At 39.1% G+C, this 144,179-nt stretch overlaps 6 protein-coding genes across 9 annotated transcripts in view; 3 read left to right on the forward strand and 3 right to left on the reverse strand.

Annotated features, from left to right (window-relative positions):
- Positions 1 to 236, forward strand: part of LOC129769514 (aldo-keto reductase family 1 member B1-like) — a 12,179-nt gene extending 11,943 nt beyond the window's left edge. For both annotated transcript variants that reach the window (XM_055771838.1, XM_055771837.1), the window contains one exon: positions 36 to 236. Coding sequence is in view for 1 of the 2 variants with exons in the window: in XM_055771837.1 (XP_055627812.1) it covers positions 36 to 81 (46 nt within the window). In the remaining variant the exon portion in view is untranslated. The remainder of the gene's footprint in view (positions 1 to 35) is intronic.
- Positions 237 to 6,185: 5,949 nt separating this feature from the next.
- Positions 6,186 to 9,899, forward strand: LOC129764454 (uncharacterized protein K02A2.6-like). Its single transcript, XM_055763532.1, has 2 exons — positions 6,186 to 6,707; positions 6,795 to 9,899. The coding sequence occupies exons 1-2, from the start codon at positions 6,186 to 6,188 to the stop codon at positions 9,897 to 9,899; spliced, it is 3,627 nt and encodes a 1,208-aa protein (XP_055619507.1).
- Positions 9,900 to 19,306: 9,407 nt separating this feature from the next.
- On the reverse strand, positions 19,307 to 74,566 carry LOC129767186 (uncharacterized). Of its 3 annotated transcripts, XM_055767822.1 has the most exons (11): positions 74,242 to 74,556; positions 45,562 to 47,921; positions 38,951 to 39,102; positions 25,692 to 26,239; positions 25,449 to 25,633; positions 25,143 to 25,380; positions 24,919 to 25,084; positions 24,714 to 24,857; positions 22,981 to 23,080; positions 20,824 to 20,967; positions 19,307 to 20,641 (listed from the first exon to the last, which is right to left on the reverse strand). In XM_055767822.1, the coding sequence occupies exons 2-11, from the start codon at positions 47,667 to 47,669 to the stop codon at positions 19,678 to 19,680; spliced, it is 4,749 nt and encodes a 1,582-aa protein (XP_055623797.1). In that variant the 5' UTR covers positions 47,670 to 47,921; positions 74,242 to 74,556; the 3' UTR covers positions 19,307 to 19,677. The 3 variants fall into 3 exon arrangements, with proteins under 3 accessions (XP_055623797.1, XP_055623798.1, XP_055623799.1); XM_055767823.1 differs by lacking the exon at positions 20,824 to 20,967; XM_055767824.1 differs by lacking the exons at positions 19,307 to 20,641; positions 20,824 to 20,967 and adding an exon at positions 20,993 to 22,452 and having other exon boundaries at positions 74,242 to 74,566.
- LOC129764461 (zinc finger BED domain-containing protein 5-like) lies at positions 64,080 to 65,919 on the reverse strand. Its single transcript, XM_055763553.1, has 2 exons — positions 65,855 to 65,919; positions 64,080 to 65,797 (listed from the first exon to the last, which is right to left on the reverse strand). Exons 1-2 carry the CDS (start codon positions 65,917 to 65,919, stop codon positions 64,153 to 64,155), a joined length of 1,710 nt encoding a protein of 569 aa, XP_055619528.1. The 3' UTR covers positions 64,080 to 64,152.
- A 38,363-nt stretch (positions 74,567 to 112,929) lies between the features above and the next one.
- LOC129767188 (uncharacterized) lies at positions 112,930 to 114,275 on the reverse strand. The gene is made up of 2 exons (XM_055767825.1): positions 114,165 to 114,275; positions 112,930 to 114,113 (listed from the first exon to the last, which is right to left on the reverse strand). Exons 1-2 carry the CDS (start codon positions 114,250 to 114,252, stop codon positions 112,966 to 112,968), a joined length of 1,236 nt encoding a protein of 411 aa, XP_055623800.1. The 5' UTR covers positions 114,253 to 114,275; the 3' UTR covers positions 112,930 to 112,965.
- A 10,762-nt stretch (positions 114,276 to 125,037) lies between these two features.
- On the forward strand, positions 125,038 to 128,835 carry LOC129764475 (uncharacterized protein K02A2.6-like). Its single transcript, XM_055763584.1, has one exon. The coding sequence runs from the start codon at positions 125,038 to 125,040 to the stop codon at positions 128,833 to 128,835; it is 3,798 nt and encodes a 1,265-aa protein (XP_055619559.1).
- Positions 128,836 to 144,179: the final 15,344 nt, after the last annotated feature.

Consider the following 144,179-nt stretch of genomic DNA (forward strand, 5'->3'; position numbering starts at 1 on the left):
TTTTAGTAGATTAATTCTATTTGCTATCTTTTTAGTGCCGCCGGTCATCCGTACCATCCGTTCGAAAATGAGGAATATTGAACCAACTGTTTCATCAATATCACTCACTATTAGACCCCTGCTGATAATCATTATTTATGTGCACTGAAAACTTTTGTGTTCGCACACGCAAATGCTTCATATAGAACACAGATTGAATAAAACTAGTTCGTCCGAAATGGACAGCCCCGCGTTCATATGTTGCTCAATTTTATGTATAGAGAACGTTCCTGAGCCTATTTAATTTATTTCCAATCCATGATATTGTGATTAATGCAAATATTGGATGTGACAATATCTCATTTTCAGATTGAATGTCTAATTCACATTGTTCAAAATTGATGAACCTAATGCACAAGATAGAATAAACAGTTCAATTTATCAATTTAAGATTGTAGTATGTAGGGTATATGTATATTCAAATTTAAAGTAATATTTTCGTTCAGTTCTGAAAGTTGTTAACTCTCAATAATATGAGTGTTTCAGATTAGGATGAAATTTTTGAGCTTCATCCAGAGATTTTTATTTTTTTATTTTTTTTTATTTTTTTATAAATCAAAATTTGGTTCATTTCATTGTTTTGTCAAAGCTATTTACATAAAATATTGTATCATTAAAATCCAAATCTTAGGTGGAACTCCAATTCATTTACATCTACCACATTGTCAGAAGTCATTATGAATATTACGTAACTGATAAAAATTTTCATTATTTTTGTTTTCGTTTCTCCATTCACGCCATTTAAAGTTGGATGTATCAAATCGTTATATGAAAGCCTCCTGCGAACGTCAAGTGTTGTTGCTATTATCCTCTGTAGAAGCGTCCATGCCATTGTTATTCGTTGGCACTCACTGAGTTTGTGTTGAGAGTTTCACGTGCAGCATTGCAGTGTAGGCATTGCTCATTGTCTACTCGTCCTATCGTACACCATAAAACTCGATGCTCCATTTTCTCGTCAGCAGGTACCAATTACTACGTTGGGCTGAAGTCAGCTTGTGGCTTCCAATGTTGTGCCACACACTCCTCCAATTTACAGCAGGATGACGCAACTCCACTCTCGGTTTGGCTGTCTGGTCGATAAAAAATCGATGAATTTGATCGGAAGAAGGACGTTGTTGTATTTGGGGAGGCAAACGGGAAAGTGTTTGCAGGATTATTTTGAGGCAGGGAATATTTGCTGGAGTAGGATGAGGAGTAGATTGGGTGAGGAAGTAGGAATAGTAGGGAATGGAATCGATCTCTTGAAGATGTCGATTAGTAAATAGTGACTTTGATTTCAGTGCCAGAAGCTGTAGATTCAGGCCTCCTTGCTTTCGGGGTTTTGCCAACTGTTGCATCGGCACACGTGCTGGTTGTCTGTTTCACAGGAGCAGCCCCATGATAGCAGTTATTTTGGCGGTGTGCATACTGTATGGTGGAAGAATCGACGACAGATACCACACTTTTGATGTAATGAAGATGTTGAGTAGTATCACCTTTTGATGAAGTGTGATGGTGCGCATACTATGTATTCGCACCTGATGTGCAATTTTGCCAATCAACGCATTCCAATTAAGAGTGATCATTAGTCGTATCGAATTGGTAAATATTACACCCAGAATTTTAATATCATCCTCCGTCCGTAACCAGTCCACTTGAATCGGATTCCCATTCATAAACCCGACATCAATCGACGTTGTTTTGTTCAGGTTCAGCACAGCCCCTGACACTCGCCCAAAGTGATGAAACAAGTCACACATTGTTCCAATTTTGCTCCCAGTTGTGACGATGACGCTGATATCATCCGCATATGCCACGACCAGGTCAGTTTCGCACACACGTTCAATCGAAACCAACAGAGGGTGTAGATATAACACAAACAAATGCATTGAAATTGGGTCTCCTTGTCTCACCGATCGTTCGATAGGAAACGATGCTGTCATGTGGGCGTTTATCAACAGGCGGGAAGAGGATAGAGCAGCGATTCGTCTGAGGAGATCTACGAGCTGGCTGTTTATACCGAGTGATCGCATGTTCCCGAAGAGAAATGAGTGCCTTACTCGGTCAAATGCATGGTCCAAGTCAAAAGACACTAGCTTGCCGGTCTGTTTTCGTGCGGTCAACATAGCGATCCTATCTTTGAGGGCCAACGTGGCTTGGAAGATGTTGTTCTGTGCGTTAGAACATTTCTGAGCGCTTGTGAGAATGTGATGTTCTCTCATTACGGAAGACCTGGAAGACCCCTTTTCCATGCCAAAACACAGGTCCGGGACGACTGTTGACCGTTGACGAGAAGGACACGACTGTGATGGAGGGATAAGGGCCTTCCAAATGGCTTATATTGTTGCGTCCCGGGCTGGAGGAATCAAACTCGTTATAGGCGTGATCGGAGGTTGTGTAGTTTCTGGTGGCAGCAACAGTGTTGTTGGCTTCTTGTGCTTCGGTGGAAATGGAAATTTTTGGGAGCCGTAATCTTCGAACTCCCGAAACAGCAAACCTTCGGGCCATGTTGATGGATCCAGTGCTTTTTCTCTGGTCGAATGGTCGAGGCCAATTTTAAAGGATAGGAAAGTAAGAGATTCTAACTCTCTACCCTTCGGGATGAGCTTCGCCACGGAAATATTATCTTCAATCCCGAGATTGGCTTTGACCATAGCCGATACCGCTTCCACAGAGACGTCGGGACGAATTTTGGATAAATATAACCAGAATTTCCGATCAGCATCATTGTTACAAATAGGCACTGAAACAACATTTTCCATCGGCTTTTTGCTTCCTATTTGGCAATTCTCGGGAGCTCGCGTAGTGTAATCGGTCTCGCGGGGACGTTTCATAGCTCTGCGCTGTTCAAGTGCTGGCCAGCCTATGCTTGTAGCGGGTGAGAACTCAGCAACGGGCTTAGAGTGCAGATGTTTTATTTCGCAGCGCAACTCAGTAATCGCAGTCGTGAGCGTGCATAGAGGAGATTGTTCGTCTGCCTGGCGCGTGATAGCACGAAAATGCGAATTTTCGAAAAGCTCAGCGCATTGGTCACACATCCAAAAAAGGTTGTTTCTGTTGGATGCGAAGTATGACTGCAGCGCACGAGTTACACCAGAACAGGCATTCATGTGAAAAACTGCACCACAGTAGCCGCGGCAGATAACGAAATCGATGCCCGTGATTGCATTAGAGCACTTAGCGCAGTTTTTAACCATGATGACGCGCCTTTAGGTAGGCTATATAGTACGCGTGCAAATCAGTTAGATGCAAGGGGAGCGTGCAATCGAACGAGCTTTTTATGGTTTCTGTTTTATTCCAGCAGATGTCGCTTCAAAAGAAAAAATCTACGTGGAGAATAGTACGACTTTGTTATTTTTAGACACCAACGAATGCACAAACTCGCGACGTAAAATTTTATCACAACGGTAAAAATAATCAATATACAAACGAGCAGAATCAACGATTAAGTACTGATAGACAGTGATGACTCGAAAACAAGATTAAAGGACGTAATAAAACACAATAATCGACGGTGATAATCACGACAGGAAAATTTAACTTGTACACATAAGGCAGTGTTCCCAATCAAGAAGCTTAACTTAACAATCAAGAAGTTAAGAAGCGAGATCGACCTGTACGAGCCAACAGTGTCTCCAGATCCTCTTTTTTTAACCAGGACAATTACACCATCAACAAACTTTGACGGGAAATTGGACGCTAGTGCTTCATTCAAAATTAGGTTCAGCTCGCGATGGATAACGTCAAAAGCTCGTAGATAAATTTTTTTCGGAATTCCGTCTGGCCCCGGTGATTTCTTGAAGGCGCTTGTTTTAATAACACCTCAAATATCAGTTGTTGTGATTGCATTCATACACGACTCGTTTGACGCATCATTTTCGGAAATTATTTGGGCACACTGAAAGTTATCGGGTTGTACTTCTCTGCCTGTTTCCTTATATAAGTCGGAGAAATATTGGAGCACGTGGTGTTGTATGTTTTGTGAGTCATCGATGATCCACCACGATCGACAGCTAGTCGTGTAATCGTCGTCCGTTTTCTTCTTCTTTCCCCAAGTTGAAATATGGATAGAGGTTCTCCCGCTACAATTTGCTCGTGAATACGAACGAAAGCTTGTGTGAATCTTCGTTGCAGAGCAAGCATTTCTCCCTTGAGGCGGTTGATGGTTGTGAGCATTCCCGGGTTCTGGTAGTAGCTGTCGTATGCCCGTCGCAGCTGCATATACAGCGTTTGTTGTGCATGATGAAACTCGTCATACACTTGCTTCGATTTCCATCGGAAGAAACTGATTATCTTAGGCTTTCCGTACATAAGCCACCATTCCATCCAGCTACGATAGTTACGCCTTTGACGTGTCCAAAATTGCCATCGTGTCTGGAGCTCTGTTATGTTCTCGTTGGTGAGGAGATCGGGTCGAAGTGACCAAAAACCACGCCCGTAGGGTTGTCCGAGGTTGGGTAAACACATTCGTGATGTTAATGCTGTGTGGGCTGAATATGGAACAGTGTATCATGGACTGACGTGAGGCGAAATAGGGCTGGAGAGCGCGTGGGCTAATATGGCGCAGTGTAACATGGACTGAAGTAAGGCGAAATAGGGCTGGGGAGTTCGATGAGAGAGTGTGTGTAAACTCTACACGAGATAAGCATTAACTGCGAGAACAACCATTGCTCGTCCTCTTTTGGTATCCGGCGTTCGACAAGGTAAGACGTGTATTCGTACACGGAGTAACAATGGCTGCCTGGCTGATTCCTGAGTGGCTTTCGGAACTCCACATTGGCGATCCTGCCAGGAGTTGCTAACTCCAGCAACATAAATTGAGAACCTATTTTTACATTTAAAATGGTAAAATGACACAGGAAGGAATCAGCCAGCAGCTACACGGAACAAACATAATCAAGAAGTCGAGGTTATGTTTGGCGTCTCTTGGTTTTGCTCTTAGAGAGCATTATAGAGGGAAAAAGATTAATTTCTTTCTTAAGCGGTTCGGGACGTCCGCTGTACGAAGAGAAATGATTTAGAGAAAATCATATTAGAGCGACGTGTGTCGGGAGATCACAAATGAACGATTTGAGAAGCGAGTTGGGACAACCGCTGCTGGATAATGATTTTATCAATTAGCGGAACGGGACATCTGCAATTCGCAACCAACAATGAGTGTGCACTCATCGAAATTGGAAGAAGTAGAAAAGTAAACTCTGAACCTAGTTGGTGAAGAGACGGAAACATTCAGATGGTGTATTGCGACACCCAGAGCAAGATATGAATGAATTATGCATATTTTCATAAGATACACTAATGTAAACATAATCGTCACAACCTTTTAAGACTGTGCAACTGATTTCAGGTTAACAGTGATAAAAACAAGTGGATATGGCGTGCAAGGACCGATACATTCTGGCAATGGACATGACCGAAGGTAACGACAATGACGTTGCCCATTTCGTCGAAGTGCGCTCGGAAGAGACCGAAATTGAAACCCACCCGGGAGTTGAAAGTAGCGAACCAGACGATAACGATGGTCGTGAGGAAATCCCTGAAGACAGCGATAACGATGCCGAGTCCTGTGCTGAAAGCTTGACTCCAGATTCAGGTGATGATTCGATGAACCCAAAGACTGACCAGCATGCTGACTCGGGCATCAATGAAAAATCGAGTGGAGAAACCTCAAACGAACGAAGGGAGCGCATCGAGAAAGTTTTAGGAGATATGGCTACAGTATTAACACGATTACAATCATACGATAAACCTTCTTCGTCGCACTCTCATACCGACTCGAGCTGGAACACACCGACCGCAATGACCAACACGGAAGGAGCTTCGTCGGCAATCCGTTGGGATAATATCAAATCCTTTCCTAGTGGTGTTCCAGCTAATAAAATGTGGGAAGAGTGGAACCGATATATTGAGAACTTTGAAATCGCAGCCTCTTTGAACAACGCGAATGATCCTGTCAAAAGAACTAAATTATTGTTTCTTTCTATGGGACCGGATTTACAAGAAATTGTTCGAGCCGCTAAGTTGCGTCCAAACTTGAAAGACATCAACTGTTACAAAGTCTTCGTGATTATTTCCGGTCTATGACAGATACAGCGGCGGAGCATGAAGCCTTTTCTTGCATGAAACAAGAAAAAGGTGAATCAGCAGTCGCTTTCCACGCTCGTTTAATGTGCAAGGTACGACTGTGTAACTACAGCACCGAAGATCAGGACAGGTTCGTGCGAGCGCAGCTCCTAAAAGGGTTGAGAAACAAGGATTTGGTTAAAACAGCTAGAACCTACGGACACGAATCGAATTACATCGTGCAGGCCGCGACCCGCGACGAAGCATATGAAGCAGAAACCCTGCAGCCTGTGGATGTCAATGCGTTCGAAGTAAGTAATCGACAAATCTTAAATGACGAACACAACAGGAAGCGGAAAAATCTGGGCGAACACGACGGTATACGATTTGCAAAACGTAATAAGCAGAATTATGGTCAAGGCCGACGTTCACGTTGTACAAAGTGTAATCTGATGAACCACAGGAATGGCGTTTGCCCAGCGTTACAGAGAAACTGCAACAGTTGCGGTAAACGTGGTCACTTCGCGGCAGCCTGTCGGAAGAAACGCGTATACGTTACCCAACAAAATCGAGAAGTCCCGAAAGGCGATACATCTGAAGATGAAATACAGGAAGAGTCCAAACAGGTATTGAAAAATTGAATCTATGAATACAAGATATTGAGATTAAAAAAACGATGCCATTACTGAGACCTACTTTTCATTCCTTTTTAGTATACTAATGCTCTCTCCTTGGAAGACGCCTTGATTTCATGTAGTGTGGGGTCATCGAGTCCAATTCGTTTCTTAATTGACTCTGGCGCCGACGTAAATGTCATTGGTGGGAATGATTGGGAGCGCCTGCAGGTTGAATTTAACTTAGGGAAAGCGAAATTCGAGATCATAAAACTACCCAGTTCAGGAATACACGCATACGGTTGTAAAGATCCAATACCTGTTGAATGCTCGTTCAAGGCCAAAGTTGCTGTAATGGAAGCCGTTAAACCCTCTATTATTGCTATCTTCTATGTTATACGGCAAGGAGCTAGATCGCTTCTTGGCCGATCTACCGCTAGTGACATGAAACTACTGAAAATTGGATCAACCATCAATAATTGCGAAACAATAAAAGATGAGGAGAAATTTCCGAAAATGCCAGGGGTCATGGTAAGGTTCAGTGTGAACAAATCGATTGCCCCAGTGAAGAACGCATATTATAACGTGCCAGCTGCATACCGGGAGGCAGCAAGACGCAGACTGCACGATATGGAAGCACGTAGAATAATCGAAAAGGTTACCTCAGCACCCAACTGGATTAGCGGAATGTCCGCTGTTTCAAAAGGGAAAAGTGATTTTCGACTCGTGGTAAACATGAGGGCCCCAAATAGGGCTATCAACCGAGAATATTTCCGGCTCCCTCTTATAGATGAAATGAAGGTGAAGCTTCATGGAGCAAAATATTTCTCGGAATTAGACCTTAGTAACGCTTTTTATCACCTCGAGTTGTCAAAGGAATCGAGAGACTTAACAACCTTCTTGGCAGAAGACGGCATGTACAGGTTTACTCGACTCATGTTCGGGGTTAACTGTGCCCCCGAGGTGTTCCAGAGGGAAATGTCGCGCATATTAAAGGATGCAGACAATATAATCGTATACATCGACGACATCCTCATATTTGCGCAGACGCTTGAAGAACTTCGACGATCCGTTGCAAATGTTTTGAAAATTTTGAGGAAAAATAACTTAACTCTGAATATAGAAAAATGCGAATTCGATAGGACCAAGATAAAATTCCTTGGTCACGAGCTGGACGCTGAAGGCTTTTACATAGATAAAGAGAAGATTATCGGCGTACGAAACTTTCGAGAACCAATCACGCTTTCAGAGCTTAGAAGCTTCCTTGGGTTGGCTTCATTCATCGGCCCATACATACAGAATTACGCAGACATTTCAAGCCCTCTATGGGCCATGACATCCTCAAAAACCTGGACATGGGGTCACAAAGAAAGCGAGGCATTCAACTTGATTAAAAGGCGAATCGTGGAATGTACGATATCATTAGGATATTTTTCCGAGAACGATCGGACAATTCTATACACCGACGCGTCACCAGTAGCTTTGGGAGCTGTACTGGTCCAAGAAAGCGACCGACATACTCCAAGAATAATTAGTTTTGCGTCTAAAGCTCTAACCAGCACCGAAAAAAGGTACGCCCAAAACCAGCGCGAGGCATTAAGCGCTGTTTGGGCAGTGGAACATTTTTCTTTCTTCCTTCTTGGGAGGCATTTCACACTGCGTACAGACGCTCAAGGGGTAGCGTTCATTTTGAATCGATCTCGGGAAGAGTCAAAGCGAGCTCTTACCCGTGCCGATGGCTGGGCACTACGATTGAGCCCGTACAATTACGACGTGGAATACGTTCGTGGCCGGGATAACATAGCCGACTCCTCATCGAGACTGTATTGCGGTGATGATGAACCCTTTGACGAAGATGTAAGTCCTTGGGAGATTGCACAACTTGAAGCAAACTGTGTAGAATTTTTGACAGAACAGGAAATTCGAGACGCTACCGAAAATGACGAAACGCTCCAAAAAGTAACGAGCGCTCTAGATACAGGAAGGTGGACCAAAGATATACGCAGGTATCAAGTCGTTGAAAATGACTTAGCAGTGCGAGATGGCATTCTCATCAAAACCGGTTGCGCTGTAATACCAAAATCGATCCAGACGAAGGCTTTACAGGTCGCACATGAAGGACACCCTACAACAGCTAAGATGAAAAGCATAATAAGACAGCGTGTATGGTGGCCTTCTATCTCAAAAGATGTTCAAAATTGGGTTGAAAAATGCAGAACATGTGTCATCAATGGAAAACCAGAAAGAACTACCCCAATGGAGCGTGTTTTTATGCCGAAAACCGTCTGGGAAACGATAGCCTTGGATTTCAATGGCCCCTATGTCAAGTTTGGAGGAATTTCAATCCTCGTAATCGTTGACTATAGGTCTAGGTACCTTTCTGCCAGACCGGTCAGATCCACCAGTTTCGAATGTACCAAAAGAGTGCTTGAGAAGGTATTCGAAAGAGAAGGCTATCCTAAGAACATTAAAACGGATAACGGACCACCGTTCAACAGCGATGATTACAAAACTTATTGTAGCCAGCGTGGAATCAACATGATTTTTTCAACTCCTTTATTCCCACAACAAAATGGGTTGGTGGAATCGTGCATGAAAGTGATCAATAAAGCGATGGTTGCAGCTTCTACCGACAAGACCAATTTCATAGAAGAACTTCAAAAAGCAGTAAATGCGCATAACGCAGCGGCGCACAGCGTAACCAAGGTCCCGCCGGAGGAGGTTATGCTTGCACGGAAAGTCAAGCGCGGACTCCCACTTCTGCGGCACAGTAAAGCAACATTTGACGAGGAGCTTTTCGAGAAAACTGACCGAGAATCAAAAATGTCTGGCAAACTTCGGGAAGATGTTCGACGAGGTGCACGGAAATGCAGAGTAAAGCCAGGCGACACGGTAATAATCGAACGACACACACGCGCAAAAGGTGAGTCTCGCTTCGCTCCTACGCAGTATACTGTCATCCAGGAAAGGAACGGTAGTCTTACCCTCAATGACGGTGAAGGTCAAGTACTAAAACGACACGTATCTCAAACTAAAAAGATTTCCTCTTGGCGTAACAACGGAGAAACTGTCGTTCCAACCGAGCAATGCCGTCAGTCTTCGCCAGAACTAATGGAGACAACTGAACCTGAACCGGTACGAAATAGGAAACCTCCATCTCATCTTCGTGACTATATTAGATACATCGATGATCGCATAATGTAATCAATGCAAGTTGCTGCAACGAAAAATAAAAAGTTGAAATAAATAAGCATTTCTTTCGTAAATAATTCCAATGTTTCCGATCTCGAGATAACTGTTTATTTTCCACTAAGTTTGATGAAAATAATTGCATAAAAATGTATAATTTCATCTTAGTTGAGTTGTCTTTGTTTTGGTGATTGAAATTGACAGTTCAGCCCAGTGTGAAGTATTTGATACACACCCTTAGAAAAATCCTCGGTCGAAAACTACTAAATACATTTAGTAATGCAAAATTAGTAGAATGTACAAATTTTTTGTACATATTGTCAACAAACCCGCATCCCTACCAGAGATTAGTATATTTTACTCGATAACATTAGAAAGCTTGGATATTGTCATATCTGAAAATTGGTAAGAAAAGCGCGTATTAACCATTTTCATTGTTCCAATAAGGCAATACGGAGGTATAATAAGGATACAATTCTGATACGTGCATTTTCGGCGAGAAAATGTAGCCGATATTGGGCTTCCGAATCATGGTTCTGCTTGACATATGTGTTTATTAGTACGGTCGAAAATGACTATAGATTGGTAGTATTTACCAAAAAATTCGTTATATTTACTAATTATTTCTCTCAGTGCAGTGCAAGTGTTGCAAAATGCCAGTAGAACAGAAAATACACGCGGGAAAAAAAGAAGCCAAACTAGATCATAAGTGCAAAGCCCATATCGTTTTGATGACTCATGTATACTAGATATTTTGGCGATCAATTCGGATGCGTAAGTTTCATATGTGAAACAGAACTTTATGAATTTTAGGAATAAAAAAAAATCATTAACTGCGAGAACAACCATTGCTCGTCCTCTTTTGGTATCCGGCGTTCGACAAGGCAAGACGTGTATTCGTACACGGAGCAACAATGGCTGCCTGGCTGATTCCTGAGTGGCTTTCGGAACTCCACAAATGCCATGTGATCAGACAACGAGCATGCATGGGTTTGTGCGTTTCGTAACTGTTCACACAATCCCCTGCTTACATAAATGCGATCTAAACGCGAGGATGAGTTAGCCGTAATATAAGTATATCCGACATCATTTCTGCGTAGCTTGAGCCACACATCATGCAGTTGCAGCTGTTGGACTGTAGTCTGGAGAGAGGGACTCATATTGTATCCCGTCGAATCACACTGTCGTATCACGCAGTTGAAATCACCGGCCAGAATTGTATGCTCGGTACGATGACGTAAATAGAAGGCGATCGTATCATTAAAAAAGCGTTCTCTCTGAGATGTGCCGTGCCGGACGGAGCGTATACGCAACAGTGTGTAGTATTGTGAATACGCAAAGCGACCAATCGACCATCCAAACTTTTCTCCACATGAGAAAATTCAATGTGATCTCTCAGAGCGATGGCGGTGCCTCTTCTCGTGTGGTCAACATTAGCCACGACGTTGAAGCCAGGGAGAGTGAGTTGCTCATTTTCTAATTCTTGAATGAACACGATATCAAGATCCATGGTTCGGATAAATGTTCGAAGTGCGTTGATTTTGGTGGTGTTCGTGATCGTGTTTACGTTTATGGTCGCAATATTGTAGCTGGTGAAGATGCTTATTTCAGGAGAGGTCGTTGTCCTGCGGGTCATCGCCATCATCGCAACGCATTTTTTTGGTACTACGTGTCGAGCGTCTACTACAAGTAGATGAGTCTGTATCATTGCCGTTTGTTTTCCTTTGCAAAATTGATTTGCGCAAAACTTTTGTCCATGTGTCGTTTTCATTTTCGTGTTCCTGTTGCACGTTCGTTGGTACAGCGAAGTCATCGAACCTCTCGAGCTGAACTAGAACAGTAGGAGCAGGCATTGTGCTGCTTGTAGACGCTTCTGTATCTATTGGTATCGCTATTGGTATTTCGGCTGCTTTTGAGCCGCTCGGCTTCGCAGCTCGGGATTGCTGAGCAAGTGGTTTCGTACGTGGAGGATTTGTATTCTTAGCAACGTCTGCGTATGAGAAGCTGTTCGCTGCCAGTTTTTGGACCAGCAACTTCTTGTTTTGCACACACGAGACGCCATTGTGAATGAATTCACTGCAATGTCGGCAAGTCTGTTGCTGGCCGTAGTACGATAAAAGTGTCGTTTCACCATCAATGGTGACGTAAGCTGGAATATTTTTTTTGACCGTCATCCTCACGATGCGGACACCGGTCGGTAGACCAGAGAAAAAATGCTTCTCGTTCCATACCTCCTCTCGAATGGTTAGAACCTCTCCGTAAGCACTGAGAAATTTATCGATCTTTTGATTGGATACATCTTCGGAAAGATTGTAGATCCTCACTTCCACCGCTCCATCCTCCATTTTCAGACGTAGAACGTATGACTTTCCGTCCTCCTTAATTTCGTGAGTATTGTCGTTTTCCTCGACGACTTTTAGTGCAACTTCAAGAGAAGTAGTTTCGATAAAAGCGATTCCGAGGTTGCGGCTGTATTGAATCCGCTTTATATCCTCACGCTTCATAGCGAGCGTCTCACCAACAAAACGGTGAACCTCCTCGGACGATGGTTTTTTCGGCACAAACTTTTGTCCATAATCAATGCGAAATGTGTTTTCGCGGCGTTTCATCGCGGACATCGGCTCGCGATAGCACACGAAAACTCTCGCAACTTTCGTATTATATATAGCCGGCGAGGGACTTCCGTAGATGATAGCAGAAACAAAACGCGTCTGTTCAACTCGGAAGTTGAGCGCTAACTGAAAAAAAATTTATATCTCAACAACTATGAGTCGTACCGGAATAGTGTCTTAGAAAGTGTTATAACGTGAAAAAATGTACATTGAGAAAAAAATTGTACTCTTTCTTTTATTTACGAAAAAAAACTTTAATTTGCAATATCTAAAATATTTTGCAATTTTTCCATATTAATGTTTTGCCATTTGTTGATTTCATTTGGAATTGCAGCCGGGTTTTAATCGTGTACATGTACATATGTTTATGTTTCTATAAATTGTAAATTACACAGTAGTTAGTAGTAGCCATTCAGGCGTTAAGTTTTCTGTTCCATTACATTATGGTAAATTACACAGTAATAGCGATTTAGGCGCAAGAGTATTTTTTCCTGTTCTTCCATTGTTCAGCAGACCGGACAGCGGAGACAGTTGATATTGATCATTGTTGGGTTATTTATAGAACAGCAGCCCGATGTTTCTTGAAGAGCAGAGCAGTTGTATGGATGAATCGATCTTTGTTCCACCGTGGATCGGTTTCCATCGCTGATGATGGTTGCGTGGACGTAGTTATTCTATAACAACACAAAGATGGTCAATTGAGGGCCCTGAGTTTGAAACTCACGATCGATCGCTTGGTAAGCGAACGCGTAACCAAGTAGCTACGAAGACCCGGGTTCAAAGCATGTTAGAATGTTGTAATATTAGAAACACACGACATTGTTTTCCTACATTGGGTTTTTAGTTCAACATCCGCTCTTGATATAAAAACCGTTTAGATTTCATCTTTTGAAAACTTCCAAGGCGAAAATGGAATACAAACAACAAACTCTTTTATGGATGCACGAACTGTATCTCTCGAGAAGTGTTCTTAGCAGCAATGCTCTTATTCGTTCTGGAATACGTTTCCATTGGTTCTTTTGGTCGCACTCGATTATATACAGACTCGATTACTCTATTATATAAAGTCTGAAAAAAAATTTTTTTTTTACATTTCAAATATGACTTTTTTCAAGAAAAAATGTAACCAACGTCAAGGTGAAATTTAAGTGGCTATTATATGTACAGTGGGGTAAAAATCGTGATTTTTGAAGATTTTACTTGAATTTTCACCAGGAATTGTTTATATCGATATTGCAGCGGAATTAAAAAAGATAGTAGTTGGGTGTTAAAAAACAAATTGTAGAGCGGTTAGAGAGCTTTAATTTAATTGATAGGAACAATCAAGTTTAACCCTCTACAGCGCAAGCCCGCCTTTATACGGGCTTCAAGGATTCTCTTTTCGAATTATTCAGACATTATTTTCAATGTTCAACCCCACTAGAACGCCTTTAGAATATTTTCATCTATCACACATACACATTGGTTTTATGCTGTCAGCTTTCTGCTAGGAGTATTTTATGTTGAAAGTCGGAAATTCGAGATAAAAGTGGAATAGGGTTTTTTCAGATAAATAAAAAACATGAGTTAATATCAATTTTTAGGATAAAATTAATAATAACACATTAAAAATTAGTAACTTTTAAGTTTTCACTTCTAAAATGTTATTAAAATCCATTAATTTAGATGTTTCATTTCAATATTCTGTACGCAATTTTCTCATCTTTCAAATGGAAGCAACAGAATCGTTTTTCGTAGAGCAGTTTTTAATGTAGAGCCAGTTTGAGGTAACTGAGTCCGAAATAGAAAAAAAAGTTATACAACTCTGTCATTGCTGAAATTCGAACATATGCGTAGAAGGATATTTTTCATCAAATATGATCGTTTATCACTATCTGAGGGATTTTGGATAAATCTATTTTTTTCATGTAAGAAAGGGGATTAAGGGGATTAAGGGGATGAATCAAAAATTAAAAATATTCTTTTATATTAAAAATTGATAAATATATGCACAAAAAACGAATTAAAAACAAATTCTTTGTTGACTCGATTATATACAGGATTCGATTACATACAGTGAAATGAAATCTCAGACTATATAATCGAGTAATGATAATGATAATCAAATCGCTGTAATGATAATCAAATCGAGACGCTGATCATGAATCCTCAGTACACGACACACGAATTAGAAGCTTCTTTACAAATACAGTAGAACTCCGATTATCCGCGAAATAGTTTGGCAAGCTCATCGCGAATAACGAAAATCGCTAATCACGCGTTAATAGACTAAAATTGGGGTACAAAAACGAAATAAAAATATTTTATCATGAGAACTATGTTTTATCCATCTACAGAAATCATTAACTAATTTTGGGTCAAGTTTTCGAAAAATCGAACAGCACTTTGATAATTTCTCATGGCTTTGGAAAGCAACCCTATGGTAAGGTTTTGCCATCAAATGATAGTTTAGTCTATTAGCCACTACCTACTATCAATTTCATTGAATTTTGTATGACTTTATCGGGGTATGAATTCGGTATAAAGCAACTGTATGAGAAAAGTGCACAACAATACATAACCTAACAAAAAAAAACCTTATTAATTTCAAAAATATGTTAATTTTTCTTTAGTATTAAAGGGTGTGTCACATCAAATTGCATCACGGAAAAAACGCTGTAGAAATTCGTCCAGTAGACCGATGCTTTTGAAAATTTTAGACAGTAAAATAAAAACTATTAAACAACTTTTGGCATTTTCTTTTTATTCATACTTCAAACCCAAGTCCGTATGCTCGCACCTTCCGCTTTACCCCGTCCATAAGATTCTGTACAACGTCAGGTTGTAGTTTTTTTTGAACAGAAATCCATTCTCTCTTGAAGTCCGCCTCCGATTTGACAACTTTTGGGTTCTTCCGGAGGGCCTGCTTCATAATCGTCCAATATTTCTCTATTGGGCGAAGCTCCGGCGCGTTGAGCGGGTTCATTTCCTTTGGCACGAAGGTGACCCCGTTGGCTTCGTACCACTCCAACACGTCCTTTGAATAGTGGCACGAAGCGAGATCCGGCCAGAAGATGGTCCCTCGTGCTGCTTCAATAGTGGTAGTAAGCGCTTCTGTAGGCACTCCTTAAGGTAAACCTGTCCGTTTACCGTGCCGGTCATCACGAAGGGGGCGCTCCGCTTTCCGCAAGAGCAGATCGCTTGCCACACCATATACTTTTTGGCAAACTTGGATAGTTTCTGCTTGCGAATCTCCTCCGGAACGCTGAATGTGTCCTCTGCGGAGAAGAACAACAGGCCCGGCAGCTGACGAAAGTCCGCTTTGACGTAGGTTTCGTCGTCCATTACCAGGCAATGCGGCTTCGTCAGCATTTCGGTGTATAGCTTCCGGGCTCGCGTCTTCCCCACCATGTTTTGCCTTTCGTCGCGGTTAGGAGCCTTCCGAACCTTGTATGTACGCAGGCCCTCCCGCTGCTTGGTCCGCTGGACGAATGAACTTGACAAATTCAGCTTATTGGCGATTGGCGATCCCGGACCGAACTTCTCGGATCACGTCTAAACTGCTTAACTACGCGCTTGTAATCTTTTTCACTGACGGAGCATCCATTTTTGCCGTTCTTCACCTTCCGGTCGATGGTTATGTTTTCGAAGTATCGTTTTAGTACTCTGCTGACCGTGGATTGGACGATTCCCAGCATCTTGCCGATGTCCCGATGTGACAACTCCGGATTCTCGAAATGAGTGCACAGGATTAATTCACGACGCTCTTTTTCGTTCGACGACATTTTTCCAAATTTACGAAAAATTGACAGTGAAGCATGGCCAACGTGATCTATACACTCTTATCTGATTATAAGCGAAAGCTGAAGATATAATTCCTAAAAATTAAATTTCTACAGCGTTTTTTCCGTGATGCAATTTGATGTGACACACCCTTTACTTTGATAAAAGATCACACATCACACAAAAACATTGGACTGAACCTCCAACAGGAATAAATGTAGGATTTAGCCAATGTTTTTGTTTGACGGGTTTCCGATTTTTTGTCATTTTTCGAAAAACGGAAGGACGGAAAAAATAATTCTTGAAGATTGGGGTTTCTGTACAAATAACTTCACGGGCAATGTTGGGAAACAAATGAAAAAATGAGTACAAACCGCTACTATTGATAAACTGTTAATAAACTTTTTTTATCAATGTAAACACATAGCATAGAAAATAGAAATGAACTAGAAATGGAATTTACATGCAATTCTATTACTTTCCCGATTTGTTTTCAAAAAAATGGAGAAATGTCCACGTGGACAACAGGGGGAGGGGTATAGAGAATGTCCACGCTTGTCCATGGAAGGGGGGGGGGGTTGTCTGGAATCGTGCTTTTTCTGTCCACGTGGTATGTGGACAGCCCCTTACCCCATTAATGGACGGTTTATTATCTACCCATAGTGAACTCAAACCAATGAACCTAAACAGTTATCTGGTATGGTATAAAGGTCCTCGCGTTAGTATTAGTAAACAACGTGCAAAATAGCGCACGCACTCTGCACGCTATTTTATACGTGTGAGTAATTTTCGTGTACGATACAACAAAAAACTAGCTCACCTGCAGCGTTTGTCAAACACGTTGAACTCAAACATCGATGCATGCAAACGTTACATGGAAGAGAGAGAGAGGAACGAATTCGTTTTGGGGGAAGTGCAATGGAGACAATTTGACTGAGACGAATGAAACAGGTGTATGACACGATTAACGCTATCTTACTCTACCTACCGTCACCGCCTATCTCACTATCTCTCTGCTGTAAAAGTTCATCATCGACATCACGATATGTCAGATGGTGGTAAATTGGTAATTTGCGATGACAGAAAAATAGTGTCGACGTCTGGTGGCGACTTCAAATTAGGGACTTAATTTGGGTCCCAAACTCATTAGTGCAATCTCTATCAGATTAGAAGACACGAAGCCGGTTTTTAAATTTTAAAAATTGAATGAAAATTTTCACATCATGTTATTCAATTACTTGAAACACGTATTTCTGACTTTCATTCAATCATATGGCTATACAATTCCAACATTGTTACTAATTTTTTTATGATAATATAAAGTTGTATTCATAAACAATTTTCGTATGAGACTTTTTCCTCACCTGCAAACAAAAATGTTTTTAATTTGAATAGAATACTAATTTGATATGGAAAGCTGAATTTCATTCATAATTTTAATTTTGAAAACATTCATTCCGACTGAAAATGAGCTATTCTATGACGCTCCCCTATACTAGTAAACGAAGCTCAATGCCGTCAACGTGAATCGCTGTTTTGAAGAAAACAAATACTTTTGACGTTTGAGATGTTGGTACCAAAAACATGGCGGGTGCCATACAGCTGGAATGAAATGATATAGTCGAGTCGGTAGAGGGAGATAGCGACGAAACGCCCGACTGTCTGTTCAGTCGTTTTGGCGGAGAAACTGCGTGAAAAAGCTAAAAGTCATTACTAACTGAATACGGGTATAGTCAGTCGGATAGTCAGCTGACTATCCTCAGTTGACTATGACTATGCAGAGCCCCGGTGGCCAGAGTAGACGCGATTGAATGCAACAGATTTAAACGAGAGGTGTTATTTTCATTTCGTGTTCATGTTTCGAATTGGACTCTGATAAAGAATATTTAATGTCTGAAAACGCACGTGATTTTTTTTTCGGAAACAAAAAAGACTTCGGAACCTTTTCCAGCAAAAGGAAAAGGAGAGAATACGAAGAATAGCATCATATATATTAAGATTTGATTAATAACCCGAACAAATTTCACTACTATATCCATATGAGAATCGAAACTTTTGTATATATGTTTGGCCACATGGAAGTGGTTCCCTTGAAAAAGCGACCCAACTTTATTTAAACTCCAATTGAGTCTGACGAAAAATTTATGACCACACCGAGGTAAGAAAATATTCATAAATAATCTACACTCGACAAAAAATTAGAGGAACAAAGTGCGAAGTCGGAAATTTTGAGTGATTTTTGACATACTGTAACTTCGTGAAAAATCAACGCATATCGATGGGATGTGCATCATTTTGAAGCTATAACTTTCAGGTATTAGAATATTTTACGTACATATTTTTATCTTGGTGTGTGTAGGTGTAGTCGGCAACAATATCGGGAAGAAACGAAAAATCGATTTTTCTTTGTATTTTCAAGAAAATTCTGGACTAACACAATTTTTTGCTAACCAACTCAATAGCAAATCCAATTAATCTTATCAACCAGCTTTTATTTGGTTCCTAGAACATTCCTTTAGGACCTTCCCACACCGAGATATTTCAGTTTGAATGAAAAATTTTTCCTTGTCTTTGATAATGAATAATTCAATAAACAACCATCGCACCGTAAATCGAAAGGCAGTTTTGAAATCTCCAATAAATTCTGCACAAGGATATTTTGTTACTTTGACGAAAAAAAAAATATTTAAATTTTTTGCATCGATTAAAAAAAGTGCCAAAAACAGGATTTTCATAGTGCTTTACAAAATCCACTGTAGTTCTGCAAATATCACAGTAAGTTCTAATGTTTCCAGGGAAATTTTTAGTCTAGTGTATTCGCTAATGTGCATCTCGGGTTTTTGCAAGTCCTCTTTCCGGGGTATTATTAGTATTTGTCCGCTTCTTTCCAGTTACAGCAGCGCATCTAGTCTTCGTGCCAAGAAACTAATTAGATGATTTTAAAGGCTCTGATTATATCCAAAAATCGGAAATCGCGCCTTTCATCGAACTCGAACAACACTTGCATATTTCAGAGGGCTTTCTTCGAATACAACATAAAACATGGTGTTTTCCTCAATTATTAAATATTTTTTATTCAGTAATCCAGCTACAAAAATAGTTTGCATTATTTCATATTTTTCGTTTCCATATACATATTACTAACTAGTGATGGATTAGATAAGATCGTATCAAATAGGAAAGATAGAATAGGATTTTCCGTTTATTTCTTCCGTCGCTCATCACTCCAATCGTGATGGAATACAAATTTGCTGCACTGAAATATTTTGTGAGAACAGCGAAGAATCGCACGTTATAGTTGCGAAGAATAGTTTATTGCTAGCAAATAGAAATAAATTAAAAATGTTATAAGGATATAAGGATACACTTGGATGCTACTGGATGATAAGTCGAAATGTGTGGAACTAAACTAACGTCAACTACGTTGAAGCAGATCGTGGACCTGGCGTGCAGTCGAATTCACATTCAGCACCAACAACAACCACGACCTCATCGGCAGCTGTCACCTCCGTAACTACTTGATCAGCATCCGTGACGGGTGTTGGAGGGATATCAGGCGTATTTTGTACTTTTGTGTCAGCGTCTGATCTGGGCTCGGCTGGTGGTGTTGACTCAGTCTCCGCTGAATTGGATTGCACGGTTGAAACCTCTATCACTGGGGAAATGGTTACCTCCGTGGAATCTTCATCGCCGGCAACGCTGTCGTCGTCGGGTTCTCGGGTGATTATGATTGTAGGTGCAGGCGGCATGGGCGCGGGTATTTCTTGTTGGCATTCTGGGATTTGATCGCTCTGTATCACCGTAATCTCCACCTGAGGATCACCAGGGGTGCCCTCCTGCTCGATAGTGGTTGGTGAACACTGCACGTCAGCCTCAGCTATCACTGGGGTCGCGGAACTTGCTGCAGATTCAATAAACACTGGTTCGGTCGATTGAACAATCGTGGTTTCGGTTTGAATGGCAGATTCCGGCACGTCTACTACGTGTATCTTCTCGGTCTGCTGCTGATGCTCCTCTTGTTCCTCATCCATGAGATCAGCCTCATTTTCCTCGTATATTACGTCACACACAATGGGCACAGGAACAACTACCATTGGCGCAGTCTGAATCGAGGATTGCTGTTGGTGCTCCTCATCGACTGTTGACTGTTCGCTTGGCTGATTTTGCTGCTGCTTGCCACGGTTCTTAACCCTCCGCGGGGGCTGGGGCGCAGGATGCTGCTGTTGCTGCTCTCTCTCCTGCAGTTGCAGCTCACGGAATCGCTCGGTCAATATTCGCAAGTCCCGATCCTGAGACTCGATTATACTTTTCAGCTCCTCGATCTGCTGTAGATCCTCCTGCCGCGGTTCACGACGTTCGTATCGCTTTCGCATTTCTTCGAAGCTATGTGTGGGAAACATAATTTGAGTTACATAGTTCTATCAAACTGGTAATCTATATGGCACGACAAGCGGGGTGACCATTACTTGGGGGTTAGTGACGATCAAGTTTCGTATGAAAATGAACGCAGATGATGATCATGCTGTTCGGTTAGTTTTACCGATGGTACCGTCGTGTGTACTTACAGATTCGTTAAACATCGACATTTTTTGTGCAAGGTTTGGATCTCTTGGGCGTTTTTGGTGTCCCGCGCCTCCAGACTGCCGATCACAATCTGGCGCTCCTCTTGAAGGTCCTTCAGTTGCCGCTGATGGTTGGTCGTTAGCTCTCTTGTGGTTTGGAGTCGGAACATAAAGTCGAGGATGACCAAAACGAATGAGACACATTCATTTCAACACGAGGTCGATGAACGGTGATGGTTGGTAATGAGAACAGATGACGGAGTTTCGGAAAAGAATGATAACGATTTTGGAGAAAATTTTACCAACGTTTTAACTTCTTTTTGATTTCATATTACACATACAGTTTGCAGCATTGTTATCCATAGTGTGTCGGAAAGATTATTTATGGTGCTTTTTAATGAAGTGTGCGATTTTAAGGCATACTGCAGCTAACAGTTCTATGACAAAATTACTGGTAATTAAAAATGAATTTATTTGGTTAAGTATTGAACGTGTTTTAACCGCCCACGATGGAATTACAGATTGAAGTGATTCCATATTTTTCTGAATATTAAATTCGCAGTCAGACTAAAGTGGTGGTTGGTAGCTCTAAAATCTCTCAGAATTTATCTAACAGTTGGACTTTGAAGGCAGCTATGATACGACCACATAATGTTGATTGGTAAATGTAGTATTCAATTGAAATGCTATGCAGGGTCGAATGAAAAGCTATACTGGGCTAACGCTTGCGTTAGAAAAATATGACAAATTTTACCAATTTTTCATGCGTTTACCTTAAAACCCTGTGATGAGACCACTTGTACATCGTCAATCAGAGTAACGTAGTAATCATGGCAATGTTCGAACAAAATTTGACTGGCAGAAAACCAACTACTTTACGTCCCCCACGGGACTTGTGGGAATTTACAGTACAAAGTGCCTTCCGGAAGTTGCCTCCTTCATCCAAAAATATCATCCGGACGAGGATGGGGTGTTCTGAGCGGATCACTCGTTCGAGAATCTCCCGAAGCAAACCAGAAGCGGAGTGTCTACTCCAACAATTTCGTGGAGAAAACGGGGGAGGAACTGATAAATAAGGCTAAGAAAGAACCGAAAAACATGCCAACAAATATGTTTTAGACAACAAGGGCTAATGTTCCGGCCAACTGCCGGAAGGCCACAGGGCGTCGAAATATTTTTGTAACATGATCAATAACATTAGGTTTTATGGAAAAATTTTCCCATTAAGTTATCTTTTTTAGTTTTTTTTTCATCGCTATCCGAAATTAGTCATTTTTTCTAATGCAAGCATTAATCGGATAATAAAAGTTTTTCTCCATGAGTGATACAATTTACAATTCTCGCCCCTATCACAACCGGTCCCGCTTTTTCAACCGCAGTTGAAGGTACACGATAAGGGTCAGTGTCAGCGCGAAGATGACCAATGCCAGCGACCAACAATCGAACTGGTGATAGATTGCGAGTGCCGGGAATAGCGGATAGGCTCCCTTAACAAATTCGATCGACATTTGGAACAAACTTTCCACTGGACTCCGTGGAGAACTGTTAGCCGTAGATGTGTCACTGGTTATGTCGTGTACTGGAGGTGATAGTGGACAAGCTGCTGTCGGCTCACTCCCTTTGCCTTGTATGCTACACACACGGCAGGAAATTATGGTTGTTTTGATTTGATTTGATTTTGTTTTTCAACAGAAAAGACAGTTACATTCGATTAGGCACCACGGAAGACGAATGATGCGTAAATGAAACGGTGAATGTAAATGAAAAGAAAAAGAGAAAGAAAGAAAAAAATGCTATTACTCAAGGATGAATGATTTTCGTTTGTTGTTAAATTCAGAATCATTAGAAGACATCGATAAAAGATAGTACGAATAAAGATTCAGAACGGTTGGAGTCCTACACTTTCCGTATAAGAATGAGTTTTCCATTTGTTGGACGTTACACAAATCAGATCAAACCAAATCAAAACCATTGTCATTATGTTTATTCACAGCCAAAACATACGATCTCACGACATACAAGACAAATGTAGAGTGATAGCATGATATTTTTCAATGGCACCGAAGATTGTTAGCAAAGCGTATTATGATTAAATTTGTACAATTGATGATAGAGAAAACACTGTCGACAAATAAAAATAGGACCATTTGCCGGACTCACCTTATTTTAATTTCAGCTTCTTCAAGTCGTGTTCGGTGTCGGGATTCCATCAGCTGCAAAGCCTCTTCCTTCTCGCTTACTAATTGTTTCCATTGTTGTTCTAAAATTGAAAAAAAAACATTAGTCTATCAGCACTTTGAATCATCTTATTAAAGACCGCACTCGAAAAAAAATGCAACAGACAAAAATGATCACCAAAAATTTATTTGAAGTGGGATTTTTTTGAAACTGTCAGAACACAAAAAATAACTATGTTTATGCCAAGTTGGTTTCAACCTTCTCTCCTAGACTACATGCCTGAACCTTGGATTCAACGCTGCCCATCAAATCCTGTGCAACACTTGCACCATCTTTCTTACACACTTTTATTCACTCTTTCTGGAAATCCTGGTCGTTTGTAGAGACTTCCGCCCAGTATTTTTCTATTTGGTGAAGTCATCGTTGATATCGTTGGCTTCGTACCACTCCATCATCGATTTCGCGCAATGTCATGATGAACAGAGTGCCACCTTCGTGAGATCGGGGGAAGGCCAACAGGCGCTTCCGGAGGCATTTTTCTTCATATATTTTGCTGTTGATATTGCCGATCGTTATGTGAGGCTTGTTGAATTTGCGACACTCACAGATTGCCAGACACATCAAGCATACTTATTTACTTTGTTGGCCGACGGACCGTTCACTGGTCTAGGGCCTAACGAATTAGAGATGTCCAGCTTCGTCTGATTTGGGCAGCCGTTCCCCAGTCACCTCGTACCTCGAAGTCGACGGCCTCTTCCTGGTTCTTTGCTGAAAATAGTTTTGGTGGCTTTCTCGTCAGGCATTCTGGCTATATGTCCAGCCCACTGCAGCCTGCCACGCTGTATTACCTTCACTATATCAGCATGTTTGTATACCTGGTACAACTCGTGATTCATGCGCCTGTGCCACACTCGATCTTCCAATTTACCGCCAAGTATCAATCGCAGAACTTTACACTCAAAAACTCCGAGCACTCGTTAGCTTCCTTCAGCGTCCATGTTTCATGTCCATAAAGGACCACCGGGAGGATCAGCGTCCGCTTTAATGTACGTCTCGTTTTCCTGGCGCGGTATTTAGCCACCGTATTCTGTGTCTCAATCGGGAGTCACAATCGAAAATATCATGATAGACAAGGCCAGCTGGGATGCCGTGTTCAGAGGTCCAAGCTTTATTTATGAAATATCAGCGCTTTCGGTGGCAATGGTAAGTTCAATGAACCCGCAGATTGGTGAAATCGGTCCAGTCCGTACCTTGAAGATATAAAGTCCGGCCCGCTCCATTGTCTGCTGGACGAATCAGACGGAAGAATTGACCTTCTTGGTTTCCTCCTGAATCAAGAGATTCTGATTGCACTTGAAGTAATTCTTCACCTTCCTTCCCTTCACGGGGTCGGTCGTCTTTGCTTTTCTTCCGCTGCCAACTCGCCGCTGGGTGTCTTCTTGAACGATGTTACCTCACGGGACACGGTCGACCGTTCGGTTCACAACTGTTTCACGATCCACCTGTGATACTGGCCTGGATTTTCCACGATCACGTCCATAATTTGCTTGGAAGCCATCTCGATAAACACTTCACAGATTGTGACGAAATGTTGCATATGTAAACATTACACTCTAAACTAGTTTTACCCAAAAAATCATCACTTCTTACCCATGCAATAAAATTACACACAAAAGATAGTGTTGCATTTTCTCGAGTACAATCTTTAACCCTACCTAATTCTTTTTTGTGAGTCAACTTCAGCATCTCGGTCGTGTCGGCCAGTTCGCGTGCAAATTCCTCCTGGACTTGTTGTATCCTGAAGCTAAAGTGCTTTTCCATCTCTTGCTTCTCCTTTTCACACTGTTCTTTTAAGTTTTCTGTGGACGAAGAATGCGCGCTAGATAATGAGCAATAATTGGTAACCCACATGAAACCAACCAATCACTTGTTCCCTCTTGGAAACCTCCTTGGACAGAATTGCCTCGTGGTCACGGTCGGCCCGTTCCACGAACATTCTGGCCTGCAGCAGTTTGTTATCGGCTTCTGATTGAGCGTTCTCCATTGCCTGTCTCTGTTTTTGGAGTGTCGCTTTCAGTGAATCGATCTAGAAAAAAACAAAAATGAAACCGAAATGCTGCCAAAGCACACATTCACTCAACAACCTCTTCCTTTAATTGCCGCTCGCGAAGGTGAAATTCGTTGGTAAGTGCTTCGGTTTCCTCCAGTGCTTCCTTCTTGATTTTGTTAATGGCAGATACCCGTTCCTCCATGTATGTCTGTTCCAGTTCCGACTTCAGGCGGTTCATTTCGTGTAGCAACCGATCCTCCCATTGCATTGCGATCTCGCCCCGGGCGATCTCTATTCGCTGTAGCGCTTCGCGTTCTTTCTCACACATTTGGCTGTTTGAAAAAATAAAGAAAATTATTTTAAAGTATTTTTTACGAGATAGTGGTTTTTAGGATCTTACTATTCGCAACGATTTTTAATCTGTTGCACTTTGACAATTTCCGATTCCAGCTTGTGATTGGCTATCACCACCTCTGCCTTAAGTTGATCCACCTGGCGAGTCATAGTAGTCAGTGCTTCCTTCTGATCGTACGTCAATCCTCGTAGCTGAGCCACCTCCGCTTCATACGATCTTAGGTGTTTCACCTACAACACAAATCGTAATCCTTCTTTTTCGCTTCAAACCGCTTATTCCCGTACTCACCTCCTCCGTATATTTCCTCGAGTCCTGCTCCAGTTTCACCATCTTATCCATGGCAATCTTGCGCTCTCTCTCCACCGTTTCGATTTTCTCCTTGCAGTTCTTCTGCATCGATCGTATCTTCCACTCGCAGTCCACCATCAGGTGCTCCTCCCGCTCGGAGTGAACCGTACGCAGCTCCTCGAAGTCATGTCTCCACTTGGCTTCCACCTGGGCGCGCTCCTTCAGTGACAGCTCCAGTGCTTCCTTGATAATTTTCTGCTCGTCCGTGCGCTCCTCGAGCAGTTTATCTCTCTCCTTTCGCAGTGCGTCCGCTTCCGCCTTAGCGTCGATCAGCTGAATGTTCAACTCGTGCGCCAACTGGCGCACCTCCTTCAGTTTCTCGTTTAACTCTAACATTTCTATCTCTAGATTCTGATACTTAAGATTTAGCTCATCCTCCCGGTCGGAGGATTTCAGTCTTAGTGCAACCATCTCGGCGTCCTGCGTCCGCAGGCGCCCCCGGATGCCTTCACATTCCCTGTATGCCGCTTCTACCTCCGCTTTGAGACCTGTTGGAGAAAATGAGGAATGTTTCAAATCAAAATTATAAGAACTATCAAAACTAAATCATTTACTATAATCGCATTGGGAAGTTTGATTGCCCATTTTCCGTTACGTTTTCCTACGCGACAGAAAACTAAAACGTCATTTTAGGTGACAACCGATCAAAGCACACTTTGATTGCGCGTTCAATCGCTAACCCGCAGATATTGAAGATGAAAAAAAGTTAAGCCAGCTGAAAGCTTCCCAATCGCGTTCCCAGCGGTACTGAAAGGGATAACAGTCGGATCGTTTGTTTTCTTCCTCGTTGGAAGCTTCAAATCCCTGGCTCTTGACCTCCGCGCGCAGTGCAATTGCAGAGCGCAATGGTGTGAATTATTTTAGCCATCGGAACTACGTCAAACTATAAGTTATGATTAATCATTCTCGTCGATCAATTCGGTTTAATATCCGTTCGCAGTAGATTAACCACAATGGGAAATAAGCTATCTACAGTTGCAGAAAGGTAATCATTGTAGAGATGTTTGGATATGAAGCAAACCAAAACAGCATCACTCTACCGCAGCGCAATTATCATTGTTGATAAAAATAATACCGATCGTAAATCGTATTTCTCGTCAGCTGAATTCCCCACCCCTTTCGCTACTTCCGAAACACCGCGACGTTCATTGTTTTGGTTTTACCAGACAAACTGCGCCGAATGTAAATATTTTGCACGTCGTATAATGTGCAGAAATCTTTGTGTGATAAAAATGAAGGTGAATGATACGCACTTTCAAAATGGCTGATATTACTCGGCTTTGACGAAGAATAACTGCCATCTGCCGGTGTTGATTGGTTGAAAGTTGGAAAACCCCGGCTGGTCTCTGTTCTATCGTTGTCCAATCACGCTTAAAAACAATGCTCGCTTTCCTTGTTGCTTTTCGTTTTTCGAGGAAAACGGTGAAATGTTTCCTTGAATTTACCATGAGTGAAAATTAACATTGTTTATTAGGGAAGGTAATAAAGACAGGACGGTGATTCGTTGAGGGGTAATAATAATAAGTTCCTCAACACTTACCGCCAGAACACTCGATGCCGTTGCGTACGTTACTCGTGCGTGATACGCTTGACGCAAAATCACGATGGTGACAACGTTTTGTCTGTGAGATAATCAGAATTATTGTTAAATTTTTCTTTCGAATTCGAAACTTGTGCCACACACTCTCAGTAGATTGTATCAGTGAAAATCTGTACGATAAACTAAACCGAGAATGTGTCTCAGTTTTATCAGCGTTTCTTTAGGTGTTTCTTTAGCAAAGTTCAAATAGATCGAATAGAAAATTGTTCAAAATAATTCGTTCGTTACTTTTCTATTGAACTCGATAACGGATTTTGACGTAGGATTATGTCTTTCGGTAACATATTGGGGTACAAATTGAAAATCGATAATCAAGCACATCGTGAAAATTGTCCAATTTCAAATGCTTATTACTCACTCATTCCATGATGAATTGATGAAATTTTTGCGTTAAACGCAAACATTTTTTATAGAGTGCCGACACTCTATAAATTTTTTTTATATTGAATAATATTATATATGTCATGAAACTAACCATCGAAAAATTGAAAAATCTCAACCCCTATCCTAACGTGAACACCCACTTCTGGTTGGTCGAAATTGATGACACATGCCGCGGGTCCCTAACAGAGACATCAAAACCAAGTTGCCTGGGGGAAATCGGCATTGCAAATGCATGAAAGAAGGGGGAATTTTTGTTCCTATCGAAAAATTTAATTTTGGAACTTTAATGTTGGTTGCTTCATGAAATTTCATATTAATGACCGAATGTGTATTATGAGAAATTTAGCACAATTGTGTCGCCTAGTTGCAAAACCGGCCAACTCCACAAATTTGAGAAATTCGTTTTTTCGGTATTTTAGACCTTAGATACTTTTTCCACTTATTGGTAGTGAGAAACAGCACCAATATCGATCAATTCCCTATAAAACATGCGTTTGGAAATCATGATGTGCTGCAAAACAGGTGGCATGCTGCAACAGAAAATCGTCTTTTCTGTAAAATTTTTCTTTTTGGAGTTGACCGGTTTTGCACCTAGGCGACACAATTGTAGGTGTAAAATTGTATATGGTAGCAGGTGTGTTAAAAATGACTTGATATTTGGAACGATTTATTTCAATTTTCATAAATAAAAAGCAAGGCGTGTTCACGCTCGAGTGCTGGTCGTTCGGTTAAAGCTGTCTGTTCTGTTGTGTTCATTTTCACACAAGGAAAATTCATACGGCGAGGAAAATTGTAAAAGTGAAAAAAGATTCGAAAAAGTGATTTCCCATAGGCTCTACATATAGTATTATCTTATCTTACATTGGTGATCTTATATTACATTGGTGAGTATTTTTTTTCTTTATTTCATCCATACATAACACAGGAGGCATCTCGTCTAGGGTCACAGAGGGCGGTTTTCATCAAATCTCATTCCACTTCGGCATTTTCTATCTGATACGCGCCATCCTTCTGTCACCATCACTCGGCAAACACAAAATGAACCACAAATACCCAACAACCAAACAAAACAGCTCTTTTCAGGGCCACCAAATCATTATCCAAGAGTTTAACGATGTAATTCTTCAAACATATCCAAAATCAACAGATATTCTAACGGAATCCTACGTCAACTCTGCGGTCGTGTCTCGGACACAACCCTCCTGTGACTTTTTTATTCTATTAATCAATAAAATTCGTAAATTATATGTCAGTTCGGCAGCAATGCTATTTTTCCTGTCATGGACATAGTTACTTTCAGCTGAATGTTCGTTCTGTGTATAAAATTCAAGGCCATCTGCTCTGTTCATAATCCGGCAGATCAATAAGTGACCGTACACCGCAAAATATCGTTACTGACATGTAGTCTATGAAGGAGTCTTCAAACCCTCCAGTAACTAGTTGATTGTACCAATTGGATATTTCCGAGACGAGTAAAGGGTGTGTCACATCAAATTGCATCACGGAAAAAACGCTGTAAAAATTTAATTTTTAGGAATTATATCTTCAGCTTTCGCTTATAATCAGATAAGAGTGTATAGATCACGTTGGCCATGCTTCACTGTCAATTTTTCGTAAATTTGGAAAAATGTCGTCGAACGAAAAAGAACGTCGTGAATTAATCCTGTACACTCATTTCGAGAATCCGGAGTTGTCACATCGGGACATCGGTAAGATGCTGGGAATCGTCCAATCCACGGTCAGCAGAGTACTAAAACGATACTTCGAGAACCTAACCATCGACCGGAAGGTGAAGAACGGCAAAAATGTCAGTGAAAAAGATCACAAGCGCGTAGTTAAGCAGTTTAGACGTGATCCGAGAAGTTCGGTCCGGGATGTCGCCAATAAGCTGAATTTGTCAAGTTCATTCGTCCAGCGGACCAAGCAGCGGGAGGGCCTGCGTACAAACAAGGTTCAGAAGGCTCCTAACCGCGACGAAAGGCAAAACATGGTGGGGAAGACGCGAGCCCGGAAGCTGTACACCGAAATGCTGACGAAGCCGCATTGCCTGGTAATGGACGACGAAACCTACGTCAAAGCGGACTTTCGTCAACTGCCGGGCCTGTTGTTCTTCTCCGCAGAGGACAAATTCAGTTCCGGAGGAGATTCGCAAGCAGAAACTATCCAAGTTTGCCAAAAAGTACATGGTGTGGCAAGCGATCTGCTCTTGCGGAAAGCGGAGCGCCCCCTTCGTGATTACCGGCACGGTAAACGGGCAGGTTTACCTTAAGGAGTGCCTACAGAAGCGTTTACTACCACTATTGGAGTGGTATGAAGCCAACGGGGTCACCTTCGTGCCAAAGGAAATGAACCCGCTCAACGCGCCGGAGCTTCGCCCAATAGAGAAATATTGGGCGATTATGAAGCAGGCCCTCCGGAAGAACCCAAAAGTTGTTAAATCGGAGGCGGACTTCAAGAGAAAATGGATTTCTGCTCAAAAAAAACTACAACCTGACGTTGTACAGAACCTTATGGACGGGGTAAAGAGGAAGGTGCGAGCATACGGGCTTGGGCTCGAAGTATGAATAAAAAGAAAATGCCAAAAGTTGTTTAATAGTTTTTATTTTACTGTCTAAAATTTTCAAAAGGATCGGTCTACTGGGCGAATTTCTACAGCGTTTTTTCCCTGATGCAATTTGATGTGACACACCCTTTATACATCGATTTTTGCGCAAAGGCCTGAATCTTCTCGCATTATTGGATCATTGAACACCGTAGCTTCTACCCGGCCTTCGATGGGGAAACTGGAACTTTTGTTCGATAATTACGAATGATAACCAACATTATTCCAAATGCTTCATCGACAGCGTGGCTTGGATGTCATAATTTGCGTATTCGCCTATTCGCGTAATCAGTAGATCTATGTTCAACTACTGTTCGCCAGATAGACATCTCTACGGTTAAGCCTCATAGACAACAGTACCCGACAACGGTCACGCAGGTAATGGTGATAATATAAATCACTGCAGCTAGCCTTTTGACGGTTCCAGGAATAAAACGCTGCAGAAAACGACTGCAACAGAAACAACTGAGTGGTACTACACTGTTTCTAAATGGTTGCTTCTGTAGCAGTTGTTTAATCCGGCGATTTATTCCGGTCACGCCATTTGACATATCTTTAAGGAACAATGAAGTCAACTATATGTTCTTATCACATTCGATTTAGTAATCCGCTATTACAGTCGACTTATGTATTTTAAGAGATCTAGTTTAAAAAATTAATTTATCCACCCAAGAAAATCCCAAAAAGAACGTGTAACGAAATAGTGAAATATTACGAATGCTTATTATTCAACCTTTTCCTGCTAGATAGCAGCGATGTTTGTATTAAACGCATCTATGCCAGCAAAGGCCTTTTCGAAAAGTATTGGTCTCATGGAACTTTTGGTCGTTGTGTAAGAATAAATATTTCGTCAGAATCTTGCTGTATATGCGTATCTGAGGTGCGTGCTTTGGCCACTAGATTCTGCTTTAGCGTCCAATTTGGTTCGATTCGGACAACGATAAGCTTCACGCTGATGGGGTTTCCGGACATTGTATCGTAGATTGCTTGGAGTTGCATTTTTTGCAACATTATATGCCCAAAATTGTTTTCAGATTTTATCTGCCACATTTTGTTTTCAAATCTGAGCATATTATAAAATTAAAACGTTCACAAACGGAAGAAGAGAACTTTCGTGACAATTTACTGACAAAACATTCCAGAATCGACTAGTAGGAGCGCTATAACCGAACAAGCAGTGCGTAGAGATTATATTTTAGAAGACTGAGAGTTAATTTGCATGTTTAGAAACTGGTTTTCTCCACCACAAAATTTTCTTGAAGTGCTTAATTATTAAATTTTTGTTTTACCTACGATAATATCCGAAGTAATGGACAGGCGAATTAAGTAATATAATTTTGTAGTCTTGCGTTCATGTGGTCTTGCGGAAATCACTCTTCTCAATGTTTTGTTCATTGAATTTCGTTCGAAACGCATACCCTCATCCAATTGGACGTGGAAAAGTCCATATCTCGGTTGAACAATGGATCATGATTCTCAGGCTAGTTAATACCTAAACTCACTATTAATCATATTTTCTGAAAACAATACAAACATGTGAAAAATGTAATCAATTGCATCTGAATAAGTCTGAATAAGACATGCCTTTGAAGCCACTTTGTTTAAAAATTACAAAGTTTCGTCCAAGACACTAATCACCATGTAGGACTACGACATCTACATCTCGAAAAAGGCGATTCAATTTTTTTTATTAAGGCTGTTGAATGTTTGCTGGCCAGAGCGAGACTGAAGATAGAAATCGGAAATCACATTAATTGTTCTTGCACGGTATTTTTTTTTCAATGGTTTTTTGTTGCAAATGATCTCCTTTTCTATTACTATTAATTAAGTTATACTTTTATTCAAAAAAACTTTATTTATTTCTCGTCGCTCCACGCGGCCGTCCGCGTCGACTGTCATACAAGAACTCTCTTAATCCTAGTTATAAAAGTCTTAAGCTAACTTAGCCAACAGTTTGTGGAGAGTTTCATTGGGAGGAGCCAAGTCGATTTCAAAGGGGAATAGCCAATCAATCGAATGCAGTGTTCGATGTGAATGGTGTCAAGAAATAGAATTGCTTACTGCGCTCATAAGCGCGCATATCGATTTCATGAGAAATCGTAAAGTGTCACGACGACTTTGTGTACGGTCGCGTATTTAATCAGAATAGGCTTTGGTTTGGTTTGGATAGGTTTGTTTTGGTTTCTAGTTTATTGCCTTTAGCTGCGCGCGACATGATGTAAGGGTGCATTCATATCGCCCGCGCATGTTGGCTTGTTTACATGCCAATGTGGGAGAAAAACAATTAATGTGGGAGAAAAACAATGTGGGAGAAAAACAATTAACGAAATAATGCAGTTGCGCTTGAGGAATGTTTCGTGGGAATCGTAAATTGAAGTGACCACGCATGAGTCATTTATTTTGAAACAATCAATTGCTTATGAGGAGAAGGATAATTTGTATATTGGGAGTTTTAAGATGGACTTTGGAACGGGGTTTGAAATCATACTACATCTCCTTCTGATCTCTCTGCCAATCCATGTAGGGTAACACGGGGTGAGTTGGACATATGGGGTGATTTGGATCACCCAATTATCTCAAAAAGTACGGGTCAACTTGGATTTTTTATAATGTGATTTTCTTTTATTGTTGAACCGTATGTAACTAACGTAAAAAAAAAGTTTGGTAAAATTCGACAGGTGGAAGGAAATGGTAGTATGTGAGTTTTCCGTTCGTGGTTTTAAGGTTTTTCTCGCTGATTAAAAAACTTTTCGTGTATTGTGCAGTCCTGTTCGCCTACAGAAGAGAAAAAATTTGAAGCAGCGAAACTGTAAGTTTGATAACAATAAATGAAATTATTTGAATTTTAATTTTTGCATGTTGTGTGGGGTAACATGGACACGTTTCTGTGGGGTGAATTGGTACTACCGATTTGACGTTTTTTTTGGTCTAATTGATTTCAGATGCCGCACAATTCGAGATGGTCTCATATTGATCGTGTCAACATATCAATCAAAATGTAGAACTTTCGTTTATACAGGGTCTTCCAGATTAAACGCTCATGCAAAAAAAAAGAATAACCCCTTATAAATGTTTTTTTTCGCTCCGTCGATGGTAATACTGCACTTCCTACTTCGAGACGATAATATTCGGTTACTCGTTCAGTCTGATTGGATGGTTTTTAGTGTCAAGATGTACAATTTACAAGAACCGAAGCCATAATGAAACTTTGTCCTCTTATGGTAAGAATTTCAACATTTCTCGTCGTCGATTACTTCCTCTGGGGATACGTGAAGGACCGTTGCTATGTTAATAAGCCACAAAATTTTGAGGAACTTAAAGAAGGAATAATTCGGATTTTCAACAGCATCAAAGTCGTAGTGTTAGAGTTGTGCATGAAAAATTTTGTTCATCGTTTAAAACGCGTTATCGAAAAAAAGGGGTGGTTACATAGAAATTGTCCTAAAATATGCTTTATTTTCGTTTTTAAAAAATAAAAATCGGTTCGCTGTTGTAGAAGTTATTAAAATTTGTTGCGTGAGCGTTTAATCTGAAAGACCCTGTATATCGTCTGTATAACGTCAAGCATTATAATGCTTGAGGAGTTTCAATAATAAAATGACTTTTATTACTGAATTCAGTAAATTTCGTATATGATCAGTTGTATTGGAAGGCAGTTTTAATTTTTTTTTCGATTACCGTAACATGATAACATACAAGTACATGTTAAATTGTCACTTTGGGCGTATACTTGATAAGTTGCAGTTTCTCAAAAATGTAAATTAGTAATTGTTATTCGAATTTTTATGCAGTAATACTTGTTCGAACAAGTTGTTTATCTTATTTCTTTTGATGCCTAAATGTAGGAAATAAATGTTGAACAAAAATGAGTTATTGGAAAAGTAAACGAACACAAGTGAATAGTGCTTCGATGTACTGTAGAATCAGATGCAATAAATTCGGAACTATCATGTGGAGATGAGGCAGATTGTATTCAAAGTGAAACATCTGACATTGAAGATAACGATGAGTAGTCGATCAACAATGATGAAAATGAAAATGGTTTTTCTTATTTGGGGAAATATCATCAATGCTTCTCAGTGAACAAGTTGTTCTGAAACTTGTCAAGCCATTTACAAGATGTTGAAGAAATGTCACGACCAATTTTCCCTAACATGTCACTCGCGATAAAATTATTGACAAAAAAAAACAATTCTATTTGGATCCATTAGAGGAAATAAAAGGTAACTATCCAAATCAAATCAAACGGAAGATAATATGCCTTGTTTTTCAACTCTGTTATGTAAATCAGAGAATTGTGTTCTTCCAGTATATAAAAGCGAGCTAAATAAAAGAGTAGCTGTTCTACATTCTAAGCCTGAATATGTGAAAATTTATAAAAGTAATACAAAACAAATGAAAAGATTTCCACCTTCATTTTCAAAAAAAAAAAACATAAATGGTCCAAACATCATTTTTTAAGTAAAATAATCTATTTATTGTTAAAATTCACTTTGACTGCTTTCGGGCAATATAAGTATATACTAAGTTTCGGTCTTTCTAGTGTTAATCAAAACATATAGTACTAAGCTTTACTCAACCATTTTTATATAAGGTAAATGATTTTGGTTTGTCCAGTCGAAAATATGATCATGGTTTGCCCACTTTTTTGAATGCTCTAATTCAGCGCTCCTGTGTAAAATAAGGTATTCGAATGTTTCAAAACATATAAATAAAATTGTCTTTTTCATGATTTACAGTAGTTTTATAGTATATTTTACCCAATCACATGTTTTAAAGGATTATAAAATACACCTTCTATTTGTGTCAATGCGCCCCTCATTTGAGCTAACTTTTAATCGATCACCAGATGATTATTTCGCACGCATTCAGACCTTCTCTGGATTATAACACTCACAAATATTGTAAACATCATGCTTGCACACCATTTCATCAGATTTACATAGCTAAACCATTAAACTAACGCATTTTGATGAACTCAATTCTGATCATGAGTTGTCCAATTCAATGATGTTATTTTGTCCACATGATTTCCATGGCAACCGCTTGGCGCGCTGCAGTTTGTTTATTGTGTCCTTCGTGGATAGCAGAAATAAAGTTTCTCTATGTTGAGTGTGTTAAGGGTAACACTTTTAAAATGCCCAAGTAAAGGTAATATTCTAAAGAAAGCCTAAATTTTGAACGGATCAATATGCTGACATTGAACTCAAGCAATGATAAATGCAATATCTACTTGTGAATTCAAATGTTTTCATTCAAAAATGATGATTTCTAAAACCTTACAAACCATGATCATTTTTTGGGCAAACCTTGATCAGAGGTGGTCAAACCATGATCATAATTCCTCTTTAAGGAAAATCGTTAAAAAACATGAAAATTTTAATAATTTCAACACCTTATGGTAGTATTAGCAACAAGCGACTTGGGGCTTTTCAACAAACCCAAACTCGTATCGATTATGTGTGATTTTCATGAAGAAAAATCGATTTGCATAGTTGCGTAAAAACATCCCAAATCGGACAAACCTAGATCGTTTACCTTATATTGGAAAATCATGTTTCAATTAAAACACATCATTATGATATAATATTTTTTTCACACGTAATTTTGTAGACGATTTTTTCTCACCTGCAACAACATATATATACACTTCCCAAAATCGTGATACGAAGCTCAATTTCGTCAACGCGAATTTACTCTCCCGCTCCGTCTGCGCTGCCGGTTCGTACAGAGAAGGTGCTATGTCTGATAATATTGGGTTGGGGAAAAAGAAATGTCGTATATTGTCAATATATGGCAACACTTAAACATATCTTGTGTTGTACTCAGCCGGGTGACGTCTTTCGAGAACCCCCGTTAAACTGACAGGAGCCAACATATCGGGTATCCCACTGACATTTTCCCTTTGTTTTCATATGAATTGGGTATCCCACTGACAGTTCTGCTTGAGATTTTGCTAACGATCCTAGCATCCATCATTGCACCCGGCTGGTTGTACATATCGCATCGGGTCATACTATACGGCTATTTAAAGACGACAATCTGTGCTACAAGTGTCGTTTTGACAGTGTTGTGATTGTCCTTTTCAGTCTCAAGTTATAGCGCGTCAAAGATGTCCACCAAGTCCACCAAGCAGGAAATTCGCCATATTTTACGTTTTTACTACCTGCAAGGTAAAACTGCGGCCGAAAAAATTCGTGTAGTTTATGGACCCGATACTGTAACGATTCGCACAGCACAGCGATTTCGTTCTGGTGTAGTGGCTGTCGAAGATACACCCTGTACTGGTAGGCCAGTCGTCGTGGAAACCGATAAAATCGTTGAAATCATCCAAGTAGACCGGCATGTGAGCACTCGCTCGATTGGCCAGGAACAGGGTATAGACCATAAAACCTTTTGGAACCATTTGCAAAATACATCATGTATTTGTCTGCCCGTGTCGGTACGTGCCGTTTACGCTACGTGCTGGATAATATAAAACGGCCCTCAATAAAACGAAGTTTAAAGGTTTTAAGAACCTTTAAGGAGAAGAAGTAGAAGAAGAGAACGCTTGGAAAAAGCTTATTTTGTTGATGTAAGCTCTGAGATTTCTGAAAATTTTAAAGCAAAGCTGTAAATTTTCAATTTCATATATTTTGTTTTAATTTCATATGTGATATTTATATACTTTGTGTTTGTCAGAAAAACTCCGAGAGTAGCTAGAATTATTTATGAATTAGTTAAACAAAAATCTTCTAGCGGGAAAGAAATTTGAAAAAATGCTCTTCGCTACTTCCAATCCATTGTTTGGCGTGTTCGTGTTATCGTGACAATCATAAGCGGATTGTTTGTTACAATTGGAAAAAGTCGTCACGTGATTTTTTTTTCTGATGGAACCATTATTAAACATGATCCTTCATGAAACAAAGGCTGACTCACAACAGAGAATATGCAAAATTGCACATATTTAGCGCGAAGCTCCTTTTTCCCTTTTTGAGTAACGAAACAGATTAAAGAAAAAACATAATACGAAAGATCCTGACTGCGATCTCTGACATTATCCACTCGTTGGTACATTCAAGAAAAACTATTCGATTCGATGTTCGTTTGAATTTCAGGTATTTATTGGAATGGAATGGTTTTGTATTATAGAGACTTTAAAGGTTGTTATTGTATTGAATGGAACGGATAGTAGTCCTGTAGTTATTCTTGTGTTGCGATACTTATAGGCACCCCGCAAAGAATGTCTCAATCATTGATTTTAGTGCTAAATGTACTGAATCGAATCGATTTCTTTAACGCGTCGAGCCCCGCGTGGATCCCTGGGGACTGACGTTGAGTTTTGCGCTCGTTTCGCACCGATTTCAGCAGATCGACAGTGGACTTTCGATTTGAAGAGCGCCGGCATGAGGAACGACAATAATAAATCTAGAAAATGGGCCTTAGAAATGTTCAGTACAGGTTCGCATGGGCCGACGCGGACTTTATTGAAAAGCATATTTTCGGTCCTCGACTCGATCTGAGTTTAACGTGTTTAGAAAGTCTAGAGGATATCTCTCCTTCCGTGAGTATATACCTCACAATCAGACCACAAAAGCTTGGAAGTGCTACTTTCATCACAAGAAAGTTATGACTCAGCCACGCGTGAGGATTCCTTGTTTGTAGGTTTTGGTTCGACGGTTGATGTTTTAATTTTTCAATGTTGCGAATATCTTTTCCTATTCCACTCAGCCTCTCAAGAGATTAGAATGGAATAATTCGCCCTTCTAATGAGAATCTCACGTAGTATAACCATATTGATAATGAAATCTCGTTCCCTAGCATACCGGTATGATCCGGGGTCCACCACGGAGTAATGTGTTTACATCTCAGTTGCCTGCCCTAACTTAATGATAAGAGCCCCCGCACACTACAGACTTTTTTTCAGCCGACAGTTGGGTCGGATCGGCCTACTGGTGCAAAAACCGACCCAACTGAATCGGTGTAATGTGCGCACATGCATACCTCTCCGTACTGAATTAGAAGCCGACCGAACTATCGGTCGACAAGTCAGTCTGCAGTCTGCGGAGGCTCTAAAGTCTTGCGAAAAGATGCTACATTAGTCAATGATTGAAGAGTCATCGGTGACAGACCATCACTATAGCAAAGTCAGTAGGGTCACTTTCACCACCTTGCACTTTCTAGGGGTTATTCGCACATGTTTTTCAATTCTTCAAGATACACTTGGAGGTGCGACATCTCAGGCTTTAGAAGAGCACCGGTCCAAGCATGATGCGCAAGGTAGCGTTTCGTCCGTTCAGGTTAGATAGCATTGCTTAGTCCTCACTCTGAAAGTAGTATCAAGTGATTTACAGGTAGCTCCTGTTCTCCACCGTGGTTACTCAATTTGGGCGAGGAATAAAAATTTGCGTTGAAATTTTTATGTGAAATCAGCTTCAGGATTTTATGTTTTCCCTTAAGAATTCCAATCAAACCGAGAAGCAGTCGAATTGCTTCTAAAAATCTGATTGATCAAAATTGTATCCTGTTACTTTGCTCATATCTTAACCGAGTCTCTCTCTTGGAACCTGCATTGGATAAACGATTTATCCCTCTGACATGACGTCAACGATTTAAAAAGGCTCTGGTACTCACGGTCAACGTTGCATTCCTTCAACGAAACGTCTCGTTCCACCTCGGTTAACCGGAGCTGCAGTTCATAGGCCCTTGTTTGAGCTTCGCTGGCCCGCTTTTCGGCCTCCTCGAGTTTGGCACTGTAGCGTGATTCCTGATTCACCAGCTCTTTCCTGGAAGAAACGATATTGTTAATGTTAAATGGATTGTTTATTGGATAAAAATATTGTCAACGAAAAAATATAGGATATAATTTTGCGTGCACCGCTACGGATCACGAAGCAACGAGTTACGCGCGGTAGACTAACTACTAACAAACAAAATAGTAAGCAGAAGTGAAAGAGATGAACCGTTGCCAAACGTGGGATTTTATAGCATTCCTAAAATAAATCGAGTGATCACAACCGCCAGCTTTGTTTACATCAGCACCTTTCCGAGTTCGAAGAAACGATATTAGGTCGCTCGGACATGTTCGCGTTATTTTTTTCCCCCTAGAACACCGTCACATTTTGAAATTCAATAAAACCAGTTATGTTGCCAATTTCATGGCAGCCGTCAGAGCCAATCCTATTTCATTTATGTACAGTGATTATCACTTTGACTGCTTGAAGGAACACCGATGCTCGGCAGACAGTCCGTCGCTCGGTGAATCCACACGAAAGATTGTCACCCACGTTGTGACAAATCACGAACGACGACAGGGGGCAACGTTTGCTTAGCGATGGGGACGATTTTGAGATACGTGAAAATTATGCAACTTTAGAGCTTTGAGAAATTTTCAGTCGGATTATATGTGTCTAAGTCACTTCTATCTTTTATTCTTTGATCACGGAGACATTAAATCTTCCGATTCATCCGTCTGCGTCATGTACAATTTAAAATATTATTATTCATGTCTTTGAGAGTTGAGTTCTAGAATAGGTTTGTTCTCAAACGAGAAAAGGATTAGTAATATCCTGATATATCTAGTAATATATTCATATATTTATAACAAGACTGAAAAGTATTAGGCGCAAAACTAAGTTGTTGGCGTTTTTTTATGAAAATGAAATTCGTGAAAATTATAGTGAAAAAACGTTTACAAATGAATCATTCAAAATATTGCCCAACGCTAGGTACCTCTTTTCCCCATCTACGGCAAAAGTATTCATTAATTTCCATTTGTTTAAATATATCTTTTAATCACACATTTTACACATTTTATTCGTTGTCGGAAGTTGTCTGTTGCGGAAGTAATACCAGGTCTGAAATGTGAACACTCCCAGTATGCTGGTTCAGGGTGCTCAACTCCAGAACGTTCCAAGTGAGCGTTAGAAGATTGAAAAAAGTGAAAAGAAAAGGTTTGCGAAGAAAACTGCATGAATGCTCGTATTTTTATTCGGATACCCTCCATTAAAGTTTGGACTCTCTGTTGGTCAACCTCAGCGGCCCATTTATTCCACAATCTCTTCATTTCTGTAGCATTCCGAGTCACTTTGGCACCCTTCTTCAATTTTTGTCTGACAATTGCCCAATATTTTTCGGTAAAGCGGAATTGGGAACAATTGGGAGGAGTGAGGTCTTTTTCAATGTAATTGATTCCCTTATGACAGTACCACCAAAGCACCTTTCGACTGTAGTGGTAGTTTGTCAAAGCTGACCAAAACTTCAACCGACCTTTGTGTGATCCGTACTTAAATAGAAGGAGACGTTTCTGCAGGCACTCTTCCATATAAATTTTCGAGCCCATTGTCTTGTTTGTGACGAGAACCTTGGTTTCCTGTCCACGGCTACAAATCTCTTGTCAAATCAAAAATTTCTTGGCAAATTTATCAGCGAAAACGAACTCAAATTTGCTAGGGACAACTTCTCTGGCCTTCTCGCTTTTTAGAATTTCAGAGCTGTAAAAAAACAATCTTTACGTACGCATTCTTCCTTCCTACTTCATCAAAACCTTATTGTACAACATTCGAGTGCCACGAGTGCACTCTCCGGATGGTAGTTTGGTTAGAGTTTTTTGGCGATATCGTATTCCGAAATTCCCGGGATTGTCTTAATTGCTATAAATACCATCAATTCCGATTGTAAGTTGCACTACGATGCGTCTTCTGATCCATCCGAACAACAGTTGTACATTCACGGAAACGTTTCAGCACATCATACACGGTCGATTTAGCCTCTTTCAGCGATTTTGCGATTTTTAATGTGAGTGTCCAAGATCAAATTTCTTCTTTAGGTTTCCATTCAGCGCAACCTTTCCAAAACGAAACAGATCAACGTGAGATTTTTCACCGTCTAAAGATATAGGTTTTCCTAACAATTCCTTGTCAACAAATTTCAGATACGCCTACTACGACCGCTACTATAAAATGATCAGTTTTTTTGGATTCTAACTGAATCAAACCTTAAGCACCAGTACAATGCATCCTTATCATGAATACTAATACCAGGCTTTTACTGGGTATTGAAAGTTTGTCTGCAAGCGGTGATTGAAATGCAACTGTTTTCAACTTATTTATATGTATCGAAAGGGAAAATTATAAAGGATTTTAGGTTATAAAAAGTATGTGATTTTTTTTTTGTTTTCTGTCGGAGACACTGTTCGATGGCTCGTTTCCTTCCAAATAAACAGAAGCAAAACAACGTGACGGTTCTCTGGTTAGCTATATGAACACTAGTAACGTTTATTAGATTAGCTGTAGCATTTTAAGAACCCATTTTGGCATTATATATGCCCTCTATGAGCATAGAAAGCATAGCAAGCATTTGTTCAAATGTCTTTATGTGAATATAGTGTTGATTTGGGGTTATTGTTTATTGCTTACTAATTGATTGTATGGAACGTGTCCCGAAAAGTAGAAAGTCGTCGAAAGAGGAACTTTTTCCGGAGCATGAATCAATTACTCGATCAAATACACCACATATTATGAAAGCTACCAAGCTTCGAAAGAGTAACATGTAGCAGTGGAGAATGAATGAATAAAGAGCCTTATGGGCTGATTTTCCACCTATGAAAACTTGAATCGGCTCATTTCTTAAGCGAATATGGACCGGCAATGAAAAGTGAGTTGCTTACGACAACGGCTATTTAATACAGCTAGTGTGTGTTTGGTGGGCTTGAGCCCAAACTCCTTATTTGGATCTGTATTGTTCCCATTTGCTCGTGCATTTGTTCTGTATTTACCTACCCGTGCCATCAATGACGAGTAACTAATGTAGCGGTGAGGTATTTTTTTATACCATGGCGTATAAGTCGCACGTATACCGCTCGCTCGCAATGCAAATGAAATGTTTGTTTAACGGTCATCGTCGTGAAAGGAAATATTGCAATTCTAACTCCACCTGGTAACTGTTATAATGTGTAACTTGTGATTTCTATTAATCCTCTAGAGGCGAGTGAAGTCTCAGAGTTTAAAACAAATCCGGCATATATTTTACAGACTCACTCCAGCCAATGAGCAGTCAACAGCGCTTTCTAGTTGTACCCACAGCGGTTTCGCTCGATACGAAGTCCAACAACAAAATAACTTTAAAGGATCGATAGTGTGTTGTGATTGAAAGGTGCGGTTTTTTCGCCACTTCAAATCCGAGGTAGAGGCTGGATGGAAATGCACACCGCGTCGGTTTTCATCACGCACACACATCGTTATTGTAGTTATGCGTTTGGGAAATATTGGTTTATATGGTCGGGGTACTGCCAAAACGAACCAAGCGCCGAAAACATTATTTTGAGATATTTCAATTTGAAGTTTGGGTTCCTACTTATTGACCGTGGCTGATCAAACCTATTATTTTATCACCCATGTGTTACCAACAGGATGTCTACAAAGCTCTGAGATTATGAATATCTCTAAAATAACATTTTAGTTTGGGTATGCATGCACTCAGTTCACTTTGACAGAATGAAAATTATAGAATTTGAGTTTCAGTTTGGTGTTGTTGGCTGTGTTTTAGTCTGAATAAGTTCTGCAATAATAACATTAAATAAATGGTTGAGATAAACTTATGATTCTTTGTCGTTGATCAGGTCGTAATTATTATCAACAATGTTTCCATCATCGGAAACCATCTTCATGAAAAATTAATGGTTTACAGGAGATATAATTCGTCACATGTTGAAAAAAAAAAAAGGTGAATATCTTCCTCAAGTCTAACTCAAAGAAGGGATAATCTGGGACGGGGTGTTTCCCATGAGGCTTTTTCGTAGAATTGCTTGAAATTTTACAGACGTTGCTCAAAAGACATTTTTTATAACAGTTTTTTTGGGCGACCACAAACGTAAGCGGTTTGAATCTTCTTGGCCGCAACTACATTCCCTCGTTTGTTGATGTATAGTTTGACTGCATTTCTGTTATCCTTACGTAGGTTTATCTTCCAAAACTGAGGCTTAGAGTGTTTACATTTTTTGAGACACGCCGACTAATCCACGTTCTTCTGGTGATATTCCGAGTCGTCTTAATAGATTCAAAAGTAATATTTTTTTCTGGTTCTAAAATGTAATGATCGAAGAAAACAAAAAAAAAAGTTCAACCTAATCGAACCAAGTTAAAAAAATGACACCTAGAGTACCATCGCCTTTCAAATTTCTGACCTCCATAGCCAAGTCTTCCTCAATAACATAATACTCCATATTTATGTTGTGAGCTCACATCTTCGACAATTTCGGATTCAGAATCTTCAAGAAAATGAAAAACCAAATTATGTAGCTGCTAGACATGCAAAACTTCACTCTCTTTGCAGCCAGAGTCAACCAAGTACATGCTAACTAACAACACAATATCATTATACAACACATTAGTATCTTGTAACGGCTCTTGATTAATTTCATAAATAGTATGTATTGACGCACTTTTGCTGTTTTTGGCAATATATAATATTCTAATAAATGAAAATAAATTGAATTAAAAATTCATCACACTTGATTCGTTACGGCTGAACGCAATTTTGAAAAATACAGATCAGCCCTCCGAAACAGAAAAATCTTAGAAAGATTCGGATGAATAGGAAAAACTATGTTTTTCGGGCAAACGATCGCTATCCCCCGATGGCATATTGGTTTATGATTCGCTTTGGTTGAATGCAATTTCGTTTTTTTTTTCACAACCTGCTACACACAATTTTTGCGTTGAAGCCGTTGTCAACTGTCCGAATGACACGGTTGATTTATTGTCGATAGATAGTTTCTATATCCAGTGGTGTAAGTAACACAATTTTGAAAAAAATGCACTTGGTTCGTTTCGGCAGAACCCCGACCATATGCGTTCCATAGTGTTGAAATTTAGAATAATAGTGGTGGTGAAACATGGTCAATTTTGATCTTCTTTAAATGACCTTCTTCAAGGCTGAAGTCGATAGACTTTCAAACCTCTATAGTGCCAGAGAAGAAGGTTTGCGATGAATACCTCATGAAATGCAATAAGGCAGTAAGGAAACATCATTAAATCTTCTTTAGCTGTTTATGAAAAACCATGTAAATCATCCGCAAAGCTCAAGGACACCACAACAATTCATTAGAGAGTAGAATTACAATTTTGATGCATTTTAAAATAATACGCAGAGTGATAAACAAGCGAATTGAACAATTTCGTACTCCTAAGACAACATGTTTTCCCCTCTGGTCAATAGCATTCGCAGATCTAATTTATTGTTCAAAATATTAAACACAGTCAATTGTCGCTTGATAAATAGCCACTGAGTATGGCGCAGTATAAGAGATTCGTAGTGGAAGTTTGTCGCACTTTCCCTATCAAACTGTATCCCGATATGTTCCTTCAGCGAAAAAAAAAGAATGGTGTCGTCATCTGTGATTTCAGAAGTTAGCTCGTGGTTACTGGATTGCGATAACTAAGAGCAACGAGGAAAACAATCCAAAGATCTAGCGTTTTCAACTGTTTCGGAATACACAGCATAGAAGTGGATACTTCGTCATCACAAAAAGGTATCAAAACAACTCCGAAGTAACACTATTTATTGCAAGTTTATTCTCCCGCTTTGTCACTATCCAATACGAAATGCTCTTGAAATCCTCAGAAGTAATGTTGGTAATCATTTCCGATGGAGTTCACCGTGAAATGTGTTTCTCACGGTTTATAACACTTGCTCAATTACAACACATAGCACTTAACATAAATATAAGCTACTCAGACCTTGGCCTTGATACGCAATGTTTAAACACGTTTCGAGCACGTAGCATATTCTGCTGTTTTTGGTTTGCAAAGCAACATGCAATAAATTGGAAAAGGATAAGTAAGCGGATGACTCTTGAACAAACTCTCGGTCTTCTTCTTGTGCTACACGCGATGTTATTTTGATTCGTATTCCGAACGATCGAATATCGATTCTTGTCTATGGTATCCAATGTTCAGACGTAAATTGGAAACATTGAAGTGATAGTCAGCGAAATTTCCCCACCCGACCTCGGGATGAATCACTCGAATTGAAGTAAACAAGTCGTCATTCCGTCGCGAACCGTTACAGTCTCGTCTCGTGATTGACACCAGGATTAATGAGTTCTTGTCTGGGGCTTCCTAGAAATCGCGAAGGAGGTTAACGTTCCTTCTTTTGTCCAAAAATCAGGTCAGTGAACAGCTTTGTTTGCGCACCTTGCAGTTAGTACAAATTTTCTACATATAGGGGTAAAGAAGAATATTTACATTTCACTGTTGATTTTATCAACCGTGTTGAACGGCTGTTTCGATGCCTTCTCGATGCTGGTCGGCTGCACAACATCCGGCAGGCTGATGGTGTCTTCTCCAACCAATCCATTCTCAACAACGATTGGAAGAAAGTCTTCATTGCCGATCACAGGCTGTGATTGGTGCTTAGTTTTTTCTTCATCTTCCGCGTGGCCGTTTTGAAGCACGCGCGGGTCACTGTGGTCGTATTGAAATTCGATTAGTTTCTGGTTTGCTATGAACGATGGAACACAGGGTGAAATGCCACTATTATCACTGTTAAATGCATGTTGATGTTCATTATTACCAACACTGAGCACTAAATTCACGCCGTTGTCGTTATTTGTATTCACAAGCGAACCGGGTGAGCACCCGTCATGCATTAGTTCATCATCACTATATTCCGCAACTTGTTCATAACTTTGCTGTTCTAAATTTAACGCACTTGGTAGGGATTCTGCACTCTCACTGACACTGACTGTGTTGCGTAAATCGTACTCCTGGCAGGGCTCCCCATTGATTAGCACTTGATCACTAAACACTACCCGTTTCTTTGGGCTTGCTCGGGACGCATTCTGACTGGAGGATATAATAGTTTTGAGCGGACTGAATGGTTCGGTCTTATCGCCATTCTCGGTTGTCGGTGATAACGTGGGAGATAGTGACTCGGTTGCTTCGTAGAAAATATCTCGATCGTCGCTAATATCGTCCCGAGGAGCATCCTGGATCACTTGCAATATCAACTGTTGTTGATGATGATAATGTGGCGATCGTCTGCTACTGTTAACAACTTCGTTTGGTTTACTAGGCTGTTGGCCCATTTCCTTATCCGTGGGAACTTCTTCACTTGCTACAATTTCTCTACGGTCGATCTTCTCGTGAAGACCATCGTCGTCAATATTGCGCGGAGTAGCGATGGCAGATGAATAAAGTTCTGTCGCAGGACACTGCGGCTCCGAGCCGCCTAATAATTCGTTAACGTCAGCATCGACGGCTGTATTTGTTAACGGCAACGGTGACGTCGTCGTGGGTTGATCTGTTGTAGGTGGATGATTACACGCAGTTTGATTCTCTGCAATTACACACACACCGTCACGATCGCCCCTCGGATCGGGATGATCATTGAGCGAAGATTCGTCGCAAACCGAACGCAGGCCGAGGCTATTTTTATCCTCGCGCTCTTCTATGTGGTTACCATTGACGTCACTGAGACATGACAATTTCTGTTCAAAACCAACTTCTTCACCAACGGGGTTCACCTTCGTTTCCTCCTTGGAAATATGTTCATCGTGATTTACTTCACTAGCACTTTTCTGCACTGCATTCACATTCTCAGTGGGTTTTGTCACTGTCACGGTGGTCGCAGTTGGCGGGATAACATTTTCTACATTCACTTTTTGAACTTTTTCTTCGGAATTTTTCTTCTCTTTGTGTAGCAGGTTGACATTGTTCGCAAGATTAGATTGCTTTTGGCCTTGCTGGGGTTGGGTACAATTTTTCCCACCTTGATTCTGATGCTGCTGCTGGTGATAGCGTTTTTTGTTTCTCCCCTTTGCCATAGCACTTTCGAGCGGAGTCGCGTTTTGATTGGAACTAGATGATTGCTCTGATGTCGGATCACTCGTTTCCCCCCGTCGTACTCGAAGATCCTCTCGCTGAACACGCTCATTGATCGCGTTCCTTTCGGTAATTTCTTCGTCGGTGTCTTCGTCCGCAAACTCGATCACGCCGCCACTGTTGTCCTCGAGGGCGAGCGAACAACCGTTCTCACGGATTATATCACTAGGACTGAAGCAAGTCGCAGTTGGCGGTGAATGCGGCTTATTTTTAACACTTTTATGCGTTGCTCTTAGTTCGCCGCCACTCTCAGCATCGCGAACACCTCCGGCGGATTTCGGCACAAGCAGTGGCGGTAATACCTCAGTGGGCGAGGGCGTCGGTTGCGTCTCCGAGGTATTCGATACGCATGCGCCTGACGGCGCAACCTTCAATGCATTCCCATCGTGTTGTTGCAATGCTGGCTGCTGCTTACGCTCTTGTTTTTGTTTTGATTTTTGTGACTTTGAACGTTTGAAGAAGCTGAACATTTTCCGAATGCTCGATTCGTTACTTTTGAGTACTTATTTTCTATCTCACCAAGGACGCTATCAATCGATTAATCGAATGCAAACCGGACGACTTCCACCGGCAAACTGCTGCAGTCGAGGACAGATCTGTCACTTTGGGTCAGTCAGACAAGATTTCTCCCTCTCCACTTCTCGGTCAGTTTTTCGACATCCGGAAAATGCTGATAAATCTTTCACGCCGCTTGAATGCCCCTCATGTTGCAACGATTTCCACTTGAAATATAGAAAATAGTTTCTGGTCTATATTGAGGGCGCCCCACTCACACACATTCGCTAATCACCGATGATGACTAAGATTTGACGGTTTGACAACAATGACCATGCGTCTCCATTATTCGTCATTCAGAGGAGTGGCGGAAAATACAGGGGTTAGACATCAATTGAATATAGGCTACCCAAAATCAAAATCAATATGGCGTCATTTGTTTATCAACATATCATTTACGAGGATTGAAATCGAAAAATGCGCTGCTTTATTCTAACTGCATGAGCGATTTTCATATTTCAGTTTCACATGGAGGTGTTCACATTTAACATGAAGTTTAAAGTTAGTCACTATTCGACTATATTACCGGACCGAGTTGTAAACAACAGTAATTGATAGAACCAAAATGTCAGTGAACCGCAGCAATATTGGGTACACTGGCAATATGAGCGATTTGACGTTTTAGTCGTACCCCTGGGAAAATACGTATTGCGATTGCTCCGGTGAAACGAAGTTTTAAAAATAACAGCTAGAATGAATTGGCCAACAAGTTACTTAACAAAGCGTGACATACTCAACGCTACGCAAAGTTGACGGAAAACTACCACGGGACCAAATGTAACTTTCGACAGCATGCTAACTTCGTGACGGCCAAAGACCATTGTCGGAAAGATGAAATGCGCGTGTGAGAGAACCAAACAAACCGATGAAAAGTGGATTACCCATAAACAATTATCTACAAGCCGAACGAACACGCCAATGGCCTATTTATGAGTCTCGTGTTTGTGCCCGCTAGCGCAAGTGGAGCTGAGCTTCTCAGCCAGATAAATTTGATGTATCGACTGAAATACGTTTCAATAAAAATGGAAGATTGATGAAGTAGAATTATTTTTGTGCAAACCATAGAAGCTACATCATCTAGTTATCCATGCCAAGTGTTGAGCATGATGAAATATTTACGTATCACGCAAACCTTGTGCCGTTTCGAGAAAAATTCGGGCAGTCGGGCTGCATCTCAGGAAATCCCCAGCGACCATGTGTACCAAATGTACGTGCATTACGGACAAGGTCAAACGTGTTGTACACATTAGCAGCCGATTAGAACTCTAGATTAGTATGTCATGTCGTCGAGTCTGCCGGCCATGGCCCTGTCATTGGCAGCGGGCTGAATCAGTTGGCGAAAGTCGCCACTTTCAGCGCTCCAATTACGATGGAAATTGGCGTTTCAGAGGTGTTTTCACAGTTTAGCTAGAAGATGGATTACTGAGGATAACGACTGAAAGAAGGTTGCGGACAGACTTAGGTTTAGTTATAGGATTATTGTGTTTGAATTAATAAAGCAATTAGCGTTATTGCTGTAAAAATCTTCAACGATATTCTTCCAAGTTCATTGATTAAATGTCGATCAGATAAATATGTTACTAGAATTTTTTGTTCTTTTCAAAAAAGAATTATGTAACCCTATATATTTTGTTTAATAATTCTGAATTGTCATATACAGTAGAATCCGTTTATTTTGACTCCGCTTATTATTACGTCTTTGTCAATCCATTGCCCCCTTCCCCCCAGTCATTATAAATGGATTCCACTGAATCTCCATAATTTCTGAATTTTGCTATCCAGTCCTTGTTTTCGTTCTCTAATGAAAAATAAAATTTACAGATCCAACAAACCTAAGTTTAAGGATATAAAAAAACAAAGGAAAATTTAAAAAAATATATAAACTTTATTGTTGGAGTTGGTAAGTTAAAAAAGAGTCGAACGGCGACAAATCACACGATCTAGGCGGCCAATTCACCGCTCCAAAACGTGAAATGAATTGATGGAAATGTTCTCATCTTCATCTTTAAAAAAGTACGGACCAATGATTCCTCTGGACAACAAACCGCACCGAGCAACACATTTTCCGGGATACATTGACAGCTCTTGTATTGCTGTGGCTGCTCATCGGACCAAATACAGCAATTTTGTTTGTCAACGTATTCGCATAACCAAAAATGTGATTTTGATAACAAACGCTTAATATATTAAATTGTATAAATTGTATGCTTTGTTCGTTTGTAAATCTTTCCATAATTAAATGACTAGGAACACCATACAACTTAAATTTTGACACATAGCTCGAATCACGCGTGATCTGTCCAAAACAGACACCACCAAAAATCATCCGTTATTGCAAAAGTTTAAAACTTTCAGTTTTTATCGTGTTTGGTCAAAATGTATGTCTTCGGATACGCAGAGTTCAAAAAATTTATTTTTCGAACCATCGGTTAACTTTGAAAAATCATAACTCAAAAACGAAAAAAACGCCTCGCTGGTTTCGACATATAAAGGGTGTGTCACATCAAATTGCATCACGGAAAAAACGCTGTAGAAATTTAATTTTTAGGAATTATATCTTCAGCTTTCGCTTATAATATATGTCAATTTTTCGTAAATTTGGAAAAATGTCGTCGAACGAAAAAGAGCGTCGTGAATTAATCCTGTGCACTCATTTCGAGAATCCGGAGTTGTCACATCGGGACATCGGTAAGATGCTGGGAATCGTCCAATCCACGGTCAGCAGAGTACTAGAACGATACTTCGAGAACCTAACCATCGACCGGAAGGTGAAGAACGGCAAAAATGGATGCTCCGTCAGTGAAAAAGATCACAAGCGCGTAGTTAGGCAGTTTAGATGTGATCCGAGAAGTTCGGTCCGGGATGTCGCCAATAAGCTGAATTTGTCAAGTTCATTCGTCCAGCGGATCAAGCAGCGGGAGGGCCTGCGTACATACAAGGTTCAGAAGGCTCCTAACCGCGACGAAAGACAAAACATGGTGGGGAAGACGCGAGCCCGGAAGCTGTACACCGAAATGCTGACGAAGCCGCATTGCCTGGTAATGGACGACGAAACCTACATCAAAGCGGACTTTCGTCAGCTGCCGGGCCTGTTGTTCTTCTCCGCAGAGGACAAATCCGGAGCGTTCCGGAGGAGATTCGCAAGCAGAAACTATCCAAGTTTGCCAAAAAGTACATGGTGTGTCAAGCGATCTGCTCTTGCGGAAAGCGGAGCGCCCCCTTCGTGATGACCGGCACGGTAAACGGGCAGGTTTACCTTAAGGAGTGCCTACAGAAGCGCTTACTACCACTATTGAAGCAGCACGAGGGTCCGACCATCTTCTGGCCGGATCTCGCTTCGTGCCACTATTCAAAGGACGTGTTGGAGTGGTACGAAGCCAACGGGGTCACCTTCGTGCCAAAGGAAATGAACCCGCCCAACGCGCCGGAGCTTCGCCCCATAGAGAAATATTGGGCGATTATGAAGCAGGCCCTCCGGAAGAACCCAAAAGTTGTCAAATCGGAGGCGGACTTCAAGAGAAAATGGATTTCTGTTCAAAAAAAACTACAACCTGACGTTGTACAGAACCTTATGGACGGGGTAAAGAGGAAGGTGCGAGCATACGGGCTTGGGCTCGAAGAATGAATTAAAAGAAAATGCCAACAGTTGTTTAATAGTTTTTATTTTACTGTCAAAAATTTTCAAAAGGATCGGTCTACTGGGCGAATTTCTACAGCGTTTTTTCCGTGATGCAATTTGATGTGACACACCCTTTATTAGGCTGTCAAAAAAGTCCTGCGGTATTTCCGCGAGGTGTCGTTGTAAGCGCGTAGTTCTAGTTGTATTCATTGTATCGAGTCATACTATAGCTTGTTGGAAACGTATTTTGCGCGCTATAATATAGTCCTTGAAAGTGTTTTGTTTGGTTAAGTCGTTCGTGAGTTATAGTGTCGCAAATATGGAGCAAAATAAAGAGAAAATCCGACATATTTTACAGTACTACTATGACAAAGGCAAAAATGCATCTCAAGCTGCCAATAAAATTTGTGCAGTTTATGGACCCAATACAGTTTCCATTTCCACCGCACAACGATGGTTTCAACGTTTTCGTTCTGGTGTAGAGGTCGTTGAAGATGCGCCACGCTCTGGAAGGCCTGTCGTCGAACATTGCGACAAAATCGCTGAATTAGCCGAGAAATACCGGCATAGTAGCAGCCGTAGCATCGGCCAAGAGTTGGGGATAAGTCATCAAACCGTTATTAACCATTTGAAGAAGCTTGGATTCACAAAGAAGCTCGATGTATGGTTGCCACACACGTTGACGCAAAAAAACATCTTTGATCGTATCGACGCATGTCAATCACTGCTGAATCGCAACAAAATCGACCCGTTTCTGATGTGGGTCCCTTACGACAACGTGCAGCGCAAACGGTCGTGGTCGAAGCACGCTGAAGCGGCTCAGACGGTGGCCAAGCCCTCATTAACGGCCAGGAAGGTTCTGCTGTGTGTTTGGTGGGATTGTCAAGGAATAATCTATTATGAGCTGCTTCCCTATAGCCAAACGCTCAATTCGGACCTGTACTGCCAACAACTGGACCGCTTGAAGGTAGCACTCATGAAGAAGAGGCTATAATTGATAAACAGAGGCCGCATTGTCTTCCATTAGGACAACGCCAGGCCACACACTTCTTTGGTGACGCGCCAGAAGCTCCGGGAGCTCGGATGGGAGGTTCTTTTGCATCCGCCGTATAGTCCGGACCTTGCACCAAGTGACTACCACCTGTTTTTGTCCATGGCGAACGAGCTAGGTAGTCAGAAGTTAGCCACAAAAGAGTTTTTTGCCAATAAGGAAGCGAGCTTCTATAACAGGGGTATTATGAAGTTGGCATCTCGTTGGGAACAAGTCATCGAACAAAACGGCGCATATTTGACTTAAAACAGATGATTGTAACTAATTTTATGAACAAATGAATATTCAAAAAAAATACCGCAGGACTTTTTTGACAGCCTAATATTATGTGAAAAATCCAGCTTTTCAGAAAAAATATAGCGCCCTTGGTCGCGAGACTATGTAAACAATAAAAAACGAATACAATCAATAATAACTAGAACATATTTCGAATTCTCTGCAGGTGTAGTATTTTTTCAAAAAATGATGTCGATCATCTGAATCGGTTCAAAAGTCATTTTTGGAAAAAAGAGGAAAAAGTTGATTTTTCGGACAACCCTTAAATGGAAATGGTCACCCTACTGAAAAAATACGGGTCTAATGTTTTGCGATAAAGAACAAAACTACCACTTTTAACGAAAATCTGAGAACCACTTAATCGGTTTGACATGGAATGGCTGATTTCGGGTTAATATTGAGAAAAATCTAAAAGGTGGTATCTCAGGTGAAAAACTCAAGTGCTGAGTGATGAAAGACACGGTGAGGAACACTTTAATTAAAAAAGTTTTGCGGGGAAATGCGGGGCAAGTTTTATAGGTCCATCCGAAGCAAAATTAAACGTCCAAAATAGTACTTACTTTGTATGGAGTTTACACATACTACAACCAACCGAATTTTGAAACTGAAATTCAAATTCTCCGTTAAAAATGCTTCACCAAAACACATGTTAGAAAAACACACGCGAATTAGTGGCGAGCAAGCGAAACTGGTATCTTATCGCGTTGCCAGAGCAATGATGCGAGTGCGGAATGGGGTGAAACAAGTGATCCTAGATATCTTGAACATCCTAGAATAAAGGACAGTAGGATTTTTGTGTTTTTATGCAACTTCATTTTTTGGATTTTGGCCGCCTAAATTTTCTCAGGGACCACTGTGCGTCACCCATATGTGACACTTTCCTCGTTCAAATTGTGTAACAATAGGGTATGTAGAAAAATAATGAAATTATAACCATATTATTATAATGTTTTACTACACTACTACTATGAACTTATATAGTACGGATGATTAGTACTGCAGTTTTTTGCGAAACTCATATAATATGACATTAGTATGTGTTATTGTTGTCAATTCGTTTTCAAATTAGGGAAATATTGATAGAATATGTAAAAGTTGTGTACAAACTAAGTTTGATCTTCATTCAATAATTTATCTGCAAATTGATCCTCACTAGAAACTCAGAAACGTCGCTTTGGGCGACGAACGTGTTAAGGAACAAATTTCGGTGAGCACAAATGTTCTTCCAACTTGTATGTATTTGCGAAGCGGATTCCCCCCGGGCACATTGATTTTGAAGTCCGTGTTATCCCCCGTTATGCATGCATTTGCATTCCCCCTGGCACATCGATTATGAAGTCTGTATTGGGAAAACCGTATAACGCTAGACATTCATAGTTATTCAATTGTTTATCTCATGAAATATGAAATGTGATTCATTGTGATAGATGCGTAGAAATATTTCCTACCAATTGATGCAAATATCTTTCCGATCTATTAAGAAATGTTCGAGTTATAAGCATTTGAAATCTTTCATTCTGTTCTGTGTTTATGTTTTCATTTCACCCGCTCCCCCCATATATTCCAGTTAGAAGAAGTTCCATATCAAACATTGTTTGTTTTCGGATGTTTTACCGGGACCGACGCTGACATGCTCTTGATGCAGGTTGAATGGAAAGCGTAGCAAGGACAATCATGGTCCACAAACATTTTTTGATTAATTTCAACTTTGATAAGCCTCTTTCCCTAGGTGCCCCAGAAACGCAAATCGTTGGTAATAGCTTCAAACTCACTGTAAGATTTGGAACCGTTTCAAAGAAGTCCAATTTCATGATGAACAGAGGAATGACATCGTCCAGGGTAATTCCAGCGGCCTTCATATGTCCACGGAATTTTGTTCTCTGTAGGAACTACTCGCTTTCTGAAAATTAGTCCTAAAAATTTGCCGGTTTGAGGATCAACGTTTTCAGTTCACTGTCAGATGTTGCCAACATGTGTGTGGTTGAATGGCTATAAAAATTTTGGCTACTTCTTTAACTATTTTAAACGCTCTGGTAATTTCCAATGGAAACGATCAACGTTCTTTGCTGCAGCAAGAAAAAAATATCAAAACGTTATCCTCATAAGTTGGAAGAGTGGTCTGCAAACCTTTAAACACGACTTTTTTGCTTTCTAAACAAAACCTGGACTCCTCCTGACATAGTTGGAGCGTTGTCGAAAAATGAGAATTGAGAATGAGAATGGCACATCATGAAAGCTGAGCTGTCACCCTCCATTCAATGATGGATGTCATTACTCAAATCAGCTACATTTTCCCTTCAGAATGAAAAAAACTCATGAAAGATTCTTTGTCATGAACATTTCCATGGTGAAACTCCTTACCAAATAATACCACCAATTGAATAGAGGCGAATGAACTTTTAAAGAAGAATCACTAACGGGTAAAGTTCAATCCAAGAAGTGTATCGAAAAGTAGTCTTAAATATTTAACGCGTTATTACACACAAACGGGTGAACTTTTTTTGTCGTGTAATCAGAACACGCTTTGTTTACATGTCAAAAATCGAAATACAAGTCATTTAGTCGCGATCATAAAGTTTTTTTTTGAAATGTCGCGAATTGATTTGGGAACTAAAAAGAAAATTCTGCACATTTGGCGCACCGAAAATGGTGTTACATACCACAAAATCGGTATCAGCACAATATGCCGAATCCACTCTACAATGGTTTTCGGAAAACAACATCATGTTCGTCGAAGAAGACCTCAACCCACCTGTCCCCAGCTGCGGCCAATTGAACGTTACAGGGCAATTGTCAAGGCCAAGTTCAAGAGGGAAGGTACAGTGTCTAAAAATATGTCAGAGTTCAAGAAGAATTGGTGAGTAGAATTTGATGAGTGAAGTTAAATCTAAGATTCGATCATTTTTTAGAAATCAACAATAAGCTTGATTTTTTTACTTCGTTGCTATGTAAACTTAATATCATATATATTACTAACTTCAGTGTTCCCTTCAAAGTGATTGAATTCAATCGCAACGAATGGGAAGAAGGTGGTCCCAACACTCGTCCCGGATCACTCGTGTTTCATACCGATGGGTCTAAAATTGGTAAATCTACGGGAGCTGGGATTCAGGAATCGACATGTCAAATCGAATGGGACAGTGGCCTACAGTTTTTCAAGCAGAAATACAAGCTATTCTAACATTTACAAATACACTCGACAAAAAAATTAGAGGAACAGAATGCGAAGTCAGAAATTTTAAGTGATTTTTGGCAAGCTGTAACTTCGTGAAAAATTAATGCATATCGATGAGATGCACATCATTTTGAAGCTAAAACTTTCAGGTGTTAGAATATTTTACGTACATATTTTTATCTTGGTGTGTATAGGTGTAGTAGCCAATAATATCGGGAAGAAATGAAAACTCAATTTTCAAGAATATTCTGGACTAACACAATTTTTTGCCAACCAATTCAACAGCAAATCCATATAATCCATGATCAATCAGCTATTTTTTGGTTCCAAGAAAGTTCCTGTAGGACCTTCCCACACCGAGATATTTCAGTTTGAATGAAAAATTACCGCTTCGTCTTTGATGATGAATAATTCAATAAACAACCATCGCACCGCAAATCGAAAGGCAGTTTTGAAAACTCCAATAAATTCTGCACAAGGAGAGTTTGTTACTTTGACGAAAAAAAATTATATAAATTTTTTGCATTGATTTCAAAAAAGGGTCAAAAACAACATTTTCATAGTACTTTACAAAATCGACTGTAGTTCTGCAAATATAGCAGTAAGTTCTAATGTTTCTAGGCAAATTTTTAGCCTAGTGTATTCCCTGAACATCTGTGAACGTTTTTAGCCTAGTGTATTCGCTAAACATCTGTGAACGTTTCATATTGATACGTTCTACCGTTTTTTCTCGCCGATTTTTCAAATTTTGGAGTAAATTAGAGGAGCATTTAATCGCAATCGTATCAGAAGTACAAAATCCTGCGCGACTCTCAGCACAAACGATTCGTAACATTCGTTTCCATGAGTTTGTAGGTACGATTATTGTAAGGAGTTATGATACTCACACATATCTATACGCATTTCCACACATACACGCACTCTTTACCCACAAACTCAGAAAGACGAAAGTTACGAAACGTTCATTCTGAGAGTCGCATATGACATTATACTTCTGGTACGATTTGCGATTAAATGCTCCTCTAATTTATTCCAAATTTTTAAAAATTGACTAGAAAAAACGGTCGAACGTATCAATATGAAACGTTCACAGATGTTTGGCGAATACACTAGGCTAAAAATTTGCCTGGAAACATTAAAACTTACTGCGATATTTGCAGAACTACAGTCGATTTTGTAAAGTACTATGAAAATGCTGTTTTTGACCCTTTTTTGAAATCAATGCAAAAAATTTATATAATTTTTTTTTCGTCAAAGTAACAAAATATCCTTGTGCAGAATTTATTGGAGTTTTCAAAACTGCACTTCGATTTGCGGTGCGATGGTTGTTTATTGAATTATCCATCATCTAAGACGAAGCGGTAGTTTTTCATTCAAACTGAAATATCTCGGTGTGGGAAGGGTCTATAGGAACGTTTTTGGAACCAAAAAAAGCTGATTGATCAGGTTATATGGATTTGTTGTTGAATTGGTTGGCAAAAAATTGTGTTAGTCCAGTATATTCTTAAAAAAAACAGAGAAAAATTGATTTTTCATTTCTTCCCGATATTATTGGCTACTACACCTATACACACCAAGATAAAAATATGTACGTAAAATATTCTAACACCTGAAAGTTTTAGCTTCAAAATGATGTACATCTCATCGATATGCGTTGATTTTTCACGAAGTTACAGCTTGCCAAAAATCACTTAAAATTTCTGACTTCGCATTCTGTTCCTCTAATTTTTTGGTCAAGTGTATTTGTTTGGTTAGTAAAATACAGGTATGCCATTATCTGTATCTACTCAGATAGCCAGAAGGTAATAAGTAATGTAGAAGATAATGAAAAAGCCGATCTCTTAGCAAGAATAGGATCTTCAACTGAATTCGTCGGGCCTAAGTTATTTAGTTGATTATCTACATCATGCATGAAATCTCAAAACCTGGGAAATGGTTGAAGCCAACTGGAGACAATCCAAGACAATCCAAATTATTCATTACACCTTGTAACAGAATAACACGCAGTTTACTTGAATAAGGTAGATTTGAGTATATTAACCGGTCTATTGACTGGGCACTGTCCGAGCAGATATCACCTTAAAAAAATCGGAAAACTGACAGATGATAACTGCAATTTCGAAGCTGAAACTTCGGAAAATTTACTGTGTCAATGCAGTACACTAATTCAGCGAAGACTGCGGATTCTTGGAAAGGGCATTCTTATGCCTAACAAGATTTGTTCTGCTGAACCAAAAAAGGTAAGGATCTTCAATAAGGAAGTCATACCTTCGTGGGGGAATATGCAAAGGCCTGGTGCGATTATCACTTATTCCCTGAGTGATGGAACGAACTGACACTGCATACATAGCAAACTGGAGTGCACTACAATAGATACAATGCTCCTACAGAAAAAAGAAACTTAATAATCTTTAATAACATTCACTTTTGTAAAACTTTCTGAAAGTTTTCAGTTTTATTTTGATGTTTGAAAGTTTAAGACTACTTTTGGATATACTCCCTAAAGTTTGAAAGATTTTTTTTGAGAACAGATGTAATTATAACTTCTTTTGTGGGTGACAAACGGGACCCCTTCACCCCCGTACACCACTGGAAGAACCTAACACTTGCATTAAAAAATGGACATTTTTCGGATGGTAATAAAAAAACTACAAAAGATAATTTAATGGATCAAATTTCCCATAAAACATAAGGCCACACATCTTGCTTGCATCATCAGTTACTATAACCCCACGGTGCCCGTTTTGTAGCCCATTTTGGGGAAACACATCCCAGTGTGCACGAATGCATGCGGATACAAAAGTATCCGCAACTTGCACGTATCTCAATGACGATTTCCCCAGGTACCTTCATTTTGTGTCCGTGCTAGGGAAAAACATTCCGGTATTAATTTCAATGTGATTACTGTTTTCGCTGTTTTGAAGCTTTTGGAACAAGTATTTACATCTAACAGCGAAAATGTACACTCCAATTTGGTCACTAAACTTTGCACACCCTACCGGCTGGAACGATTATTCCGAGCAAAAATTGGAGTAAGCGCTTTCAAAGTTGCAACCACCGACTCCGAATGTCGGTAGTGATCTCGAAATTGATTGAAAGTGGAAACGGATTCTCAAACGAAATAACGCACTCCTATATCTTCTATCTATATAAATAAAAATGTAAGGCCAAATGTGTTGGTAAGCGGAAAACCCGAGGAAGGGATTTCCGGTTTGTGCCATCTTTATTTTGTTGTATTCGTCTCTTCTCGTAGATGAATGTTATATTATGGTTAAAATTTGTTATGGAAGTTTGATCAAACTTATATTTCATGTAACGGAGGAACATGTTCTTTGCAAGTGAACCAAGTGGAATGGTAGAAGTGAAAGGAAAATTATAGTGAAAGGAAATTGCAAAGGGCCAATTAGAAGATCAATCAATGGCGAGTTATGCGATTCGAATGAGTTCATATCAAAAAATAATTTTGGGCGAGATGAAGTTCGCTGGGTCAGCCAGTTTCTAATAATTATAAAGCGTTACTCCTTCGTGTACTTAACCATGATAAAAATGTTGATTTTGACTAACGTTTTGACATTGACAGATCATTAAAATGTTTTAAGGGTCCCCCCTGCGTGGAAGATCGAAAGAAACGAATTTTTGTTTTTTGCATTTTTGGGATTTTTCGATATTTGATTTCGTTGGAAAGTTACTGCCAAAAGAATGGAGTCACGACAAGGGATATATGATTGATGTACGAATTTGTAAACGCGTTTTTTTTGAAACCATGTATTTTCAACTGGTGATATCGATATCTCAGGATCCACTCGACGTTTTGGCTAAAAAAAATTATAAGCATGTAACAATGAATTATCTAAAGCGTTACATAGCCGTTTTTTGATATTTCGTTTTTTCGATTTTTTATGGAAAATAACTCGTTTTTAACAAAAATGGTCGCAATTTAGACAATTCTTCGAATTTTCAAAACCCTTTATGTAACGCTTTAGGTATTGTCCTAAAGTTTCAAAACATTCATTGGAATTCGTTTTGCGACACCTCGTTGCTTCAGAACCGATACCACTGGCAACTGTCAACAGCGAAACAATCAGTATTCGTGCACTCCAAAAATGGAAAATAAATCTTCAAATATACCTTAAACAATAACCAAAATACTCGAACACTTTACTTTATTCCTAGCAACCGAGAAAAAAGTCCATTATTTTTCGACCTTTCAGACAGGGGTCCCCCCTTAAGGGTTCGTTAACACGAAGACACAAAACTGTCAAGTCGTCACTGAATGACCCTTCACACCACAGATTAAATACGGAACACCTCTGGAAAATAAGAAAAACAAAGCATGACAGCCAGATTATGATCATTGAAGTATTATGTATTTATCCTAATTTTTTTTTACGTTTTGTTTGCTCGAATGAAATAATTGTTGTAATTTGTGTAACTAACTTGTGTCGGGAAGTTCAATTGTTAAATTGGAAGTTTAGAACATCTCAATAATGGAATGCGAGTTCTTATCAGAATTTTAGGTAAGCCCTTATGATGCTGGACGCTAGTCTTAATTGATAAAAAAATAGTTCCTCCATTTCTATTAATTTGAGTTTTTTTTGCCTTTGATAACAATACTTTCTATATGGATTTTTTTTTGACAATCTATCGTCAAGCATGAAAGTTCAACGAACGAACTTCCACGAAATGACCCCACCTTTTCTAATAGATATGCTAGTAACTGTAAGAAGCATAATCGTAACTGTAAAGTCCTAAACGCAATAACTCCCTCTAACCATCACTTTCTGACCCTTTTTCACTGGAGACGATTTACTTCATATGAAATTTTCGATTGGCAGTTAAATTGCCTTCAAAAATGGAACTCATTCAGGTAAATACTCTATAGATAGATAAATCGATCATACAGATGCGCTATAGTCTTACTTCTGTCCCTTTTTCAAACCGAAAACATAAATGGGATATCACGTGATTATGAAATGCTGAAATAGCATTTTGTTTCAGAATGTTTCACGAAGTTATATCAAATACTGCTGCACTCGTTCGATATTAAAAAATTAAACAGTGTAGAAAGAAATTGACTGTATGGGACAACAATCACGACAATCAACTTTTGTTTATTTTTATAGAGGAAAGTTCCAAGTTGGTACCATCTCGAAATGACAATTGAGGAAAGATTTCAACAAACAAATCTTGACAGAAGATATATGGATGTAAACAATTAAGTATATACTGGGAGTTATAGACAATATACCATTTAAACCGAGTGAAAGACCAAGGAAACAATTATAACAAGTTGAAAATTTCGAATATCATAATGCGGTGTGATGAGACAAAAACGTTCAAAAAACGTTTCACGAAGATATATCAACAAAACACAATACATCTGTTGTCGTTTGATATTCAAATATTGAACAATTGAGAAAGAAAGGCGAAATAATTTGACTTGATGCCTCAATGGGGCGCACGTGTTACCAGTTCATGGATATAAATGAAACATTCAATCCTACAGATAAATCTTCGCGTGGCTTATGCACGAACCATTCGAGATGGCAAACATTCCGATTGTACATTGAACTTGATTTGTATACGGTTACCGTCGTTCATTGAGCATCGCTGACCGGTGAAATCTATTTCGCATCTTCTTCTATTACGCGAAAGCCAAACAAAACCGGACTGCGCAATTCCTATTCATAGCGAATTGCGGTCGTTGGATGAGCATTGGTTGCGAAATGGTCTTCCGTCGTGGCGAACCACTTCCGGCTATGGTAAGCGGAATGATATTGTGCGATTGACTGACGGCGTGCAGCCGAGGTCACTGAGGAATGTCGGGAAATTTGCTCACAGCTCACCATGACAATCATCGAGAGTTTTTCACATTTCGCGAATACCATCGGCGGGTGCTTAAAAAATTTGCGTCAGTTGGTAGCATTTCCAATAAAACGTTAACATTTTTTTCAAAAGTATTTGCAGCGCTGACGCTGAGATCGACCAGAGTTCCACGTCTTCTGGCTTTCACCCCGCTATTCCTACGGCATGTTTATTACATAAACTAGATATATTCCCTCCATTCAATCCTATTAGCTCTGTGTGAAAATAAAAATTGTTTTCTCCACTGTGAAACGCAAATACTTCTAATAAAACATAAACATTCGACAGACGAAACCCCTTTTCTAGTCTCAAGTTCATGGCATACACTTTGTGTTTGCGTGCGTTTGCGTATGCTGACGGTGTCAAAGTTACCGCGTCGCGTCAACGCAGCGACGACTTTCGTTGGGTTCATGGAGGGACACGACACGAGAGTGATCTTTATTGTCACATCGGGTGACGTGAAAATGATTTATTGTAGCGCGAGGCTGACTGAGAGTTCTGTCGAAAATGGGTCAAAGAGAGTGCATTGGATGTGTCATTGAAGTTCGACAGAGATGTAGAACAGTAAAATTTCACCTTGTGACAAATAGGGACCGGTTGTGGAGTTTCTGTCCCGCAATATCACAACGAAATTTTCTGGGGTGGGAAACAGAAATGTTTTCGTGCATTGATATTCCAGGAAATGGAACAGGAAAATTAAAAATTTTAGAAACTTTTTAAATTGTATGAGCACGGGGTAATCTTGTTCTGAAGATTTTTACTGTTAATTTTTTAAACTGTAAATGTGATTGTGATTGATGTGCGGTTTACTATTGACATGTGTTATGTGTCAATTGCTAATCGATGGGATAAATATAATGCGCACACAAAGCATTGTATACAGTTTGTTGTAAACAAATTGTCTTTCGAAATAGACATCTTGGCAAAGTAATGAAAATACATCCTTCCTTCTAGAATAAACAAGTATGGACAGGAAAACATGGATATAATCAATAGAATCGATCATTCGAACGGTTGCATCAAGGGATTGTCATGATTTGATTTACTCAACAGAATTGCTGAGAATTTGTACACTTTTGAGAAATCGAATTTATCAATAATGCGGTCCATTAAAAAACGGTCGAAGTCGAAAATTATTTGAATTTTGAAGTAATGAAGAAGCTGTGTCATCTACATGATTTTCTGTTTTTTCTGATTTTTTCGAAACACACGAGGTTTTATAATGAGGACGTTCGACGTGACGATATTGAAGACAACGCACAATGGCCCAGGAAGTGCATTTAAGTGGAAATTAGCATCTAGAGCTCGACAGTTATTCTCGAGACAGAAACTGTCTTCGACAAAGTTGTTACATATGATAGAGCAGGGGTTTTCAGATTTTTTTTATGGTGGAGCACTTTTTATAGCAAAAATATTTGACGGAGCACCTACATTTTTATATCCAATTCGCGGTGACAGTGGTACAGTGTCGACGTCTGGTGACAACTTTCAATTTGGGAACATAGTTTGTTTCCCAAACTCGAAAGGGTAATATCTATCAGATTAGAACGTACGAATCCAGTTTTAAAATGTTAAAATTTGAATGAAAATTTTTACACCATGTTATTTCATTATTTGAAGCACGTATTCCTGACTCTTATTTATCCATTTGTCTTTACATTTCCGATACTTTTACTGAAACTTTTAATCATAATATAAAAATGTTTTCAGACACAATTTTCGTATGATTTTTTCACCACCTGTAAGGAAAGGAGTGTTAGTTTGAATAGAATACTAATTTGATTAGGAGAAGATAATTTTCATTCATAATTTCAATTTCATAAATATGTTCATTTCGCCTGAATATCAATTACTATCTTTGACGCTCCCCGAACAAAACTCAATGTCGTCAATTCGAATAAAAATATGCAATCATAGAACAGTAGGTCTGTGCCAACGCGAAGAGAAGAAAAATATATTTACACTTCTGTCATGCGTAATTGTTATGAAAAAAGAAGTTTGGGCATGTGATCATAACAATTGAAAATAAAAGTAAATCTACTTTTTGATTCTTGTGTTTTTATTCAATGAGTAAAATATGCAGTTATTTATTTCAGTTAAATAAATCCCCGTTCTTTCTCTTTGCAAGCTGTGTCATTTTTGGTTAAATTTTTGACAATTGTAACCGGACATCTGGCTCTGCATTCAATCGGGATCGATATTTAGTTTTTGTGGCTAAATAAGTCGAAAATCCTGACTCACACATATATGTCGTTGAAAATGGTAGAAGAATTAGTTTCGCTTTGTCGGACAAAATTTGAAATTCATTTTTTAGCTGACACCAAAACTCTTCCAACGATTTCTTGGATTTAAATTTTTTTTTCATATTGAAATCCGATGTCAAATCTATCAAACACTCATATTCCTGTGATGTTAAAGATTTTGGCTTCTCCGATATCGAAAAAGGCTGTTCCACCCAAGCCATTTCTTCGATCTTGCTATGATATTGGTCTGGAAAATACTGTTGAAAGCTGTCCAACAAATCCTGCCAATTACATGTTCAAGGTTATTTAAGAAAACCATTGTAATTATCATAATACCTACCTGCAAGTGCTCGTAAAATTGAATGAAATTTTCGGATGATATATTCGAGGATATTTCGGATTGAATTTTATTCAAATTTGGAAAGCTGTCCAGGTTTCGTTTTTCCAGAGATTCTGCCCAGAATTTGATTTTTCTTTTGAATGCCAAAATTTTTCCATTCACATCAAATACTGAAATCGCCCTGCCTTGCATTGAAACACTCAATTCATTCATTTTCTGGAAGATGTCAGCTAAATAAGCTAACATTATAAGCCACTGGTCATTTTTCAACTTTTCACCCAATGCAAAATCATGGCCGCTCAGGAAGGTTCTAACTTCTGATCTTAATTCGAACAACCGGGACAACGTTTTCCCACGAGATAACCAACGCACTTCGGTATGTAGAAGAAGCGTGGAATACTGGCTCCCCATTTCATCGCACAACGTTTTAAATAATCTCGAATTCTTGGGTCGTGCCTTGATAAAGTTGATTATCTTGATGCTTTCCTCCAAAACTTCCTTCAAAGATGGTGATATTTTCTTCATAGCAAGCGCATATCGATGAAGGATGCAGTGACTGCTACCACAGCTTTCCGCCTTTTCTTGAATTCTGGCAACGACACCAGCAGTCTTTCCAACCATAGCCTTTGCACCGTCTGTACATACATCAACACAATGTTCCCATGGAATATCATTCTTCGTAAAATAATCGTCAATCAGCTTAAAAATTTCAGCTCCCGTTGTAGCTGTCGGCAGTGGTTTGCAAAAAAGTAAATCTTCTTCAAAATATCCAGAAAATTGATATCGTACAAACACCATTAAAATAGCAAGGCCAGCTACATCTGTGGATTCATCAAGCTGCATCGCGAAATTCGATATTTTCAATCGAGACACCAAAGTGCTCTCAACATCTTCGGCCATGTCTCTAATACGCCGAGAGACCGTATTGTCTGACATGGAAATTGAATTTATCAATCCAACTGTTTTATCATCAATCATTAGACCGACGATATCCTGCATACATGGCTTGATCAAGTTTTCAGCAATAGTATGCGCTTCTCCCGCTTGTGCAACACGATAACTGACTATGTATGATGCGAGAACAGCCTTTTCATTATTTATTTTTGACAAATTCGTCATGTTTTCTTGAACCAATAACTCCTCACATTTACACTTTAATAACGAACTCGGTGTGCCTTCATACTCTGGATGCACATTTTCGAAATGTCGACGCATTTTTGCCGGAAACATTGTGCTGTTGGCAAACACCTTACCACAGATGACACACTGTGGCTTATTATCGCTGGTCTCAGTAAATCCCATTTCAATATATGATTCCTTATATTTCCGCTTTGCGACTTTTCTCACATTGGAATCATCATCTACTGGCCTGAAGTCCAGCTCAGTCTTTTGGATCTGCTGTAGATCCAGATCAACTTCCGCCGATGGAGGCTCTTCATTCAATTGTTGCGCATCAACATTTGTCCGGTCACTACTAATTCATGAAAGCATTTTCAGCAAACAGTTATTTTGTAGTCTTATTTATTCATACCTGCTTGTTGTATTTCTGGATGATCCAGGTCTAAAAAGCGTTTCTATTTTTAGCCAGTGGTCCATTGTGATTTCAATCACCGCGGATTTTTTTTCAACTGGAATTTGCAAAAACAAAAACAAATCCTGTTTGACGTTACCCAGCTGGGAACAGCTCTATTCGTTTTGGTGGTATTAAGCTTCGTACGAGTTCGGGGAGCGCAAAGATAATAATTAATTTCAGGCGTAATGGACCCACTTTGAACATCAAAGTTATGAATGAAAATTAACTTATCCGTATCAAATTAGTTTACTATGTGGATAGAAAACACTTTTTTTGCAGGTGATGACAAAATCTCATATGAATATTTTGTTTGAAGACAATTTTATATTCTATTGAAAACTTTTAGTGGAAATATAGAAAAAAATATAGGAAATATGTTAAGTTAGGATGAGGACAACGTGCATCAATTATATAAATAACGCAAAATATAAATTTTCATTAAAATTTTAGCAATTGAAAACTGCCTTCCGACTGGCCAATCTGATAGAGAGTAGTTTGTCTCGTAAAAACTGATGTTGTATCCAGATGTCGACACCGTACAGTTGTCATCACGGATTTCGATTGCGCTTGATTCAAGGTGGGTTTTCAAGTGGGAGCACTTGCTATAACTTTACGGAGCACAAATTTCCCGCGGAGCACCATTTGAAAACCCCTGTGATAGAGCATTCATTTCCGTGTTATCAAAAATAGGGTGACCAAAATTTTAGATGAAATAACAATCTAACTTTCTTACCTTTATAGATAGAGGTAAACATAGTTCGACATTTTTGTTGCCACAGTTATTTTAAGCTACTTTGTCTAATACTATTTCTTGAAATAGCCGATATAGAGCCTTTTTTTCTGAGTTGCTTTAGGTCACCATGAAAAACACGTTTTTTTTGCTCGTTTATACTTTAAATTCTACTGCTATGAGAAGACTTTTAGAGCTAACTAAGACAAATATTTTGCGATGTCGAAATATATAGCATCGCTAAATGTTTGTCTTAATATGCTCTAAAAGTCGTCCGAAGACAATTTTGATGTAGAAGTTGAAATATAAAAGTTGAAGCCAAAAACCCGTTTTTTCATGGTGACCCTAACGCAATATGGATAGAAAACGCTTAAGGGAGTATTCCAGTCTAGTTATTTGAAAAACATCTTTTTTTTTCTTTCATATTTCTGTAGTTTAGGCATTCAAGAATATACTCTAGAAAAGGCTAATCAAAGATTCTATTATTTACCGAGAGCCATTTTAGTGATGTGGTATCTAACCTGTTACGGCCATAACAATGAACTTGAAAACGCGTTTTTCTCGGAACTAGTTTTTTCAAACTGGCGTACACGATATCTCAAGTTCTACTAAACCGAATAATGTCGAAATTATATGGATACAATCTGCAGGCATCTCTGTATCGCATGAACCTCTAAAAAAAATAATATTTTTTAAATTTTACTATTTTTAAAAAATCGGGAAACGTAAGAAAAAACGTTTTATACAGCATTTCGTTTTTCAAACAGTCGTCATTTTGCCGAACATGTTTTTGACTTGTCCGAGGTTCATGCGATAGCGACGTCTTTTCTGATTCAGAATCTGTTTGTATTTTTTTGTTTCAGATAACAAGAAGGGCTGGAATCGTGTACGCCCTTTTTTTGAACCCTCTTACTTCTTCAGCTCTTAATTATTAAAGTTAATAGTAAATAATATTTTTTCTCCGTTCAATTTTTGTTTTATTGTTAAAAGATAGATGAACAAATAATGATATAATGGATAGTAAAAATATTCTTAGTTTTATTTTTATAGAGCTCGAAAAAACGTCCGAAATTCGTGTCTCTACACTAGAATACCCCCTTAAAACAACTTTATGGAAGATTTTTATTCTATAGACAAAAACTGTCTTCGAAAAAGTTATTATATAGGATGGAGCGTTCATTTCAATGTTGTCAAAAATAGGGTGACTAACTTTTTAGATGAAATCAAAAATCTAACTCCCTTCTCTTCATAGATAGAGATAAACATAGCTCTATAATGTTGTAGCTCCAGTTATTTTAATCAACCTTGTAGAACAAAGTTTTTTTTTTCTATCTTTTAGTATAACCAATTTAACATTTTTTGTTCTAAGTTGCACGCTAATGCGTGACCATTAAAGAACGTGTTTTATGCTCTAACTTTTATATTTCAAATTCTTCGTCATAATTGTCTTCGGAAAACTTTTAGAACTTGTCAAGACGAATATTTTGAAATGTTCTGAAATGAAAAATTTTGAAATATATATCAGAACTTGTCAATGTCTTAATCTTACTCAAAGTTATTGATAGTTTTCCAGCCTAAAACTCATGATTTCAATTTTAGTTTACTCACATACAAAAAAAAACATAGATTTGAAAATCTCACATTATGTAGTCAAATATGCTTTTTCAAATGTCGCCAAAAAACATGTTTCATGTTTGCCCCAGAAAGAACCAAGAAAAAAGGAAGAGGGGAAGAAATATCAATAACTTTGTGTAGAGTTCAGATATTGAGATTTTGCATCGCAAAATGTTTGCTTTAGTGAGCTCTAAAAAAAGCTCTTCCCAAGACAGTTTGCATGTAGAATTTGAATTATAAAGGTTAGAGCAAAAAACCGTTTTTCTCATGGTGACCCTAACGCAACTTTGAAAAAAGTGTTTTTTAAGTTTTTTTAAGAAATATAAAAACAATTTATTCCACAAAGCTGCTCAAAGTAACTGGAGCCAAACTATTGTCGAACTATATTTACCTCTATCTGTAAAGACAAGAAAGTTATATTTTTTATTCCATCGAAAATTTTGGTCACCCTATTTTTGACGACATAAAAATGAGCGCTCTATTATATAGGGGTTATTCTGACAGTCAAGTCGGTATAAGTGAGATTTTTCCCTTCAGAGTTTCATTACAATTCTCAAACAATTCTAAGAGTCAGGGGTTAATGACAAATGAACAGAATTTATTGCATGGGGCCTTTTTCTACACACATTGATTCTTAATATACCAACACGTGCGCAAATGGACTGTCACGTCGTGAAGAGACTCTCCGGATAACCTCCAATATAACAACTTTATCAAAGATAGTTCTTGTCTGAAGCAGCGGCACTCAACTTCAACATGTTATTCATGGTGTCGCAGCCGCAAAAAAAGAAGGTTCACGTCCATGACACGACCGTATTGCTAACATAGAACTACGAAAGTATATAACAATAAAACTCTTTGATACAAATATTTGATAGCAATGTCAACGGTCGACAAATTAATGATTTCACTGAGTAAAAGCGCGAACGTTTTGTGAAGCAATTTAAGTTGATTGTCAATCAATTCTAAGCATTTACTTGTACTGTTTATGCTTTGTAGAATACTATTTCTTGAAACAGCCGATATAGCGCCTTTTTCTAAAATGCGTTGGGGTCACCATGACAAAAAACGTTTTTTTTGCTCTAATTTTTATCATTTAAATTCTACTGTCTTGAGAAGATGTTTAGAGTTAATTAAGACAATTATTTTGCGATGTAGAAACTGTCAATATCTCAACTCTACTCAAAGTTATTGATATTTCTTCCCCAAACAAACATTTCTTCATTTGTTTGTTGTTGTTTTTTCTAGGGTAAACATACAAATGTATTTGACTCTACATGATGTGACATTTTCAAATCTATGTTGATTTTTAATTTGAGTTAACTAATGACTAATGATTTGAGTAACTAATGAGTTGAAATATAAAAGTTGAAGTCAAAAACCCGTTTTTTAAGGTGACCCTAACGCAATATGGATAGAAAACGCTAAAAACAACTTTAAGGAAGATTTTTATTCTCTAGACAAAAACTGTCTTCGACAAAGTTATTATATAGGATGGAGCGTTCATTTCAATGTTTTTTTTTTTTTTTATCTGTATTATTGTATTGTATTGTATTGTATTATCGACTTTCAACTCATTTGGCTGGTTCGTCACTTTTACTTCCATTTTTGGAAGAATGTCGGGAGTGAGAATTGAACTCGTGACCTTTAGCGTGAGAGGCATGGACGTTACCACTACGCCAGATCGCCTCCACAACATTTCAATGTTGTCAAAAATAAGGTGACCAACTTTTTAGATGAAATCAAAAATCTAACTTCCTTCTCTTCATAGATAAAAACATTGAAAAATTGATTGATTGAAAACATTGAAAAATCACCGAATAAAATGCAAAACGGACACAAAATCAAATTTCGGACAGATTGAATTCAAATTTCGGACACTTTATTTTGTAATTTTTTGGACGAAAATTACATTACACTTGATTATATTTTATATTTTTTACCGATTATGTTAAAACTCAAATGTAGTTCTCATATGAAATGATAGTGAAACCAAGGGATTGCTCTAAAGAAGCAATTGTGATATTAATTTTTTAGTTATGTCATCAGAGCATTAAGAATTTCAAGATATTAGATATTATCAAGTGTCCGAAATATGATTCAGAACGGTATATTTGGGGAAGAAATATCAATAACTTTGAGTAGAGTTGAGATATTGAGATATTGCATCGCAAAATGTAAAAAAAAGGAATTTTTCAGTATCTCTTAACAAAATTACATATCCAACGTAGAACGAAATATCTCAGAAGACGCAGAACGGCAACAGAAAACCCGAACCGAATCTATTGTGTGGGGGCGGCGGAGACCAAAGCATTACAATTGAAACAAATTTTCATCTTCAGTTTACCACCGAAGAACACAACTCTCATAACTGAAAAATACCTTACGTCTATTTTAACTCGGAAATAATAATTGAAATCACGAAAAAAAATGATCAATTAAAAAATATCACAAACAAGTCATTCACGATTAATCAGTCATTCAGCTAGCGACTGATGATTTTTCAAATTGATCTTTTTCAAGGCTAGGAGCATGGGGGGTCTCCGTAGCCACATTGGTTGCGCGTTCGCTTAGTAAGCGATCGATCGTGAGTTCAAAACTCAGGGCCCTCATTGACCATCTTTGTGTTGTTACAGAATAGCTACGTCCACGCAACAATCATCAGAAATAAGATCGATTCATCCATACAACTGCTCTGCTCTGCAAGAAACACCGGGCTGCTGTTCTATAAATAACTCAACAATGATCAATCAACTGTCTCCGCTGTCCGGTCTAACTGGATAATGGAAGAACAGATAGAAAACTCTTACGCCTAAATGGCTACTGTGTAGATGTACCATATGCAATGGTATAGAAGGAATACTGGCGAATGACAACTGTGTAATGTGCTAATTATAGATATGATAACCATGTGACATGTACACGATTAAAATTCGGCTCTGTTACATCTAAAATGCTAATGAGCCTTAAATAAATAAATGGGATAACAAAAAAAAAAGGCTAGGAGCATATGAAATAAGGAAGCTTAAAACCTCTATAATTCAAAACAACATTGTTATACCAATCCTAACACCCCCCTGAATTCACAGAATCTCCCTTCAGCCAAAAATAAGTATAGAATATTTTGGAATGTATTTAAATTTCCACAGTAGCTCTTTAGTCGAAAGTTTTAATGGCCCTGAAAAGGACCGATGGGTTCACGTTGTTTTATAAACGCAGCTGAAGATGGTTTATTCATGATTCATTCTTGTTCTCACGAGAACAATACACGCGCTCAGAACAATGAAGGGTGTGTCACATCAAATTGCATCACGGAAAAAACGCTGTAGAAATTTAATTTTTAGGAATTATATCTTCAGCTTTCGCTTATAATCAGATAAGAGTGTATAGATCACGTTTGGCCATGCTTCACTGTAAATTTGTCGTAAATTTGGAAAAATGTCGTCGAACGAAAAAGAGCGTCGTGAATTAATCCTGTGCACTCATTTCGAGAATCCGGAGTTGTCACATCGGGACATCGGTAAGATGCTGGGAATCATCCAATCCACGGTCAGCAGAGTACTAAAACGATACTTCGAGAACCTAACCATCGACCGGAAGGTGAAGAACGGCAAAAATGGATGCTCCGTCAGTGAAAAAGATCACAAGTTAAGCAGTTTAGACGTGATCCGAGAAGTTCGGTCCGGGGTGTCGCCAATAAGCTGAATTTGTCAAGTTCATTCGTCCAGCGGACCAAGCAGCGGGAGGGCCTGCGTACATACAAGGTGCAGAAGGCTCCTAACCGCGACGAAAGGCAAAACATGGTGGGGAAGACGCGAGCCCGGTAGCTGTACACCGAAATGCTGACGAAGTCGCATTGCCTGGTAATGGACGACGAAACCTACGTCAAAGCGGACTTTCGTCAGCTGCCGGGCCTGTTGTTCTTCGCCGCAGAGGACAAATCCAGCGTTCCGGAGGAGATTCGCAAGCAGAAACTATCCAAGTTTGCCAAAAAGTACATGGTGTGGCAAGCGATCTGCTCTTGCGGAAAGCGGAGCGCCCCCTTCGTGATGACCGGCACGGTAAACGGGCAGGTTTACCTTAAGAAGTGCCTACAGAAGCGCTTACTACCACTATTGAAGCAGCACGAGGGGCCGACCATCTTCTGGCCGGATCTCGCTTCGTGCCACTATTCAAAGGACGTGTTGGAGTGGTACGAAGCCAACGGGGTCACCTTCGTGCCAAAGGAAATGAACCCGCCCAACGCGCCGGAGCTTCGCCCAATAGAGAAATATTGGGCGATTATGAAGCAGGCCCTCCGGAAGAACCCAAAAGTTGTCAAATCGGAGGCGGACTTCAAGAGAAAATGGATTTCTGTTCAAAAAAAACTACAACCTGACGTTGTACAGAACCTTATGGACGGGGTAAAGAGGAAGGTGCGAGCATACGGGCTTGGGCTCGAAGTATGAATAAAAAGAAAATGCCAAAAGTTGTTTAATAGTTTTTATTTTACTGTCTAAAATTTTCAAAAGGATCGGTCTACTGGGCGAATTTCTACAGCGTTTTTTCCATGATGCAATTTGATGTGACACACCCTTTACACGTAACGCACTCAGTATGCATCGCGATATTCTTTTCGTTCTACACACAATGCGAGTTTAATACTTACACCCCAGTACAGATTCAAATATGATGTGATGCAAACATACGGAGGCGCTCTTCACCGGACAGCATGCAAATCGACGTGGTGCCCACCAAACAAAATTGCACATTACTGTGCGATATCTATCTTTCGTTCTTCCTTAGAATCGAGCAAAACCACTGTGTTTGTGACATCAGCATTGAACAGCTGTCTGATAGTTGGAGTGAGACGTCTTGAATGATTATGACGATGATGTTTTGAATTATCTTCTTCTTCTTGGATGGCACTAACGTTCCAGTGGAACTTTTGCCTTCTCAACGTAGCATTACTTGCGTCATTTTTATTAGTAATACTTGGTTGAGATTTCTATGCCGAATAACACGCCTTAAAATGCACTCTGGAGTGGCAAGCTCTGGAATACGCGTGACCACAGTGCAACCCGGAAGAATTTTCTTTGATGAAAAATCTCCCGGCCAGAACGGGAATCGAACCCGAACCCCCGGCATGATAGTGTGGGACCCTAACCACTCGGCCACGGGAGCACACAATGTGTTTTGAATTATAGAGGGTCTAAAACTCGAGCCTTGAAAAAACCCAATTTGGGAAACTAAACTAAACATTCGGCTTTGCGAAAAGTCATTCCGTTCGCTAGTTAGATGACTGACGAATTGTGGAAACTGTAATTTGAAATCGCGAATGGCTTGTCTATACTTATTGAATAAAATACGGCGGAGCTAAGATTGCAATATTTTCTCTATCCACATTGTCCGTCAAACGAATGCTGCATTTGTATTTTGAGCAACCGAAGAAGAGTCCAGTGAGCCGCTGGTTGATTATGCCTGGTCTAGGAAAGGAAAAGGAAAAGATGGGAGAATAACTTGTTTCACACATGGCATAGATGCTTTATCGATATTGCGTGATTGTCGGAGTCACCACAGTTGAACATCGAACACAAAGACTGTAGCTTGATTTTTTTAAAAGGTGATTCCAAGGAAGTGACAAGATCTGGCTGGAAGTATGCTATATCTCAGATTGTCAATACTGTCTAGAACGGCATTAGGACACGTTGCCTAAAAAGAGTTAATTTTCTGATTTTGTCTACGACACAAAAAAATCTCTGACACAGAACCGGTACATTAGTCATGCTCGCATCCATATTTTTTTCTCTAGACGACGGCAGTTTTTGCCAAATTTTAGCAAAAAGTCACTGACTGCAAAATTATCCACCTTCTCAACTGGCCGTAAGCGAAAAATAACGACACGACTCAGCCGCACTTTCGTTCACCTAATGGAGACGGATGGTACATTGTAAAAATAGCCGTTCGTTCTCCTGCAACTTGGAGGTACGCCAAATAGGTGAGAAAAGAGTAAAGAATTCACCGTTCGGTTATCTTCACTGTCGTTCGTATATAGATCACTGCACACTGCGAAGAAGGCAATTCAGCCGCCCGGCGATCGTGGGCGTCAATTGGCGGACTTCCTTATTCTTCCCTGTTACCGACAAGACCTGATTAAACTTATCACTTCACTTCACTTAGCAGCAGCAGCAACTATACACCTCTTCAGAATCACTTGAACTTCCTTGTAACCCAAGCTTCGCTCACGGAATTGTCGCGAACTGTTAAACGAGTGGGAGCTAACTAAGCTGCTGTTCGGAGCATCCCCGAGCGGGATGCGTAACCCGAGGCCCTAAACTTCATTGCGACTTTACGCTGGAGAATTGTGCAGAAATGCGATTCGCCATCGGCAGGCAGACACAAGCGCAAAACTCGATCCTTCCTCTCGCGGGCGGACGGCAATTCACTCGGAACGTTTGCCGTCGTCAGCCGCCGCGCAGGAGGAAATTTCGGTACAAAAGCCGTGTTTACGTATGTGTATATGTATATCGCCGCAAACGAACTGCCACTGTTTGGATATGCTGATTTATTTTTATTATGTTTGTTATTTTCTTTGCTCAAACGAGTCGCCTGTGCGGAGACCGCTTCGTTTGGGTCCAATCGTTTTGTTTTTGCTGGTCGATTAATTCAAACGACGGAGGAGGAGGCGTCGGATTTTGCGCCGCTTCCGCTGACGTCCTATCTTACGCATTATTGGTGGACCGGAATTGTGCTTGAACTATTCGCGCAACCAAAGGGGAGCGATTCTGGATTTATTTGGTTTAGCTCATCGAAAGAAATATTTTAATTAATATAAAATTACACATGGAGCAAATCCACGCCAAAACAGCCGAAAAACAGCAAATTTAGAAGGGACTCTCTTCGATTTTATTGAAACTTGGTACAAATGATTAAAGCTACACAAGACATTTTTTTTTGTACTAAATTTATTTTCAAATGGCTCAGCAACATTAAGTAACAATGAGCCGAGTTAATGAATAGGGAAAAGCCTATTTGAGTAGAACAATTCCAATGTTCTTTCTGAAAAAGGCATAAAAACCCTATTATATTTTCGTAAAATGTTACAATATGGATAATGACAAAATTCACAATAACATAATATTATAGGCTTCTTGTTTAAGCTTCTTGTTACAGAGGTGTCCATCTCATAGGAACTTGCTATCTCCTTGGGACTGAGGAAGGGATGAAAATCTGCTCACTTTTCGAATTCTGAAGAAGAAAGTTGCAATAGAGAAAAGGAAACGCTAATAATAAAAATCAAAACAATAAAGGAAAACTAAACATATATATTCATATTTGAAAGTGTATGGATTTGAGAAAATCATAAATTAAAGAAATAGCATCAATATTACGAGTAGCCAGAACGTCGCGAATCGGCAAATTAAGTGGCATTCCCTTATTGCGAAAATTTTCTATTAAAGATAACCTGTCATTTTGAAACTCAGAACAAAACCACACAATATGATCAATATCCTGATATCCTATACCACACACGCATAGGTTACTATCACTGATGTTAATTCGAAAAAGATGTGCATTCGAAGAATAATGGTTAGACATGAGTCTGCACACTACCCGCATGAAATCACGAGAAAAATAATACCCTTTAAACCATGGTTTGAGAGAAACCCTAGGAATGATAGAATATAGCCATCGGCCTTTATCACTACTATTCCAACTTGACTGCCAAGATACAAGTGCCCGTTCACGAGGAAAATGAAGATATTCATCGAAAGTAATAGGCCTATAGAATAAGTCTCCTTCCCTAGCGCCCTTCTTAGCAAGAAAGTCTGCTTTCTCATTTCCTGGTATCGAACAATGAGACGGAATCCATACAAAAGTGATATTAAATGAACTAGTTATCAGAGCACTTAAAAGTTGATGGATTTCAGATAAGAAATACGACGCATATCTAGTTCTCACTGAACGGAGTACCTCTAAAGAGCTGAGACTATCAGAAAAAATAAAAAAGTGAACTGGGGTCAAGGTCTGAATATGGAGTAAGGCCATGTATATTGCAGCCAATTCTGCAACAAACACCGAACAAGGTAAACTAAGCCTACGGAAAGTGAAGAAGTTGATATTGAATATACCAAAGCCTGTGGATCCATTAAGACAAGATCCATCAGTAAAAAAAGATTTGGTTGGGTCAATATGTTTATCCCTTGACAGGCATATCGCAGGTATAACTAAATGGCGGAGATCATCTGAAATATTATGCACATAATCCTTCATTGACAGGTCAATAGTAATAGAGGAATTGAACAAAATTGAAGGAATGATCTGGAAACCAGATAAAGTAGATGGACTTTCCAAAGTCATAAATTCATGATATAGATACATTCGCCTAGATCGAAAGCCTGAGTTCAACATTTTTTCAAAGTTTGCTATCACCTTCGGATTAAGTGTTTCACACCGTATTAAAAAACGGAATGATAACTCGAAAAAACGTACGGAAAGAGGAAGTATGCCAGCTAGAATTTCTAGGCTCATTGTATGTGTTGACTGCATACAACCTAGAGCAATACGCAAACAGCGATATTGAATCCTTTCCAGATGCAAAATATGGGAACAGGCAGCGGACCTGAAGCAAAAACTACCATACTCCATAACAGATAAAATGGTTGTTTTATACAACCTAATCAAATCCTCAGGATGAGCACCCCACCAAGTTCCTGTTATGGATCGAAGAAAATTTATTCTTTTCTGACATTTTTGTTTCAAGTAGCCTATGTGTTTACCCCATGATCCTTTGGAGTCAAACACAACACCTAAATACTTGAATGACATCGAGCGACGAATAGGTCTATCCAAAAGTTTAAGCTGTATTTGTGCAGTATTATGTTTTCTTGAGAATACAATCATCTCTGTCTTCTCAGTAGAAAATTCAATACCCAATCTACAGGCCCAATCAACCAAATTGTTAAGAGAATCTTGCAAAGGATTATGAAGATCGGTGCTGTCTTTGCCCATTACCGATACTACACAATCATCTGCAAACTGTCTCAAAATACAATTTCCCGATAAACAAACATCAATATCATTTACATAGAAGTTGTAAAGAATAGGACTAAGACATGAGCCTTGAGGAAGACCCATGTAGCTAATGCGTAAAACTGACGAAGAACCATGAGAAAAACTCATATGTTTTTCACGCATTAGGTTAAACAGAAAACTATTTAATTTCTGGGAAAACCCATTTCGACGAAGTTTTTCAAAAAGAACTTCAATGGAAACAGAATCAAACGCACCTTTGATATCTAGGAACACTGATGCCATTTGTTGCTTACTACACAAGGCAAAGTCAACCTCTGATGAAAGAAGCGCAAGACAATCATTGGTTCCTTTGCCTCTACGAAACCCGAACTGCGAAGGCGAGAGAAGATTATTAGATTCAACCCAGCTGTCTAAACGATGGAGAATCATATTTTCTAGTAATTTGCGAATGCAAGATAGCATTGCAATTGGTCTATAAGAATTATAATCAGACGCAGGTTTACCAGGTTTCAGAATAGCTATAACTTTAATTTGTCGCCACTCATGCGGAACAATATTCTGCTCAAGGAAAGCATTGAACAGTTTCAACAAACGTCTCTTCGCATTATCAGGTAGATTTTTCAACAAATTAAATTTGATCCTATCTGGCCCTGGAGCCGTGTTGTTGCAAGAAAGAAGAGCAAGAGAAAAATCAGTCATACTGAACGGAGGCTCAACATCATCAGATGTCTCTAAGAAGGGAGAAGGTGCGGGGGCTGAGTCTGAACATATCTTCTTGGCAAAGTCAAAAATCCACCTTTCTGAATATTCAACTTCTTCATTTGAATGAGATGAATTTCTCATTTGTCTGGCAACTCTCCAAAGAGTGCTCAAGGAAGTCTCTCGTGAAAGCCCATTTACAAAATGACGCCAATAGCCTCTCTTTCTAGCTTTAATGAAGCTTTTGAATTTACGCTCCAGATAAATGTAGTTATCATAACGTTCACGGGTGCCCAATTTTCGCCAATCCTTGAACGCATTCGATTTATCTTTATAGAGATTTGTACATTCTTGGTCCCACCATAGATTAGGAGGACGTCTACGAAACGAATTACCAGGAAAGCGCTTCGTCTGAGCATCAATAGCACTGTCAAGAATTAAACCAGTTAGAAAATTATATTCTTCCAGCGGGGGTAACTCATGAACTAATGCCACCGATTCTGAAATAATTGAAGAAAATCTCTTCCAATCAATGTTTCTAGATAAATCATGCTGAATATTTGTTGTTTCAGACGATTTTGAATTATTTGAAATGGAAATAGTGATTGGCAAATGATCACTTCCATGTGGATCTTGGATGACATTCCAATAACAATCTAAAGAAAAAGAGGAAGAACACAGGGACAAATCTAAGCAACTAGTGCGGCCTGAAGATGGAGCAATTCTTGTTACATCACCTGTATTCAAAATTGCCATGTTGAAGTCCTCACAAAGATCATAAATCAAATTGGCCCTTCGATCATCAAAAGACTCACCCCATCCAATTCCATGAGAGTTGAAATCTCCCAAAATAAGATTAGGTTGCGGTAAAAGTTCAACAATATTCACAAGATTTCTATAATTAAGCATAGTTCTTGGAGGAATATAAATAGAAGCAATGCATAAATCTTTACCCTTGATACGTGCCTGACACGCAAGAATTTCAATTCCTGTGACTAAAGGCAGGGGGATCCTGTAAAATGGGTAGCATTTTCTAATACCTATGAGAACTCCTCCATAGGAATCATTGCGGTCTAAACGGATAATATTGAAATCATGGATGTTTAACACATTGTCCGAACGAAGCCATGTCTCAGAAAGAGCAAACGCATCACAATTCAAAAAATGGAGCATTTGCTTGAAAGAATCAAGGCCATTTTGAAGTCATTTGTTTAGCTATCTGGCTGATAGAAGGAAGCCAAGCAAAAATTAAACCTTTCATTGAATCTGATATTCCGAAAAAATCAAGAATCCATTGAACAATTGATGAAAAGGATATACCTCCTGAAAAAGATGAGGGATCAGGAACCGATTGAGAAGTAAATTGAGAATGGCTTGACAATTCAGGGAAATGAACGTCATAATTTGAAGATCTCCAATCAGGAGGGTTATTCTTGGGTGGAGCAGAATAATTAGAAGATTCTGGATTATTAGAGATCAATAATCCTCTTTTTTTAGATGGCATAGATAAAGAAGCAATTTTTCTCTTCCTGACTCTTCCTGTGATTACTGGATCAAATTGAGAATCCGAATCATCATCCTCTGATAAAACAGAGAAAGGATTTTCTGAAGCCTCGGGTACCTGAGGTGAAGCTGCCTTGAGCATATCAGCGAAGGATCGATTAGAACGATCCTTAAGTGATTGCTTGAGTTTCATCGAACGTAATTTGTATTTCGGACAATCCTTAATTGTATGAGGAACATTTCCACAAAAAATACATTTATCAACATCTTTGTTACAAGTGACTTCGTCATGGTCGTCTCCACATTTTGAGCATTTCGTTTTATTACAACAGTAGGTTTTAGTGTGACCTAACTGATTGCAATTTAAGCAAGTCATTATTTTAGGAATATATAACCGAACTGGAAGACGAAGTTTATCAATAAGCACATAATTTGGAAGTGCTGTGCCTTCGAAGGAAATTCTAAAAGAGCCAGAAGGATAATACTTTTTTTCTGTACCCTCAGATTTCAAAGAGTTCAGAGATCTCACCTCCAAAACTTTAGCATGTGGAATATTTGCATTGTGGAAGATACCCTTAGCTTTTACAAAATCTTGAAGTTGAAGAGATTTTTCCGTAACTACACCATCGATTTCAACAATGTGAGCCGGAATATAAACTCTATATTCATTAGTGAACAAAGAGTTTTTCACTATCGCGTTAGCGTCTTTGTAATTTGAGGGCACAACACGAAGTTTATCTTTATTGACTTTCGTCATTTCTAAGACACCTGAGTAGTTAGACGTCAGGTCTTTGCAAATTTGAGATACTCTTAGAGGTTTCCCTTTCGGACGGAAAAATACCACCCAACGGTTTTTCGATGATGCCGAGGCGTTCTGGTATTGTCTAATACGTGGAAGTTGAGCAGAATTAGGCAGAGATTGTGTCGAAGAGTGAGGAACAGAGTCACTATTTGGTACAGACGAAGAGTTTGACTGCGATTGTTTTTGTTTTTTTCCTGAAGAAACCGTAAATCATCTGGAGGAGGGTCTAAGACCCTCATTTCAGCATCGGAGGGTTCATTACCCTCCATTTTCAAAAAAAAAAGAGTCGAAGGAGTCGTAAAAATGAGAGAGAAGATTCTTTAGAACACGTAAATATTAAATGATAAAATTAAAAAAAAAATTAATAAAATGAAATATGTGTATGTATATGTATATGTATACGTATGCGTGAAAGAAAAATAAAACGAAAACTTATCTTAAATGTATCTAGATGAATGATAGAGAACTTCTAAAATCCTTGAAGCGGGTCCAATGGCAACTTCACACTCCAAAAAAACACTTGAAAAATAATTCCGACTTTAAGAAAATTCCTTTCTTCTCAGTATATCGTCCCGGCTTCTTTCGAAATACCGTCAAAAATAGTCTTGAATATAACTGCAAATCACAGAAAAAAAAAGGAACGGAAAATACGTTTTTATTCGTGATGATTTGAAATATACGTCACCTTATTCCCAAGGCTTGCTGCTGTATGACACAAGACATTTGTTATCCATGATTATTATGCAACGAAAATAATGGGTAAAACCGCTAAGCCAAGGTGTGACGTGACCCGTGCCGAGGGATGAACGGTCGGGAGAGTTTTGATCAAGTACCCTGTCGCTAACGGAGTCCTGTACCTTACTGCATTAGGCAGGTCACTGATGCAGCGGACCTTCTTCACCGCGCAACTCGTGTGACTTCAATGAATGGTCCAAATAATCAATTTTCGAATTCTGGCAGCCTCTCTCTCTGTTGGAAAAAAAAACCTCCATAAGGATTGACTCTATGAGTGTACCTGCGGATGTTCAGTCCTGCTCCACTTCCATCCTCAACACTCCGACTCGTTGTGAATCGCCAGAGGATCAGAGGGATCGGTACTACTTAGTAGTGACGAAAAATCAATACCCAGAAAACCGAAGCAGAATCTCTGCCTTCTAAAACGAGAGGGGTAAGTAAAAAAAGCTATTCATCATGGTCCTAAAAAAGGTTGCCAACAAACAAACCATTTCTGAAACTGGAAACTTCTTTAGGGAGGCCTTGGAGCAGATCAGAGTTGGAACACTCTCGGAGGACTATACCAACACTGATCAATCAATGTTAGATTCCATTCAGGATGCTCTACTGATTGAAATAAAGCAACAAAGAAAATAATTGGTGAAACCAAAATTTTTCGACTGGTCATACAAGTTGGATTACCTAGTCCTTTCGTGTAAAGACCAACAAATCTCGGAATGTTTGAAGAAAGTGGTTCTCAGTATAACCCTGGGCAATGAAACGAAACTACGAAACTAGCATCAACTCGCAAGAAGAAACTTTACCATTAACTTTAGATTCGGCGAAACTAGGCTGAGGAAAACTAACTCAAAGCAACGTCAAATCATAACTCATAAAAAACTGCAGTGTATTCAAGAAAGACCTCGAGCCCAGAAACATGGAATCTCAAAATTCCAAAAACCCTGTTAAACTGTTCTTCCGAAACTATTGGCTCTATATTTTGTGGTGCCAAAAAAAGCTCGAAGAGGACGTCTGCAGGGTTTCTGGTACAGCGAGGGTTCTGCGTGAAGAACCTCCGAAAACCATGAAGCTTGACAATCTGGCAGTTCCTGGGCCAAGCGGTTCCAACTCATTCAAAAGTGGTGATTTCGATCTGAATTGCTGGTCTTGTTGGATGCAGACCCAACCCAAACACAACAAACATAGGCAGAAAAGCAGAATGTATCCGAATAGAAATTGGCCATTGTTCGAAAGTCATGGTAAACATCGAGGAGTGGGGTGGGACCAGGTGTGGAAAATGAAAAATCAACGAATTAAAATTATACTAAAAAAATTTATTTGTAATTAAAAATTTTAAAACTGAAAACACCCACTCTTAGATATTTTTTTATACATATTTATTGAAAGACCCTTTAAATTTAACAAAATTTGACGTAGAGTGGTGCCGTGTCGGACTTCCCAAAATGGAGATTGTATTTGTATTGTATTGTATTGTATTTATAATTTATAATTCAACTGACAACTGGTGTCTCATTGTCTCAATTGAAAAATATTGGTTATAAAATTGATATATAATTTTATATACATTTTAAGAAATTTATGAAAGTTCAATACTTCGTGAAATCGTAACCAGTTAAGAAAAGTAACAGGAAATATAGAATCTACATTCGCAAAACATGCAAAACTATATACAGGACGGACTCGATGAACGTTTGCATTAAAAAATGGACAAAAATTGCCGATTTTTCATGGGTTTACCTTCACACGCACTGACGAAACTACCCATGCAACATCAATCATAGTAACCCATGAGTCAGCAGAAAAAAAATGGACAGCTCTATCAGTCGAACTCTAACTGTGATGGCGAAAACAGTGAAGCTACTCCGTTCAGAAGTGTGCGCGTCGAGAATTTTTGGGCATACCTGAAGCGTAAGATCTACTCCAACAATTTGGTCGCGAAAACTGAAAAGGAATTGATAAATAAAACGTAGAAAGAACTAAAAAACAAGCCTGCACGCATGTTTTCATCCGCCATGACTAATGTTCCGGTGAACTGCCGGAAGGCCGCTCGCAAGGGCGTAGAATTTTTTTTTAGCAAGTAAGCTAATATAATTGCCTTCCATGGGAAATTTATCAAACTCAATAATCTGTCTTTTTTTTATCACCATTCGAAAAAAGTCCATTTTATTTTAAATGCAAACGTTATATACAGACTCGTATAACAGTTCGGCCGAAAAGTTCATAAGGTTGACGTCAGGTTGGCGCCTCTTGCAAAAATCTACTTGACTATCACAAAGCACCATCTTTCAATGGATATGTGTCAAAATTTGACAGCAATCGATCGATTGGTTCGTGAGTGAAGCAATTTTTTTTATTGTGAAAAAAAATGGAAAAATCACAAATCAATGAAAACGATGGCAAAACTGCATGAATTGGGCTTCGAATTGCTTCCGCATCCACCGTATTCTCCAGATCTGGCCCCCAGCGACTATTTTCTGTTCGCAGACCTGAAGAGAATGCTCGCTGGCAAGAAAATTAAGACCGATGATGAAGTAATTACTGAAACTGAGGCCTATTTTGAGGAAAAACCGAAAATACTACTATGTACTATAAAAATGGTATCAAGTTGCAAGATCACTATTATCGCTGTATCACCCACGAAGGCAATTAAGGCAATTAAGAATATTAAAATTAGATTTTGCAAAAAAAAAGTTTTACTGTGTTACCTTATGAACTTTTGTGCCGAACTGTTATATATTATATATAATTTTTTTTTAGTCGATTATATACACTGTTGGGGCGAAAAAAACGACGATTTCTGTTTCGGACACCGGGTTCTTAGCAGCAATAAACACAGTTATTCTTGGTTTAGCGCAGCTTTAAACTGCAAAATATATTTAATCAAATATGGCTTCCGTGGTGACATTTATAAAATGACTTACACATTCGGTGTTCTCACGTACATGAATTTTAGGTGAAGAAATTCAACTCTTATTCTAGTTAAACAAATTCACTGATGTGTTATACTGAATAAACAAATCTTATGTTTCTAAAAGTCTAACTTTAAATCTACGAAAAATATCCTTTAGCAGTCACATTTTCACGTTTGAACGTGTACGTTTTTTCGCGTTCGTTGGCGGAAGTAGTATTTCTCTTTTTCTTCTTTTCGCTGACAGCTCTCACCCCGTGCGTTCGTCGATGACATTTGACCCGGTGACCCGGTGAAAGCCTTAAACGACAGCCATGACGAGGCGAAGAGTCCTGATGGTGGATACGCGACGAGTGACTAGTTCTTCTGGATTGAGCCGTGAGCGAGTCAACACGTTAATCGACATCCTCATTTGATTAGTTTGTCGAAATTTGCCTTCTCCATTGTAGCTCCGCAAATGGAAGTGGTGTACTAAGCAGAGGCATCCGTTGATCGCCGCAGTCACACGTGCCAACCGGACGAGGTCGTGGGTGAACCGCGAGGATAACCGCCAAGGAGTCATCGAGTCCCCACAGTTGGAAGCAGCTTCCTACAAGACGTATCCTGAACCGAAGGGAGCGGTTGGTGGAGGAAAAATCAGTTCCTGTACTTGACAGGTGAACGTTGTGTCACTGTGATATTCTCTCTTTTGGTTGCAGACCCGCCCTGCCCTCATAGCTCAACTGACAACGCGAGCTGCTTTCGAATAAGGCTAAGGTTACTTTGGATAGGAGTACGCACGAAAATTTGATTGTACGAATAGAAACAAACAATTTTGTTCGATAGAAACAGACGAATTCGAACGAAGCAAGGGGGAAGCAATGTAACCACACCAATACAACTCAATGTGGTTGTTTACTTTCACTATTGCATACAATTCGTACGATCACTTCTCTGCATCCAGTGTCACCGCCGCCTAAGATAGATAAACGAACAAAAGTAATCGCGCGTGTATACGCGAACAATTAGTTAATTTGAATTAATTATTTTTATGCAAAGTACAAATACATTGAACTCAACTACACTACACCCAGGTTTTTTACGCGGTTTTTTTACGAGTTTTTTTACGCGGATTTTCGAAATTAACACGGTTTTTTTCGCGGTATGCGCGTAAAAAAAATCCAGTGCAATATAACATCTCTCCCTCAGCTCACATTTTTCTCTCATGTTCCCACAGAGCATATTACGGTATTAGTGCTTGTAACGGAGCTTAGCGCTTAGTGCCGCACCTTATCACGATTCTTACGTGGATTTTAGGTGTTGGGTAACGGGGAGCTCGCCGGGCGGTACAACGGGACGGGGTTAATACGGGCGGCGATTCGTGAATGTCTTTCCCTGTCTGCTTAGCTCTGGACGGTCCAACAGTGGTACTACACGTGCATCGGCAGGAGAGTGTACAAATTACTAGGGGATCTTCTAGCAACAGCAGATGACCTCATTCGTGAGGAAAACCGAACTCTAGCTACCAGTAACCAACGAAATTGCAGGAAAAAAACTACGGGTTTTCGGAAGCGAGCAACACTTAACTTTTTACTTCCGTTCTACATAAGGATAGTCCCATTTAATATCTATCATTAGGTGACATGGTTTTTTTTACGCGGATTTTCCAACGCGGTTTTTTACCCGGTTTTTTTACGAGGTACGTATCCCCCGCGAAAAAAAATAGTGTATATATCTGCCGAATAAATCCAGTTACCACATTTTGACAGTTTTCACTTTTCTTCATTAAACGATATTTTTAAGCCTAATGTTCCGGAAAAACACAAAAAAATTATTGTTTGTTCCCAGATAAAAAAACAACATTAAGCTCAATTGTCCCTTGTTGATTTTCTAGGCCAAATTGTACCACCATGTATTTTTTGCAGATCAATAATAAATAAATAAATTTTATGTCACACCTCCTGCAGGGCGCTAATGCACTCATTTCTGGCTTGGAAGAACGAACTAATTCTCGAACAAATAAAAAAAAAAGTTTAACATAATACGTGTACACCTTGTTAGCGAAAGCCTAACAACAATGAGATTCATATTCAGCAAAGGTGTTGCAGATCACTCCCTTCTTCATAAAAACGATGATTATGCATAATCATAAAAAGAAAATCAAGTTCAATTGTCCCATGTTAATATTCTAGGCATAGCTGTCCCACCATGAATTTTCTGCCCGTAATCAAGCTTGATTGATCCAAGTGAGATGATTTTTTCATATTTCATTAAAAAAAAGTTTTCTGCTTATAAAAAAACCCAGCGTATTGCTAAACTGCCATGCTTAAAGCTTCTGGTGGACAAATATGTTAGAAAACTACGATTGCGTTTTTCTCAGTTTGCTGATTTTGGAACATGGGACAACTATGCGTAGAACGGCAGTACAGAGTGCGAAACAGAAAAAAAGTTCTTTAACACCGTTATTGTTGAAATTCGAACTTATGCGTAAAAGGATTTTTATCATTAAAATATGATCGTCTATCACCTCCTGCTAGATTTTGGAAAAAAAATATTTTTTTCAATTGAGAAATGTGCTTTATGACTTTAAGAGGATGAATCAAAAATGCAAAACTCATTTTATTATCAATTCATGAAAAAACGAATAGTGAAAACAATTCCTTTTTTGACAAAAAAAATCGGAGAGCGTCGTGTAAGTTGCCGGCTGATTTGGCATGGAATTTGAAGCGCCCCTGATCATCAAACATTGTGTAAAGGTGCTTGGAAGTCACATTCCTTTTATATTTTCTGAAGCGCCAGCCAATAGTTTCCGGACAGTTTCCAGAGAATTCGGTTCCAAGAATCGAGGAGTGTTCCCGTTTGTGTTAGCGGTTTCTAGAACAGTAAACTGAACCGGAAGCCGTGTTTGATCCGGCAAAAGTGAAGTTGGAGTGCGGTGAATGGGAGTGTGTGAAGTTCAGTAATCTGAACCTCCCGAAGAAAGGGACGACACTGGTGGCACATGGTGGGATAAGTGTCCCCTACATCTGGTGGCAGCGGTGGGACAAGTGTCCCCTACAAATTGCTCTATGAAAACAGAAAAAAATGATACAATCTATTTGTTCGATTTTTGTCAAATACAAACGGTATATATACCGTTTTGTTGTAAAATTTTTTGCTTTTCTTAAGGTAGCTCCATCAGGCCTCTGTCATAGAAGTTTTGGTCCTTATTCGCAAAAAACTTTCGTAATCAATTTTTACGATCTTATCTTGATCCCAATTTATCATCACTCAGGGAGCTTTGCAATGCGTGAAAAAGGTTGTAATCGCTTGGTGTCAGGTCAGGACTATAAGTTTGGATGCATTAAAACTTCCCAACCAAGTTCCCGGAGTTTCTGGTGAGTCACTACAGACGTGTCTGACCTCGCGTTGTCCTGATGGAATACAGCATCTCTACTGTTGGCCAATTCAGGCCGTTTCCGGTCAATCGCTAGCTTCAAACACCCCAGTTGTGGGCAGTAGAGATCTGAATGTAATGTCATGTTTAAAGGCCATACGGGAGTAACTCAAAGATGATTACAGCAAATACCCAGCAGAACCTTCCTGGTCGTTAGTCCTGGTTTGTCCACCGTTTGAGCTGCTTCACCAAGCTTTGATCATGATTGTTATGCACAATATTGTCGTATATGACCCATTTGAGAAATGGTTTGATTGGTTGAATCGTTTGGCCAACGCTTCACAGGTGGAAACCATCCGAACCATCATGTTTTTGGTGTTAATTGAGATGGCACCCAAACATCAAACTTCGTCTTGAATTAAGCTTTTGCGCGAATGGTTTAAAACTGCTTTAAGGTTACCACTACTATCATGTCGGTCAATTTCGATTATTACTGTGGTTTTATCGACTTTCGACGCTGGGACAGTCTGTGCGATATGCATCTTTAACATAAAAAATATCCGATCAGAATCGACGACACCAAAATTGCACGATACTAGATTTTACAGCATCGGCATCATGAACACCATTCACAATTTTAGTGCCCTGGCTTGTATTTCCGCTTTTATCAAAGAAAAACTGTAAAATGTACCGAATTTTCTCTTTGTTGACTTCAATTGTTAACACCATGTAACTCACAACTGAATGGAACAAACAAAAAACAATTGAAGATTTTTTTAGTGTTAAATGTCATCTACTATTCGTACGATCACTCTTCACAAGTTCTTGATAGGGTATTGATCTGGTAAACAAGCTAACCAGTCCAGAATCTGAAGCCCCTATTCAATAAACCATGCCTTGACTTTCCGGATGTTATGAATTGATGTCAAATTACCCAATTATCACGGTGTTTTGATGCAAAAACAGAAGTAAATGATTCTGAAGTACTTCATTGCACTTCTGACTGTACATTGGTGTTGATGAAAAGCCGTTTGAACCAGTCCGTTTTGAAGATACTTTCCTTAAACCATCAAACTGCCGCCTGCAAAGCTACGAGTTGAAAAATTACATAACACGTTCCGTAAGTCCTTCCAGTATGGCCAAATTTATTCAAGTTGGATTTCTTTCTATCAGAGAAGTTCTCTTGAAATAGTGAAACCCATGACATTAGCTTCCACATTAGTTTTTCGACCCACAGCTTTGGAGATGTAATTTCCAAATTGTAATCAACACGAATGAACAGTCAGAAGTGCAAAGAAGTACTTCAGAATCATTTACTGCGGTTTTTACATGTGACAATTGGGTAATTTGGCAACATATCATTAAATCCAGAAAGTCATGGCATGGTTTGATGAATAGGGCTTCAAATTCTGGACTGGACAGCGTGGTTACCAGGTCAAAACCCTACCAAGAACTTATGAGGAGTGATCGTACGAATAGTAGACGCAGCTTACCAGCAGTATGAGTGATTTGAAGAACTTAAACGAGCAGTATCCTCTACGTAGAACGAAATACACACTACAGCATGGCGTCGTTGGGTTTAAACCACCACGAATGGGATATTTGATCTGATTGAAAACTGAAGATGACCTACGAATTAGAAACTTATGGTAATTCATGTGAAATTGAGGTTAATTTTGCAAAGCAGTGAGAGTTTTTCCATCTGGTTCTATAGCTATGAAACACCGGAATTTTTGTTTTTTGAGTGTTTCGCGCCTGAACACAACAATAAAGTTCAAATGGCCACCATTTTAAATGAAGATAGTTGTTATACCCTACACTATATAACTCAATTCAACCGACTTCTTACATATTTCTGGAAACTCATAGGAAATGAGTGGTTCTATAGTAATAATGGATTTTTTTTCTCCCCAACCTAATAATAATAAACCTAAACGCGAACATCGTTGAACAACTGTGTTCGTTTTCAAAATTATCTGTATTAGATAAACAGTGTCCAGAAATAACATTTTACATTCCGTTTACAACACTGCTCTCTTTGTCTATCAATTATTCTCCAAATTAACCATAACATCTATTTCATTGACGTCAATTGAAGCCAGTCGATTTCTCTACACTCGGGCCCGACAACCCGTCACATCCACAAGGTCAGCAAAGGAGTGAATGAGTCTACCACACTTGACTTTCTGCTTCCAAAATAGATCTACTTAAGTTTTAACCAGAATCAAAACAAAGTTTCATCCAACCCAAAACAAAAAAAAAATGAAATGCACGCATTGAAACGTTTACGACCTACAGACTAAGGCATTAATTGGAATCGAAAATGGTGCGCTCCCCATCAGAGATCAGGGATAGGCTGGGTTTGAGGAGGGTTATTCCAATCACATGTTTGCATTAATTACAGCGCTCAAGCGACGTGGCGCGCGCGTATTCGAATTTTGCCCTGAGAGCGTAGGCGTTCCGGATTTCCTCCATCCGCGGTCGATCAAGACTCAAAATTTATATCTTGTGTCAGACGGAAGACAACGTGGGGCTTAGTACTGCATCGATTATTTCGCTAATTACTACGGTACATCCTCCCAAAAAACCAGGTGGCATCCATTAGGGTCGAGATTTAAGTCGCTTGTTAGCCGGCCAAGCAAAACATCGTCCACTTCATTATTGCTGGCCCGAGAAGAAAATAAATCATGGGGTTGGAATTTCTTTCCTCAAGTGGAATTTCAAGAGATGATATGGTCAAGTATCGTTGAAAAAAAAAACAGAAGAAATATTTCACTCTCAACTCGAAAATATCGACAGCACATGTTCTTTGTTGCCGCGACGGAAAATTTGTGCAGGCATGATTTCCTCTCAATGAAAGGTAACGAAAATCGGGGGAGCGTCGACCGTAAACAGGAGCACGGGGTTGAAATTACCTCGAACGAGAAATTAGAACTTGATTCGGTGGCAAAGGTGGGAAACAGATCTTTCTTCCCGATAAATTCCCACACGGGACGAAGCAAAAGGAAAACATGCACTTAGGTAGACGAACCGATGAAACGACGAACGTCAGAGGAGATTGTCCGTCATCGGAGAGAGTGAGGACAGAATTATTTTTAAAATCACTTGGATATGCGTCGTACTATTTTGATTTTGTAGGATGGACCAGTGATGCCGCGGATGGATTTAGCAGCGAATTGAAACACGGTCAGGAACAGTAAAACAAGCACGAAGAGGGGCGTCGGTGAGGCACGCAATCGTGGCTAGACAAAATTGCGCGTTTTGTTACTTACTAATGGATTCGATTCTAAGTAAAATTTCGACAGCAACAGGAGTTTCAGAGATTTGAATTTTTAATATCACATGTTTTGGTAGTACTCCTAAGCAAGAAATGTTTCCATTGAGGGAGGATATTGATGCACGAAATCGTGTCATAATTTAGTGATTTGGGCAATCATAAATCGAAAAATTAAGCACTCCGCGTTGGTGAGTGTATATATATATATATATATATATATATATATATATATATATATATATATATATATATATATATATATATATATATGTATATATATATATATATATATATATATATATATATATTTTTTTTTTTTTTTTTTTTATAGAGTCAACTCTCCCTAACTCGATGCCTCTCTTACTCGATGTGTTTTGATTCATTTTTCCATGGATTTTCACCTCCCTAACTCGATTGATTTTCGCGTACATGTTTTTGTGCGTTATTACCTCAGATTTCAATTGCCCTTGAAAGTGAAGACGGAGTGTTCGTGTCATCAAACAATTTCTTTTCAAGTATGGAAAACCACGAGAAACCTTTCAAGCGAACAATCAAAACGCTAACCATTGCGCAAGGTTTGAGCATCATCGAGCAGGTCGAAAAATATGGACGGAAGGGGTCTGAAGCTGCAAATAATTTCAGTATTGCACAGAGTGCGGTGTCAACACTACTCAAACTAAAGTAAAAATGGAATCGGAATGGAAAATTGTATCTAGACCAAAAGCATATAAGGTTGGTCAGAATCGAGAAGCTGGAGCGGTCAATGAATTTTTGTCTTGTCAAGCTAGACAGAATAATTTACCCCTCTTCTATTCTTCGGGATATGGCTTGAGAATTTGTCCAGAAACTGGGAATTCCTAACTTCAAAGCACAACCAACATGGACGGGAGTGATATTCCGCTGGCATAATTAATGCGTCGTGAGCTTGCTGATGTCGACGGTACAATACCGTTCGATTGCTCAATCTCTTTTAATAATTAGTGCAAAAAGGACCAAAACGTGATTTGCTGTGATCTGATGCCAGATACCGATATACTGGAAAGTGTTGAAAAACCTGAGAAAAACGCTGAAGATAGTTAACGCTATTGAGATGTTAATTCGTTTAATCAAACCTGAAGAATATGTCCGGAATATTGAAATCAACTGAAAATGTTCCTGTGAAACTATTCGAACATTTCTTTGTGATTGAACAGTTCCTGCGTGATCGTTACAATTCAGTTTGAGTAACATACTTAGTCAATATTTTCTTTGTTAACCTAGTACCTCATGCAAGTCGGACTCGATTATATACAAACTCGATTATATATGATTCGATTATGTGAAATTTAGGACTCGATTGTATACAGTTTGAAAAAAAAAGTTTTTTTTTCATAATTCAAATATGAATAATTTCAAGAAAAAAAATTAACCTTTCAGCATTAAGGTGAAATTTAAGTGGCTTTTATAAGTACAGTGGGTTAAAAATCGCGATTTTTGAAGATTTTGATTGAATCTTCATCAGGAATTGTTTATATCGATATTGCAGCGAAATTAAGAGAGATAGAAGTTGGGCGTCAAAGAACAAATTGTAGAGAGGTTAGAGAGCTTTAATTTAATTGATAGAAACAATCAAGTTTAGTATGAATTTTTAGGATAAAATTAATAATTACAAATAAAAAAAAACTTTTAAATTTTCCACTTCAAAAATGTTTAATCCACTAATTTAGATGTTCCACTACTATATCCTGTACTAAATTTTCTCATCTTTCAAATGAAAGCAACAAAATCGGATTACGTAGCATATTTTTCAATGTAGAGTCAGTTTGAGCCAAAAGAATCCGAAACAAAGAAAAAGTTCTATAAGTCTGTCATCGTTGAAATTCTAACATTTGCGTAGAAGGATTTTTTTTCGTGAAATATAACCGTCTATCACCTCTTGAAAGATTCTGGAAAAAATATTTTTTTTATATGAGAAAGGTGTTTTTTCACTTTAAGGGAATGAATCAAAAATTCAAATTCATACCATAATTGGGACACTTACCCTAATATATGACAATTTGAGACATAAAAAAAATTAGGAAAAAATGTTCTGTATCTCGATACCTCCCTAACTCGATGGTCCCTTTGGATATCGAGTTAGGGAGAGTTGACTGTATATATATATATATATATATATATATATATATATATATATATATATATATATATATATATATATATATATATATATATATATATATCAATTCTACCTTTAACAATACAAAGTAGATCGAACTAATTATTTTTTTTACTTTATATAATACATTTTATGTTGTATCATAATGTTTTTTTTTTCCTTTTATTTTTCCTCTTGACTTTCCGTTTGATATTGTCTGGAACAGACCCAACTAGTACCAGCTTCGTCCTGTTTACAGAGATGCGTGAATACATCACTAGACAATTGAAAAGGTATTACATTGCAATTTGAGAGAGCTAATTTTATTAGAAGATCTTAACGATTGAGCATTACTGCCATTCTCCAATTCATGGATTTATCGTGTCTGTCTCTTATCATACAGTTGTGTGTTGGATCAACAGTTCTTTTAAAAGCATACTAACTAAAAGTAACTAAAAGAAGTTCTTTTGTCAGTTAAACAAAAAAAATATAAGCGTTTTTCCGACTCGTATATTTTACTAGGAGAGCCTCCATAGCCATATGATTAACACTCTAAATATAATTATTATTCAGCATGGCAATTTCGACTAAATACAATGCAAATGACGCAAGTTTTGCTACTTAGTATGACATTTTTTCGATTACCGTATTTTTCTAACGGAACATCAGAGTGCAATGTAATTTTAATATTCCATCACTACCATATTTGTTCAAAAACCTTGATGATTCGAATCCCGAATAGGATGAAGATGTAGCTCCGACATAATCATGATGCAGAGAGAGAAAATAAAAAATGATTGTGCACAGTCATTTCCAAAATATATCAGATTGAACAGGCAAACCGCTGGATTATCCCGAAAAAGAGAAGGGTGGTGTCCAAGACACCACTGCATTATTGATGTAGGACTAGCAAGTTATTGTCGGCGAGAATAAACATTTTGGGCCTGATTCTCGAATACACTACGAATACACTTCACGGTGGAAACGGAATGAAACGTAATCGGGATGACAACGGTACGGTGTCGACATCTGGATACGAGATTAGTTTCCCACTAAACTTATCATTATAATATCAAATTATCTTCAGATGAAATTTTTGTATGAGATTATTATACCACATGAAGAAAAAAAAGTTTTCCACTCACATTGAATACCAGTTTGATACGAAGAAGTTAATTTTCATTAATGATTTTTTATTTGAAAAGTGCTCATTCTGCCTGAAAATTCATCATTATCTTCGACACTTCACTAATTCGTAAAACGTAGTTCAATGGCGTGCCGTTTATTTCGTTTCCACCGTGAACAACCGTATTTGAGAATCAGAGCCTTTATGAATTCAAAAATGAACTTTGTAGTAGGAATATTTGGCAAGGGCCGATCAATGAATGCTTGCACTGAGGGTCTTGAACAATTCATAAAACAATGAAAAGTCAATCTGAACAAATTGTCAAATTAACTCTCAACCATACCATTGTTAATTACCTGTTGATTGTTTGCTGTCTACTAGAGCAATACTGAAACACTGAACTTATTGAATATCTAAGTAATTTTTCAGTATCTCTTAGCAAAATAACAACTCCAAGGCTTCAGAAAACACAATTTCTCAAAATAATCCACTGATCCTACCATACAGCACTTTTCGCAGAACGGCAACAGAATATCCGAAACGAATCAGTTGTGTGGTGGAGTTCAAACACACTCTTCAATTCACACCCGAGCTCTCCCCCGACAAAAATAAATATAAAAATCAATTTCCTTTTTGATACTTCTATGGAATGTAATCGAGATTGTTAAAATAACTCTAGAATAACTTTTAGCAAGCTTTGAAGATCCATTTTATGGAGTATCTGAAGATGGTAGATTCATGTTTCATTCTTGTTCTCGCGAGAACAATACACAAGTTGGTCATATGTCACGATTTGTGTCCTAATATCAATGTACATATTGCACTTAGTATTTATCACGAAGGCTATCGTGACTGTCTTTTTCTCAGTTGACAAAAATTCGGTTGTTCGGCGATCATATTTTTTCCCCACGTGTGCACCCGTGGCCGAGTGGTTAGCGTCTCACATTATCATGCCGGGTGTTCGGGTTCGATTTCCGTTCAGGCCGGGGGATTTTTGGTCAAAGAAATTTCCTTTGAAATATTCAAGCGGAACGGTGGACGAAGCCAATGCATTGATTGCTCGTTATTGACGGTACGGGTGAGGAAGCACACAAATGTTTCCAACCGTTTCCGTTAATTTACACCATTTACGAACTAGGGAATAAATAACATACAGTTAACTTTTCCTCGATGAATGTCATAGTACCTTTGATGGATTTTACAAACATTCTTCTCTCCAGAACTCAATACCTCCCAAACTCGACGGTCCCTTGGATATCGAGTTAGGCAGAGTTGGCTTATCATAGTAACCCATGAATTTAAAAATAAATATATAGCGCTATCAGTTAAACTACGAAAGTTATGGCGAAAACAGTGAAGCAACTGCGTTCCATGGTTTGTGTGTACTGGGAGCTCCATCCCGTTACGAAGAAAGTGGACATCGTCAAGTACTTTGAGTCTGCCGGATACGTCCGTTCCGGTATCTGTAATTTTCTCACACTTCTGGAAAAGAATGAGAGCATTAAATGGAAGCCTGGTTCCGGTCGTCCGACGGTGCTACACGATCGTAAATTGCAGCCTCATCTAAAACAGAAGACGGAGGGAAAGTTGGCTAGATCGTTCCGGGCTTTGGACCGGGAGGTCGCAGTAACGAGCTAGACAGTGAAATAATAGGTGGGTTATATCTATGATATATCCGCAAGGCTAACGTGGGACTACCGTTGGCTTAGTAATCATTTGTTAGTTATTGATTATATTATTCTTGATTAAACACATTTCGGTGGGAACAAAAGATTCCCTACTTGCATGTATTTGCAATGCATTTACCCAGGCACCTTGGTTTTGATGGCTGTATTGGGGAAACCATAAATCGGGCCAATAAAAACGGGGCAGTTAGGGCGTTTAGAAAGCGCTTGACAATTTAACAGTTATTCATTTGCTCATCTGAGGAAAAATAACTTTTTATTAATTGTGATAGATGCGTAGAAATATTTTCTATCGATTGGTGCCAACATCTTTCCGATCTATTAAGAAATGTTCAAGTTATAAGCATTCGAAATCTTTAATTTTTCTTGCATGTTTTGTGTTTAGGTTTCATTTTACCCCCCTATATTCCGGTTAGACGTAGTCCCACGTCAAAATACCTAGTGGAGATGGCTATCATCGTGCGGAAACATAAGTCAAGACCGGACGTGTCGGAACAGCAAGCTGTGAGCCAGAAACAAAGGCGGAACATCGAGATCGTCATGGATGGCGAGACGTATTTAATGATGGATGGCAACGACTCGTACAAAGTGCAAATTATGGGCAAAGCAGAGGGTCTATTTCTACAACTTCATGGTGAAAACGGAGAAGGAATTAATAAATAAAGCTACGAAAGAACTGAAAAACATTCCAACAAGTATGATTTCGACAGCAATAGCGAATGTTCCGGTCAATTTCCCCGGAACTGTCGGTCATCGAAATATTTTTGTAACGAATTCCAATGGCGATCATAGAAATCGCGAACACAATAGCGCGCTGTTTCGTTGATTGTGTATTCCAAAATCCGCCAATTTTCGCTTATCCGGTTCGAAGGACCATTAATGTTGGCTACCTGGCGTCTTCGATAGCCTACCAGAAGGTGCCAACACCACTATGTTTAAACAACGCTCGAACGAACGACTCCACGTAGAACCATATGATCCGAAATGCATTTTACGTCAATGAAAATAATGCCGACGGCGCACCAACCTTCCATTGATAAATTTTCTCCACTGCAGCAAGTGCCGACGGCGGGCGAATATGAACTACACCGGATAGTGACCAACAGTTTATTACATTTCACATTACTAACAATACATTTTCAGGTTCACAATATTCAATATTCTACATTACACTCGTACATTACATTTAACAATAATCCATTTTACATTTATTACATTTTATTTTACAGGTCACAAATATAACAGATAATCTGGCACAATCTTCTCCATATAAAATGAATACTCCGCGGCGGACCAAGTTGGAATGATCTGCTCCGCAGATCAGCATTTTTCCCATCCGCAGCTTTAACCGAATTAACTTCGGCTGTGGTGAATTTCGCCCTCTGCTTTGATGTCTGTTCCGAAATCCTGCAGCGGGAGCGAGATGTCCTGTTTCACGTACAAGTCCCTTTTACACTTACTATAGTGCTTTGTTTGATGTTGCTGTCTAGTCGAATATTATTGTTGCGCACGGGTTATTGTCCGCACCAGACAGCAGCTGATTGACTCCAGGGTTGTAGTGAAGAGGGTTCATTCAAGACGCAAACATATATTTTCTATAAATTAGACCCGATGAAAGAATGGTCCGGTTTGAGCTAGCTTTATTTTGTTGTATTCGTTTCTGCCCGTAGATCCATTATATGCTATGGTTAAAATGTTTGTAAAGCTTTGAGAGAAAGTTTAAATAACATCAATTCCTAAGTGTTCTACAATAACTTCGTTATTAACCCAGTTGGATTTAACGTTTGTGGAATTAAGCTTCATTAATAAACATTATGAATGAAAATATCAAACATGTATTCTAAGTAACGGAGAAACATGTTATTTCCAAGTGAATCAATAATTTTGAGCTTAAATCGTGTCTGAAAGTAAATTTATATAATAATGACGAGTTTTGGTAGAAGTAATAGAAAAATTATAATAAAAAAAACTGTAGAGGGCAATTGGCGTGTTCTGCGATTGAACCCATTGTCATTAAGAAAAAAAACTGTTGCTTGTTTAGTATTGAATTGTTCTGCGAGATGTTGTTCAGTTTATTCATCGTCCTCTTCCAACATAGTTTGAAATTTGGCATCTTAAAACTCATTCGGTGGTTTTCCACGTTACTCACATCAAAATAATCACTTTTAAACATTTTGAATCACTCATCACGCTGCGATTTGCCGAGAGCATGCTTGCCTTGAGCTTTGACCAACATTCTATGTGAATCGGAATGGTTTTTTTTGTTTATAACTAGTAGAATACCAATCATGACCGCAGATCGTAGATCGTAGGCACAAAAGCTACAACTTCTGATATTTCGAATTGGATATTGTTGATATATGTATCTTAAAAATGACGGTTGACTATTAATGTGTGAATTCAGGTTTCATATTTATACACCTGGAGTTATCATTTGCTGTAACTCTAAGCAAGCACATGTTGAGAAATCTGTTGACAAATCCACACTCTTTTACGCCTTATTGCCAATATTCAAAACATAAATTAGACCCAATGAATGATATAAATTGCTTTAATTTGTCACGCAACTTCACTGAAAATGCTGTTAGAGAACATTCCTAACGATTAAATGTTTTCAAAACAGTCGAGTGATTTGCGCCGAATGCAATGCACAACAAACACTTTATAACAACATGCGCAAATTCACATCGATCAATGCGGACACGGGCACAAAACAGCTCCCAAACCACCCTCTGTCACCCCCACTTACCAGTACTGAAAAAAGTTGTTGAGTGCGTCGCTCTGTACGCTCAGCGAGTCGGTAATTTTGAGATCCGGAAACCGTGCATGCTGCCGCTGCGGTGATGAGTCCGTGTTGGCTTCAGTCTCATCCGCGATGCCACTATCATTCTCGGTATCGCTCGTATCGTCGGTATCCTCTGGCAGATGTGCCAAAAAACGCGGAATTTGGTGGTTGAAAAAACTCATCTTTCACTTTTCCCTTTTGTCCCTTTTCTCGCTAGGCACTACTTCTTCGTTCACACACAGCCAATCGCGTGGGTGTTTATGTAATCCTAGTGGCTCACTTTTCGAAGCACTTTTCCGTTTTTTTTTTTCTTCTGATTATCGTCGCACTATTTTTCATGGCGAAACACGCAAATGTCAGCATTTTCTTCTGAAATGCATTTTTACGATCCGCCACTTCGCGGTGATAAGCACGATCAATTTCACCTGCAACAACCCGGAATGCTCGCTGAGGACTGAACACTTTCCCGGTCGAATCCACTTGCTCTCGAAGTGATACACAATGCGATTCGCAGTGTGGAAAATCAACCGTATTTTTGCACGATTTTTGTTGACCTTGTGTCATTCACACCACTCCGGGGTGTGACGAACTTTTCTATCCGTCGGGCCGTGTTTGCGATAATACGCCGTTGGAAGAAGATCATTAACGAAGGGAGCGACCTGGCATGGCGAAACTTTCGAGATAATGTACGTTGTTTCCCACTAGATGATTAATGGATTGGCAGCTGCGCGCGGATTTCAAATGCGAAACGCCACACATCCAATTACCGCGATCGGGGATGGCATGAGCGCAGAAGTGTTTTGAATCTGCTTTTGTGGAGAACGCATTACACAAACCACCTGTTCTGTCCCAGAAAGGTGTAGTGAGGATTTTTTGTGAGATATGAGGATATGAGGTGGAAAAATTTCAACGGGCAGAACACTTGTTGTGTTACAGACGTCACCATCGGAATTAGCATCGAAAAATTGGGAAGGCACGAGTTGGAGTACCACGATCTTGTGATTCACTAATATGTATAGTCCTGGAACACATTGACACTGGTGCCGATAACTCAAGGCCAACAAACATAGGGAATCTAAATTGGAAAATTAGATTTTAACCAAACGTTCGGTCTAAAGTAGTTTCAGCTTATAATTACAGTAATTAATTTTTTTAAGAAATTTAAATGCTCGTTCATAAACGGAATTTATAAAAAAATGTTCATCGATAAGTAAAGCTTCATTACAAAACGACTGTTGTGATGATAATTGGAATACCAGTTATCAACAAGCTAAAATAATTCAGGTACACATATAACTTTTTGAATAATATATTGCTGTAGATGAAGAATCACGAATAACCTATGAAAACGCAATATTTCCGTTAATTTTTTTATCGAAATAATTTCAAAATAACTTGAATATTGATATACTTAGGAAATTGATCGTTAGGAGCATTTTGATACGAAATATCGGAAAGTAACGTGATCATTTTTTTGAGGCATATATACATACATATATGTGCCCTGGATATAAAGGATGTCCCACATCGAATTTCATCACGGAAAAAAACGCTGTAGAAAATTGGGTATTTTCCCCTGAAAATTTGGGTAAAAGGTACAATGTAAGCAATTTACCCTGAAAATTTGGGTAAATTGCTCACACTATATTTTTATCGATGTCAGTTTTTCGAAAATTTAAAAAAAAAATGGCGTCACCCAAAAAGCAACGTCGTGAATTTATTTTGCGCAAGCACCTGGAAAATTCTCAACTCTCTCATCGGGACATCGGAAAACAACTCGAAATCTTGCAGTCAACGGTAAGTCGTGTGATTAAACGTTCCTACGAAACTCTGAGCATCGATCGGAAGGAGAAATACGGTCAGAATGGATGTACTATTAGTGATCAGAATCACAAGCCTATCGTGAAAGTGTTTAACACATTAAGGACCGAACGTTTTAGGGCAAACTGGAACGCTTCATTTGTTCGGATTCCACGAATGAATTCGTTCCTTCGATGTGGATGAGACGAAGGCGAGCCATCGATAGACCTTGTTAGATTCTTGGCAAACCAAGAATTTAACCTTCAAGTGCAGAAAACACGGTTAATTTCGTGATCTATCCGTAACAGACGGAACGCGAACAACGAGAAAACTCGTGAGCGGTCCGCAATGTGTTAAGCTTCGGTCAGGTATGTGGTCAAAAAGTTGAATCTGTCCAAGTCTTTCGTTCAGAGAGCCAAGGATCGGGAAGGACTGCATACGTACAAAGTGCAGAAGGCTCCAAATCGTGATGAACGCCAAAATACGGTGGGAAAGTCACGGGCCAGGAAACTGTACACCCAGATGCTGACGAAGCCTCATTGTCTCATCATGGGTAATGAAGCTTACGTCAAGGCGGACGTCCGGCAGCTTCCGGGGCTATTGTTCTTCACCGAAAATTTCGCTGCTCCCATTCCTATATCCACAGAACCCTCTACCGGAGGGCATCGTCTGTAAGGAAAAGACTAGGTCCTCAGAGTACCCGGACGAGCAAATAGCGACCGTGAAATCTCAGTGCCGGTTGATGACGAAGAATTATCGCGGGACGTCGTTTGAGCTGGACGACGAGATTTTGTTAAGGGTTTTCAAAGCCCTGGTTTAACAAGCTGAGCGGACTTGCCATCAACCAGAAAATGTACCAGGAGAAGTGTCTGGAGAAGATTCTGGTTCCGTTCTTCTGGCCGGACAAGGCGTCTTCCCATTACGCCAAGAAGACGTTGGCGTACCTCGAGGAAAAACAGATACCGTACGTACCCAAGGAACGGAACCCGAACAACTTGCCCAGTGCTATCCGATCGAAATTTTTTTCGGCTCCCTCGGTGCCCTGGCATACAAAAATAATTGGCCGACCACGGACACCAAGCAGTTGACCACGAGGATCCGAAATTGGATCTGGATGATGGATGTCACTGCCGTCCAGCCCTCTTGTGAGAACATCTCCACCAAGTTGCGTCGTACGGCTGAGCACGGCTCCTTTGCCAATATTCAATTGTTTTTTTTTTTGAAGAACAACCTTATGTTTTTATTGAATTGTTTGAAATATTTTTTTGATTTTGAAATTCTTATTTTTTATTGAACACCTGTTAGAGTCAGGTCAATACCCCGGAACAAAGGCCGATTGAAGAATGAGTAGATGAGTAGATTTTACTCTAGCAGGATTTAGTCGGATTAATGTCCCAAAAGCAAACAAAAAATCTTCATGAAAACGTAAAATTCATTTATCTATCGAATCCAGTGATTATTCAAAATATAAATCGATGATTAAAGAGATGCAAACAACTGAAATCCCGTATGATCAGATATGCCAAAAAAGTGGACCTCAAAATAGTCGATTATTCCGGGAATCTTGAGGAAGCTTGGAAATAAAGGGCCGCTCTCTGTCCTATTGTTTCACACCTCAAACGCACATTGTATGGACTTGTGAAAATCCTATAATTAATTGAATTAAAAGGTTACAGGGGACACGACCGCATAATTGACGCAGGATAACGTTAGGCTATCTGTAGCATACTGGTTTTGGACATGTTTGAAAAGCTACATTAATAAACTCTTTGATAATAATTTGGTGGCCCTGAAAAGTACCGTTTTGTTTGATTGTTAGGTATTTTTTCCTCTTTTCCAGTGTTACAATCGAGCGATGGTGGCAAAAGGATGGTGATTAGTCGTTAGATGATGCATATCTCGATAAAAGATCCTGAAGTAGCATAAGATATGCTGCCCTCTGTCACCCCGTACGAGATGGCTCCTGCGTTCTGTATGTATAAAATATAGAACCAGTCTCAGCCTTTCTCGTAATATATTGTGTTTATTTTATTTTTTTTTATTTTTTTTTTATTTTTTAATATAATAATCGTCGACTATAATCGTCGTTGAAACATGCTAAGTGTACTACATTGTCGATGGACAGCAGAACACCACTGAAACGGTTAGCAGTAAAATCCTCCAAGCAGCAAATACCAGCAAAACCCATCAAAAGCAGTTATCTCCGCCACAGCGGTAAGCTGCATATACCGCCAATGACTGTACAGGAGCAAAGGCAGTTTCTATAATTTATAATTAAACACAACAAAACAAAAACAACAACTGAAACTGAATTCTCAGATATCAGAAACATGTGACATTTGCGACGCACATCAGTAGAGAATCAAACATCAAACTCATATTTGATTACACAGTCCCGTATTCTAATTTCTACAAAGTGCAGATGCATTGGATGTAGAGATGGGCAAAACGGTTCATTTCAGTGAGCGGCTCAGAGCCGTACGCTCAATGAAAAGAGCCGGCTCATTTGAGCGGCTCGACGGCTCTTTTCAAGAACAGGTTTATTCGGATATGTAAAGAATGGAAGACGTAAAAAATAAGGTTTAAAACAATAATCAGTGCAGAGAAAAGTAAAAATATTACTTTACTGAAGGTTTTCTCCGATATATTTCCATCGCAATGATCATCTTTATTTTTTTATTTATAAACATTATCTTTTCAATGTTATCTGATTAAAGTCTACGACATCTTTCACTGCAAACTTGTCTTCCTTCCGAAAAAATCTCACAATATTTTCAAAAAAAAAAGATAGAGCCGCGGAGGGATAGATTTCCTTTCATTTCACCAAAACGAAGGGTCGCTTAGTCTCAGCAAATGTGGTTCCGCTAAATGTTTATCTAAAGGGTGTGTCACATCAAATTGCATAACGGAAAAACGCTGTAGAAATTTAATTTTTAGGAATTATATCTTCAGCTTTCGCTTATAATCAGATAAGAGTGTATAGATCACGTTGGCCATGCTTCACTGTCAATTTTTCGTAAATTTGGAAAAATGTCGTCGAACGAAAAAGAGCGTCGTGAATTAATCCTGCGCACTCATTTCGAGAATCCGGAGTTGTCACATCGGGACATCGTTAAGATGCTGGGAATCGTCCAATCCACGGTCAGCAGAGTACTAAAACGATACTTCGAGAACCTAACCATCGACCGGAAGGTGAAGAACGGCAAAAATGGATGCTCCGTCAGTGAAAAAGATCACAAGCGCGTAGTTAAGCAGTTTAGACGTGATCCGAGAAGTTCGGTCCGGGATGTCGCCAATAAGCTGAATTTGTCAAGTTCATTCGTCCAGCGGACCAAGCATCGGGAGGGCCTGCGTACATACAAGGTTCAGAAGGCTCCTAACCGCGACGAAAGGCAAAACATGGTGGGGAAGACGCGAGCCCGGAAGCTGTACACCGAAATGCTGACGAAGCCTCATTGCCTGGTAATGGACGACGAAACCTACGTCAAAGCGGACTTTCGTCAGCTGCCGGGCCTGTTGTTCTTCTCCGCAGAGGACAAATTCAGCGTTCCGGAGGAGATTCGCAAGCAGAAACTATCCAAGTTTGCCAAAAAGTACATGGTGTGGCAAGCGATCTGCTCTTGCGGAAAGCGGAGCGCCCCCTTCGTGATGACCGGCACGGTAAACGGGCAGGTTTACCTTAAGGAGTGCCTACAAATGCGCTTACTACCACTATTGAAGCAGCACGAGGGCCCGACCATCTTCTGGCCGGATCTCGCTTCGTGCCACTATTCAAAGGACGTGTTGGAGTGGTACGAAGCCAACGGGGTCACCTTCGTGCCAAAGGAAATGAACCCGCCCAACGCGCCGGAGCTTCGCCCAATAGAGAAATATTGGGCGATTATGAAGCAGGCCCTCCGGAAGAACCCAAAAGTTGTCAAATCGGAGGCGGACCGGACCAATTATCGTCAACTGATTCTACAATGAAAAAACCATTTCATAGATTATTCAGCTTTGCAGTTGTTTCTAAAATTTCACAGCATTATAGAATAAAATCCGAAGGTATACGTCAACAATGCGGTCGTATCTTAGAAACAACCTCCTATAATTTTTTGATCTTCCGCTAGCACGATACTTAGTCAAATATTCTTATTTTGCTCATATATTTCTACTTCTTAATGAAAATCTGTCACCTTACAATAGATCCCAGAAGTAAAAGAATCGGAGTTAGTGATTTTACGGATTATAATTGTTTCGCTCAAAAATCATAGTTTACTTTACTGCTTTGGTGAACCAAATCAATTCGGGACATCAAAGCTGAGTTTGACAGCCTGTTTATATGAAGCAAATATAAACAAAACGCAAAGCAAAAAGTGGTGGATTTGAATAAGTAGTTTCACACGAGTAATAAATTTAATTTGTTCAATGGTAAGTATCAAACAAAATAATAATGTTCTGCAGAGCTAATTAGGTTGAAATATATAAATTAGCAACGTTAGGAACATCTATTTATTGCTGTATAAAATGACGCTATTTCTGCGGCGGAAACGAATACTCTATGTAAAAGTGTAACAATTTTTCTACAAGGCGTTGAAAACTCATGGGCGAACATTGTGTCTAGTAAGTATTTTTTCCGCGTTTTTTTCAAGAGCCATTATTGGGAGGAAATGCAATCTGCAGTGGGTTTGGCAAAAAATCCGGTTTCACTGCAACGCGCTGAAATGATAATTTCAGATACGGTAGGTTAACAACGGCTCAATCTCCAACCTAAGTCTTTGAAGTTATTCGAGATATCAGTTTTACACACGTTTTCGATAAAATGTAACAATATTCTTGGCCAATATCCTAATTTATAATTAGGAACGACTATACAAATCGAGTGACAGTTGGGTTCAGCGTTATGTTTATATTTTTCAGAATCATCAACATAAGCAATTTCCTTATTGTTAGGGCAATTCGTCCAACTTTTCAGGTCCAATTTTCAAAGGTTCTAGTGAAAAGATTTAGGAAAAATCTTTTGGTAATGATTATATACGGGTCAAGACTATCTAACCTGACCATGAAAACAACATTTCAAAATAATTTTCATTCAATGTTTGAAAATTTACAACTGCCTTCGAGCATGCTAATCTCAATGAAGGTACTTTTATTCGATTCGGTATTGTGTTTCTATCATACAATCATAAGGCTAGGCGCAAATTGAGGAGCGTATAGCGCTCGTGAGCTAACCAGAGCTGCGATTTGTCGTGAGAATCAAGTGATGGTACTCACACAAAGATAATCAACAAATTTTGTACTACGATTATCTTTGGTGACCATCCCAAAGTCAGTCCAATAGTGTGAGAAGAGTATTATCACAACACTAACGCATGGTGTACTTCTACTTGACAGTAGAAATCCGAGCTTCTTGGTGAGTGTCCTGTCGCTGAAATGTCAGAATGGTGCGACACTCAAAAGTCTAGCTGATGGTTTGGTGTTTGGCGATATTCACAACACTCGCCTCTTTGTGTTCGTTCTTCGTGACTAGGGATGCCAGATGTGAATATACAGTTTCATTTTAAATACAATTTGAAGAATATTGTGTTTTCAGGCATGTAATTTCTTTTCAACTTTTCAGACGGCCTTAACGTTTTTAGCGGCACCTCGCCGACTCTACGTAGTAATACACGTGTCATTTGTATTAGTACTTAGTTTGTGGAATAACACGCCTTGCGTATCCCGTCTATTCCGGCTCCCGATCGGGTTTGAGATTAGCAAAATGATGCATTTTGTAACCCGTTCGACTTCGATTTTTTACCAAATTTGTTTCTCATCATTGCAAGGATACTAAATTTGCAGACATGTTCGCAATTTTACTGATATTTAATGTCCTGTCTATCCTGTTGCAAACTAATATTTTCAGTTGCAGACTATAGGGATATGGTATTTCTTCTCTTTATGACTTGTTTCCCTGCGCTTAAAACCCCTTTTTTCAAACATTACTTTGCTATTCTCGCGGTTACAAAAGTATCTGCATCTCAGATTTCATCAACATTTCAGATTTTTGTCGAAGATTTTCAAAAAAATACAAAAAATGCCATCTCTGGAGGTGATGCATTTGCTCTGACAAAGGCCAACACGAAAACAACAAGTCACCAAGTATTTTTGTATTATACATCAAATATTTTTGTGTACAATGGCTCTCTGAGTTGACCGCTACCGATCGCGCCAGCTGTCCAAACTGGACTACCACAAAACGCAAGTTGCGCATCTGATTAATCTTCGCTCCCAAGGAGACTTCCCGCATCTCATGTTATACGGTCCTTCCGGGCCAGTAAGAAAACTCGCATCATGTATCTGCTGTGGAAACTTTACCAACCGGGCGTGGAACGGCTACGCAATGAAATAATAAACTTCACAACGCCCTCGAACCGGAAGGTGAAAATCAGTACCATCGGCAGTAATTACCACATCGAGTTGAATTCATCGGTTACCGGGATATATGACAGGGTGGTCGTGTCGGATTTGATCAATCAAATTGATCCCAGCGGGTAAAGTGAATATGAGACTCGTCTTGTCCGTGGTGGATCAGCTGACCAAAGATACCCAGGATGCGCTGAGAAGAACCATTGAAAAGTATGTGTCTATGTGCAGATTGATTTTGTGCGCCAATTCTACTTCGCGGGTTATTCCCGCGGTGAGAAGTCGTTGCTTGGGAATAAGGGGGCCGGCTCTATCTTAGGAGGATATTCTTAAAATTTTGAATGTAATATTGTCATTTGTTTATTTCTTGAATGTAACAACACTATTTGCATTTCAGCACATTCATTCGGAGAAAAGAATTACGCGATCCTCATGCTGGAAGCTTTAAGGTACAACAGTAACCGTTCATGGTTAACTAAGAAGTACCGTAAATTGACTGGCAAATATTCCATCGAGAAACCGCCAATCAGATTGTCCTCGAAAAAAGTCCACAGAAGCTGGAGGGGGTGAGCGAACTGCTATACGAGCTGCTATTTCAAGGCGTTCTATCGAATGTTATAATCTGTGGATTGGTACCGAATCTGGTTAAAAATTGCGATATGAGTCTGAAGACGCAAACATTGAATTTTGCCGGGCATTATGAACACTGGATGCAGCAAGGAAGCAAACATATATTCCATCTGGACGTGTTCGTGGCGCAGTTTGTAACACTGTATAAGAAGTTTCTCAATAAAGCCTCAATGGAGGTGGATGATGTTTGAGCGATTCTTTGAGATCGCAATTTTCTTTCGTCTTATAAAAAAGTTAAATTTTTGTGTTCATCTCACGTTTATTAACTAAACTTCAATAGTTCTGATAAGGCTTAACTCTAAATAAAAAAAACGCCTTGTCGGTTTTCAATCGGATCATTTTCATGATCCGCAAATAATTATGAAATGGTAAATTTATCAATATACTTAAATACCATTTCATTCAAATAATGGTTTTGGCTGCACCATGTTTATTTGAAAATTATATTTAATATAACTTTTAAAATTATGACACCATAATCTTTTTTATTATAAATGTTTGTTCATTTTAACTGCAAGAAATAAATACTCGAATACTGAAAGACAATTGTTCGAATGAATCGAATATTTAAAAATGGCCCCACGATTAATCGATAATCGAATAAACAAAATATGTAGACATCTCTAACAACAACAACAACTTCTACTTCAACAAACAAACCTAAACCAAGGAAAGTGAAGTGGAAGGTAAAACGTAATGCCAGAATTGCCGTTCGGACGTATCCCGTAAGTTTGAATTTATTTACATAGATGGTATCCAAACAACACTAAACATTGGCTACAGTTTCGTCGGCACAGTTGATTGCCGTTATGAACCAGCACAAAAAACAGGAAGTGGGTTATATCTATGGTATAACCGCAAGGGTGACGTAGGACTATCGTTGATTTAGAGATCATTTCTTTAAAGTTGAATCTAAATCCATTCTGAATGAATGAATAAATGAATATTTGGGGGACTTCGAAAACGAGAGCGTTACGTTGGAGGCACAAGGTTTTATGTATCCAATATAGGATACGAAAAACCTTGTTCTGAAGAATAATCTTCAGAAGCTTTCCTGCTAACTGTGCTTGATTGACAAATCACAAACCCAAATGTATTATATGGATATTTTATGGATAGAAAACATTAAAATAAACTCTTTCGCTTGAATGTAATTTTCAATTCCAAGGAGAACTGGCAGATTATTTTCCAGCAATGATTAGATATTTCCACATTTTCCTTGATTGAAACATATTTGGTCACAGTGTTACATGGATAGAAAACATTCAAATAAACTCTTTCACATGAATGTATTTTTAAATTCCCAGAGGAACTGGCAGATTATTTTCCGGATCTTTCTCGATGCTGAATGGCATCCAAACGGAAAGAATTCCGTGCGTGTATATAATTTGGAAGGCAAACTAGAGGGGAATGAACTCTCTGAGCTCGGAACTTTCGGCGACTGAGCAATAATCGATTGCGGGCGCATACAATATTGGATACGGAAATATCCTACTGATGGGGAAGAATAATCTTCAGAAGCTTTCCTGCTAATTACACTTGATTGAAAAATTACAAAATCAAATGTATTTGATCGCTGTGTTATATGGTTAGAAAACATTAAAATAAACTCTTCCACATGAATGTATTTTTAAATTCCCAGAGGAACTGGCAGATTATTTTCCAGAAATGATTAGTTCTTTCCGGAACTTTCTCGATGCTGAATGGCATACAAACGGAAAGAATTCCGCGCGTGTATGTGTGTGTAGCGATGTCTTCCCGGGGAACCGTTTGTGGCATCACTCTCCTCCTGATGGATTCCCTTCTGGCCTAGGGTGCACAAACAGGCTCTTGGTGACACCGTTCATCCGCGCTTTCATGATAAACGAAGAGCTTCACCACAACAGCGACAACATGCTCCAATCGCTGTTCAATTAGAACTGAGTGGATTTCCGAGCGGCGCTCGCTTATATACCGATTGGTGATTTCAATAGCCTGTTTTGAAAGCAATTTTAAGACTATTGAAACAAGTTTTTGGATCAAAAAGTAACAAGTATAGAACGCGTAGACATTTTATCTTTCGAATGAAGTGTTTATCATACCATTTCGTTCAGTTGTTTAGGAGCTATTAATGCTCAAAATCTCGGTCTCCGGCGTAACGCTTTCGTTTTCGAAACTTTGATTTTACACCCCGGTATAGAAATGAAAGACGTAGTCCTACGTCAAAACAAAGCTGCAAATTATGCACCATGTCGGTACCACGATCAAAGCATTCCCTGAATAAATCATATCACATTAGCCAAGCCAGCTGGCGGAAGCATATGCATAAAGGTTACTAGGTTACTGTTTTCAATGACAACTGTTTATTTATTATACTGCTTCAAATACCTTCGACGAAATCAAATGTAACCATACCAACGTAAGTAATAACATAAACAAATCCAAACCTTTCGACTTGCCATTCCTCATACGTCTTTTCTAAATAGTGTGAATTACGAGCCACCTGTTAACTCGACCTTCTTGATCTAAACAACCGTCGCGATTGTCAAAAATGATTGGAACTGTCTGATCACTCACATTTCTACTACCATCATACGCCACAACCACCGCTCTCGTAACGTAAAGTTGTAAACAGAGCGATCGGCAGTGAGAGGCATTGGAACCAACCGTCATCTGGTTAGGTGTCAGAAACAAAAGAGTAAAGGCTGATTTAGACGATGCCAGTCAGCGCTCTAGTTGAAGTATCCAGTGAATAGAGAATAGACACTCTGTTCAAGTTATTGGTTCGATACTGGTACAAGTAACTTGGACAGAGTGTCTGTTCTACGTTCACTGGATACCTCAACTAGAGCGCTGACTGGCATCGTCTAAATCAGCCTTAAGTATCACTACTGAATATTTGGATCTCACGTGCCGTGAGAGGAATTGAGTGACTATGGTCAGCTTTTTTGTGACATTGACGGTGATGGTTTGCAGCTCTGGAGCTAACACGACTCGTATGTGCTACACACGATGCATAGCGGTGCGCATATTGAGTCGCAGTTTGGTCTAAATAACGTGCCAATCACATAAAATGTTTGACTTACACAACGTAGTGAATGCGTAGAAAATGACTCCAGCGTATAATTGTTCACCAACACAACCACCACACCCGGCACGACTAGCACGAGAAACTGTGGTTCAGCCACAGTGCCACGCGAGTCGCGTCTTACGAGCGCTGCACCATCTCGCGCCACCTGACCAATTTGCGCTGTTCTATCTGTTTTCATTAGCCACAAAAGCAGACGCTATGTCGCGCCAAGTGACTCGCGCAATAAAAAAAACTACAACCTGACGTTGTACAGAACCTTATGGACGGGGTAAAGAGGAAGGTGCGAGTATAAGGGCTTGGGCTCGAAGTATGAATAAAAAGAAAATGCCAAAAGTTGTTTAATAGTTTTTATTTTACTGTCTAAAATTTTCAAAAGGATCGGTCTACTGGGCGAATTTCTACAGCGTTTTTTCCGTGATGCAATTTGATGTGACACACCCTTTACATGATTTCATGCAGATAACTGCGATCACTGCTGCCAATGTTGGTACTTACGTAATAACGCCACCAGAGCGCATTCTCTATTATGTATTTAGTTTTTCGTAGAAAAATTTATTCCTCATGTCTAACGAGGATAAGGAACGATGGCGGCCTCTCTCAAGCAAACCTGTGTTTCACCGATTGTCCAGTAAGTTTGAAGCATAGAAGAAAATCCTGTAGTTAGTTCATACGTTTGCCTGGTCATGTTTTGCTTTGAAATATATTATTCATTTTTTTTCTATATTATAGTGACATTATACTAACACTTTTGACTGGTTCGTCACTTTTTACCTTCCATTTTGGAAGAATGTCGGGAGTGAGAATTGAACTCGTGACCTTTAGCGTGAGTGGTATGGATGTTACCACTACGCCAGATCGCTTCCCATATATAATTCATATATTTTGCCCGGGCCGGCGGTCGACACGGATTGTATCACCTCGGCGGCTTGGGCCGCCCCAGTTCCTCACCCTCGTTAGTTGGAGACTTCGCCCCCATTACATTGACCTCACATTATTTCTTTTATTTCTTCGAAAAAATACATTCAGAATAAATATTGTGTTCCGATGACGTGAATACGTAAGTACTCCCGATGTTTCCAAATTTCTCATGAGAGAAAGAACAGGATGCACTAAAGAAGCGTCCAACATTTTCTCTTTTCTCAGTCTCTTCGCTCCGAGTAGAATTACTTCGGCATTCGCCGTCAATACGACCAGTTCATCAGTTATCCTCGCTCTTAAAATTCGTCAATTTATTTCTAGTTGAAGCAAAGATGGGAACGCTCAGTATGGATTTATTCTCTAAATTTGTTCCAGAAGCGCGATTTGTAGAACTGGAAAAACATGTTCTTCTTATTGCTTCTTTATTTGGATCCACATACATTTGTTAGAAATTGATTCTCGTTATGAAACAAGTGAAATCGAAATCAATAAGCAATAAAAAAAAACTGATGATCGTTTGTGGAGAAAGTGGAAATGGATTTCAACGTGATAAAACTCCTATATCGTCTTCTATCTATGTAAATAAAAATAGATCGCCGAAGTAATTCGAATTATCGATATGGAGTGAATGTTATCTCTCAATAGAGCGAATTCAGTTCAATATCCATCACGAACTATTTGAAAAAAGATGTATTTATGCACACATCATCAACCCATAGGAGAATTTCAACATTCATGCAACAAATGACGAAAAGACAATAAAATCATTTAGGATCAAACACATATGATTTTGTTGTCTTTTTGTCTTTAGATCGCATATCGTTCATAAGACAGCTTCATCAAAACAAGCTTCGTTTAATAGACAAAATTTTATTTTTAATTTTTATTTTTGCTGTAGGCAAATAGTTGACTCATCCATTGATCAGTCCTATAAATATCGGAAGTCGTTTATGGGAAACACTCCCTCTAGACTTATTGAAATGAATTCGAAGCCAATTCTTACTAAAGATTATCTTAGCTACAACAACGCAGCAAAGTCATGTTCAACTAATCTTTGCACTAAACTAAACCAGTTTTGTACACTTTGCACACTTCAAGCTGATAAATATCACAATTAATCTTTTTATTATCTTTTTTTAATCGATGCTGCATCGTTAGATATCATTTATCAGCTATTCTTCGCTTCGATTATCACCTGATGAGTACTATTTTCAGTCAGTGCACCACCGGAAGTCTAATCATTTAATCCCTGCCCACAAATCCAATTCTCAGTTAAGTAATCACGCTCACCATCGTCATCATATGCGCTCACGCACGCATTTCGTAACACTAGAACCGTCGAACGCGATGTTTCGCCGTATCGAATGGAAATCCGATCGGGTGATTGGAATTCAGCGTCTACACCGGGCACACTTTTGCGTTCCTTTCGATCAAAACGACCGTCGGAATTAACTCGAATTATAAACAAAACAAGAAAGAATGTGTAAACCGCCGCGAGTGAGATTGGCAATTGTGCGAACTGAGATTCCTTGGAAAGAAAAAAAGATGCGCAGGGAGGCTGATTTTTTTTAGTACTTAGCCAATCTATTTGAACGAATGAAACGGCCACTTGTGTGGTGAACCGCCGACTAACAAGCAATGGCCGGCTAGACATGCAGCTAAGTGAACCTTCCCAAATTGCGGATGAGTGCACCAAAACTTGATTGCGAACATTTCGTGAGATTCACACTGTCCACTTGCCAAAAAAATGTGTACGTGTTATTTCAAGTGCGACGCAGTGCAAATGTCATCTGAGATTTACGTCGTTTGCCTTTCAGCAGATTATTCGTCGGGAAAAAAATCTGTCTTAGAAATGAGAGCAAGATATTTTATCACCATATTTCTTTATTCCGCACCCGCCACTCAGATCAATAAATTCGGTACATCCAACCCCTTCAGATGCCCAATCCGCTTGAGGAACGGATTCACTTCACATGCATACGAAAAACCGAGGGTTAAATTCGTTCTACGCCAATTGATCCAGTCAACCTTATCTCCGATATCATCGCAGAATATGTATTCCTGTTGAACCTGGTAAACCGAATCAACGTGAACATTATTAACACCTATCAGTACAATCCCGGCTTTGTTTCTCTCGTCGTGCAGAATTTTGTAGTAAATTTTCGGTGCCGGCAACCTCTGGGTTCCAGTCGGGTCAAAATTCAAATAAATCGGCTGCTCATCTCCATTGGCATCGATTTGCGTTTGCACTCCGAAAGTACCTCCATAAACTGTAACTTGTATGTTCCGAGTAGCCACGAAACGACGCGAACTATCTTCGATCCATTTCCAGTTGCCATCGTTAAAATTTTGCCACTGCGGGGCAGCGTTCAAGAACCAGAAGGTCGCATTCTGTTGCGTTCCGTAGATGAAATCAGCCCTGGCAGCGATATGACCTCGAGCCATATAAACACCGGTGCTGACATTTTGCACTAACTGGTCGGCGAGTGCTGTGGATTTGAGAATGTGACCCAGAGTCTCGCGCTGTCTGTTGATGGTATACAACTGATTCACGTTGATTCCCGAGTAGAAACTTCCCTGGATCCACGGTGGTCGGGGAACTCCCTGCTGGAATCCATCATGTGCCCGATGGAATTCATGCTTAATCCAATGGTTTTCGAACGTTACATTATTGTGACACACGTCCATGACATTGACGAAACGATCGCCCAAATCGAACCCGATCTCCACGAGGGATGCACCCTGTTCACAAGAACGGGTAGTGTAGCGAGCACTGCTGGACCAATTTTCCGTGCAGGAAAGATCATTGAATCGGTAGACGGCATTATCGTGACTGAACGTTATTCCAGATACGCACGAAATGATCATAGATCTTTTGCCCGAGGCAACGTTGAAACCCCGTTGACAGACCACTTCGAGGGCTTCACCGGATTCAAGCTGGAGCAAACGATCACTTTCCGCTGGATAGCGGTATCGATTCGTTCCTGGAATCAGAACCAGTGGCTGTGGCCTCGGTAACTGACCGTTGATGTTGATGGTGCATCCTGGAACTGTCAGCAACAGTTAATAATACAAATCGGATTCTACTTGTCACAATTCACCAATATTGCTCCACTCGGTTTCCCTCAGAGGTATATCTCTGGATTGCACTAGTAGCCCGCAAGAGAGCGCCAATATTAAAATTCTCATTTTGATTTACTGTCACGTCCAACTGAAACGTGGAACTGAAGATTGCGGCGAGGAACACCTTTTATATCATCCCTTCCGACCAGCCAGGCTGATACGCTTATCAATCATGTTTTCCACACAATAACCCAACGAGCCTCTTTCTTGGTCGTGTAACGCCAACAAGAAGTCTTATCACCAGTGAAAGATAGCACCTCTCGGCCTTGTTGGGGCAGATCCTTTATCAAATACTGTCCGAGAATCGGTAGCTTTCGGGGGGTAACGCATGTCGGCACCCACTAATTGCACGAGTTCCAAATGTTTTGGGTTTCTCCAGAGCGGCTGGATGTCTGGGTGAGTCTTTTAAGCACCATTTGCGGGAAGTTTTGTTTCCATTGGAAATGCAGCTGAAGTATATCAAATGCTTGTGGAAGTTTATGGTGACTTTGCAAAATCGGATAGATTTTGTAGGGAATGGTTTTGACGATTTAAAACTAACAATTTCAGAGTTAAAGACAAAAAGCGTCCGGGTTAACCGAAAATGTTTGAAACAAAGAAATAGAGAAATTAATCGATCAAGATTCATGTCAAACGCAAACAGAGAATCATTGGGAGTAACTCGACAAGTTATTTCTAAACAACTCAAATCCGCAGGATACATCCAACAGCAAGGAAATTATGTGCCATACGAATCGAAAGGAGAGATGTCGAACAGCGATTTTGCATGTCCAAAATGTTGCTTAAACGGCACAAAGGGAAGTCTTTCTTGCATCGATTCGTTGCCAAGCACGATTCACAATTTTTTCACTTCACATTGCCCTCGCATTATTCTGTCTGTTAATTTCCCGAACATTTTAGATGTAATTTTTTCTAAGTTGGTGCTTTTCCCCCATATTAAACTTAATTGTTTTAATCGACTCAAACAAACTCTTATACAAAATCCGAAAACTGATCATCCGAAGACCGGAATTGATAAATAAAACGTGCTTTGCTGTTTGGAATTCAATTGATACATTATATTGATTCCATTTCGGGTTAATTTTTTCTAAGTAAATTGAACAGAAATTTCTGTAGTTGATAAGAGATGCAGAAAAAGGCTAAAAAAAATCTATTGTTAACTTTTTTGAACACAAATCATTGAAAATACCATTTAAATATAAGAAAAATATATATAGTCGAATTTCATGCCAACTCGTCTTAGGAGTTGGCAGCACCATCTCAGATAGTAGTGAAACGTTGTGAGTGTAAAGACATGAGTCATTTAAGCAACTTTGCATACTTGAAATATTCGAAAAATAATTAGACTACTTTTTGGAAAGAGCCAAATTTTTTTTTCTTTTTTTTTTATAACTAAAAAACCATGATACCTACAAAATTATTGGCAAAGGATGAAATGTAGGAAATTGTTTCAAGTTTCACAGAAAATACCAAAAATTGTTCGGAAAAAAAATTTGCTGACAAAAAAGTCATTTTAAAAATTAAAATTGATTTTTCTCAAAAACGTTTTTTTTTAATTCCCAAAAAAAAAAGACGGGTGGGTAATGTCGGGGACATAACCGGAGTGACGTAGGACTATACAAAGGGGACAGCTTTTGCTAAATATATTGTTTTATTTTCTTCTCCTACGTGAATACCCACCTATCTACCTGAAAAATGGATTAGTTTACTGTTTACTCTTTATGAACATGTTGGGGGTTCTGAAAAGAACCTTTTGTGTTGTGTTTTTGCTTTTTTTTACAAACTTTCTCAATTTTTTCTCACTATCTCATAGTTGATTCTTGATTTTTTTCTGAAGGCTTTGTACTTATTAAATGTTCAACGCCGGGCATCTTTTGGAAGGAAAGAAGGTATTGTATTATAGAGACTTTAAACTTTTGCAGTTCATTCGTCTCTGGCCTTGAGAAAGGCCCTTTGAAAACTCTACTCTACTCTACTCCAGCGCTACCACCTCCGCCCTCTTGCCTTGAGAAAGGCACTCGATCCCTCGCCGTCCAGCCCGTCCAGCAACGATGTTGTCCAGTCGGTGTCCACACAAAGAATGCATCTTTTGGCGTATGCACATCTCGTACAATCAAAATGATGGCTGTGATAGGGAATGCATAGGTGGTCATCAGCTCATTCACTATCATATATTTCACTATTGAGCACATTACCGTACCTTAAACTGTGGTTTCGGAGACGAATGAATTATAAGATTTGTATCTCCGCAAACAAAGTAAATAGAAATGAAAAAGAACTGAGGTTTTGGAGACGAACTCTACGATCTGTCGAGAATTGAACGAGCTATAAGCGTTCTGAAAAACCAACAGTAAATTAACACAGGATTAAAGTCCTTTAAAATAAGAACAGAGCAGCAGGAAATACATAGCTCATCATGTTGCTCCTTAGTTATTTTTCTATACAATGCAGATGTAACGTCAGTCAATTTTCAACATCAGTTATCATCCAAAGAAAGCAGTTCTTGCTACCGAGAAAATTCGTTAATGCCATCCTGCATACAATGTGTTGTAATTTGAAGCCACTTTTAATTCGGAAACCATGTATGGGTTTGTGAAAACTGAATGATCAATTTAAAAGACCCCAAACCAATAAGTTCAAGAACAACCATAAACAAAATAAATCAGTTTATATTATATGTCATATTATGGCACTTTAGAATGCATTGGTATTGTGAAAAACTTTTAATAACTCTTATTTGAAAGGTTTAATGGCCCTGGAAAGCGCCGTGTTTTACGGTGGCTGGTTTTGCCATCAAAACAGTCTGTATAAACAAACTTTTTCCTTCTTCTATCTGCTGCCGTTTTGCGATTGCGTTTGCCACTCGCTGAAACTAGTTGTTGCCATCGAACCGAATGTGCTCTGTTCTGTAGGCGGGTTTTCTTATTGTCGTGAGCAGCTTTGCAAGCCAACTCGAGCACTCCGGCGGCCGAAATTCTATAACCGCTATTAGGTATACTGGTGCTCCGGCACCAATCCGTTGATGCGATGTGATGTGAAACGATGCCATACAACCACACTGATTTACAGTTTGAAAGAGAATGATATATTTTTCAGCGGATCCGCGCGTTTTGTACTTTAGTGGTACACGGTCACAGGATAGAGACAAATCAGCAGACTCAGCCAAAGGGGCGAGTCCAATGAGACGAACGAAAGAGCGTTAAAAGGCAGCGATGGTAGAAAAATACATTCAAAAGGGAGGCGATCTGGCGTAGTGGTAACATCCATACCTCTCACGCAGAGATCACGAGTTCAATTCTCACTCCCGACATTCTTCCAAAAATGGAAGTAAAAGTAACGAACCAGCCGAAATGTGTTGAAAGTCACTATAATAAAGAAAAAGAAAAGAAGAAAATACATTCAAGGTGCTACTGACATTCAACCGATTCGGTCGTGTTTTTGGCGCCCCTTGGAAAAGAGTATAGAAAAATAGGAGTTTTCTGCTTACAGCCTTTCTTAAGGCTTATTATATGTGCTAACAAGATTTTGTAACAGCTTTGCAGAGCAGCAGAAGGACAAAACCATCATAAGGATTACATATTGCCGCAACGGCGGTTAATTTCTCGTTCTCCCACATCTCTTCCATCATCCGTTGCATCTATTTAACGGCGAAAAAGGGGCGCGCTTTTTAGCGTTCCCCACGCTACTTTTTGCAGGTTCCAGAACGTTCTCGCGGCAGTGATTAGGGGTTTTTTACGTTGCTAGCGTTTGTGTTTTGGGACATGAAAAGTGAGTGCGATAAGTAGTTAGGAAGAAAAGTGAAATAGGAAAATAAAAAGAAAATTAATGTGAACTATTTCTAGGAAAATAGTCTGATAGGCTGAAGATCATAAGTATAAAAGTGAAAGTAAGGACACTTACTGTTTGTGCTCTTGTGCTTATTTCGTGTGTTTTCTCCCAGTGAGGGCTTTTTCCTGGTCACATCCAGAAGTATTAGCCTTTCTCACAAGTGTTCTAGTGAACAGTTCGACCATTTTGCCGGCTATACCCTGGGTATAGCCAGGCGACAAAATGCCTTCCAGTAGCTCCGGGCCTCCAGGAGGCCGAGCTACCAATCTGTATCAGGGGAAGTCTACCAGGCCGCCCCTCCCAAGGTGGATTGATCCGGAATGTGTTCCTCTGGAAATTTTACTTCTTCGAGCTAAAGGGGACAATGTCCTCCCCACCAACCCGTTTACTGTCAGCAAAACGATCAACAGTGTGATCAAATCATCTTTAAATGAGGCCAGACCTCAAAGAGACGACAAAAACAGGATCCAATACATCCTTCCAGTACGAAACCAGGAACATTTAGGTAAGCTTCTTGAAATTACTAAATTGATTGACAACACTCCAATTGAGATAATTAGCCATCCGGTACTCAACCAACGCAAATGCGTTGTCACTTGCCGTGATGTTTTAGATTTAACCGAGTCTGAACTGGCAAAGGAGCTTGCAGATCAGAAAGTGATCAACGTCAAGCGAATTACCAGAAAAGATAATGATGCAATTATACCAACTCCAACGCTTATTTTGACAATTCGTGGAACAGTAATCCCCGAATTTATCTACTTCGGTTTCATTCGTGCTGGGACAAGGAATTTTTATCCAAATCCCATGCAATGCTTTCAATGCTTCCGCTTTGGACACACCACTAAACGGTGTAAGCGTGACAATCCACTATGCATTAATTGCGGCCAAGAGCACCAAATAAAAAAGTCAGGAAATAAAATTTGCAAATCTTCTGCATATTGTGTCAACTGCAAGGGTAATCATTCCTCTTCTAGTAGGATGTGCCCAGTATGGATAATTGAAAATAAAATTACCAAAATACGTATTGACCAGGGAATTTCCTACAAGGAAGCCCGAGAAATCTTCAATTTCCAGAATAATGAAACTACCTACTCCAGTGTCCTTAAAGACAGACTGGACATTGCTAAATATGCTGTTGGCGGCTGCACACAGTGCAAATGCTAATGCACTTCTAATAATTCCCCTCAGGATGAGAGCCCATCCGTCCATTCCGAAGATGAATCGGTTAACTCAAATGAAGAATCGGAAGAAGATTCGGAAGTATCAGAAGATGAAGAAGAGGAACAGAAAAATATGGAAACCGAAGAAGAACAGAATAGGGAAACTAATGAGGATTCAGACAATTCAATGGAATATATAGAAATAAAGAAAAAGAATAAAAGAAAAATTTCGAACAAGGGAACATCTTCAGAAGAACATAAGTCTTCTGATGAGGAAAATAAACAAACTAAAGAAAGTCAAAGGAAACGTACACGAAACGAACATACAACTGAAAGAACCAACACTCACAACAACCAAAACACACACGCTAGCAATAGACACTCACACACTAATAATCAACAATCACAGGCTGACAGTTCAAGCCAATCTACTCCAACCAAAAATAACATCAACACTAACAACACTCACAACAGGAAAAATTCTAGCCCCCCAAAGGGTAATAATAGAATAAATAAATAATTTCTTTCGTTAAACCTACGCTGTAATCATTACATTATTATAACCTTTACTTTTCAGCATTCTTACAACAATTCTACGATTATCTTAGTTAAATTGAGAGGCCAGGAGTTATCATCCGCTTTATTATTGAAGAGGGTAGAGCGGATGATGCTCCAAATCTCTCATGCTAGATATATGTTATCTATTTCTCACCATACTTTCCATCAAATCGAAAGACCTGGAGCCACCGCCTTATTGAGGGAGAGGTAGGACCGAGGGCGGTCTCTTGGCTTTCACTCATCTATATTATATTTAATCGCATTATTTCTTTAAATAACTTTCACATCATAATCGTAGGACCGGAAACCGACTCTCACCTTATTTTTGGAGATGGTAGGGGGAGTGGCGGTTCCTAGTCTAATATTATATTTTCTCTAAAGGCCGGGAGTTGTCCTCCATTTCACTCAGTGGGATTGATGGCGATTCCTGACACTCAATACTTTTTAAATACATATAAATATGTGTATGTGTATACATACATAAAATAAAATAAAATTAAATAAAATATATATACATGTAAAAAAATGAATAAATTACTAACAAATGCCAACTAACTAATTTACAATTTCAGAAGCCTTACCTATCCCACTCCTTCCCCTTTTCCTACCCATGTCACTCCTCCCTAATCCATTCCTTTTAATCCCACCCAAATCCTTACCACTCCTTTCCTTCCTATCCTCCTGAGAAGGGCCTTTTTGTTTTTTTTTGTTTTTGGAGCACGCCTTTCGCTGGGTCACTTGTGCTTCGTTACCGCTTTGGTCCTCGGATCATTAAATACTTACTTCCCTTCACAGCTTATATTAAATATCTTATGAAGCATAGGATCCCTTCCTACCTTCTTCTTGACTCGGAAATCGAGCGGACAGATCTGATGGATGTTATTTTGTTTTTGGTTTCCCTTTTCGCCAGTCCCCTCTGGGCTGGTCTAATTGTGGCTCTTCACTGGGCTAGAGGCGAATGAACTGCAAAGTTTAAAGCCTCTTAAAAACAAAGAAGAAGAAGAAGAAAAATACATTCATTACGATTTGTTCGCTCGTTGGATTCACATGCAGGCTAAAAAGGGTCCTTTTCAGGATCACAAAATTATCTTTAATTTAAAGAGTTTATTGTTTTGTTATCACTCGATATCCCCATCTTGTTCGACTAAACCTTCCTGTTTAACGATTGCATTTACCACTCGCCACAGCTTTCACAGTTGGAAAATTTCTTCCCTTCCAGCTCGTGACGTGTTGTACAGTAAATTACATTCAATGCGACGTGCCGAAGCGCCACTCAGTGTCGCATTGGAGGTAATTTTAACCTGTAATTGAACATTTGCGATGACAGTGGTACAGTGTCGACTTTCAATGTGGGGTCATAATTTGGATCTCTATGTTTACAAAAATGTCCAACTAAATAAGTCGCATTACATGTCCGTCCAATTAGCTAAATTTCGAACTAATTGTAAATTACTGTACTTTCAATCTGGAAACAATTTAAGAATTGGTGAAAATTGAATAATCAGGAAAGTCCCCAACTATCAATAAGCTCAGAACAACTGCCAAATTCACATACTCATCAGATCCTGGCAAACAAATTATGAAAAAATCAATGTGTTTTATTATTATTTTGGATATTATTTTAGAATGCATTGAACTGTATTTCCTAAACTCTTTTTTGGAAGGTTTAATGGCCCTGAAAAGCGCCTTGTTGTATGGAATGGTTCCAATTTAGAAAACTTAGTACTCGTGGTTTCGAAAAAAACCATTTCGAATGCCCTCGATGCCGCCTTGTTCTGGATTTGCCACCAAAGCAGTGTGTATAAAGAACAAACTTTTTTCTTCTGCTACCTGATGCCGTTTTGTGATTGCGTTTGCCACTCGCCACTCGCTGCAACTGCCTGTTGTCTTGATGTCCACCGAACCGAATGTGTTCTGTTCCGAATGCGGGTTTTCTTATCGTCGCGAGCAGCTTTTCCAGCTAACTCGATCACTTCGGCGGCCGAAACTATATAACGCCGGCTAGGTGGTACTGGTACTAACGCGCTCGGCCTAGCTACCCTTGCAGGGAACTCCAGATCAACACGGTTCGAGCGGGATTTTGCTTTTCTCTTCACTTTTCCTCCTTTGCCATGTCCAGACATGGCTGCTTGGGTTGGTTTGTTAATGTGTTGTGATGCGAACCGATGTGGTGTACGGTTTGAATGAGAATGATCGTTGCGGCAGCGGAGCGGGAATTTTTAAGCTGACTGACTGGCTCGAGAATTACGCATGTGTGAGACTGCGACCAATGTTTCGTTCATTTTTTTTCTTTTTTCTTTCCAATCGTGCTTCATTGTATTTCGCTGCTGCTCTGGTTGCCCGTTTTGGTCGGTACGATTTGAGGAGCACAAAATGGACCAATCAAAAATGGGCACATAGTGCATTTGGACAATGCTTGATATTTCACAATTATTCAATTATTTATCTCAAGAAAAATGAAATGTTATTCGTTATGATAGACGCGTAGATATATTTCCTATCAATTGATGCAAAAACCTTTGCGATCTATTGAGAAATGCTCGAGTTATAAGCGTTCCAAATCTTGCATTTTTTCCTACTTGTTCAGTGCCTAGATTTCCATTTCACCCCCTATATCTTCCGGTTAGACGTAGTCCTACGTCAATATATATATAAATAGCCCTTACAATTTCCAACAAATCGTCCATACATCGGAAGATGGGCACTTTTACAAAGAAAAAGTTTTTCGAACAACAACTTTTTCATGTTTTCTTTGGAAAAAATACAACTAACCCTAATTTTGTTTAAAGTCAAGATAACGATATAGTGTATTCGACAAAAGATCTTGTTAAAATATAGGAAATATATTTTGTCGAAGAAATCAACTTTCTATCTTTTATAGTTTTTGGAGTATAAGTCATTTTTGTATGAAGAGGCGTCGGGCATCGTTGCGAAGTAGACGTGTGCTTTTGCGCTCTATATTTTCTCCACGAGTGTCGGTATTTATAACGCGTTTCGGGTGGAAATTTTGATCATTTCACGTAAAATTGTGCTTTCCGCCCGGGGGCTTTGGAATCCGGGAGAATCTACCTGAGTTTTCTATGAAATTTCCCATAATATAATTGTAGTGATTTGCTCGGTGAAGGCTCTACATATTTACATATTTAGTATGTTCGCTTTCGTTACTAGCTCGGTTTCGCTTGATGACGAATTTTTTTTTTCATCGCGCATGTGTATGGTTGCGTTTTCTATATGGATCGATTCGTGTATTGTAGTTTGTGTGAATAAAAAGCATCAGTTCTGCTATGATGAAGAGGGTTCTCAAGGGCGAGTGCTAATTGTGTATAAGTATGTGTCTGTTCAAACGAAAATTCTAATGCGTTCATTTGTATACTGGCCTGCATTCGACTGTAGATGCGTTTGAGTTCTCGCGCGAGTGCTGCTTGGGAATAAGTTGTGAATGAGCGACTGAAAGAGATAGGATTTTCGTGGTGGTTGGGTTATCAAATCCCGTGGTAGATACTCCAGCGGCATGTATCGATCGAATGCGTTTGATCGCGTTTATTGTGCACTCGTTTATAATTTCATCAGTGACACTATCACCAGCGAACGACACACGCACAGAAGGAAGACGGAACCGGATTTACAGTGGCATGAGATTCAATTCATTTTTATTTCTCTAATTTTCTTCTATTTATAACTTGACATTGGCGTGCTGCATTAATGTATTGTATTTCTATTTTTTCTTCGATTTCGTTAGACTTGCAAAAGAGATAAGTGTTTTCAACATTAAAATTCGAATTACGTTTTCGCATTCATCTCTTAGAATTCGGATTCTTGTTCTTGATTTCAGATCTGGTTTTTTTAGAGATACTTATTGGTGTTTCATGCGTCAGATTCATATCTCGTATTTTCATTCTAATGATGATTTGTAGTTTGAAGTCGCATAGGAATATCGAAATGAAAAACAATATGTTTTTCGTTTTTCGTTTTTACACTACTTAAGTATAGATATCAGTTTAATAGAAACTTGCATCTGTTTATGAGCCTCCCAATTCCAAAGATGATTCCAAAGGCTCTAAGAGATGGTGGTTCCTATTTTTCTGAGATTGTTTTATCATTTGTAAATGTTTCATAAATAATTAATAACATTTTTGAGGATTGTTTTTTCAAAATTTATGCAAATAAATGGAATTACTTGTTACATGTATATTAAAAGTGTGTTAATTTAAATATTGCACATATATCCATGTGTTCATGGATGCATAAGTGTTTTTGTAGAGATAACTTGTATATGTATATGTGTTGCGATTTGTTTGACTATTTTAGAGACTACGTTTGATAAACACATTACGAAAATAGAGGAAACTGTTATAGTATTTCTATTTGATTATTACACTATAGTATTTGCTCACCCCTCGTTTCAAGATTTGGTTCCACGATTTTGAATAGATGATTCTTTGCTTTTTAACGAACAGAGATGTACAGTTGGTGAAAAATAAAGCTGAAGTAAACTGTTCGTATCGCGTTTTAATCGAGATAAAACATGGTGTCAGAAGTTCGCGTGTACGTTTAAAAGATGTTTTCGGCGTTTCTGATGTGAATATCGGAAAAAAAGAACTTAAAAAACATAAAATTTACGAATATAATTTCGTTCCGGGCGATACGATTGAAAATCGCGTAAGCCGGTAGCCATTTTGTTTTCATCGGTAGTAAGTGAAAATTTTGTTCGGAAGGCCTCATCAAAATGGATTCCGAGCAATTTAAGCAACTCCTAGAGCACCAGACAACTCTAATCACAGCGCTGTTGAAAGGGGCTAATAATCAAGCAGCACAGAATCAGGTGCAGGGCCATGCATCGATACATCAACCGAGTGCCTCTAATGTACAAGTACCTCAGCCGTCGCCGTTAATGCTGGATGGTGATATGCGGGACAATTTCGAGTTCTTTGAGAGAAACTGGAAAGATTACGCAAAGGCCATCGGAATGGATCGATGGCCACGGGAAGAGAATGAACAAAAAGTCAGCTTTCTGCTGTCAGTGATCGGAGAGCCGGCGCGTAAAAAATACTTCAACTTTGAGTTGACTGAGGCGGAGAAGGCAAATCCAGAAACCGCGTTAGAAGCGATTCGCAAGAAGGTGATCGTAAAGCGAAATGTCGTTGTGGATCGATTGGATTTTTTTTCTGCTGTCCAAAGTTCACAAGAATCCATCGATGAATATGCGTCTCGACTTAAGACCCTTGCTAAAACAGCGAAGCTTGAGCAGCTTGAGACGGACCTGATTGCATTTAAAGTCATTACATCTAACAAATAGTCTAATATGAGAGCCAAGCTTCTCGCTATTGAGGATATTACTTTGACGAAGGCAGTAGACATGTGCCGAACAGAAGAAATTACAGCAATGCGCTCGCAGGATCTCGTCATCCGGAAAGCAGAAATGGAAGTGAATAAGGTAAAATCCAAGTATCGTTCTCGAAAGCAGGAACAACGCTGCAAGTTTTGTGGTGACGCCCACGAGTTCACCAAAGGCTCATGTCCGGCTTTTGGAAAGCGATGCCATCGTTGTAAAGGAAAAAATCATTTTGAGCGTGTTTGCAAACTTGGATCAAGCAAATCTAAAACCAGGAAATTCAAGAAAGTGAAGAAAATTAAGGACGGAAGTAGTGAATCCGAAGAAGAATCATCAACGTGTAACGAAGCCTCATCGGAAGACAGTGATGACGAATGTGAAATTGGGAAAATCGTCGATAATTCCAATAAAGGTGGTAGCGTATTAGCGCAATTGAATCTTAAATTCAGCGATGAATGGACGAAAGTTGAATGCGAATTGGATACTGGAGCCAATACGAGCTTGATTGGACGTGAATGGCTAGACAAGCTTAGTGGAACGACGAAGGTGGATATTTTACCATCAAAACTGCGACTTCAAAGCTTTGGAGGGAATCCAATAAAGGTACTGGGACAGGTAAAGATTCCATGTCATCGGAAAGGACGTCGATTCCGACTGGTTCTGCAGGTGGTGGATGTTAACCATCGCCCGCTATTGTCAGCAAAGGCATCTCGAATGTTGGGATTCGTGAAGTTTTGCAAGTCAGTAACGTTCAGCAAGACTGACTCAACCAATTCGGAGCACAACACACTGAATGTCTATAGGATCAAAGCACAAAAGATAGTTGAAGAGTATCACACACTCTTTCAGGGATACGGTAAATTCACTGGAACAGTATCGTTGGAAGTTGATGAAACAATACAACCATCAATTCAACCACCACGTCGCGTGCCGATTGCTATGAGGGAAAAGCTGAAGAAGGAGCTCAAACAACTAGAAACGGATGGTTTGATCGTAAAAGAAGTCATGCATACAGAATGGGTTAGCAATATTGTCGTGGTTCAGCGTGGTGATTCGGAATCTCGTAACATTAGAATTTGTCTCGATCCAATTCCTCTCAACAAAGCAATCAAGAGGCCGCACCTACAATTCAACACACTCGATGAAATTCTGCCGGAATTAGGAAAAGCTAAAATTTTCTCTACTATGGATGCTAAAAAAGGGTTTTGGCATGTTGAATTGGATGAGCCAAGCAGCAAACTCACGACGTTCTGGACACCTTTCGGAAGATACCGATGGACCCGATTACCGTTCGGTATTTCATCGGCGCCAGAAATATTTCAAATGAAACTGCAAGAGGTAATCCAGGGCCTCGAAGGAGTCGAATGCTTGGCAGATGACCTGCTAGTTTTTGGAGTTGGTGATAGTCTCGAAGATGCACTCATCAATCACAATAAGTGTTTGCTTAATCTATTTCGTCGCCTCAATGAACACAACGTGAAACTTAACAAGTCCAAGATAAGATTGTGTGAAACATCCGTAAAATTCTATGGACATGTGCTTACGAGCAAAGGATTGCAACCGGATGAATCAAAGATTTCAACAATTCGAAATTTTCCCATTCCAATCAACCGCAAAGAAGTTCATCGCTTTATCGGGATGGTGAATTATCTGAGCAGATTCATTCCTAACTTGAGTGCCAATTTAACGAATCTTCGGAAGTTGATATCGGAATCGGTTCCCTGGAGATGGACGGAAGCTGAAGACAACGAGTTCAAATGTGTTAAGCTGTTGGTAGCGGATTTTCGAACGCTAAAATATTACAATCCAATGAATCCCTTGACGATTGAATGCGACGCTAGCTGTTTTGGGCTTGGAGCTGCAGTGTATCAGGAGGAAGGCGTGATCGGATATGCTTCTAGGACACTCACTGCTACGGAGCGCAACTACGCGCAAATTGAAAAAGAACTGTTAGCGATATTATTTGCCTGTGTGCGGTTTGACCAACTGGTAGTAGGTAATCCAAAGGTATCAATCAAAACAGACCACAAACCTCTAATTAACGTGTTTCGTAAACCACTGTTGTCTGCACCAAAACGATTACAGCACATGTTGCTAAATTTGCAGCGATACAGGCTATATATTGAGTTCGTCACCGGAAAGGATAACGTAGTTGCTGATGCACTGTCTCGGGCACCGTTTAACGATAAAGGATTAAAAGATGAATATAAAAAGCTGAATATATACAAGATTTTCCATGATATCGAAGAGGTGGAGCTATCCAGATATCTTCACATTTCGGATAGTTGTTTGGACGAAATAAATGCGGAAACTAAACATGATTCTACGTTGCAGTTGGTAATTGGTTACATTCAGAATGGTTGGCCCAAGTCATCGGATCAGGTCTTGGATGCAGTGAAAGTTTATTTTAATCATAGAAGTGAGTTATGTTTCCAGAACGGTATCGTGTTTCGTGGTGATCGGATTCTGGTGCCACACAAAATACGACGCAAACTGATTGACAAATGTCACACCAGCCATAACGGTATCGAAGCTACTCTAAAGTTAGCTAGAGCTAATTTATTTTGGCCAGGAATGAGCAGTCAAATTAAGGATGTGGTAAAGCAGAGCAATGTTTGTGCGAAATTCGCTTCTTCTCAAGTAAATCCGCCAATGTTAAGTCATCGTATTCCAGTTTATCCCTTCCAACTTGTGTCTATGGATGTCTTTTTCGGAAAATATCTTGGGCGTGACAGGAAGTTCCTAGTGACCGTCGATCATTACTCAGACTTCTTCGAGTTAGACATTCTTAAAGACATGACTCCGGAATCAGTAATCAACACTTGTAGCAAGAATTTCGCTCGTCACGGAAAACCGCAACTGATCCTAACGGATAATGGCTCCAATTTCGTAAATAAAAAGATGGCCAAATTCACATCTGATTGGGGCATCGAACATACTACATCAGCACCACATCATCAGCAAGCAAACGGTAAGTCTGAAGCCGCGGTTAAAATCGCAAAACGTTTGCTGAAGAAGACTGAAGAAACGGGTGAAGATTTGTGGTACGCGCTGCTTCACTTGAGAAACATACCGAACAAGGTCGGTTCTAGTCCGGCAGCTCGTTTATTTTCTCGGGCAACCCGATGTGGAGTTCCATCTTCTGGTGCGAATTTGTTCCCAAAAGTGGTGGAAAATGTTCCTGAGGCAATAAAGGATAATAGAAGGAAGACCAAATGGCAATATGATAAGAAAACACGACACCTACCTACTTTTCAAGTTGGTTCTCCAGTTTTTGTGCAACTGAATCAAGAGAATTCCAAACAGTGGACACCTGGAAAAATTTCAAGTCAATTAAATGAACGATCCTACATGGTAAATGTGAATGGATCAAACGTTCGTCGAAGTTTAGTACACCTGAAACCGCGTAAGGAACCCTCTACGTCGCCTGGCCGTTCTACATCGAAGCCGGGTCAATCGTTACAGCGAAAGGAAGATTATCGTAGTCACGAAGTTGAAATTCCAAGTGCCAGATCGAATCTGCAAGCTGCTCATCAAACACTTCAGGATAACATTATTCAGCAGTCACCTTCTTCGATTGTTATTGACGAGGAAATCAATCATTCGCCGCCAAGGTCGTTGCAACCGCAGGTGTCTCAAGCGCCAGTTGTGACGTCACCTGTTTGTGAATCGACAAAACAGATCCCGACAGCATCGAGTGGAACCCGACCAAAAAGAACAACACGTTTGCCAACTAAATTGCAGGATTATCAAATTGAATTAAATTAACTTTAAAGTGAGGAGGATGTTATAGTATTTCTATTTGATTATTACACTATAGTATTTGCTCACTCCTCGTTTCAAGATTTGGTTCCACGATTTTGAATAGATGATTCTTTGCTTTTTAACGAACAGAGATGTACAGTTGGTGAAAAATAAAGCTGAAGTAAACTGTTCGTATCGCGTTTTAATCGAGATAAAACAGAAACCTTTCGCAAGACTTTTGAGGTTACCCAAAATAGCCTTCGTAGTCGGGTAACGAAATACATCCGTTTTTCGGGGACATTTTCGAAAAGTCTCAGAAATTTATCATCATATTCATTTTCATTTTTTTGAAAATTTATTTTGGATTTAATTTCACATATATCCAATCATGTAGTAAAAGTGTTATTTTGCTTGGACCTGAATAGGAGTGATAATTTTGTTGACGTAGGACTACGTCTAACCGGAAGATATAGGTAGTGAAATGGAAATCTAGGCACTGAACAAGTAGGAAAAAATGCAAGATTTGGAACGCTTATAACTCGAGCATTTCTCAATAGATCGTAAAGGTTTTTGCATCAATCGATAGGAAATATATCTACGCATCTATCATAACGAATAACATTTCATTTTTCTTGAGATAAATAATTGAATAATTGTTAAATATCAAGCATTGTCCAAATGCCCTATGTGCCCATTTTTGATTGGTCCATTTTGTGCTCCTCAAATCGTACCGACCAAAACGGGCAACCAGAGCAGCAGCGAAATAGAATGAAGCACGATTGGAAAGGAAAAAGAAAAAAAAATGCACGAAACATCGGTCGCAGTCTCACACATGCGTAATTCTCGAGCCAGCCAGTCAGCTTAAAAATCCCCGCTCCGCTGCAGTAACGATCATTCTTTGTGTGGACACCGACTGGACAACATCGTTGCTGGACGGCGAGGGATCGAGTGCCTTTCTCAAGGCAAGAGGGTGGAGGTGGTAGCGCTGGAGTAGAGTAGGGTAGAGTTTTCAAAGGGCCTTTCTCAAGGCTAGAGACGAATGAACTGAAAAAGTTTAAAGTCTCTATAATACAATACCTTCCTTCCTTCCGTAACGATCATTCTCATCCAAACCGTACACCATATCGTTTCGCATCACATCACATCAACAAACCAACACAAGCAGCCATGGTTGGATATGGCAAAGGAGGAAAAGTGAAGGGAAAGGCAAAATCCCGCTCGAACCGTGTTGGTCTGGAGTTCCCCGCAAGGGTAGCTAGGCCGAGCACCTTAGTACCAGTGCACCAGTCCACCTAGCCGGTGTTATATAGTTTCGGCCGCCGAAGTGATCGAGTTAGCTGGCAATGCTGCTCGTGACGATAAGAAAACCCGCATTCAGAACAGAACACATTCGGTTCGGTGGACATCGAGACAACAGACAGTTGCAGCGAGTGGCGGGTGACAAACGCAATCGCAAAACGGCAGCAGGTAGCAGAAGAAAAAAGGTTCGTTCTTTGTGGCAAAACCAAAACCAGCTTTGGTGGCAAAACCAGCCACCGTAAAACACGGCGCTTTTCAGGGCCATTAAACCTTTTAAAGAGGAGTTATCAAAAGTTATTCACAATACCAATGCATTCTAAAGTGACATAATATGATATATAATATGAACTGATTTATTTTGTTTATGCTTGTTTTTGAACTTATTGGTGGTTGAGGTCTTTTAAATTGATCATTCAGTTTTCACAAACCCATGCATGGTTCCCGAATTAAAAGTGGCTTCAAATTACAACACATTGTATGCATGATGGCATTCACGAATTTTCGTGGTAGCAAGAACTGCTTTCTTTGGTTGATAACTGATGTTGAAAATTGACTGAGGTTACATCTGCATTGTATAGAAACATAACTAAGGAGCAACATGATGAGCTATGTATTTCCTGCTGCTCTGTTCTTATTTTAAAGGACTTTAATCCGAAGGTCATCCGTCCGTGTATTCATTGTTGGTTTTTCAGAACGCTTATAGCTCGTCTATTTCTCGACAGATCGTAGAGTTCGTCTCCAAAACCTCAGTTCTTTTTCATTTTTATTTATTTTGTTTGCGGAGACTACAAATCTTACAATTCATTCGTCTCCGAAGCCACAGTTTAAGGTACGGTAATGTGCTCAATAGTGAAATATATGATAGTGAATGAGCTGAGGACCACTATGTATTCCCTATCATAGCCATCATTTTGATTGTACGATATGTGCATACGCCAAAAGATGACCGGCGTTGAACATTTAATAAGTACAAAGCCTTCAGAAAAATATCAAGAAGCAACTATAAGATAGTGAGAAAAAATTGAGAAAGTTTGTAAAAAAAAAACGCAAAAACACAACATCAAAAGTTCTTTTCAGAACGTTCAACATGTTCATAAAGAACAGTAACCTAATCCATTTTTCAGTTATATAGGTAGGTATTTACGTAGGAGAAGAAAATAAAGCAGTATATTTAAAATATATATTTAGCAAAAGCTGTCCCCTTTGTATAGTCCTACGTCACTCCGGTTATGTCCCCGACATTACCCACTCGTCTTTTTTTTGTCGATTTTTGCATACTTCAGCAACATCATATTATCAACTTTATAGTTTTAATATGAATTCACATTCCAGAGGCAGATAGTGGCGAATGGATTATATGGTTCCAATTTTGTATTCCATATCGCAGATAGTATGTTTAAATGTAATGTTTATATTCATGTTCAACATTGTTTTCATGTTAGAAGCTAAAGCATTCTCACTCCAGCAGGTTTTTCTATTATTCGATAAAAATAAAATGTGATTTAAAAAAAGGAAACCTTTATATCAAACCAGCCCTTGTGGCAACATTATTTTATTTTCAACGATCGGAAGGCCGGAATGCATCTATATCATTCTACAATGTAATATCATAGAATTTCATTGACCAATTCTTTCAGCAGATATCACTTGCATTAAGTATTAGTAATAGTAATAGTAATAGTAATAGTAATAGTAATAGTAATAGTAATAGTAATAGTAATAGTAATAGTAATAGTAATAGTAATAGTAATAGTAATAGTAATAGTAATAGTAATAGTAATAGTAATAGTAATAGTAATAGTAATAGTAATAGTAATAGTAATAGTAATAGTAATAGTAATAGTAATAGTAATAGTGTTGCCAGTAACACTGGCTGAGTGTATCATATGAGTGTATAACAGTTTTGAATTCGTACCACCTACGATATTGTGCAACTTGCTCAATGCTAATGCTAATAAGTCATTTTTGTATGAAGACTCCTAAAAAAATAATGTTTTGCTCGTAACATTTCTGGTGTGAATTCTCACGTTTCACATCTTCTTGACATTAGGTGCACCCGTGGCCGAGTGGTTAGCGTCTCACATTATCATGCCGGGTGTTCGGGTTCGATTCCCGTTCTGGCCGGGGGATTTTTCGTCAAAGAAATTTTCTTCGACTTGCACTGTGGACACGCGTATTCTAGAGCTTGCCCCTCGGAATACATTCAAGGCGTGTTATTTGGTTTAAGAAATCTCAACTAAGTATTAATAAATGACGCTAGTTAATGCATACGTTGAGACGGCAAAAGTTCCACAGCAGGGAACGTTAACGCCATTCAATAACAATAATGTTCTTGACATGTTTCTAAATAGGGGAAAGTTAGCAGAGCATGTAAATTGCGATAATGTATACATAAAAATGTTACGAATTAAACATTAATAGTATTTTTTCAAAGAAAAAAATTAAAAAGTCGTTGTTTGAACAACACTTTCCATGTAAATGTTCCCATCGTCCGATGTATGGAAAACTTGTTGGAAATTTTAAGGGCTATCTATATATATTTTTGGGAATTTAAAAAAAATACTTTTTTAAAAAAATCAATTTAAATTTTTAAAACAACTTTTTTGTCAACAAAAATTTTTTCCAGTATTTTTTTGTGGAAATTTAAATAATTTCATACATTTCATCCTTTGACAAAAATTTTGTAGGTATCATAGTTTTTAAGTTATGAATTTTTGTAAAAAATCAAAAAATATAAAAGGTTGTGTTCAAGACACGACCGCATTGTTGACGTAGAACTACGCTGTAGTTTGATTCAAGTCGCTTGTTCATAACTGCGGATATTATTTTATAATGCTACGAAAATTTTGAAATATCCATTCTACCAGGTCACCCTGAAATGTTTTTTTTTTATTGTAGAATCATTTCACGATAATTGTTCGATGATTCATTCTTGTGCTCGCAGAACAATACATGTTCGAGATAGCCGCAGCTGTCATCCTTAGTGGAGAAAAGTTTGTTACTGGCAAGCGAAACCAAATCAATACAAAATTCCCGAACAACATTTACTTTCTTGTTGACTCAATAAGCGAAATAAATTCTATCTGCTTTCTGTTAGTATTACCAGTCTAGATTAGATTATTACCAGATTGTCATGCGAAACTAAATCACTGACCGAATTCCAGATCATTTATTTTCTTGGTGAGCTGACGATAGCCTAGCTTGATGATTCCCCATATAATTGTGCAGTTTAGAAACTTAATGCAATGGCCTCAGTTTGATGCAATGATCAGTCAGTAATTTGGTCGCGTCCACAGCTCAATCCGAAACTCCTCCATCCCCATTGCCTTGAGAAAACCATTCGATCCCTAGCCGTCCAGCTCGCAACCCAACGGTGTCGTCCAGTCGGTGTCATCACGAAGAATGAAGTTTGCCTCTGCAAGATCCACTGTTTATACTCCAGGCAAATATTCCCCTTCGTTCTTCTTGTTTTCCTTTGTTCAGGGAGACTTTACATCTTACGATTTTCCCTTCGTTGCTCGTCGAGTTGCTCGTTATTGACATCTCTGTTCGAGAAATCACACAAATGGACAGAACAAATGTACGAGGAAATGGGAATGCTTCCAATTTTCATCAATTTAAACCATATACAGACTATGGGATTGTAATGTATAGCATATCAAACAAATCTTAGGGAATTTACGATCCGTTTGATATGTAAATAGCCAGAATCCGTTCACGGCAAAAATAGTTATTAACGTTAACTTTATTTCATAAAAACGTGACCTGTTTTCTGATTTGGCACCCTTAATGAAAGACGTAGTTCTACGTCAAAAATTGGCTAAAAAGTAGTCTAATTATTTTTCGAATATTTCAAGTATGCAAAGTTGCTTAAATGACCCATGTCTTTACACCCACAAAGCTTCACTTCTATCTGAGATGGTGCTGCCAACGGCCAGTCGAGTTGGCATGAAATTCGTCTATATCAAAAGGTGACTTCATCCCTGGACTCTTAAAAACGAACAGATTTTCTGTCAGGGTATCTGAACAATACTTGGAATAACATATTCTATCAGTAATTTAATTGAATACGGTTTTTTCAAATACAAAGCTATACAGCCAGTAGCAACACAACGGTTTAGTTAATTCTCAATTGTAAGACATCTTTGTGCCTGTTATCGTGTATCACCTTAATCGATAAAAATGTGTTAAATGAAGTTCTCTAGCCCACGTGAGATAGGTTTGGTTTAGATTCACATTCAAACAGGGGTTTCCCCATTTCACACAATAAAGAACGCAAATTACACCAAACTCATAATCCTCGTTATCAAAAATAGTCAAATCGCAGAAATGGTTTTCTATTATTGGTGGATCCAATTTAATGTGAATGAACCGGATTATCTTCCAAAACCAAAAAGAACCATTGCGATCTAATCTGGATCTTATCTTATTGGACAAAAGGCACGTTTTGACGCACATAAATAAATTCCGCGACTAACAAATTTCATTTGCTGCAGTAGGGTAGGGCGGGGCTAGTTGGTCATACGGGTAAGTTGGTCAGTGACGATATCTTGAAATCTGAGCGTCCAAAAAATTAGTTTAGAAAAATTTTAAGTAAAGGGTGTGTCACATCAAATTGCATCACGGAAAAACGCTGTAGAAATTCGCACAGTAGACCGATCCTTTCGAAAATTTTAGACAGTAAAATAAAAACTATTAGCAACTTTTGGCATTTTCTTTTTATTCATACTTCGAGCCCAAGCCCGTATGCTCGCACCTTCCTCTTTACCCCGTCCATAAGGTTACCTTTGGCACGAAGGTGACCCCGTTGGCTTCGTACCACTCCAACACGTCCTTTGAATAGTGGCACGAAGCGAGATCCGGCCAGAATGGTCGTGCTGCTTCAATAGTGGTAGTAAGCACTTCTGTAGGCACTCCTTAAGGTAAACCTGCCCGTTTACCGTGCCGGTCATCACGAAGGGGACGCTCCGCTTTCCGCAAGAGCAGATCGCTTGCCACACCATGTACTTTTTGGCAAACTTGGATAGTTTCTGCTTGCGAATCTCCTCCGGAACGCTGAATTTGTCCTCTGCGGAGAAGAACAACAGGCCCGGCAGCTGACGAAAGTCCGCTTTGACGTAGGTTTCGTCGTCCATTACCAGGCAATGCGGCTTCGTCAGCATTTCGGTGTACAGCTTCCGGGCTCGCGTCTTCCCCACCATGTTTTGCCTTTCGTCGTGGTTAGGAGCCTTCTGAACCTTGTATGTACGCAGGCCCTCCCGCTGCTTGATCCGCTGGACGAATGAACTTGACAAATTCAGCTTATTGGCGACATCCCGGACCGAACTTCTCGGATCACGTCTAAACTGTTTAACTACACGCTTGTGATCTTTTTCACTGACGGAGCATCCATTTTTGCCGTTCTTCACTTTCTGGTCGATGGTTAGGTTCTCGAAGTATCGTTTTAGTACTCTGCTGACCGTGGATTGGACGATTCCCAGCATCTTACCGATGTCCCGATGTGACAACTCCGGATTCTCGAAATGAGTGCGCAGGATTAATTCACGACGCTCTTTTTCGTTCGACGACATTTTTCCAAATTTACGAAAAATTGACAGTGAAGCATGGCCAACGCGATCTATACACTCTTATCTGATTATAAGCGAAAGCTGAAAATATAATTCTTAAAAATTAAATTTCTACAGCGTTTTTTCCGTGATGCAATTTGATGTAACACACCCTTTAGATTGAAAAATACGAACATGGTGCCGATTTTTCTAAAAATCCTTCGCTGTTTTCGCATTATAAAATTGGTTCTGAAAATGGTAAATAACCATGAAAAAATCGGTTCTAACGTAAAACAAATGTTTATTGTATGTATTAATTTTAAATGTTAATGAAAATCGCTACTAAAATTATTTTTATTGAATTTTCATAAATATTATTTTTCATATATAGAGGGGCTAGTTGGTCACACAAATTTCAAATATAAAACAAATATAGAAAGCATATGTTTAACTGCTAAGCCCAGTGTATTTGAAACCAGACAACCTGATACCAACCAACCACCGCACAAACCACTTGCAATATAATTCTCGCGTAACTTTTGAAAAGGTCCTATGTAACAAATGTAAACTAATCAAGTTAAGGGATGCACGCTATTAGTTTTCAATCATTGAATGCATTACAAAAACAATCGTTCATGTATCTATTTTCTTCATCTTTTTATCGCCGATACAAAAAATATCTAATGTGCAGATTCGTATTTTAAGCACTCGGCTGTTACTTCGGACGCTACTTTTCACCGACGCTCGGAACGTCCGAAGTAACAAAGCAGTCAAAACAACACAAAGTCGTACTTCGGTTGTTTTGGGTTTTTGCTTCTTACAGGCGTTGTTAGCGATTTCAGTGCAATTCAACGAGTGATAACAACAATAATCTGTCTTTAGAACGAAATGCTGATATTTGGATTGCTGTTTAGTAGTTAGTTTCAGATTCTCATCGTGCAACGTAATATGTCCAATGTGCAATCGCGGCAGTCAAAACGTCCAATGTAACATTTTTCGTTCCTAGGCTTCAAATTTAAGCTCAAATCACGGAACAACAGTTACGATTGGTTTTTCAGAGTTATTCTTACTAGCAGGTGAAAGTAGTGATAGAGATCGATACCTTTCAAGACAATTCGCTGAATAATGTTCGGGTCTTCAACTTCGTTTTTCTCGAGTTGACGAAAATGTTACATTGGAGCTTTTCAAAAGTTACGAGAGAATTGTCATATTTGCCCCGTATGTGGGGTTAGTTGGTCAATTTATTCTGAAATATAAAGACGTTAAATAAAAGAAAAATGTCAAATAAATGATTATCTGGTTATTTTTTCATTGAAAGGGTAAAAGGTAAGCTTCATTGTGGTACATAACATTCATACGCAAAACTTCGTACTACAAAGTTATAGCCAAATTTATTCGAAAATAACCAACTAGCCCCACCCTACCCTACTGCGTCAATGGGAAGATCACACATGTCGAGACTGTACTGAAAGAAATGGGCGATGATATCTGTTATCTTAAAATATCAATCATCGTTTGTCGAAATCAAATTGCAAATTGCGTTTTTGGATCTGTTTGTGATAGTGTTGCTGTTTTAGCCAGCAAAATTTGATGGTCATTCATGATTAGGGCACAGGGAACACTAACTTTTCTAACTTTATTTGAAACATCAATTATTCCCGAATCAGAATCATATTTGAGAATATAAACCAAATGTTCACACTCTACGACTTATTTAATTTGAAGAACATTTACGAGAAATTCAATTCGAAATATCGAAAAAGCGTTTTGTCGCCTACAACGGCTAACGCTTTGTAACGTAAGCCACATGCTATGTGGAAGTATACTTGCAGGCGAAAACGTGAATTGTGTTCCGCTACCACAGCGCTTCAACGAAAAGCATGAAAGGGTACAAGTTGTGTAGAATAGTTCACACGATTGGAATTGGGTATGTTTTACGCAGTAAGTCCAAGTAGAAAAAAAAAATTAACCATTTCCTCGTATTCATTCTCGTCGTAGACAATCGAAACTACGAACACTGTCGGTTTGTGTGTAGCATATTTCGCCTAACAGTATACGCATGTGTCAAAGCACGTGTACACTTGCATTTGTATATTTTCCATTTTCGTCGCGGTCATTACTAACAAGAATCAGTTCCGCATTCAGGGGTATCATTTGGGGCGCTCAGAACGGAATTCATAGCGTTACCCGCTCTCGTTGCAGAATATATTGCGACCATAGATGCCAACCTTCCTGATTTTTCAGGATATCCCAGGCTTTTTGGCACGTTCCCTGATATTCCGACAAACACTCAATTTTGTCTGATTTTTCTGAAATGATCCTAATTTTTCCAGATTTTCGTACATTTTACTTTATCTAAATGAAAATTATCTGTATATTTATTACCAAGTTTTCCTGGTTGGAAATGACAACTGTCATAATACCCTTCACAAGAAAAACTCTCCAACCAACACTTGAATAATACAGGGTTTTCCATTTCGGGCTTCCGAAAGTATACAGCCCTGCGCTGACAACCGTTTGACATAGGTGTCAACCAAAGCGTCATATCGTTAGTTGAATGTCTGCCATTTTACAATATGGATCGTTTTAGCATCGCACAACGTGTTAAGTTTGTTAAATTATACTATAAAAATGATGAAAAACCGGCAAATGTTTTTCGAGCATTACGGACGGATTTTGGTCGTCATGGACGGCCTACAGAGCACACAATCGCTAATGTAGTGCGTAAATTCGAACAAACTGGACCCGTAGCGGATATAGTGAAACCTGTGCATCATCGTAATGTGCGTTCGGCCGAAAATATTGCTGCTGTTGCTGCCAGTGTGGAGGATGACCCGAATGTTTCGATTCCACGGCGTGCTCAGCAATTGGGCTTGTCAAACACATTATTGTGGCGAATTTTGCATTTGGACTTGCACCTACATCCATATAAGGTCCAACTGGTCCAAAAATTAGAGCGTGGTGACCATGGAATGCGTCGGGCATACGTCGATTGGGTGAACGAACAACAGCAGCAAAATGCTGAATTTTCGCATCAAATTTTCTTCAGCGATGAAGCACATTTCGAGCTCGGTGGCTATGTGAACACCCAAAATTTCCGTATATGGGGCACAGAAAATCCACACGTGATTGTTGAGAGGCCATTGCATCCGCCAAAAGTCACTGTTTGGTGCGCATTATGGTCTGGTGGAATCATCGGGCCGTATTTCTTTGAAAATGAGGACGGCGAGACAGTAACTGGGAATGGTGAGCGCTATGGCCGCATGTTAACCGATTTTTTTTTTGCCACAAATTGAAGATATGGATACGGATGACATGTGGTTTCAGCAGGACGGCGCCACGTGCCACACAACACGACCGAACATGGCCATGTTGCGAACGAAATTTGAGAGACGCATAATTTCGCGTTTTGGTGATGCCAATTGGCCGTCCAGATCATGCGATTTGAACCCGCTAGACTTTTTTTGTGGGGTTATGCGAAAGACCGTGTCTATGCCAACTCTCCGCAAACTCTTGAACATTTGAAAGATAACATTCGTGAAGTTATGACCAAGATACCGCCCCATATGTGCCGAAAGTTCATCGAAAATAACCTGTTCCGGATCAAGGTGTGCGAGGAAGCCCTAGGTGGACATTTGAATGATGTTGTATTTCACACATAATGGCATAAACCACACTTTAATTTGAAATAAAAGTTTCATCGAAATTCGAATTCTAAGTGTGTTTTATTTCAATTTACTTTCGGAATTTAAAGTTGGAAAACCCTGTATTTAATCTATCTATTTCGAAGACATTCACGTTTTTGAAGATACATTCTCGGCACTCATTAAAGCTTGAAGTTGTCGAGAGAGAAAGATACTCTATCTGATTAGCACGGCCGAAGGCAGTTTCAAATCGTTATATTTCGAAGGAAAATAATTACAAGATGTTTTTGTAATGCTTAAAACATGTAGTCAAACATGTCAACAAACTCATCATCTTCTTCCTCTATATATATATATATATATATATATATATATATATATATATATATATATATATATATATATATATATATATATATATATATATATATATATATATATATATATATATATATATATATATATATATATATATATATATATATATATATATATAAATATATATAAAAATGGATTTCTGTCTGTCTGTCTGTTTGTCTGATTCGTATGGATTCGGAAACTACTGAATCGATCAGCATGAAAATTGGTATTTAGGGGTTTCTGGGGCCGGGGGAGGTTTTCGTGATAGTTTGAGACCCCTCCCCCCTCTCTAAGGGGGGGCTGCCATACAAATTAGACACACAATTCTACATTACTCGGAAATTAATCTAGCAAATGAAACGAAATGTGGCATATGGAGGTTTTAGGGTGCAATAAATGATTCTATTGCAGTGAGCATGTCATAGGATATATGTATAATAAGAATTGATCTTTTTTAATGGGAAACATTCCTACTAGAGATAGGGAAAATCCAACCAAGGATTTTCCAATAGAATTGTTGGAATCTTCCATACTAATGGAAAATACCCAAAAACTCGTGGCACGTAGCGAATAAGATAGTTTTAGTTTTCTTAGAGCACTGTACATCCTCTGTGAAGGAGTATGGAGAAGGATAAAAAATAAAGTAAAAGGGAATCGATCGTCAGCTACGCGGGAGGACAAACGTGCCTCCTGACGGAAACAGAAAAAAGTGTTGTTATTTTGTCATAAAAGAAAGTGCCTTGGACGCTCGGTCCGCTACAACTGAAAGAAGCATTTAGCGAAAATGGTGGTGTCGATGATAATTCGATACCGATGGGCGCCATTGACTATGGATTTTATAATGACGAATACGAAATATATGATGGTGGATTTCTCACCATATCGAAGAAATCACTTTGATGAAAGTTGCGATATAAAATGATTTGTGTACGAATGCCGCAATCGATAGTCGATTCTAATTTGCGCTGCGTATTTCTTCAGAGGAGTCGATTCCTTCTTAGAGCATTAATAATCTCTTTCTGGCGAAACGAAGTGGTATGATAATCACATTATTAGAAAGATAAAATTTCATATTTAATATTTCATATTTATTCTTATTTTGCAACGTAAGACCAAGTCTTTTTTATGTTACATTGAGTTGTTCCTAGTAGAAAGTGCCATTTATCAATTTGGATTTACGAGTTTTAAGTTATACAAAATATTAAAAATTTCTTATCAAAAAATGCTCTTTACAATACACAAATATACTAACTTAACTGAAATACTCTTTACATCCTCGTTTGAAAGCTAAGAATGATTTTTGATTGGAAAGATATACAGGTAATGAATTCCAATGTACGACACCTCGAACAAAAAATGAGTTCCCGTACTTGGTTGTACGATACCGCGGTAATATGTATTTTTTGTAACGATTGCTCCTCATAATTTGAAGTTTACTGTGCAAATAATTCGGTTGTTTTGTACTCGCGATGTTATGCAAAAGAAGGCAACAACGAAGTTTGCTGAAATGTATTAATCGACATCCAATAAGTATATGCTGCAGATGTGAAACGCTAGAATACCGACTTAAATTAAAAACGTAGCATATACATGAGTTTAAGGCGACCTTTAATTTATTGAAGGTCGCCACATAAATAGAGTCAAGTAAAAAATCGCATGCTATAAAATACGGGAGAATTAAACTTTTAAATAGCATCAGTTTTGTAGCAGTGGATAAGAATGAAGAAGTTCTGGAAAGAGTTCGCAAACAGGCATATATTTTTCCACATTGTGACATTACATGATTGTCCCATTCGAAGTTTGATTCGATACGTATACCTAAACTGATTGCGCTGTCGACGAATTGAACAATCTCATTGTTCAACAACAAGACCGGTTTTAGTGAATCGTTTAAAGAACCACCAATAAAAATTGCATTTGTTTTATTAGCATTCAGTGCTAGTTTATTTTTGCACGCCCATTCATAAATTCTCACTATGTCTTCATTAATTTCCTGAGATATTTTAATTGCACATTTTCCTAAACAATTGTAATATATTTGCGCATCATCGGCGAAGAGGTGGATTTCGCAATTTTGAATTACACAAGGGAGGTCATTTATGTATAAGGAGAATAAAATGGGTCCTAATATTGAGCCCTGAGGAACTCATGATGTTATGGAAAGAAATGACGAAAAAACTCCATTATTGAAAACCACCTGCGATCTTGAACACAGATACGATTTAATTAGGTTAACTGCATGATCTGAAAATGTAAATTTCGTTTTTAATTTTTGGCACAGTATTTCATGAGAAACGGTGTCAAACGCTTTGGAAAAATCTAAAAGAACTAGGACTACTGGCCTTCCGTTGTCAATCACGACTCCAATATCATCAAATACTTTGAGCATTGCTGTTTTTGTACTGTGTTTCGCTCGATAGCCGGACTGAAATGGACTTAACAGGTCATATCTTTTTATATAATTACTTATATTAATTTTGATTATTTTTTCGAACACCTTTGATAATGCACAAAGGATACTGATAGGTCTCAAGTTGTCCAATGAGCTCAAATGGGTTTTTTTCTTTATGGGTATAACTTTGGTTTTTTTCCAAGCATCTGGAAAAACGCTCGTAGTAACTATGTGGTTGAATAGGTGCGTTATTGGTTCAATTAATATCGGACAAATAACCTTCAAAAATTTTAATGGCAACATATCTAGCCCAAGAGCATTTGATTTGATTGCATTCATGGCATAAATAACGTCTTCTTGGTTGATACTATCAAAGTAAAAAGATTCACGCTCCACATACGTTGATTCATTAGAATTATGAATTATTGTGTGATTATCAGTAAAATTTCTGCAAAAAGAGTGATTGATTTCATCAGCAGTGAACTTAATGACAGTTTTTGTCTCCGGTGTTTTAATTCCTAGCTTCTTGACATTTTTCCATAATTCTTTTGTTTGCAAACTCGTGTTTAGCCTGGCTGAAAAATAGTTTCGTTTGGCAGATCGTATGAGCTCATTTACTTTGTTTCGTGCTCTTCTAAAATCAAGAAGAGCATTGGGGTTTTTAAGATGTTTCCATCTCTTATATAACAAATCACGATTAACAATTTCTCTACTTATGGTAGAATTGAACCAAGGATTGACCTTCTTCTTAGAGTAGATTGTACGAATAGGGACGAACATATCGTGTAAATCCGTTAACAAATTATTGAAAAACTCCAATTTTTGGTTGGAGTTATATGTGTTGTAAAAATAACTCCATTCTGCTGAGTGAAAAACATCTATCAATGAGTCAAACTGTATGGCATTATATTCACGGAACTGAATGTTCCTTGGACATAAATTATGATTAAAATCAAGAGATGCAAATACAAGATCGTGGTTGGACAGCACAGGAACTTCTATCTGGTTGAATCTCAAAACTTTAGAAGCATCGTTGGTCAAAATCAAGTCCAACAGTGATGCACCGTTCCTATGAAAAAACGTTGGCTCGCTTCCCAAGCATTGTACCGAATGAGTAGATAGCACGTTACGTAACCTATCCGACTTCGGTGAGTTTACTAAGAGATTAGTGTTAAAATCACCAAGGAAATAAATAAAGTTGTATAAACTTCCATATGTCAATAACAAATGTTCAAGTGATTCATTGCATTCTATTTCTGGTGGGTTGTAAAGCGCAGTCAGTAGTATTTTTTCGTTTTCCAGAAGTACTTTAATTGTGATAAATTCAGTATTAGTCACTCTGAATTGATTATTGGACTTCATGATCAAATTGCAGGTTATACCATTTTTTATGTAAATTAATACACCACCTCCCAAACGACCTACTCTATCATGTCGAACAATATTATATCCATCAATGGATATAATAGAATTGTCAATATTCTCATTCAACCACGTTTCACTAACACACAGTATATCAACATTACTTATTTTAACAATCAGACGCAATTCCTCAATCTTGCAAAGCGCACGAGCACAAATACTTTGACAATTCACACAGCATACAGAGAGCTTATTTTTAATTAACGCAGATTTCATCACAGTACCTGGAATGCACCAGTTTGTCGAGGTGTTAGAATTGGAATTATTAGCCATTGGATAAATAGAAGGACTTAGCTATCAAAGGAGGATAATAAAAGAGCATTTCGTAAAAATCTACATTCTTCATTATAACAAACATCCTAGAAAAAGCATCAACATCATATTTTTTTGGCACAAACAGAAACAAGAAATATATGGATCGCCGTATACAGGAACAGTCAACAGATCTCACACAGCAGCAGAATATCATTTGGCAGCAACAGCAGCAACGCGAACCGACTTTCAGGAGGGGAATCATGGAAGAGAGGGAAGGAAAGAAGGATAAACAATAATTCATTAGGAAGGGTTTCACGATAGATGAAAATCATCGTCCGTAGATATGACGATCTCTTTCTCATCGCCAGTTCTCTTCACAAATAGGATACCATTCCGTGTAAATACTCCTCGCAGCCTCCCATCCTTCTTCAGTTGTAGTGCCTTGGATCG

Source organism: Toxorhynchites rutilus, chromosome 2 (assembly GCF_029784135.1).
Source record: "Toxorhynchites rutilus septentrionalis strain SRP chromosome 2, ASM2978413v1, whole genome shotgun sequence".
Classification (NCBI taxonomy): domain Eukaryota; kingdom Metazoa; phylum Arthropoda; class Insecta; order Diptera; family Culicidae; genus Toxorhynchites; species Toxorhynchites rutilus.

Excerpts from the sequence above, each read along its gene's own strand:
- LOC129764454 (XM_055763532.1), top strand. The coding sequence starts at position 6,186 with ATGTGCAAGGTACGACTGTGTAACTACAGCACCGAAGATCAGGACAGG. Across the intron at positions 6,708-6,794 it reads TACAGGAAGAGTCCAAACAG|TATACTAATGCTCTCTCCTT; the intron begins GTATTGAAAAAT and ends ATTCCTTTTTAG.
- LOC129767186 (XM_055767822.1), bottom strand. The coding sequence starts at position 47,669 with ATGTTCAGCTTCTTCAAACGTTCAAAGTCACAAAAATCAAAACAAAAA. Across the intron at positions 20,968-22,980 it reads GAAGCTGAAATTAAAATAAG|AGAGCTAACGACCAACCATC; the intron begins GTGAGTCCGGCA and ends CCAAACCACAAG. Across the intron at positions 20,642-20,823 it reads TGTCGATGTTTAACGAATCT|CTTCGAAGAAATGCGAAAGC; the intron begins GTAAGTACACAC and ends TCCCACACATAG.
- LOC129764461 (XM_055763553.1), bottom strand. The coding sequence starts at position 65,919 with ATGGACCACTGGCTAAAAATAGAAACGCTTTTTAGACCTGGATCATCC. Across the intron at positions 65,798-65,854 it reads TCCAGAAATACAACAAGCAG|TAGTGACCGGACAAATGTTG; the intron begins GTATGAATAAAT and ends TTCATGAATTAG.
- LOC129767188 (XM_055767825.1), bottom strand. The coding sequence starts at position 114,252 with ATGAGAATTTTAATATTGGCGCTCTCTTGCGGGCTACTAGTGCAATCC. Across the intron at positions 114,114-114,164 it reads AACCGAGTGGAGCAATATTG|TTCCAGGATGCACCATCAAC; the intron begins GTGAATTGTGAC and ends TGTTGCTGACAG.
- LOC129764475 (XM_055763584.1), top strand. The coding sequence starts at position 125,038 with ATGAGAGCCAAGCTTCTCGCTATTGAGGATATTACTTTGACGAAGGCA.